Genomic DNA, 121896 nt, shown 5'->3' on the forward strand with positions numbered 1-121896 from the left:
CTCACCTGTTTTAAGCCCACAATGGAGCAAATAGTGTTTGCAGAGGCAGATGTGAGGCTGATTGATTCCAGTTGATTGTATATGCTCGCACCAAGGTTATGTAAACATATGTTTACTTCTAAGGGAACATCCCGGCACTGCACTTTATACCGAAACTGTACTTGAAACTGAAAGCTGCGGTGAAGTGAAATTATGTTTCATGAAGAAAAGTTGTATAAATGAAAGCGCACTGTGACTGAACACATAGAGAAATCTCTCTGATCCGACGTCTGGATGTGGAGGCTGTTTCGAATGCACTTTGTAATCGACTCGTTTGAGCAGACGCTTCTCGTGCTCATCACAGCTCACAATGAGGCACAGTGATAACCTGTCTCAATAATGTCTCACTGCTTTTGTCTAAGCTCCTCACCATGTGGGTACAGGCCTGTGTATTGGCAAGCAATCCAAGCTTTGACAAAATAATCCTTCACTCCATAGCGGACATTATCCACCTCTGATGCTTTCACCCGTTGAGCTGTATTCTGGGACTGATCCATGTTAACCACCATGCAGGATTGTTCCCTCTCAATTTTCTGGGTCTGCTTTCTTTGCAAATGGAGCATTGCATGCGGTCAATGAATATTTATTAGCCAATAATAGATGAATATTGCTTTTTCTGTTGTATTACATTTTTTTTTTGTCAATTTGTAAATAGATGTATGATGTTCACCAGATACAAATGTGTTAAATCTCATTAGTCAGATGATGGGACCACAATCACTTTGCTTAAATTTGTGGAGAAGTAAAGCCTCCAAATTACTTATGCTGTCTTGTTCTTAATTGCATGAACTATTGTATACATTATAAATTATCCTCATTACTAGGCCCCAAACTGCTGATATTACAGATCTGTTGCTGATGAAACTCGGAGTAAAATCAAATCAAAAGGCGTATTTGTATAATCATCCAGCGTTACGACAGTCTCACCAGTAAAATACCTGTATAACAACTATGTACTTCAAGGGGTTGTGTCATCAATTGTTGAAGAAATGAATAATGAACGTGTACCACAAGGAAATCTTCTAACCTCCTTGTATTACCCAACATCCAAATAAATGAGATAACGGCGAAAAATATTAATTGAGCTTATTCAAATCTGCTACAAAGTAAAATGTGATACAAAAGATTTAATTTCAACTCGTGTTATGTGAAATTTCAGTTGGATCTGACTGATTGTTCCTGAACAGAAAACGACTTTAGTACCAGACATCTTTTGACAAATAATTTTGTACTTGTACGTTGGGTTTTCAAAGAATGAAAAAAAGAAGACTTTGCTGTTTTGAATGACTTTTGCTTGTGACCTTGAGGCCTTACCAAGAATGAAGATGGGCACAGAGGATGGGACGGTTGGCAGAATGGATGAAGGGATGGGATGGGGTCAAAATGATGAACATAGTTTTGTTGCAATTTTTTCATTTCTTCTTTGAGCTTCAGATTTTCCCATAAACGTTTTAAAACTGGATTACCATGAGTGCCCCGAATAGTCTCTTTATTTTTAAGATGGTTTTCAACGTAAAGCAGTTACTGGCGTGTGCAAGCTGGTTTGTGAGTCTGTGTGGTTAGCTCGTACTCTGGAGAGCTGCTGAGAGCTAGTTAACCACATGGACTCAACAAATACGCTAAAGTGATAATTTTTCATTTATGGAGGACAGTGTAAGAGCTGTGTTCATTTATTTAATGTGTGCAGGCCACTATGAGTGGTTAGAATACATTTACCTGCCACTCCATCTCGTTAGGCAGACAGGCACCACTTAGGATACATTTGCACAATAAGCCTTGTGCTCAAATCATTGCATGTACCCATTTTTTTTTCTTTTTTGCTGTCACAGGATGCCAATACATGAAAGTAAACATGGGGCTAATCTTTAATGTGGCTCTGCAGTGGAAACTAGCAGAAACATGGTTAGTATGGTTTGTTGGGAAATTATGACTGTTACTTTCTGTGTGACGTTACATGTGGATATTGAGATGGAGCCAACAGTGGAGGGATTATGACAGGTTTGGCTTCAGAGAAACAGCTTTTTTATCCAGAATTTCAGGATCGACTCTACCCGCACATAACTGTCAAAAGACCAAATGAAAAGACGCTAAAAAGATTGTCTGTGTCCACTTTTGTTTGCTGTTTCAGCGATGTAAAATCAGAGTACACGTAGCCAAATATGATGCCACAACAATCCCATCAAATTGTGCATGTCGGTGTGTTCATGCTGGTGGGAAACGCAGAAAGTTTCAACAGAACCAGTTCCAAGTTGGGAACATTCACATGACAGCAAGAAATGGCCACCAAATACGCCTCCACAATATCTGCGAAAAAATGAGGAACACTGCTGTCGTCACCCATACAAGCCATCAAAAGGGAGAAATGTCGCTTGTAAAGTCAATATTGTTAATGCACTCCTCTTCTATACAGTTTTTCTTTATTAGCAGGCAAACTGGTTATGTTTACTCAACAATATGGTCAATCATGGCAGTGAAACATTAAGAAGGACTATATTTTATGTTGATGAGTAAATACTCCCATGCTTGGTGATTTTCTCTCCTCCCTGTCACTCATGAATATAACAGTTTAGCTATTTTGGGGGGATTGTAATAGATATACTCAATACAACAGTGGCATATTTAAAAGATTTATCTGGTCACCATCAAGACAGACATTCTGCTCTACATTTATCTGTTCTTGGAACCCTTGAAGCCTTAAGCCATGAAATTGATATAATATAACTCAGCCATCAAGAAATGTCTGCTTCATGCAACCTCTGTCCTTGGACTGCCCCTTCAGTGCTAATTTTCCCCCTTCAAGGTCATGGCAATCAGCCATCAGTCACATCCTGACAAAATGATACATATGAGGGCTAATCATTAATTACAATCTCTTGACATGGCTTTCTTTTTATTGTAATCTGTGACTGAGGAGAAATCAATAATGTTTCAATAAAAGAAATTGGGTGCTATAGGTATGGCTGACTATACAGTTCCTGAAAGGGAAGTCACATACTGTATAACTATGAAGTGGCTGTTTGTATCCACAGGCAGTGAGATTGACTATGATTTGCCCGATCTGTCCCAGTGTTTTTGCAGATGTTGACTCCATTACGGCTCCTGGCATGAATGAATAGACTTGGCACTGTGACATTTTTTAGAGAAATATGTGTCCACTTGAAAATACACTTTTCACAACGCAGCTCCAAAGAAGATTAAATATCTGAGCAGTTGTTTTTGAATTTGCAAATTGTACAAAACAAAAGAAAAAAAGAAAATAGATTTCTCGGCTTTTCTCATCGCCTCCAGTGAGAGAAGCTGATTCGCTTGGGGGGCACGTTTCATTTATTTTAACAAGTCTACAAACAACAGCCAATTTCATAAATTTGACCATTTAGCAAAAATACTTTGTGGTAAGTTGAGGGATATGTGATATTGGGTGTCCACGAATGTTTGACAGATGAGCGTACGTCAAACCAAACGTTGTTTGCTCTGAATAAATAATACAAATGTCCTGTGTCATCTGACTCCCATTATCATTTTTCCTTCTCACCGCAACCTGATAATGCTTTTCTATAAATAGCCTCACTAATTACACTCTGCTGCAATATGGAAGTGCAGCAAATGAGAATCAGATACAACAGAAAGAAGGTCAGTATACTTATGTGTCATTACTTATGTCTATACATTTTATTTCATATGAATGGAACAGGAAGTGGGGAGGGTTCTGTATCGATTGAAAGTCCCGGACAAAAAAGTGGCAGACAGACAACAGAGGGATGGAAAGGGGAGTGGGAGTAAAGGAGAGAAAATCAGTGTCCGCCAAAAGTGAAAGAGCAGAGCAAGAGGAGGGAGAACTTATGCGATTGCATGACTGAGAGAGAGAGAGAGAGAGAGAGAGAGAGAGAGTGGCAGTGATGAGAGAGCACATTAGTATAAGAAAGAGAGGAAGAGAGAGGAAGACTGAGGAGTGATAGAGTCACAGAACAAAAGGAAGACAGAAAATGAAGAGGGAGAGCTGCGAAGAAGCAAGGATGGAGGAAAGAGAGCATTACATGACGGGGAAAGTGCTGGAGTGCCCCCCACAGGCTTGCTGACATACCACCAAACGAGCCCACGCTGATCCATGTTTCATTGTAATGCAGCGCCTGTGTAAATTGAAACATTACACAATGATCACCTGAATGGTTGCAGTCATTTCCTAATAAGATAAGTGCCATGAATGAAATGAATGCAATTTATTTTTCTGACAGACTTGTTTTCTCATTATATAAACTATTTAAAGTTTCTCACCTTCAAGGGAAAATTAGCTAACACAGACTACAACTGACGGCGTTCTGTCACAAGACAGCAAGCCAGTTTTCTTGTAGGTACGCGGGCTCCCCTTGCTGAATTCCCGTGGAAAAAGGAAACTCCACACCCCCCAAGGTCAATCAGCACATCACATTCTGCTTGTGTTACCATGAGAACAAGAGGCCTTGCAGTCTCATTTATATTCACAGTCGCATATATATATACATTTGCAATACCAATTAAATGCTATTTTGCCATTGTCGGCAAAGAAAAAAAAAAACCCAAACAAAAAAAGCAGCAACATGATTACAAAGCCATTGCATTGTATCTGAATCAAGCTGATATTCCATTTTAAATAAGTCTGCTTTATATCGATTTTTCATGCAACCAGCAGGAAAAAAAAAAAACACACACACACACATTTGAGCTGTTGTGATAATATGCAAGTTTTATTATCACCATTCATTTCCACTGAAAAGTGTCGTCAAACTCAAATTGAAAGTGGGTGTTAAAATGCCAAGAGCACATTTTAAATTATTTCATGAGTGAACACGAGTTGAATCAAGCTAAAAGCAAAGGAGGCTCTCTTTTCAGTATGCAGGCAGTAAGTGCCCACCAACTCTGTCCCTTGTCTGTGAAGTTCGCTCAGCACAGTGGGGAATGTTGGGGGGGGGGGGGTAAAACTGTGGATAGAAGGGTCTGAACTTGAGGGGAACTTGAGAGGCAGCAACAGAAACACACACCTTAATAGTTGGTGCAATCTTGAGAACTTCTGGTAAAAAAAAAAAAAAAATGCTATGTGTCTATCTATCTATCTATCTATCTATCTATCTATCTATCTATCTATCTATCTATCTATCTATCTATCTATCTATCTATCTATCTATCTATCTATCTATCTATCTATCTATCTATCTGTCTATCCATCTATCCATTTTTTTCCTTCATTTAACTCAGTGAGCAGTGATTTGAAGGGTCAGGTGTTTCATGACTAAACATGCTGAGGCTCTCTATAAATAGTGCCGAGCAAATGCTCATAATGGCCTTGGAGAGCAGGAGATGCGTGACTGACATTTAGCATGTCCATATATAACAGAAAACTCCCAGACCTGCCCGTAAGTTGGCCTGTAGGTAGTGAGGCACAGTATTTATTGATCTGCAATTGCCCCATGAAAGCATTTCTCAGCAAATAACAAACTCAGTTTAAATGGCCATGCATATATAAAATGTTTTCTCATGATCCCACTCACCCTGAGAGGAGAGAAAGTAGGGCTTTTGACGAGGCAATCAGCCAGAAATCGGTAATGCATAGTAAGTACATCTTTAGCGTTGATTTTGTGCCGGGCTGGTAGTGACAGCGTTACAAAATCTCGTTTGCTGAAGGACAATTTTGACCAAATGCCATCATTATTTCACCCATTCATTCTGACAGCAACATGAAAGATGGCAAACAATAAGAAACAATAATAATATACTCTGTCTGTGTGTTGCATTTGCAGGGATTTGTTTTGTTTTATACTTTTTCTTAAATGTTGGCAGTACTTTTATCTCAACTGCGATGTTGCCAGTTCTTCCGGTGACCTGCTGACGACCTCCAGAGGGTATCTGACAAATAAGGTCTAATCACTAATTTCCTGCTTGTGATCTTAGGTTTGCTGACCTTACAGCTGCATAATGAATGAGGGCATCAATCAGATGGAGACTGCTGCTCATAAGTGGCTCAGCAAAGTGTCATAGCGGCACTAAAAATGTGTTCATTACCATGAGAAATGAAGCCTCCATTTTCAAGTAAGGATTCAAGTAATGGCCTGAGTAACTGATTACTCATATTTGTATGAATTACTTAAGTGATGTAATTATTTTTGGAAGAAATAAGTAGCAACAGCCTCTGACAAATATCTTCTGTACTCCTTAAAGGGATATAATCTGACCAGCAGCACTGCAGGCTTATCATTTCAGTGAGAAAAAAGGTATTTTCCCACCAGAAAGCATTCATATATTTTTAATTTTCTCTCCCAATCTGATTCATTTGAATAAGACTTGCTATGCATAAATGTGTGCAATGCTATTGGAAGGAGGTTTATTTGCCCCACATTTGCTTCTGTTATGATTGTGGTTTTCAGACAGTCTCTTTTAGAAGTATTGGAGCAGCAAGGGCAATTTATTTGTTTTCACTGCACACTGAAACATTCAGGACAGATATGAATATAGTGAGAGAGTCAAGAATTGTGGCTTCTATTTTCTGGTACTTACAGCGAGATGTGAGTTTAAAAGAAACCACACTGCCTCGTATAGCCCTCCCAATGTCAATAGAGACAAAAATGCCGGAACATGTGACTGACAGATGTTTGTTATTTCTCTGCTCTGTCCCGTTCGGCTTATTACTCATATAATAAGTAGATCTGGATATGTTGTTTTCAGTTTTTGTCTTGGGTTTCATATGTGAATACAGTGTTCGCCAAAAAGGATAAGCCAACATGAAGACTAGAGAGCTGTCTGTGTGTAAAAAAGAATCAGCCATTTTGAGCTGATGGAAGAGAGGACATTAATCAGAGGCATTGCAGAAACATTGAGCACAGCCAAATCGCCAATTTCCTGAGAAGACGAAAAAAAGAAAGAAAGAAAGAAAATGGTTTACAGAGAGACATGTGTTGAAAAGGCCAGCCAAGGAAAACAACAGCTGATCCCAAGAACATCGTTTAGAAAAAAACCCAAACCAGCACTCACTAATATTATCCACAACCTCAAAAGGGCACATCTCAAGGTTTGATATTCCATAGTTTCTGGGAAATTAGAAATTTATAGCACATATCCAAGGAAGCAAATGAATGACACAGTGGGAATAAGAATAACAAAGCTTGACTGGCTTTTAAGAACTGATGAAAACTAAATCATCCAAATTGATGAAATGGCCAAAGTTTGAAGGAAGCAGGGATTTCTTCATGATCAAGGACTGGCAAGCTGATCTGTGACGGAAGGTGGAGGAAGTCTCACAGCGTAGGCCTGCATGGCTGCTCTTGTGAAAGGCCCACAAACTGATAATGATGATGTAACCCACAGCAGTAGCAGCAGAATCAAGGAAGGAATTTAGAGAAACATTTTGTTTGCCAGTTCACAGAGGAATGCATCCAAAGTAATGGAGAGAAGCTTTATTGCACAGCGAGACAATGATCCAGAGCACACTGCCAGCTCAACAGAGGACTTCATCAGGGGGCAAAGTGGAAGGCTATCAAGCGGGTCGGGTCAATCATCAGATCTTAACGCAACTGAGTAGCGCATCCTGAAAGGAGAGAGCGAAAGAGAGCATATACTCTCAGAGGTGAATGAAAATCTCAAGAGGCTGAAAGAGTAAAACAAATGAAGATGCCAAAAAGTTGGTTATTTTGCTGAGTTAAAGACTTTAATACGCGTCGGTCTACAGCCCAATATCTCCTGGTTGATCCATAAAACTAATCTTAATCCATATTACAAGGGTGACAATGTCAATTTGGGATTTTGCATTAAATTGCTTAAAAGAATTATAACAGTGAAAAAAGTAGTATACAATTGCACAATCTGAGGTGAAGCCCAGTTCTACTCTCAGTGAGTTTCATTGCGATGTGAACCTGAAACACTTATATATATAAATATTCAGACTTTAAAGAAATCATGTTAATTCCACATGGTTATAAATATTTATTTTATTTTAGTTACTTTTTACACTTGATGCCCTTCTTGTCACAACTGTGATTTGAACTCGGTTCCCCCACACTCAAGGTGAAGACTGAAAGCGACGCACGAGCAGGTAATTTGTTTTAATTTACTTGAGGACTTTCTTTGCCCACAAATAGGGTTGTCTGATACAACATGTGCAATGTTCTGTGTTTTTTATCATCAGGAAATGAAAATCTCTTTTCATCTTTGATGCTTTGATCGGACACCTGCCAGCAGTAAAAACAAATGAATCGACCTTCCCTTTCAATGCATTTTGAGGAGACTGTATTTTTTTTTTTTTTAAAGCATCTGTTGGTTTGACAAATATTTCAAGGATAAATACAAAAGCAACCCGACAACTTTTAAAGTGCTGCCAAAAAACAAATATTATAATTTTCAATATGAAAATGTCAATGAGGAGCAAGTGTCACGCACCAGGTCAACGTTATTTGGTTTTTTTATGGTGTTCATATTTTGTACGTAACACATGATTGGTGTGTGCAAACATTGTTCTATGTAAAGCTTCAATAAATTAAATGGTACAATCAATCATCATAATAAGCAGAGAAATAAATCAAGTTTAGAAGTAGCTGCTGCTTCTAACCAAATGATTCACTCTGCAGAAATAGCACATCCATGCTCCGTGCGTTCTTTACCCTGGCAAGGACTCGACAACAATATAGCCCACCTGTACTCTGCAGCTCCAGCTCAATGTAATCAAATGCTGCGTGCTTAGAAAATGCAGACATGTTAAAATCTGAAAGGATGACATTAAGGATGAGAGATGAACAGGATGACAGAGGGTTGTGTGAGACAATAAAATCAAGGCCATCCAAGAACCAAGATGGATTGATGAGTCCATTGAGTGGAGATGGCAGGCAGCCAGCTAGCTCAGAGGTCAGTGCAGAAGGATATCTCTTGGAAGAAATGATGCATTTAAGAGGGCCAAGGCTGCCAGGGTGGGCTCACTGGTGGATAGAGAAAGAAGGAGATATGAAGTGAGCGATGGATGGGGAGGCGGGGAGAGGAGGCTGGTATGTAGATGAAGTGGAGACGTGAGAAATATTTAAATTGAGAGGAGAGAAATGATGGAAAGTGAAAGAGAGATCGATTAAAGAGGATACATGTGAGCGGACAACTGGAAGGAGAATATGAAAGAGGGAGCGAAGGAGGGAGAATGGAGAGGGCGAGAGGTGGACGATGAAAGGCAACAGGTGGAGAAAACATGATGTGAGGAGCCAAGCTAATTCAAATTAAAGCCCCAAGCATTAATGATCAATTTGTCACATTGTCCACAGCAAAGAATGAAAACAATAGGAACTCACCCAGCTCATGAGCACAGAGTGCTGGGAAGACACCTCCTCTCGACAGAGAGACAAGGTTTTGTATCACAGGGGGAGCCAGAAACATTACACCCAGGAAGACTGCTTTTATTAATCAAACTGACTATTCAATGAATCAGGCTCTAACACAAACAAGGAAAAATAATGAGTTTGAGCCTTAGCCACCAAAAATGAAAAATACCACCCATCTGCCCATTGTGATTTGCTGCAACGGATATGGCTAAGTGTCTGCTAACACTCCGGCTGGCTAATTGAGTTAGGTTTATAACGGTGTGGACCACAAAGAAATTTATGCAACCCATCTGCCACATAAATAAACAATGCCAATGGAGATGAAGTGAACCTATCAGAAGTTAGCAGTCTGACTTTTCAAAAGGTCTGAGCTCTGTTTGGCATGCCATCTCAAGACCTTGCCTTCATTCCCTCCACTCTCAGTTGCTTTCAGATTTCCCCACTGACATCCCCCCTTAGCCTGAGGGCTTCGGAAATCCTTAGTGGAACGTGAGCAGCGCTCGGCCTAGAGGTTGTCTGCCTTCATCATCCCTCCCCTCACATTTTCTGAGGTGGAGATAAATGCTGCACAAGTTATTAGTCAACTCAGGCTGATTGGTATCCTCAATGGAGTCCCGACAACACAACTCTTTGCTTTCTGTCGCGACTCAAAGTTACAATGTGATTAAACAGTGGAACGTTGAGAGAAAACAAGGTTAAATGTTTACATGGATGTGTGATAATTGTGATTTATTATGCATGTTAAAGTGCGATTGAGAAGGGCGGGAGAGACAAAGCCCATCTGATGGCCAACATGAGATCAAAACGTAGCATGAATGAGTTCACTGGAAGGGTTTCAACAAAACTTCAAATCAGAGGTAGACATAAAGGGCTTAACTTGACTTTTAACTTGCCATGATAATGTTTGATGTGTCAGCTCATTGCATTTCTCTCTATTTATAAATGCAGTCAAAGAATGAAATAAATCCCCTTAAGATGTCCCCAAGGGAAGTTCTTCAGATTTTTTTTTCCTTCTCCATCTGTCAAAATCATACTCTCACTCCAATACCCAGCCTGCGGAGTATATAAAATGAGAAGGTTGTCGTAAATGTATATTAAGCTTTTTAGAAGCACAGTTGACAACTACCAAGGGCTAAATCGCTCACTTGAAGCAGAACCTGTTCTCAAGCAGGACGTAATATCCTCATAATCCAGGTCATGTATAGAAAGCTTTCTAACCCACAAGAGCATCATGCATACATGCATGTGCACAGTGCATGCATATATTGGAAAAAAAAGATGAAAAGGAGTTTCCTCTCGGGCACATGAAGTAACTACAGAGTAAACTACCAAGGACACATTTATGAATATGTCTTTTTGCATACAGAGACCTATTTTCCCAATCTTACAAAGAATCACAGACAAAGGAAAACAATACTACAAAAGAGTCCTCGTCAATCACTGACTGAGCAAAAATGTATCCAAAAATATAATTCATTGTTTTTTTAAACAAAAAATACACAAAGACTGTGTTTCCAGTCCCCTCTGTAGTATTAACTGGTAAGTAACTAACCATTGGGTTGTCAACTCAGCACAGCACAATGATGCAGTGGTTAGCACTCATGCCTCACAGCCACACGTTTCCTGGTTTTAACCTTTTGGTTGAGATGTGGAATTAGTATATTGTACCTGTGCGTGCATTCGCTCCAGCTTCCTGTCACAATCCAAAAACATGCATGTTAGTTTAATTGGGGACTTCGAACTGTCCATAAGGGGGATTGTCTCCCTGAATTAGCCCTGTGATGGACTGCAAGGCACTGGCGCCCTGCCCAGGATATACCCGTGCTTTTGCCAGAAGTCGATGCTTGATGGGTTCAAGCCTTTTAGGACACTTTTGGAGGCATAAACTTTGTCTTTGGGATTTTTTTTTACTAATGCTCACTAAAGAGAGCCCTCAAAATATGTTAAATAGTTCAATGTTTAAATAAGTAAAGATCAAAATACTGCAAGAAAATTAAAATTAAAATGCACCCAATAGTGAAAGAATAGCTAAATTGCTAAATTGTGCAATTCTTCATACATACACAGACAGCGAGTATATGGATTCATGACCAGTGAACAATCAACCCCTTTTCTAAGGTATACGGAATAACTTGAGTTATATTTTTAGCTGTGATGAGCTTGCACCCGCCAGTAATATTACTAGAAAGTGATTTTGTTTTTGTGGCGTTGACCTTTTGTTACTCTGCTGTTCTCAGATTTTTTGCTGCAAGCCAGCAATGTCATTTTCTATGACTTGCCAGGCAGGCATTATGGGTAACTTTTGGCAGCTTGTGTTCAGGTTCAGGTTCAGGACTTCAACCTCTCCTCATTGGACCCACTTTCCATCTGTCTGGTCTGCGTCGGTCTGGCAAGTGTCCAACAAACTGTGGGTAGCCTCTCCTTTCACTGCCACTGCATCCACATGGGGAAGAAGTACCAGTAGTGGGCTTTTTGATTTCCTTTTGCGTAAAGTGCAGACCATTTCTGCTGGTGTTCTTTGGTTATGAGGTATGAGAATGGTGGTGCACAAAGAGCTCGCTCTCGTTGCAGTGATGTGTTGAACAAGTTAGACTTCTGTTGGGATGTCACAAGACCACAGAAAAAGTTCAGTTCTATGGAAAGACAATCCTCATGTGTGCCTAAGCAGTTCACTGCAAGGGGGTCCTGTTGCCACTGCAGCCCCTATGCATGCAAATCCTCCCCTCTTCCTGGTCAAAGGACACTGACTACCCCACGCACTCAGTCAGTCCCCTCCGAGAGGCATGTTTCCATCAGGTTTTAATCCATTTGAGCTGAGGGAATTAACCTATAACTTGCTCAAAAAAATGTCCAACTCCAACTCAGCCTCAATTCTTCTCATTGTTCCATAGAAGTGTGACTCCAGGCAGCTTGGCCTTCTGCCCCATCCAGAGGTTTGTGCCTGCTTCTCCCCGTTGTTCCTCCAATTATTGTTGAACTCAGCCAAAAAGTGTTTATTGATAAGCTGGAGCTGCCCTCTTTCAAAGTTACTTCGATATCATCAAGGTCCATTGTTTGTTTTTGTTTTAAGGCATTATAAACATCTAGTCATTTGTCAGGCCTGTCAGATCATACATTACCTGTGAGCCTGTCAACATTAAGCCGGGTATCACGTCACACATGGCAGCTCATTAGAGAAGCGTGTGTCACTGTCATGTTTCTGTTGTGTTTTTGAAAGTGCAAAACCGGCAGGGATATGAAGAGTGACGAGGTCTGTATAGGAGGTGGTTGAACGGCTCAGACACTTTCCATCGAGTCGACCATGGTTCAAATCCCACATGGGGAAAAAGCTCAATATTGTAGCTTGCATACAGTATCGAAGGGTAACGTGATGTGAAAATGTATATTTCTTAATCATTGGAAAATCCTCTTTTTTTAATACAACCCTGTAATTGATGCTTGAACCTACACAAATAGTGAGTCTTGTACAAAAGGAATCATGTGTTTATTGTTGTCACAATAGCATAGTTTTCACACTTCGGCACAGCAAAACAGGACACTGACAGTACATCACAGCTTGAGAATACCCGCCAAGCTCCTGCGGCACTTATCACAGTTTGGCATCAACACACTCATCTTTCAGCTGTATGTGGCTTGGGCGCATTTTGTTTGATGCCATAATTTTTAAAACATTTTTTAAATTTATTTTCTTAAATCTGTGACAAAGAGATCCATTGTGATTCACAACTTGGTCGAAGACACACACAAACATTGGAATATTCTCTGAGAGACACACTCAAACATTACCTCAGGTCTTCATAGGCTGGAACTGTGTTATTATCATTGAAGTGAGAGATCCCTGCTCATATCAAACTGGGGAATATCATACTCACAAGACTGACAGAAGTATATTCAAAACACACATGGAATGCTGGACTCACAAAAATATCAATAATCAATTACTTATAAAACAATATTTTTAATACATACATTGATTATCTAAAAAGAGAGATGATTACAGATGCATTTTATTGTATATTATGTGGTTTTAGTAGCAGGTAAAAGAACTACGATGTGTACATAGTTACAATAATCACAAGGTTAACAGAACAAGAAGAACAAGCTTGTGGATTTATAATGGAGATTACCTCTCAATTGTATCATCTTTTGAGGTACTTGCATCTAAATTCTTAAATTCAAACTTTTAATCGAATCACAGATTTACAAAACAGCATAATTATTGATAACACAACAGGGTGAAAATCTTTCTCAGCTGTAATCCGATATTAGTATCATTTTGTGTATATATACACAAATATAATGTCATATAATAGGCACTGGCCTGACAGCCAGTGCCTATTATATTCCTCATAACAAGATTAGGATTTTGCCCACATACATGCTCACAGTTTGCAGCTTATTATTTGGAATTAATTTATCTAAAATAACAGTTTACGAGACTTTGGCTATCCAGTGTGACATTTATTTTGCAGCTAACTGTGTTTACTTCATTGGTATTGTTGACAGATTGTAGCCGGGGGCAAACCCTGTGTGATAGAGGCCCAGTGGTGACACCAGTTCAGTATTGTAACACCCTCTCGGGATCTGCCCTTATTGGTAGATGCACATTATATGTGCCCCGATGAACTACTGGCCTCCGCAGGTCGTCTTGTGGTATTTTGAAATGACTCCTCTCTTGTCTCTCTGCTTTGCCAGGATAATGTTTGATTTTGATGCACTGCCTGCTCCGACCAGACAGTCTCTGAAAAAGTATATCCTGAATGTGTTTGCACTCATAAAGCTCTTAGCATGTCTTTAAAAGCTGTTGCTTTTGATGTGGATGTCCTTTTCTCTTTTGTGTTTTTGAAGAGCAGAGGAGACCGACTCCCTTGCGCATACATTACACATAAGACAGATATCCTGGCTCTCGACTCATGCAATCAGCTGTTTGCTTGGTTTCTAAATCCAGCTCAGGGCGAGCACTGTCGAAACAGTCTTTGTCCCTTTGGATCATGCATACTATTACCACAGTCCTCGATGCTGGGAGGGCTGATTGCCTGGCAACACTCACATTTGCTCTCACAGGAGGAAAAACTGCATCTTGGAATTATTTAAATGACAATCATTGAGAGATGCCATTGATGATGACTGTTTCAGTTCATGGAAATTACTAGATACCAGCATATAAATGACAAAAGGGTCCTCATTCCCTTCATTTATTCAGTTTAAGATGGACTGTCTGGGTTTTTCAGGGTATTACTTTATATCCTTTCCACAGTCTGTACTTTACTGGATGAAACCACTAACACTTATCTGAATAACCCTACTTACCACACCAGTTGGCCTTCTACTCATTCTGAAGGAGTACAATTCTGGGAGTTAGCATGGGGCATAAAATAATTATGCACTGTGATGACACAGGAATAACATGCATATCCTAAGGATATGTCCTTGCTGCCAAAAACACAACAAGCATAAAAGTCCCAGAAGATTTAACTTGCCCTTTATGCTTTCCCCTTAGCCAGCTACATTTCTAACACAATTACGATGTAAATAACTCCAATAAATGTAATTACAAACAGAAGTATTTTGGGAATAAAGAGATACCGGTAATGTGAAAATATGAATGCATTGCAAAACTGTAGCCCTTTAAGATAAATAAAACCGTGAAATAGCTCTCTGCCCATTTCACACCATTGATTTAGTGCAATGCACTTGTCAGGTTTCAAGGATTACAAGGTGAGTTTTTCAGGGATGTGCTGTACTTAGGCTGGTATAAATGATGTGTTTCACTCACAGACCAAGTATCCCATCATTTCAACACATTAAAGTAGCATCAGTCTTCTCAGACCTCAGTATGCTCATCAGCTTAACATTAACTGTGGGACTAAATAACAACAATCCATCTTTATTTCTTTAATCATCAGTTAATTATATTCCTGTACATGTAATATTCTGTTTTGTTTTACATCCCAGTACAGCCATTGTTGAATTACTCATGTAATTCTGCATCACTGAAAAGCTCTGACTAATGTGTTAATTTATGATATGTGCTTTCTGTGCTGCTGTTTATTGAGGCTAAACACTCAGGTTTCCTGCTGCAGAATCTGTTTATTATAGGATCTCAAAATAAATATTTCCTTTGAAATGCAAATCATGGTATGCACAAAAGATTAAAAAGGGGGGAGGAAATGTGTTTCTCGCTACTTTCTTTCATCTTAGAGGCATGTTGTGTGTATCCTGAGCTTAAACACAGGTTTGTGAAGATGCTGTCAGATCATTTGCTGTGATGTCAGGCTGCTTGCTCTTGGAAAATGCTATTTGAAACAGTATTGCGTGATTTTTTTTTCTCTCTGACCCCTTCTTCATGGAAAAAAAACCAGCATTTGCATCATTATTGCATGCATGCATGATGAATAAATTATGTGGAGGGATTCCGTAAACGAATGCAAAAATATGTTTGTGTTTATGAAAAATTAGTCCACTGTCCAAAGTGAAGGATCGCTGCATCGATTCCTCGGGTTATTGAGAATGTTGATTTTCTAGCTGAGCTTTGAGCTTGTGTCTCTTTGCAAAATAACTCTTAAGAATTCATCTTTGGCGCTAGCAGTTTCTGATGCCGTTTTGAATATTAGAAGACGTCTACTGAGTGTTAATCAGATCACTTCCTGATCAATTGTCAGAGAAATGTAATACAATTTGCGTGCATGTGGTTGCTCACTCATTGGATACCACACTTTGGATCTCCCTGCAAATTGATTTCTGTGGTTTGCAGCACCCGAATCAACTAAATATGTAAAAGGCGGGCTATCTGCACACGCACAGGAAATTATGAATGGATATTTAATGAACTGGTTGGAATTCAATATATCACTGGAGCATGTGCGCATATGTGAGATGAAGAATTAGATATAGAGAGCAAATCTTGCTGGTCAGAGATAAATGTGATCAGTCCAAAATTAGACTCCCGAGGAATTGTGAGTTCCTGCTATGGTATTTTACGCAGAAGCGAGGGACTTTACATCCAATGTTTGATCAAGAGTTAGCACAAAGGGAGAAATTAATGTGGTGGAACTATGTGATTGTGTGCAGATTAAAAGATAGAACTGCCCAATTGTTGTGGGATACCAGATTCACACATATACTCGAAATTTTGATTAGTCTCAAAGCGTGAAAAAATGAGTGATTCAAATCCCAAGTTTGCATGAATTTCACATATAGGCTAAATTTAGATATATCTTCTCCTACCCAGAGGCAGAAGAGTTGAGATTCTCTTGAAAATGTCAGTGAAGAGGACTCGGAGGACTGGTAACAACAGTGACAGCTCACAATGAACGGGTGGCTGGCATTGTGCACAGAATTGTCCCATCTCATACTGTGATGGTATAAAACAAAAAGATTGAAAAAAAAAACCCAGAAAAAAAACAAAGACAATGATTCATCACCATAAATCTCCATGTTACTTTTCTGCTCCAATTTTTGCCTTTCAGTGATGTGACATATTTGTGCCACAGGGTTTCGGTCTCTGTGTACGCAGGATTAATTTACTTCTGTTTTTAAATCATATTTACTTGTCTCAGATCACATATATAACTTTGTTTCATTGCGCTTTGAGATGCAGTCTTGCGTTTGAATGAATGTCAGCATTAAGAAGGTTGAACTTAAGAATGTGTGGAAAAAAGAGATCAAACACTATCAAGGTAGAATATACAAAAATAAATGAACGAATGCCTCCACTTCATGTACACATAATGTGCATTCCACTCTGTAGAACATGAAACAAAACAGTCCTGCATTAAGTAGCACCAAGCCTGATTGCCTGATCAGACAACTTTATGAAAATCAATGCTTTAACTCCCAGAAGATGCAGCTCTTTGTTATGTGCCTGGCAGTACATGGACCGCATTCCCTCACTGGCAAAGGTCCGATAGAAGACTGAAATATCAAAGACGGAGCAGGGCGTTTTGTGAATTCCTCCTCCACACTCAAGTGCTTTCCCTTGTTGCTGAATAGAAATGCTTTTGATCTAAAACTTGAGGCCGCTGTGTTCTCAGATGACAATGAATATTACATGGTAACAGCCTTGAGATGCAATTCAGCTTCCTGTCCTCGACAATGATGTAGCGTTTGTCAACAAGAGGCGAGACCACAAGGAGGACTTGGAGTTTGACTCTCTGCAGTATTTCACAAGATTAGTACTGCAAATAGCTTAACTATCCTCTGTGACAGCTGCTGTCACTTAATTGAATTCTGTAATTCATCATTCATTCTTGTTTACCGCTAGCACAACAGGTGACAGGCTGATGAGACATCTCCGAAGAATTAAATGATGAATGAAACCTACTGTTAATATCAGTGTGTGCCGTGAGCTCCCCCACCTACCAAATGGCGGGATGCCTGCAAATTCAGTTACATCAAAGTCAAACTGGAATTAACAGGTGAAATCTCAGCAATGTTTTGAACCTGGTGAATAGTTTATCAGCCATGCAGCACTATTTCCCTCTCTCGACACTGTAACGAAAAGCGAAAAGAGGGAAGGGATAACAATCATGAAATGGAATTTCAAGATTATCAGGGGTCCACAAACCCATGTTGTGTATTGCACAGGATAAATTTTATTTTGCCACGGTGAGCAGTTGTTCTCGCACATTGCACGAAGGAGAGATTATGACAATTCATATCCGACAGGCTTCGACATCTTTTCTCACTAAGTGTATCACTGAAAAATGTATGCGCCTGGATTTCAGCCAAATTCAACTAGACTTCCTAAAAGGGAGTCAAAGCATCATTTCATTAAAGTGCTGTAGTTACGGGTTACCTTTGAGTTATAGTTAACTATTAAAGATAATTTCATATAGGGGGAGCACAATAGAGCAGACTACATAACAGTCGGGTGGTTTAATTTCTCTTTCTTGGCTGCCATCTGCTCCAGTAGTTGCTACGCTACTGATATAAACTGGTAGATACAATAAATGAAGTGACACTTGTGCGATACTGTAAGGATTTTTATTGGCACTTATTCAAATGCCTCTGACACAAGACTTGACTGTGATGTTATTAGATTTCTGAGTGCTGCCAACTCTCACACTTTCAACTCTCACACTTTCATCATGCAACTTTAAATGCTTGCGCGCACTGGACGTGTGACTTCTCTCAAAAGTCGTGCGTGAATTTAAACAAATGTTTACATTCTTAAGAGATTATAGCCTACTTTTGAAAAATAACCTGTGATTCTTCAAATACACATTTAACTGTAATCAAGATGGTAATAAATGCATGGTGCGATAGTGTGTTTAGGTTTAGAGGGAGTATTGAATTACAAATACAGGCATCACTATTTTTAGGACCGTCAAGTGCTGTTATATTTTTATAAATATGTTTTCATCTACGTAGGTTTACTCATATGTACAATTTGCAATCCACTTTGTTAGCTTTAAGAATTGTAGGTCTCAGTATGCCGACAACTTGAATTCATATTAACACCCTTTCATCTGCATTTGGTAATCAATAAATGTATTCTTTCTATAGAAAATTCTTCCTTTATAGCCAGATAGAAAATTAATTGCTGGAGCACAGTTTTAATGCACATTAACATTGGTCTGCTTTGAATGTAGCTATTATATACAGAAAATGTGAACTCAATGCCTACGACCGTTGAAGTATTACTCTGAGATGTAATACTGATTTTACATAAGTATTTATTTTTCACAACAATATCTGTACTTGATTGTAATGTAACCATAGCTGTAGTATCTGTCCTTGAGTTCAGAGTTTCCAGCACTATTTTCTAGCCTTTATTTTCCTCTCAAGCCCTAAAGGTACAGTTTCTGCATCTTGAATGCATCTGCAGATGCAGTGGCACCTGATTACTTTCATCAGCTCTTCATTAGTTATGCCTTAATCACAGATCATAGCAACCAATGCACCTGGGAGAGAAATGGTCTTAATATGGCTGCTGGCAGAGATGAGCTCTCCAGCTGTTTGCTGCCCTCCAAAGCTGTCAGCCCTCATTTGAGCCAATTGCCCTGTGGAACTCAATAATCAAACCTGTAATAACCTCACACAACCTGAAATGCACTTGTGAGCCGGGCCAGCCCTAGCACATCCCATTTCTCCCTCTGATTCGCTCCGTGTCTTCCTTCGGCCTGATAAAAAAAAAAGAACAAAAAAAAACCCTGCACATAACAGCACTGCTGTTTGACTTGTAAGCGTGGAACAGGTCAAGGCTGGGCTGGGGATGGGGCAGATGAAAGGTACCTATGCCCTCCAGGCAGCTACTGTGTGATGTCAATGACACTTAATATGCATTTAAAGAAAAAAGAGGAATGCTGATATTGTGAGTCAACTGTGTGAAAATAACTGCTATGCAGCCACCGGCCGCACTTTGATTGCATTGAAATTAATTTTAGATACAGGGCCCAACCCCGATGCAAAGGCTGCTGGGGGTCCAATGGCATCGTCTTACAGTTAATATCTATCCTGACTTAACCAATATGTATCTATTGTGATCTCCACATATTTCAATATATGCTACATTTCTACATTTTGTGCATTATTTTACTAAATGAACTAAACCAATCAATACACCAGATTTGTCTGGTTGAAGACATATCTTGTGTAATTTATGTACTCACTACCATTTAATTTTCTCGCTTTGGTGGACATTATTTTACACTAAATTTAACATGAATTTCAATCTTCAGTACTCATTATTTATTGGATTGTCACTGCAACAAGACTCTGGGAGCTCCCTCAAATACTTATTTGTATGCCCCGACTGAAAATGTAACTTTTTGTAAGTCATGCATTTAAAAGATTTGATTAACTTCATAATTGTTTTCTGTTTAATTTTACCATCAGCCTCGAAACAGATGCTTGTGTGTGTGTGTGTGTGTGTGTGTGTGTGTGTGTGTGTGTGTGTGTGTGTGTGTGTGTGTGTGTGTGTGTGTGTGTGTGTGTGTGTGTTCATTTGAAAAATACATTTGCCTGATTTCTCTTCTTAATTTGGTGTTGTGACTTGAATTCATTACTCCACTGAAATAAATTGTTCGGGGTGTAGAAGTTAAACACTGTGCAGGGAGTGTTTCTGGAATTAAGTGAAATGGTGCTATGGGGGTATGACTTGGAACATCTCAGAGATCTCATTATTATGCTTAACTTCTGTGTTATTTGATGCGACTGGAGTAAATATCAGTTATAGACATTTTGTACATCAATTTTCAATGAACCTGACTGCGTTATACATTATTTTGCAGCACAAGTAATACAAAAAGCAGCCACCACCAAGTAGCATAACGTAAAACATATAAAAGACAAAGCAAAAAACAACAACATAGAAATAATCATTAGATATCACCTGCATGCTTGCACGTCTGGAGTGTATTTTAAAAAGAGACTTTAAAGAAGTCACTGATTCAGCAGGCTGATCTCTGCCGGCCTGTCAAAAAGTCAAGAGCACCCTGAATACAAAAGCTCAGCGTCCCATATGAACTATGACTACACACAGGCTTATAAGGGGTCAATTTCTCTGAAATGTATGGGAGCGTGCCTTTCAAGTGATCAGGAAATTACCAAACCTACTCTAAAACTAATTTTAAACTCATAACAGGAAATTAAGGCAGACTGTTGTAGGTTCAGAGAAGTATCATTTGTTTCAGAGGATGTCACATTACTCCAGTTTTGAGGGAATTGCACTATTTGAACTTGATGTGGTCTTTCTGTCCCTGTGCCACACGGCTTCAAACAGTGGAGTGCTCTTCAGCTGGGGGGCATCACGATGCTTCAGTGGGGGTGCAGGAGCATGAAAGATCTGTTGGTCAGGGGGTGGTTCCCCCCCCCCCCCCCCTATTTTCAGGGATGAATTATGATAAAACTACATGATGGATCTTTTTTTTTTTTTTTTTTAAATCACACATGTTTGACATCATCTATTGTAAATGTATTGGGGACCATTTGGTAATTAAATAAACTTTAGTGCAAAACCATAAATGTTCAATCTTCTGGCTCTCTTTCCCTCCCAAGATTAAATTTCAGTTCTGGCAGTTGTTCAGGTACAGAGAACCTCATGTTATAGAAATATGATACACTAGTGAATCTTGTATATGATTAGATGGTCATAGTGAGTCCTGGGGGCCAGTGGACTGACTGATAATTCGATGCAAGCCTCTTTTTCTTTGATTTTCTTTGCATATCATAAAATGTTTCCGAGTAAAAAAGTGGTGTGACAAAAAAAAAACATTTGGAGACATTTAATGGTTGATGTTAAATGGAGGGTTAATGTGTTTCAAGCTCAGGGGTCTCATCATCCCACACTTTAAAAATCCTGAACTCAGAGGCAAGGTCTGCCTTGTCCTGTAGCTTCCCTAATGAAAACAGTTAAAAGCTTAAACTTTTCTGGACAGCTTCCCTTCTCTGCTTTGCCTAACAAGGTAGGTATTCCATTTCACCTGGGAGCTTTCAGATACATTTTAGTCTCCGTGGTGTGATGAGGTGCCAAAACTACCAGGGGAAGGTAACTCAGTGGAGAGTCTGTCAGTGTGCTGAGGATCAAAGCCATTTGCAAAGAACACACACACACACACACACACACACACACACACACACACACACACACACACACACACACACACACACACACACACACACACACACACACACACACACACACACACACACACACACACACACACACACACATCAAACACTGCCATGCAATGTGTTACCTAGCAACCCAGACCAGGTGTTGCAGAGAGTAGGAAATATTAAAGCCCACATTCTTCCTGTTTTCTGCAAATACAATTTTAAAGGAAATCGATAAAGCCGTGAATGTGGACTGCATGCAAGGGGATTGGAGAGGGTTTTTTTTTTTCTTCTTTCTTTTTCACCCGGACTATGGCAGGCAACGGGGGCAAGGAGAAGATAAGAGTGTAATATCAAAACCTTCGGCGGGTGGGGAGATAATATGAAGTAGTGACGCATATCCTCTGATGGATCACACTAATAATGTCCATATCCTGTCCACATAAGAAAATATACAGCATCATCACACAGCCCTATAATCCAGCGAGGGAGATGCGCGCACACACACACACACACACACACACACACACACACACACACACACACACACACACACACACACACACACACACACCACTCCAAAAAAAAAAAAAAATTAAAGAGTGTGACATGTGAAGCTAGAAAGGCCCAATTCCACTGAGTGGCCATGTCAGAATGGAGTTAGGCAATTATGTGTGATGCAGCAGAGCAATGAAAGGAAGCAATGCTGTGAGCACTAAGGTGAGGCTACCAGGTCCTCATGGCTCTTTATCATGATTACAACACAGCTGTCATATTATGAGAAAATTAAGCATGGCTGTGGTCCTACATTTCTTACCGGGCTGACCAGGAGGTGTCCATACCTGCTGTTTCTGGCAACAACCGTGAGAAACTGCTGGCAGTGTATCAGGTCAAACCAGTCCCACAGTATAAGTCAACCATAATGAAATGAAGACGCAGTAATGCAGTTTGATGCAGGTGCGGGTGAAATTGCAATTTAAGGTTGTTAATAATAACAGTGTCCCAGTTTGCGCTATTAGTTTATTTACCTATATATGGCCACAGTGATCACGGGGAGCTAATGTGTGAAACATCGGGCATAATACTGCATGTGTGTATGTTTCCCCCACAGGAACACTTGAGAAAGTGCGGAGAATGATGTGGCACGGCGGCCATCCCAGCTTGTCTGCCTTAGCCAGCAGAAACAGGTGTAAGCTGTGAAAGTGCTTGATGAATGTTCTCTTTAGTGCCGGTGACTGACTGCCCTTATTCAAACAGCAGACAGCTCCTCCGGCTAAGTACTCTGGGCGCAGTTACTGTACATGGCTCACGCAGGCATATAGTGCAACCAGGAAGATGCACGCACACACACACACACACACACACACACACACACACACACACACACACACACACACACACACACACACACACACACACACACACACACACACACACACACACACACACAGGAGAATGTGAACATGCGTGCAAACAGATAAAGACATTCTTAGCGTGCTTCCTCATCTCACGGTGTCGAGTTTACTCCGGGCTGATAACAACACACTTAGCAGGAACATGATGAGTGATTGATTTTGTTTGTTGATGATAAGAGATATGAGCACCCACACCTGTAGCCTCCCCCTGGGTGGTTTGTATGTATGTGTGTGTGCGTGTGTGAGATGCATCCATCCTGATAATTATAGCAGTGCAAGGATGAATAGACTGCGCAAAGACACAGCCGCGCATATGACAACTTAATCAAGCAACGCATGGACCAAAATAGGATTAAAGAAGGGAGAGACTCCTCTCCATTCATGATCTATGAATAGAGCTTGGAACAAAGGGACAGCATTGGAGAGCCGGTCTGCATGATGAAGACAGACTGTTTCCCTCCGGGCTGAAGAGATGACTGACAGAAACGCAGGGTCGCGATCTAACTTCCTCCTGACAAAGGAAATAAAGAGTTGCATTCAAACAAAGAGCTCACTGTGCAAACATAGCTTTCGCCCTATCGAGTCCGACGACGAGACGCATGAAAGGAATATAAGCACCCCAAAAGTTGCATACTCACACATACCGGAAGCAAAGGAAAACAAGACCGCAAACCATCACTTTTAGAATGCACATCCTTTATGATTTTTGCATTATTGCTTTGTTCTTATTTTGACTGGCCCCTGACTCCATCTACACAGATCTTTTATTGTGCTTCCTTTTGATCTCTGCTAAGGTCCATGCAATTATTTCTCATTTCAAAGCTGAAAGCAAACAGACTCTAAAGTTACTGTAGGAAAGGTTTCTAAATGGAAAGCTTATCCATAGCCATTGATTACCTCCAGGCTACCTGCAGAGATATTGTCAAAATGATCAACATGACGTGAATGGGAGATGATGAGAGGTTCTCAATAGTTTTCATTGGAGTCGGGGTCTGGGGAGTTGTATGTCTGATGGCCTCTTCTAACCTTTCAGTTGACATCCTGCCACATGTCCCAAAGAAACCAATTACTCCCTTATCTGAAGCTTTTTCCTTGGCTCAATATGCCAACTTTTATCCAAGCATACTTTGGTCAATGGTTGCAGATATTCAATATTTAACTATTTAGTTCTGTTTCTTTTTGCCACTTTCAACAGTTTGCAGCTCATACATGACAAACTGTTTATTATGCTGAAAAAGAACAGATCCTTTCAAGTATTATGTAAATGTAAGGTTTGTCCAGTGCAATAATATGAGAATCATTTGCATTCAAATTTACAATGAGGCAGCAAAGACAAGCTAACAAAGGAAGATATCCAGTTCACTTGGCCCAGCAGGACAGCAGACCACCTATAGCATGATTCTGTGTACATTGAATATGCTCTCACGCTATGTGCATCTATGCAGCATGTTGAATAATGAGTTAGCGAGTATGCAGCAGCACAACATTAATCTCAGTTACATCAAATGTATTCTTGATACTGAAGTGAAATGAAAACTACAATGGCCATTGCATTCATGGCAAATAAAGAGTTCGATATCACAGAAAGAAAACTTTACACACACCAAGTGTTGCTGCCTTCAAAAGCTTCTCAAGGGCTGCAGCACTAAAGCCTTAAAGAAAAAGGATCTTCTTGATCTGCCTTCGCACAACTGAGCTTTTCACAGGGGAAATCTCTGCGTGCATATTTAGTTTAGCTGTCACAAATTTGAAGATGTAGAACCAGCAGCAGCAAGCCGTCTGGCAGTGATTACGATTCTGAGCCAATTTCTATATTTAAAAATGTGCATTATAAAAGAGGTGGTCAAACTGATGTGGCCAAACATCTGCACACCACGCCAGCCTGAAACCACTGGGACAAAGCTGAGATTTGGGTTGATTCAACAGCTATCAATCTAACTCAATGGTCAATTCAACTCAATGGTGTTGGATAAAGTTAACCCCGTATGGTGGCTATGTTTCACGTAGTTTGTCTACCTATAAATCAGGAAGGCTACCAAGCCTGTGTACTAATACATTGAAATGTGAAATCTAAATAATATCAATTTATGAAATAATGCTCTCATCCCATTGAGCTCAGCATAATAAATCTTAATTTGAGTTTTCAAAATATTTCATATCATTCCTTCCCTCTGACATGCGTGACAGATGTGCCACTTCAATATTGAACATATTCTTCATGCTAAATAGTTTCATAATCTTTAGGGATGTCTAAAAATTGTCTTTAACCCTTCTTAAATTAAAAAGTTCAAATGAAAAACTTTTATTACATCAGTCTAATTTTCATACAGCAAGTATACAATTATTTTATGAGCTCTGTGTCAGGGGTCACCAATTGGGGAAGGAGTCACGAGGCCAGACACCATTGTTTAAGTCACAGGAGCTGGCTTTTTTTCAGAAGCGCTGGGGAATGGGGAGGTGAAGCAAGCATTCAACAAAGCCATGCTGTCGAGGCAAAAATCCCAAAATCCAAAGACAGAGATAGAATAAAACACAGAGAAAAGCCTCGAGCACAAGGATCACAGAAATCACAAGAATACAACCAACACAGGCAAACAAGAGTCACTCTCGAAACACCCAATATACACCAAAGCCACCAGGTGAAGACAATCACACACTCAGGCACAGGTGAAAGACATCAGGGCCGGGAACAGCAATCACACACAAAGAGAGGAAGCCAAGGAGCCTGAAACAAAAGACAGAGTCAGAATCTCAAAATAACACAAGAAACTAAGCATAAACCATGACGCTTTCTTGATATCTGATGATGAAATGATTGCTGAACATGAAGGAGATAAGGGCTTTACATGGTCAAGAATTCTTAACATTTTGTAAAACATAAAATTCTGTCTTTCAATGTTGTGTGCATCCTAAGCTATGATGCATCTTGCAACCAAATTCCAGACTTATTGTGACCTTCTCTTGACGTTTGTGCAAAACTCATGCAACATTGTTATCAATTTGCATTTTTGTGTCTCTTCACACATCGCTTAAACACCTTTTAACCCAAACTATGAACTCTTCCAAACATTCAAGCTTGTGTTTTCTGATGGTAAGGTATATTAATGAATGAAGATAAGCACAAATTGGCATACATAGGCAGGCTGTCTTCATGATGTTATTACATTTTTTGAATCCTGTAATTACTTACTCATTTACACCTCTCACCTCTGGAGTATCATGCAGAAATATTCAGCTGAAATAAGCCATAATTAAAGACTGTTAGACAAAATCTCTGATTATCATTCATAAACTTTTTTCAAATCTCTCTGCCTCTTTTCTCTGGAGGTCATGGTCTGCTAGTAAATATCTCAGAGGATTTCATTTCAAATGTACTTTGCAGTGAAAAATACTATGTTTAAGTTTATATATTTAAGTTTTCGCTCCACTAAAAATACTTGTGCCACTTTGGCCGAGAAACCAGCACAGCAACCCCAGAGCACTAGTTTCATATGTGAGCAGATGTATGCTTCATCAAACTTTAATCACCCCCAAGTGGTGTCCTTCTCTAATCGAACACACTCCGGCATCTCACTGAGGAAGTGGATAAAGCAGAAATGTGGTGTTTGACCCCATTGCGATGAGATATCATTATATATTGCAGGCAATTTAAATGATGTGATATGATATGATCACGACTGTCCCTCATGACTCCTCTGTCATAAGCTACAGCAAACTGTGTTCTTCCGTGATAAGCTCTTACCTGCAATAGAAACGTTGCAATTTAATGCACAAAGGCACAAGGGAAATCAAACTGACTGTATTTTTTGCTCAGAGAGTCTGTGTGACTCACTGTAAAGGTAAGAAAATGACCAAGATTAAAGTCAACAGATAAATGACAAAGAAAGTTATGAAGCTGATGTTCTGTTCCTATATATTATACTTGGCTTTTTTTTCTGTTAAGAATAAAATCAAATTGTGTTTTTTGGGGGGTGATATTTTTGTAACTTGGACCATTGGACATTGTTTATCATCTCCTCTTGTCATGTATTTCTCCTAACAATATTATATTAGGCAACCATCCATCTATCTTTTATACCACTTTATCTAATTCAGGGTCGAGGAGCACTGGAGCCGATCTGAGTTAACAAATAGTACATCCTGGACCGGTCACCAGTCCATCACACGGCAAACAGACGGGAGAGTCACACACAGTCACATTCACGTCCACGGGCAATTGAAACTCACCAATTTGCCTCAAATGTATTTATTTTTCAGAATGTGGGTGAAAATTGGCAACCCGGACACAGCCCACACATTCACAGGAATAACATGTAAACTCCACGCAGAACAGCTCTGTTGTTACTCTAGTGGTAGCCACTACAGGAATCATCATAAAGCATCATATTCATTACAGAATATATAGAAAGCTGAATAGCCATAGTGTTATTTCCAGGTCAAAAGTCTTCCCATAGTACAGAATAGTAAATAAGAAGAGGCTATAGGTGAAAAGATGTCAGATATCCTGTGCATTTCTCTCACATATATCTTATGGAAGAAGAATTAATCCACAGTGTTAATGAAAGGAAGTCTGAAATGAAGCAAATTGTGACAATACAGCCTACGCCAGACACTCCCACACAGAGATCAGGCAGTCTAAGATTTAAAAAAAAAAAAAAAAAAAAAATCTAACAATATTTTTTGCATCAGGAAGCCAAATGCTGGAATGAATTCCAACAAATGCAAAGACAATCTGGCAGACAAAAAGTTAGTGAGTGTATACATAACCTGAGTAACCTCAGGTGCAGGAAAGTGAGAAAACAGGAAGTGAAGTTGGAGACCATGAGCGCAGTGTCTGGGAGGTGAGACTGGGCTTGTTGAATTAAACACCGCACAAAAAATACATTATCTCATATTTTAAACCAATAAAACAAGAAAAAGCTGGTTTGTTAGCCCCCAGTTGGTTCGATAAAAAAACAATCCCTAAAATAGCCACACTGACTAAAATTTGCCACGGCGTACCTGATTTTACTAAGATCCTGTGTGATAAATTGAATGCGAGATTGTGCAAAGCATAATATACCATGAGGAGGAGTTTTCAAATTATGTTTGATATGCATTAAGAGCTGTTCAAACAAAGACAATCTGCTGGAAATGGTGTTATTTACTCAGTTTATCAAGGACTGATTGAATGACTCATTGAGCCTCCACAAGCACCAAATGAATTGTGATATTGTGGCATTGAAACAAAGAGAAACACAATATTGGACATTATCTGTCACAATGTCAAAGTGGTGAGAAAAACAAGAGCAGTCGAAGTGATTCAGAAAAGATAGCACAACCAAAGAAGTGATAAAACAGAGAAAGCATCTTAAAATAATGTCTGCAAATGAAAGTGTCGTGGGGATTTCCTTTTCAAATGAATGAGGGGATCCAGAACCTCCTGTTTGTTTGTAAAAAGATAATAAATAAATAAAAAAAACAATGGATCTTATTCATCCTACAGGGTCATGGTGGGGTGGCTGTCAGCTTAAAAGAAGCTGATCGACATAGCACTATGAAGACCCTAAGCATTGAATTAAATGTACAACAGAGTGGATTCACAAATACATTTTCAACATAAAATGTTAGTTTTCAATTCAATAGAGATGCTGTGCAATGACCTCAGACAGCCGTTCAAGCAAACATTCTCAGACTATGGCTGAGCTGAAGCAGTTCTATGAGAAATGATGCTCCAAAATTCCCCCTGAACAATGTGCAGGTCTGATCAGCAGCTTCTGAAAGAGATCCACCAGGTTATTGAAGGTTTCAAGCAGTAGTTCTCAGATCCAGGGTTCATTTCATCTTTCAAGCAGAGCTGTAAATATATGATTCCTGTGGTCATGAGATGTATAATTGTTTGTGTCGTATATTGCCTCTGAACAAATCCCATTTTGTTAAGACATATTTTATCACAGTACACAAGACATTTGAAAGGGATTGCATGTTTTATAAATAAAGCGATCTGGATTTTCACTACCTTCCAGCATAAAGTCTGCCAAATTGCATACCCACACAAATCGATGATCTACCAAAAATACCACCATGAGTGATATCATGTGCACTCAAGAGTATTCAAATGAGGGTTTTGGGTGTATCAGGCATGCTGACATGAGGACATGTGTTTGATCACCTGTGTTCACCATGGAGTGATTGGATGCAGCGCTGAGCCCTAAAACAAAATAAAAATAAAACATTTTGCTATGTTTGAGATACAAAACTGAAATGATCTTATACCAAAGTCTGCAAACCACAGTCATAAGGTGGCAGGGGATGAAATGTGACAGAAAATGCAGCAACTCTGCCAAAGGCCGAGCCAGCTTACAAAATCATATGGAATCATAAACAACACAAGCTTTTCCACATGTATAGTAAATCACATTGCGCAATATTAAATTAGCATATACTACTCCTAATATTTTGCAAAATCTGGGAGACACTCCCAATATAACATACCAATGAGGAAAAATGCACTAAATGGACTGTTTGTATTATTTTGCATCTGTTAGACATTAGCTTCTATTTGTCTGCATGCAATGTCACTTTTTTTTTTATATGCGCAAACCTTCATTCGATCAGGTCGTTTAGATGGAGTCCAATAAAGTACTGTATTAAAAAAAAAAGAAGAAAAAAAAGTACAGACTGTTACTGCACTGGTGAAACTACGATATGATGGAGAATAATAGAAAAAAGCATGACAGTCACCAGGTAGCGGCGGTGTGGATCACAGTGATAAAATCAACAAGAGTGGCACCATAAGCTTTTCTCATAAAGTCTATCTGCTGACAGGACAGAGGTGCTCCTTCTTGTGCGGTGTTTTATTGCAGAAGGAGCTGCTTACAGCCCACACAGTTTCATGCAAGGGATGGTTGGTGTTGTCCGAGATGGATGACAGCTCCCCTGCCATCCTCCGCTCCTCTCACCCACTACTATGAAGTCCAACGGGCTGACTGGATGCAACAATTTAAAGCATCTGAGGTCAAAGAATTAAATGTATAACCTCCACATTTTGAACATAACAATATCAACCAAGATACTAAACCACATTGTGAACTGTGACATTTTGACGTTACTAATAGCTGGTCAGTTTACGTACAATAACTTCTGGTGCAATTAACTTTTTACTTCATTGAAATTTTTCTTTACTTGAAACATGGTATTTAACTACAATATGTAGCATGTTTACTCATCTAAAAGTCTATGAGATTCGATGAATGTGATTCCCTTTACTGGCTCACATTTATCATAAATGCCTGTTTTGGAGACTCTAAACTGAAATATAATTTGTAGAAACATGCTGGTAGACTCATGTTTAAAAAGTTCCTCTGTCCTTGTATTACAATTTCTGTCTGCCGCTCCTGCATATCAACAAAGGCCAACTTCAGACGCAAACGAGGGGAGAGTTTAGACTCCTACAAAATGTTTCATTGTCAAAGAACATTTGGATTAAGCTGTTTCGTTCTGTAACACAAAAAAATGGCTCTTCTCTGGAAAGCCCTGAACCCTGGTTCCAAAAATCTAAGTGCAGAAAAATTGGATAATGTGAAGTGGGGCCACATGCAACTGCGGCGCAGTCAACAAGCTTCCTGTGGCTACTTGATCTCGATGACAGTGTAATCACTTCTGATGGTCGGTAATTGTCTATGCTTCTTAATTGCAAGTGTGTGAGTGCTTGGGGGCACAAAGACAGACAAATGACATGCATGTGCCTCCCTGAACTCAGAAGGAAGCCCTGCTTCCATCCACTCAGGCTACACTAAGGAAAAAAAGCCAAATGGCCACTTGTGACCATAGAGCTGCATCACACAATGTCTACAATCACGTCTGCATTATGCAAAAAGTGGGTAAACAACAGACTGAGGGACACAAATTGGCTCAACACCAGCTGTCTAATTAGCTTTGTGTTCCTCTTGAAAAGCAAACAAACAGTAAAAGCGGGACGGCCTGAAAGCCGGCCAGGAACCGGTTCGAAGTGTTCTGTCCCCTCCAAATCAGACAGGGCGCTCCCGTTCTGCTCGCACAGAGCAAGAGGGAGGTTGCAGATAAGACGCGCAGATTAAATCACACATTACATCCTCATAAGGCCCTTTGCACGATTATTTTGGAACCACTGTAAACACTCACAAGAGGCCTGGGTAAAATTTACATTTTAATGAAGCCTTAGCCCGATTGCTATTATGTGGAATTCCTCACAATTGCCTGGTTAACGCTCACGCAAAACACAGAACACATCAAATTTGCATGCACACAGAGGAACTGCGTGACTCCACATGTTCTGAAACAGGCCTGCAGTTAACAACATGCTGCAATACTTGCACACACTTCTGTGGAGCAGTAGAAACAAGCTGTTCGGGAAACATATGGACACAAACAGGGACGACACAAGGGTGTATTACAATTTGGGAATAAAGCAGATGAAGGAGGCTTGATGTTTTATTCCTAAGGATTCACCTGACATTTTCAAAGTGAAATCTCCCATCGAGCCCGGCTCTGATAATGCATTTTTTTTTTGTCTAAGGATCCCAACAGACGTGAACAACTAACTCTTTTGAGGTGAATTTCATTAAGAAGTCAGACATCATCCTGAGTGTTGAGATAAATTATGTGCAGCCTGTGTTTTTAGAGTTAATCTTGTGACGTTCACTCTTGGTGTTTTGGCAGCTCTGCTTGACTTGAATTTTAGGAAGCATTTGTTCTGCGTGTTTTGTTTGGTATACGGGTGAAGTAGCTTTAATTACTGTGAGAGGGAGATAGATTTAATCCCCACGTGAAAGAAATAATTCAGATGAAGAGAATATGCCTTGACCAAAAAGAACATTCTCACCAGCAGATTGGTTGAGACTGGATTCCTTTTTTTTTGTTTTTGAAAAGTACAAAGAGTGCAAAACCAGGGTGTTTTTATGACTAAACTGAGGAAATACAGCTCAGAAAAATTAGGGGAGCAGGGAATAGGGTCGCCTTTTCTTGTTGCAACATCAAAATGACAGGCACAGCGATGAGTCGCAGGAGCACCGTGACAAGTGGGACTGGGACGAGTGTTACTGACGAATTTTGCTCAGCAAAAGACGACATGTATCATGTCAGAATCGTCAGGACTCGTCACTTCACTGTCATTAAGCAACAGCCTGTGTGGGAGTGAAGACAAATCCACATTTCTGCGCCGTTATCAGGCACACTGCAGTCGGAGGCGTGAGTAACGATTAGTCACGTACAGTGGTGGCTGCTATTCACCAGTCATTACTAAAAAAGACAACAGTACTGCCAACTCCAAATTCCTGCCATGTATGACATTTCTGGTGAGTGACATCAGGAGAATGACAAAAAGCTACTTCTTGCTGTGAAAAACAAACCCAGCTTGTGCTGTGAAACAGAGACCTGGCAGTCTCTAACACTGCTTTTAAAAGTGATCAGCTCCTCCCTTGTAAATAGCTGGAGCTCCTGGCACATCCAGAATAAGAGACATCTTATCTGCAGAGCCCCTCTTATCACTCAGCCCCAGTGGAAACTATTGCCAGGTTGCAGGTTGTCATATGACACACAGCTCTGTGACGAGCCACAGCTCAGCATAGTTTGCCACACCAATGGCAGCTCCCATGTGATAATACTTAAACACAACATTACTGCAGGGTCTCAGATATCGCCAAGGGGAAATATGAATCCAGTGATGATTAATATCTGCCTTATTAAAGAGCTGACCTTGACCACAGGGAAAACTGGATTAGTCTGATGTCTTTAACAAAGACACAAGATGATGTTATTCTGTTGAAATGAAGAGGCTTTCTTTCTTTCCATGGTCTTCATTTCTCCCCCTCTTCACTTTCTCTGCCTTGTGTTTACTAGCATCCACTGTTCATTGTCCTGTTAAACAAAAGGAAGGGCTGATGCAACAGTCCGTGGCCAAGCGTCTCTTCTTGGCACAATATAAATACAGCAGACACTGACTCGGCACTCGTCGTGGGGTAACACTGCTTGAGCAAACAACACACCTCACAGTGCCATAATGGTACCTCACTCATAGACAAGGTCTGATGAAAGGCTCCTGGAGATGATCGAAGGGATGAGTGCCCTGCAGACTGCACCTATTGGCATGGAGAAAACCATTTTTTTTCTCTTTTCAAAAATACAGAAGTATATAATTTTTTACTTTCTGAAGGCAAGTTCAACAAGACTTTTGATCTAGGATTGTAATCATTGTGGATGGGCCAACATTTTGCCACTCTTACAAGCACTCTGCAAACACAATTAAACTCTGATAAAAGAAGTGTTTGGCTCTTTTACCTTAGCGATTTGTGGTACCTCGAGCTTACAAAGAGCTCTCAAGCTCACGGAAAGTCGCGGACAAAAATTACAAGCTGTAACCTTGGTGATCGTGACCCAGGTTCAGTTAAAATCCATCGTGAACAATAGTAATTGCAGAATGAGAATTGATAGTCTCAGAGGATGGAGGCCAGTTCTTAAATAAATGAATCGAAAGGTATTTACATCTGCGGACTGACTGGGGGACATTGAATTGACCTTACATTATGGGGTCATGCCTCTCCTTTCTCTTTTCCCAGACGTAACATTAGCACTGCTTTTCTTTCACCCTCTTAATCTCCTCCACTCCTCCCCTTTCCTTTTTCATTTGCTCCTCCGTTGTCTATACAGCTCGCGCCTCTTTTTTTTCCCTTACCGTTAGACGTTATCTCAAAGACCACATCACCATGGCAACAATTAGTCACATCGTCATCGCCCACACTCGTATTTGATGGCTGTTTTTATTTTTGAGGGTTTGTCGATGCACCCCTGCCTCCCTGGCAGATCACCAAGTAACCTGTTCTGGTGGGGAAGGAACAATGTTGCCATCTGTTGGATCCATGTGTTTGCACACAGTGAATGACACTGAAATGCACAAGGCTTTCTGATGATGACTCAAGACGGGCAATCACGAGCCAATTATGACCGAGAGTTGTAGGGCTTGACTGTATTTTGCAAGTTTCACACACGTACAGTGAGTCAGTCGCTGTGCCATACAGTATTTCTTTCCTTTATTGATAAGCAGGCTCAGAATTTTTGTCATAAAATCGAGCCATACACACCTAATTGTGGTGTGACACAAGCTTGATACGAGTAAAAGAGGATTATGAGTAGAGTTCAATAAAAGCTTGGTTATTTAAACATGCAGAATATACGACCAGAACTCATATTTATTCATCAGCTCCTGCCATATTGTATAGCTCTAAATGGAAAAGAGTGCTCTCTTACAGCAGGGCACCAGCTAATGTGAGAAATAATATATTGGCTGAGATTTTGGCTGAGTGTTACCCTTGGAATCTTGGATCTGTTTCTGCTCTCTGGAGGCGCTAATTAAGTTTTTTTTTTCTCGGTTTTTTTTTTATTCTTTTTTTTTTTTATTCCTCAGTCTTACCATTAAGTGATGTAATACTTCATAGTCACAAATAATTTTCCACGTGGGACAGATCATTGCTCTTATTATTTTTCTTGCTCGCTCATATCCGTGCCAGGACTGGAAATGTTGAGGTGTTTACCTGCACGCTCATGATTTCTGCATCAGATGATGCAAAGCGAGTACTGAAGAGCAGTCACAATGCTACTCGTTCAGGGTGAGAAAATGGCAAAGCGGAGGTAAATGGAGGTCTGCCAGGGACTTTTTTTTTCTGTTGCTAAAGGTAAAGCCCCCACCCCCCCTGCTAAGACACAAGCCCAGGGCACCACATTAATTATTATTCTGCAGGGCTGTTTAGCGAGGGATATAATTCACCATCTTTATAGTCAGATTTACAATGGGGCTTGTCCGCTCAAGATGAATGCCCATGTTGCACTGACCAGTCACTGGCAGACAACTGTGTTTTCTTTCAGGTATTCATCAAGAAAAGACAGCAGCTCTCCAGCTTCTAGACTACAAAGCTCTGTTCTGGCTCAGCAGACGCTGTGATTTAAAAGAAGACAATTGGTTCACAGATGCTCGGCGATCTTCTGTAAAATGAATTTGTACTGCCTTCACCAGCAGTGGATTTTAACAAAGTTGTCATATACACATCTGCAGCTTTGCTTCATGCAGGCAGAAATATACAGTTTCTCCACAGATGCGTCAGAAGAAACTGTACTCCTGCTAAGTGTATGAACTTTTACCCTTCTCTGAAACGCACTCAGCTATTTTTCCTGGTTTACATTTGGAATCAGCCAGTGCTCCTTAAAAAAAATAAAAAAAAAGGTTGTAGAATGCTTTCCATTTCATTTGCTGTCAAGTACACTGTATTTCTAAACTTTCCCCACCAAAGTGCTGCTATATTTGGCCGCATATTGTAGCACCCCGCCGTGAGGTAAATGATCCCCCCAAAAAAACTTGGCTTGAAAGATTTTCTGCATTTTATGCTTTGCAAATTAATGTGAACACCTCGTTTCCTTTCATTATTTATTCATCAGGAGCAAATGTTTTTCTCTGTTTCCGTGTGCAGGCTTTTTTCCTCTTCAGAGGACAAAGTTACAATAACCCAGGTGTTATTTTGCAAAATAAAGGAAGCCCTTAAGAAAACCTTGTTTCATGTTTGCACTCCTTATACCCTCCTTTCAAATAGCAGATTGAAAACATTATCTTTGCACATAGGGATAAAAATAGTTTCTGACTTGTTTTTCAATTATTGTTGAGTTTTTTGTGCGAGGCAAGAAAAAAAAATGCCTATCCCTCTTTTCCAAGTAGATTTGCATAAAGTTTTATGGAGATTACAGTACAAAAATGCTTTCACTGTTGATCCCTTGCCAGTCAGTGTTATTCAGGGACCAGCCTCAGATATCTTCAAATATCCTGACGATCACTACACACAATATAATCGCAAAGAAAGTCACATGAAGACAACTTTGATTTCGGTTTTAGGTGCAAATACTCATTATCATGCCTGTTTTGGGCAAAAATATTGAACTGATGCTGATCGTTAGGAACATGTTTTCAAAACTGTGTGGGAAATGTTTATGTGCTCTTAATGAGCACTTGGGTACATTTACATTCTTTGGTACAGTTGCTTTCTCCAATTATCCACAGCGGCTCATCACACCAGTCAGTAGACCTTACACAGCTCCATTTAATTAAGCTGAATCAAGATCCTAACATGGAAAGACTGCACTCATTGTTAAAGCTTTTCCCAAACCTTTAAATGTCTGTTGTACTAGACGTCCCCGAGACTGCATTGATCCTCCTGGGTACATTAACCTATCAGTGTAGTAGGCTCTGTGCATTACGATTAAGCAGATGGAAAACATCCACGTTCCTCACTCAGAGGTCAGTTAGAGGCAGCTACAGTTAACCACAGAGCGCAGCATGGAGAAGAACCCCAGCATTAATATTGATGAGCTGAAGCTATGTTATATCTATCATGGAGTAAAGATGTTATGATTAAGTGTGGCCAGCAGTGTCGTGGGGGCTATTAAGCCCAGGGCACATCTGGACTGTCGAAGTGGGTCTGAGGTATTGATAAGGACACACTGTTACATGAAGGAGGCAAGTGGGCAAGGAAATAGCCAAGCACCGAGATGCGGCGTAATTAAAGTGCAGGGCCCGGCTCGTGGCGCTGGCGGGCTCCTTGCCACATTTCCCATTGACTTTCAACTGGACGAGGAAGGTCACCAAGAAGGTGTTTAGAGCAATCTCCGCAAATTGTTGGACTGAGGCTTGATAATCTCCAAGGCTTTAATGGATCTCAGATCTGTTTACCAAGTGAGTGCACCTTACAAAGTCATTTGGCAATTGTTTTACCCTCTAACACAATAATAGAACTGGAATTGGCTTTTTGATCAATGACATCAGTGGTTAAGTTGATATATTCAATAAGCGCAACAACCTTGAGCCTCATAGAATTACTGTGTGTGCTTGCTTGCCTACGTCTGTGTCTAATTTAGTGCGTACTGTATTACTGGACTGTATAGAGTAATTCCTAATTGTACATATGAGGTATCTGTTTTAATTCCCCCATTAATATCTCATTAAATAGCTTTTTACAGTATTGTTCAGTTAATTAGCCTATAGAATGAATTAAAGAGTAAATAATCATCCAGATATGCAAGAGTGTAGAACAAGTAGAGCTAGATCAGAGCTGTACATTTAACTCAAACTCTCCAGACAACTCTTGATTACACCACAAAGAATATAATTAAAATAAAATGTAATTAAAAAAACTATACTGGTAAGGATGCAGTAGATTTAAATAGTGAAGGAGAAGAGGAGGGGGATATAGAGAGAGTTCTGTGCAGTCTTGTCATGTGTGAGAATAATTGATTTTTTTTTTTTTTTTTTTTTTTAAACCAAAGCTGGACAAAGAAAGCAGCAAGTTGGTGGAGGAAAAGAGACCCGGGTCTATCAACTCAGAGAGTTGATCTGAGCGCTGTAATGTTTCCTCTGGTCTACTCTCAGGCGTTAATGGTTGAATGGATAGGATTGGACATGCCTAAAGACTCAGCAGCCTATAGTTTTGCTCCCAGCAAATCTCAACAGCCTGCATCTTAAGCGCAGATAAGCACTGTGGTCACTGCACTCCTGATCATTTGAACAAGTCCCAAGTGTACAACCCTTCTCTCATTTGTAGCTCATTTGTCACATAGTTATGTGGATTGCCGAAATGCAGATGAACACAAAAAAGAGCAGACGACATTGCGAGAAAGAGAGACGCCTACGACACAGTCTGCTTGAAACTAGTTCACATGCACAGCAACAAATTGATACGCACATTATTTCAGGAGCCTGATAAGTACAACTTACAGACGGTTATTGCCAATATTATTGCAGGAGTTTAGTCTGACACAAGTGAATGAAGGATGAATGAGCAAGATGGTTTCATAAGTCTTTAACAAAAGCTGCTTATGACTTGTTACGCTGCATTGCAGCTCAAATGCAGTTGTGAAATAGCCACCATTTAAAACCTTTTAAGATGGGATTCTTTTTTTCCCCCGCCATTTCTTTGTCATCTTAATTTCAGTGCAGCAATATCCATAATTCAAAACGAATTTACCCGGCCTCCTTGTCTTTCTCATGTGAAAAAAAAAAAAAGTTTTAAGATGGATTCCCCCGAAGTTTCATGAAAAAGTGTCAGATTCTCAGGCGAACAATGAGAACACTATTACAAGACTTGGCACAGAAAAGCCTCAAAGGCCTTGGCACAAAAGCCTGTACAAATTGAGAAGATAGAAGTGCAAACTCATTAGCTTACCAGGTTTCCAATCACAGCATTTTTTATATGCTGGATGTCTCAGTCTGCAGAACTCTCATCTGATGAGAGTCACTTTGCCACACTTCAAAGGATACAGCTCTGCCTCAGAACTTTCAGCTGATGTTTCAGTATGGATACATTCTTGTCAAGAGGTACAATGTGAGGTACATCTCACCTCTGAAATCAATGTTTTTCTTAACAAATTTGGGCCAAAACACCTATAATTCACCAAGACGAATTACACTTCCCATTATGAAGAAACACAGATGCTGCAGTTATATATGACCACATGTTCCAATGTCTTTAGTGTCTGTTTTGTGTGGTGTTTTTTTTGTTGTTGTTTTTTTTTTTTTTTGCTACAATGTGACAAACTTACTGCTACATGCTGTCTTGAAGCACTTTTGAAAGAGTGCCTCCATCTGCGTCTGTCTGATATTTCCCAAATGGCACTGAGTACAGAGCAGAAACAATGCTTGATGCTGTGTTTACTGCACAGAGGCAATTGGAATCTCAGACAAATCAGCCAGTTTGATCTTGCTGCAGTGTGCACTTTGTGCGTGGAAAATTTGAAAAGGCCAAATCAGAAATAGCAAGGTGCTTCAGCCTTGCTTTATACTTGAATTTACAATACCCATAACATCACATGCCACCACTGAACACAACAAAGCAACGGTGGAGGATACAAAAGCTCTTGTAAAAAATGCTCTTTGTGATGCAAATGAAGCCCTTGTAGACACTTTTGACTTATCCCATCTGAGCACATTTGATATTTGCTCTGGTCCTTGTTTGCTTTCTACTCCTGCTGCATCCAGTCTTTAATCTGCAGTTTGAATATTGTGATTGCGTTCAATCCTGCCTTAATTTACGTAAGTGACTGGTTTCAAAACTGCAGCAATACGCACATATATTCATGCAGCCCGACTATCAACGTGCTCCACTTTTAATCGTCCTCCTGGGTACACCATATGGGCAATGCTGAAAGATATACTGCTGTCATTCGTGATTCTGTCACTTTTTTAAAGATGTGCTGCCTTGTATGATGATGGTGTAGGTAAGATATTACCCTATTATCCCATTAAGGTTCGTACCTCAGTCTGCAGTGTTCATTCTCAGACAGCTAGTCTCCTGCACCATTTTCATCCTGTTCTGAGGGAAGCTCCTCCATGAAGCTGCACTACCATCTGCTGGGCAGCCAGTAGGCTGAGTCAGATGCAGCAAATGTCCAACTTGCTCTCTCTCTCTCTCTCTTGCTCTCTCCCTCTCTAACAGAGATTGATTCTTCTGTCTGTCACTGATGACATTGTACGACTGCTGTGTTCAAATTAGCGGTAGTCTGATAAGAGACTATAAATGAATCAAATCTCCCTGGACTTAAAAATCTTACAATTCATTGACAAAATATATGGAGGTGCTATAGCTATTACAAGAGCCCCATTGATATAGCTTGAAACTGACAATGACCTGTAACAGCTCCCATTTATGATTAGGCTGTTGTCTGGCAGGGTCCTCACAGAGAGAGCTTGACTCTGTGTGCAGTAGAGACAGTCAATAGCCACAGCTGTCTGACTCTTCTAAAAGGCAGCATAGCACATTATGTAATGCAATTATGCATCAAAATTAATAGCAGGCAATTGTGCAGGCAACCGGCCAGCTGCGATGGGTTTATATAACTGCCAAAAACTGCCAAATAGAAAGAATGTGGTCAACCTTTTCCTGTATAAGGAGCATATTTGCAGAGATGTACACACAACGCACACAGAAGTCTTCCCTCTGTCCGTGTGGTTAGCCGTGGGACAGTTTAACAAATTGCTATGACATAGTATAATGTAATATTGCTTCCAGTATGTCACATTGTTAATCTGTATAGCTTGGCTTACATTCAGGTGCTGTATATGGAGCTCGATCATTGGCGAAAGTGCTCTCACGTAGATTCATTGAATTAAACGTGCATACATAAAGAAGATGGAGAATAGCTTTGAGCACTTTGTATGTACAATTTGCATAATGTCTTTAATTTTAGTACATCCGCTATTGTACCCAACGGATAGTTCAATCAGTAGACTATAGACAGTGTGTGTAATGTACACAGTGGATAGAGGATCACTAAGACAAATATATTAACAACAAATGTTACATAAATTAACACACATTATAAAAAGCTTGAGCATCTTCTTCAGAGATTTGGAGAAGCTGTGGTCCTAATGTCAAACACAGACATGTGAAAAATAACTACACAGAGTAGAGTACAAATCTTGAAATTAAGTGTAATCAGAACAAGCTACTCCAAGCTAAAGAAGTTGTTCCCCTGCCTTTCACTTTCAGATCAGAGGTTGTTCTTGAGCCATTTTGGATGTTGAAGCAGAACTTGCACAGAGACACACGGAGGCTGTTGAAGGTGACGACGGAGGCATCCTGACACATCCAACCACAGCAGCACACTCCGGCTCACAAGAGTGTCATTTGCAAGTAAATATTTCACTCTGTGCAGCCGTGGATGTACATTAACCTGAATCGATTCGTGTATGTCCTCCTCAGTTGATATGTTCCCTGGTTAGTGCTCTGAATAATAATCACACCGCTGACGAAGACGAGCAGTCTCTGCTGCCACCTAGAGGTATTCCAATGCCGCCCAAATGACATCTCTTGATCATTCTTGACAAGATCTTTTTGTTTTTTGGATTTTTTAGATTATATTTGTATTTGTAAAAGACAAGCCACAAACACCTTGGTCCCCCCCCCCCCCCCCCCCCAACTCTTCAGCAGTAAATGTTCCCAACCATTCCGTCCTGCTGGGAAAAGGAGTCAATCTCAGATCTGAAGAGTCTCGAGGGCACAGTTTGATTTTAACTCACCTCTAGAAGGCAGATGCAGTCTGTATGCACATGCCATGAGGAAATGACTTGCAATCTAAACTGCTGTAAATTTTGTGCTGTATGGTGGTCCCAGCCTGTGCCAAGATTTTATAACTGAGATTGATTGAAATTATATCACACTTGCTGTGACTGACTGACTCCACTCAATGGATCTGTAAAAGGAAAAGCATCATACAGGCGCCGAAGTCATAAAAGAAGCCATGATAGATAAAGACGGGTTCACTGGGGTCTGTAAGGACCTCTGCTGGCCGAGGCCAAGAAATCTCACCGCCCTGGCAATTTTGGAAGTGCACACAGAGAACATTTTATTTCACTATTTATTTCCCAGAAAGTAACACATAGTGAATCACGTTTATTTTTGTCCTGCTGGCTCCTAAAAGCCTGCAAAGTCTACCTCAGGTTCGCCCTGCTACTTATTGACATGAACCACTGAGCACATACAATGTTCTGCCATGGATCAGTGAGCATGTCTTCTGCAACATTTAGAGGTTAAGGAGCAGATATCATTCAATTTCCATGACTCTGAATTCAAATATCCTGCATCTGTGGACAAGAGTTGTTTTCTTTAGAGTGTTGTGCAATTTAATGTAGTGTAGTAAATAGGTATTTGTTAAATGGATTGGAAAACCGATTCCTCAGAGGCTAAACACTGGACCCTTATTAGCAACAAACAGCAAGCCCGTCTAATTCCCCAAAAAGGGGGGGGGGGGAGTAACCTCCACTGAGAGGAGGCTTTACACGGTGCTGCTCATTAAAGTGCTGTTGACTGGAAGAGCTTTCAAAACTTTTTCACCGAGGGGAGCCAATCAGGGCCAAATCCAGCTGTGATGTGTTTATAGGGATTAGTCGGAGAGAGGCTGGATTACCAACCGGTCAACTCAGACAAAATGCCCAGAGGAGCAAGGGTCTCAAAAGCACATGCCATTTTTGTCTGCCTAATTTGGCCTGATTACAAATTTCGATGAAGTTTTACTGATCCTCATTTTGATTCAAAACTTATTTTAGTTTAGGTTCTTGTTGTGAAGTTGTGTTGGTTTTTGAATCGACTGGGAACTAATTAGTACACAAAGTCCTCTGTTAGGTTAAATTAAATAACTGATGTTTCGAGGCTAAAGGCAATATGTACATGCAGTCTGTTTAAATATAACACATGCATCTATTTTTTTATTTAATTAAGAGGATTATTTGTTGTTAATGTGCCTTTTCCTAGACATATTTCAGCTAATCATCCTCATTTAAATTGTGCTTGTGTCACGTGAAGCTCGACATCCATAAATCCTACACATATAATAGCTTGATTATTCAGTGTATAGAGATCATGTGAAACTAATATAAAGCTGCTTACTGTCTTGTGAAGGCCAATTAAATCTATTCAGAAGTGCTATTGTGTCTGGATGTGACTTTCACTGAATAATTTGAACCCAATTATGTTAACTTGTAATGTAATGCTTCATTTGTTGATAATTTGCTGAACCTCTGGCCTTTTGGATATTGTGTCATGAATCACCTCAAGCTGAAGTGAATGGTCGCTTGCGTGTCTTTTCAAGTCAGTTTATTTATAGACTTCCAGTTGAAAATATTCCCATACCCAAGTCCCTAACATTATAAAATTATAAACTTTAATGCCACTAGTTTTGGCAATAATGAATTAGTACCTTTACTTAGAGTATTACAATAACTGAAATCTCAGTGGGCTCATTATGTGTCACTTTTATTGTTTGGAAAAATAGTTCCTCTTAGCTTTAACATCAGTAAGAGTACTTCTGTTGTCATTAAACCAAACATCTATTTAAATCAGGTGTTCCTCTCTGGTACTGAACTGATTTAAGTAGTCTGTTTTTAGCAAAATTATTCCGTAGCCACATTACACACATGCTTTATCTCACACCAGGTACTAACATTTGGTTGACTTCTGGAGAGGTTTGACCTCCAGTCAAAACTCATTGCTCCTGTTACACCTTTAGGTTGTATACTGTTAGCCTGGCTTAAACTAATTTTAAACAAATAGAAGAAAAAAAACTGTATAACTTGTGTGTTTTATCTATAATGGTGTACATCATTGCCTTAATCAAACTGAATGATTTTATGTTATTTTCTTTCTGTGTGGGGTTTGCATGGTCACCTAGCACATACAAGGATTCCCACAGTCCAAAAATATGCATTTATGGCTTATTGGGGACCTACATTTCATGTTCCTGTGAATGTGGGTGTGCCTGATTGATTGCCTGTCTCCCTGTGTGGCTGCTGTGATACACTGTGGTCTGCCGAGGGTGTACCCTGGAGTACCTCACTGTTAACAAATACATAAAATTAATATAATTCCTTTCTGTACTTGAGATGTTGTGGCAATAACAGTTTTTCTCTCATACTAAACACAGCAACACAACACTCTGCGTGTCCCTGGTATTATTTTATGTTTATTGTTACCCGTTCATCCGATACTGAAATATAATTTCCACTCCTGCTGCAGACGTTATATTTCACAGTAATACAGGTCTAAGTGTAACTGTTAACATCCAAGCACAAGTTGCACTGACAAGGCTTCGAATGTGACATGTAAAGTTAACTATGAAACTCTTCTGAAGAAATTATATAATGGCTGGAAGCCAAATCTGAAAAGTCAGTGTGACATAACAGTCGTTCTTTGGAGCTACCGAGTGAATTGAACACATTAAACCAATAATGAGTCCGAAAGAAAAGAATCAGAGATGTTTGAAGTCTGTTTTTGAAGCCAAAGTACTGGCAGAAATTGTTAGAAGTGGAATTTGTGACACAGGAGAAGTGACTTAATTTTTTTTCTGTCTTTGCATTTTAGCAAATGTGTTACTATCTTTGTCAAGTTTTCTGAGCCCTCAAGGGATTGTATTAACAGCAACCATGTTCTTAGATGCAAGACATACTTCTCCTTGAAGAAATGTGCCTTCTGCTTGATGAGTGTACAGTCCTGCAGCCCGCTGTGAGAGAGGCTCTATGGTGTCCTGTGACTTTGATGCCTGAAGTCAGACTGATTGCAACAGATGTGACTGCAGTGTCTCAGCAGTATGTGCAAAAATTACATGTTTCACTCATTGTAAGAGTTTACTTGGCATTTCTTACAGCTGGTAAAAACAAACAAACAAACAACTGAAGAACACTTTAGCTCAGGCTTATATAGAATATATTCATTCACCTCTCGTTTCATGCTGAATCATAGTGGCACCATGAAGAACAGACGAGGTCAGACATCCTTGTCCCCTCTCAACTTCCTCCAGCTCTGCTGGGAGGACCACAAACTGCTCCCCGACCAACCAGGAGTTATAATCTCTCCAGTAGTTCCTGGACAAACCTCTCCAGCAGGACATCCCTGCTTGAATTTTAATATGATGCATCCAGAAAACTCTGCATGTCAACCTATTGTTCCCGACAACATTCTGGTACAGTGACTGCAATGCTGGGGCCAGTTTGGTTCACTATCATCCTCCCAGCAGAAACTCAGAGATACTGGACCTCCTCCACCTGAGGTAGGTCAAACTGTCAAACTCCTATGATCCTTGATCATCTGCGAATGGTTGAAAAATTGACCCAAAGTTCCGCAGCCAGGACAGAATCTTCCACCTACCAGCCTGAATTTGTTATACAATTGAACTTAATACTGTGAAAATGTGAACAGTCAGCAGTGGTAAACAAGCCCTCAGACAAAGGAATAAGAAAATATACTTTGTTTAATATTTTATTTGCCCAAAACATTTTTGATTTGATTTCCATTTTTCAAACACAAGAAATAAATTTCCAATGGCTCATCATTGATAGTGATGATAAAACCTAGAAAAAACCTACAAAGCTACAGATCACAGACAAAGATCTTGAACGTCACATCATCACTAAAATAAATTAACAAAAAGATACAAGTAATGCATATAAAAACTGTCAAACCTGAAATCCAACTCATACACAAACAGCAAACATCTGTAAAATATGGATCTGTTGTGACTAGGGATTAGAGACCATAAACAAATTAAATAAATTATAAACTCTGCATTTGTTTACATGACAATTTTCGGAATACTGAAAATAACATGTAATATGTAAAAAAAAAAAAAAAAATGAAGTGAAGGTCTTTTAGCCTGACAACATAAAGCACACATCTTGAAGCACAAACAAATGGTTAAAAGCATCAATTTGATTCAAATTGGCCAACATGAAGCAATGACTGAAACTAACTGAGACAATTGTGAATTTATTTTAAAATAAATCTCATGCAAATGAACAAGTGAAACTTGACAAAAACAATTAACAAACATTCTTATAATTAAAGTAATTTAAATAATCATACTTTATGAATGGGAATTCTTTTTTTCCACATTGACCATTCCTATTTCTAGGATGCAGTGGGCGAAACATTGCAGCACTCTGGAGAGCTGACCAGAGTCAAGGGTCTTGCTCAGGGACCTACAGGAGTGACCTGTCTGCTGTGTGGCTCAAACCTACGAAGCCAAGTCCACTTCTCTAACCTCTAGAACACCACTGCCCCAAACTAATGAATATGGCCACTATTTGTAAGGGGCACCATCCATCCTATGGAAGCAGTTAGGGGTTCAGAGTCTTGTTCAAAGACACTTCGACAGGGGGGAGATGGGGAATCACACCTACAATCTTCCAATTAGTGAGAGCCCCAGCCTCCTCCATGTAGTATTATTATTATTAGTAGTAGTAGTAGTAGTAGTATTATTATTATTATTATTATTATTATTATTATTATTATTATTATTAATAATAATAATAATAATAATAATAATAATAATAATAATAATAATAATAATAATAATAATAATAATAATAATAATAATAATAATAATGTGTCCAAAAGGATGTTACTATAACAAAAGGCCACTAGAGGGCAGGCACAGCTCAGAAGTACAAGCAGCGCAGTGAAGAAAGGAATATGAAAATGTATCCACTGGACGGATGGTCTTGAACCAAATGCCAGAATACAACTGGATTATTGATAAATGTTTTATCATTGTGTTGCATGACTTTTTCAAAGGGAACGTCGCCTCTCGTTTGTCGCATAGTATTGCTGCAGGCCTGTTTAGGATTGTGATATCAGCACCATGGACAGAGACCTCTTTCAGAACCATGGACAGCGCCTCTCCAACGTTTAGTGGAGGAAGACGTGCATTCTGCCGGAACCCATAAACCAGATTAACCAGAGAAGATCAAATAAAGCAAGCCTACAAATCCCACAAGGCCTTTTCTCTCTTTTGTAGGTCACCATCTCGTCGAAGCTGACCCGCCAAGTCATATCAATGCCAGGATGAAACCACGGCCATGTACACCGGAGCGCACCAAGTGTGAGAGAAACCGGACAGGAGAAGTGAAATAGATCAAGCTGTATGGGATTTCCTCAGACCTCAGAGGAGGGAGTTAGGGGGAGAAAGAGGATTTCGCAATCACGTTCCCCCTACAACGAGAATTGCGTCACGCATGTACGTCAGACAGAGGGGCAAAAAGGAGAGGAGGGGGGGGAGAGCGGGGCGATGTTTGAAGCTTATTCCTCGACGCTGTGTGTCTCGACCGGTCAAAGTTGAGGGATCTGGTGATACCAAGCGGTTGACATATTAAGCTCAGTTTGTACTTTCAGCATAAATCATTTAAGTTTAAGGCTCGTCGATCGTCGTCACGAGCTGATGGAACGTAAGAAATTCTACTCGAGGGAAATCGTGATTCCATCTGACGTCATCCTCTGCCGTGATTGGCTGAGGCGTCTCCTGCGGATTGAGACCGTCCACTCCCGAAATTTAAAATACAGCATGGTTTTACAAAATCATTTGAGCTGGAAAATGCATGTCATTTTGACAGTTACATTTTTTTAAATTGAGAAATAATTACTTAAGTTGATATTTTTACATTAATGTCTCAAAAACTAACATAGTATCACAGCTCATGCAGCTTTATAGCACTACAGTCCACCCCTGTCTATTACACAGAATAGTATTGTCCTCATACCATGCTCATGTTTACTCAATCCGCACATTAATATATAATTTTCATATTAAGGGGGCTATACGGTGGGTTATATGATGGCCTGCACCCAAAGGAAGACAATGAAACATAATCATATTATTGAATGAGTGGTCTTTGTGAGATACAGTGTTTAAAATCAAAGTTGTTGTAACAAACTACATAAAAACACTATTTTGGTGTGAATGACCCTCGTTAGGTGACCTATCTGGGGTGAAGGTAAAGCAAATAGCAATACACTTTATTTGATATATGGTATTTTAAAAATTAAACAAATACAATGTAAAATTGTAAAATGGTGTTTGCCCTGTGATGAACTGATGACCTTTCCAAGGTGTACTCTGGCAGTTTTCACCTGTCAATGGCTTGCTCACTTCAACACTCCTAACTTGGATGAAGCAGAAGACGATATGAGAATGTTACTTCTTAAAACGGCCAACAGTCCCTGACACGTATTGCCAGTTAAATAATTTCAGATGAATATTTAAGCTAAAAACCAAAACATTATTATGCATTATTTTAATGAATTAATGATATTTAATCTAAACTCACTGTAATAATGAAAACCAAGACAGGAGAGTGTTTCAACAGGTGACATCAGAGTTTCATTCCTATAGTTTTAATGGTTCGCATAGACTTACATTACATCTATTAGTGTTGTGTTAGAACACGGATAGAGAAGGCAATCGGGCTCTGTTAACCAAATTTCCCTCTTGATGATGTTTGACATTTAAGCTGATCAATAGCTGAGGGCGCCAGTGACGGTGGAGAGAGGGGAGGAGGAAGAGGAGGAGGCGGAGAGGATGGGGAGGAGGAGCAGGGAGTGGGGGGGTGGGGGGGGGGGGAGTGATAGTTCTCAGCCGCACAGTGAAGGGGGCCGTTCCTGTTGGTGGAGATCAGCCCGAGGAAGGCCCACCTAGTGATCATTAGAAGAAATCTCCCATTTAGACGATAGTTTGACTTGAGTGCGACGGAATCATAAGGGGACCAATCGAAGGCTCTTTGTAAATAGGTAAGGACGCTTTATCCTTCTTGCACTCCATCACTGTTGTCATTTTATTCAGCACATAGAGGTCACCACCATTAGAGAGTGAAGCGTGCGTGCAAAGCGTAGCGTCGCCTTTCATTACGAGAACCGAGCGCCTGCAAGCAATATTCACAACGGCGTCTTTATAATACGCGCATTTATTTCATTGGACTTCATGAGTAATGTGTGTGCATCGGGTAACGCAAAGTCTTGTAAATGTGGGAAACGGTCGACATCATGCAATTAGTGCCCATCGTGGACGTTGCAGACTTGACCGGCAGCATCCATGATGGTTAGTGAGCAGTGCAAGGAAAGGGAAAAAAAAAGAAAAGAAAAAAAACCTTCGTGTTGCAACTCTGTAGCTTTGTCTCCCTCTTTACGCGTTTTTTTTTATTATTTTCGTGCGATCAAACGTATAACTCGACGTGCACATCGTGCTTCGTGCAGAGATCACGCTGTACATCGTTCCATCGTGCCTCCCTTCCCCCAGCGACGTAACGTAGCTGCTGAAATAGATGCCACCTTCTCGTATGAATGTTCTGGCCAGTCCCTTTAAATAGGGCCTGGCGCAGTCATGCCATCCTGGTGCCACCGAGAGTAGCATTACAGACGAGCAATAATTGATGAGCTCTTCTACAATTAACCATTTCATTGAAATCTCTCTTTTTTTTTTTTTCGGGGGGCCTTTGAATATTTCATGCACGGACGAGGACGTGAAAAGGAGGGCTGAACGCATGAGTGAGCTGAGGGTTTTTTACTACAGCCTGATGGCTGGACCTCAGCTGTCACGATCTACCACAGGAGGTGGTGCTGCCTTAGTTTCCCATGATTTATGCCCCTGGTGTTCATAAAAGTGTATAAGAATCGATTTTTTTATTTAAAAAAAAATAAAAATGAAATGATTCCAATATGAGTTATTAGGTGGAACCGTGCATAAGCATCATGTGTCAGCAGTGATGGTCACTGACAGCACTGTGTGTGGTCCATCTCTCCACAGTAGATCGGCCAAGATGGATGTGTTTATGAAGGGTTTGTCTAAAGCAAAAGAAGGGATGGCGGTGGCCGCAGAGAAGACCAAGGAAGGAGTTGCAGTGGCAGCAGAAAAGACCAAGGAAGGAGTCATGTTTGTAGGTAAGATGATGACAAATCTCTCTGCTCCATTTGCATGTGATTTTTTTTCCTTGGGTCCCTTGTGACTGGCAGTGTTCCTGTTACTAGCAGGAGCAGCAGTAGATGAGCAGGAAGCGTAGTTTATGATTCAGCCGTTTGCAGCGTATGTCCTGAAACACGTGTTTGAATTATACCGCAGGCCTTCACTGTGTGAGGCAGGCCCGTCCCCGCCCTGGAACTTCAGGCAGGGTACAGTAGCAGGAACAATCTGCTGGGTGGGAGGATGCTTTTTTCTTTTACATTTTTGAAACAAAAACACTAGAAAAGATAATTGCATGATAAACCTATTAACTATTTCATTAAGACATATAAGTGTAATAAATACATATTCGGGGATTTCTCATGGACTGTGATCACCCATCACAGTGGGATTTAAACCAGTGAACTTTCATTTACAAGCGTGTTTTCCCAACCCCTGGGTCACTCAAAACTATGTACTTAAAACAAATCCAAATTTGTGCAAAAACACAAGTAGGACAGTTACAACAGTCTCAGACTGTAGGTAAAGACTTATTAGGTATGACAAATTGAAACCATCAAACTAGAACAAGCAGTTTTGCAGTATGCTTTTCATAAATACCAAATAATTCATAATTAAAAACTATTAGGATGCTTTTTTTTCCTCCACATTTTAGACTTAGCACACTGTTGCAGTCTTTCTCACAAACGTATCATAGATGAAGGGCAATATTGAGTGACGTCTGTTCGAATATATAGCAGCCAGACTGTCAGGTAATCAATGTCTTTGTTTTATTAACCCCGTCTGATTCAGTATATAAATACTTTTACCCATCATCTGGAAAATCGATGTGACATGGTTGGTTACACAGTGAGGTATAGGAGCTGTAGTCGAGAGGCACTGGTTTGAGCAGGGGACGGTCCTTGTGGCCTCTCAGCAGCAGACTTGACTGGGCCACAGGCAGGAGATGGCAACGGATGGTGGGGGTGGGGCAGCAGGACGGTAGGAGCAGCTCCTGCCACATGTCCGTGCATTGGTCAGCAGCAGATTGTAAAACAGTGTCAGCCCTCGGTCACCCCCTGGAGACAAACAGACTAAAAGCCTCAGCATTTTGTTCTCCTCAGTGTTGGCCAACCTGCAGTGACTAGATATGTATCGGACATTGTTATCATAGTTCACTTGCTTTGTATTCTTATTTCAGTCATAAAACATAAGTAACATGGAGCTGAATGGATATGTGGAGAAGTGTTGTCGAGCAGCTGGCAGCAAGTAGAGCAGGCACTGTAAAAACAGTGTGTGTAACTTCCAGATCTGTCAAATTCCTGTTTAGTTGCCCTTCAACTTCCCATGTGAGGCCGAGGCCAGTGTCATGCATAATTGATATAGCTGTGTAGCTTGGTAATAATCAAGCATTATAAATTAATAGTGTAAAATCATAATTCAGAAATAGATAATTAATAATATTTAAATTAATTATATTTTCCACCAGTTTTGGACACTATTATATTGTTCTTATTATGGAAGAATGAATTTGAGTCGTACCTCTTTGGCTTCAATATTTCTCAGCCTGCAACTTGCAAACACTTTTGTCATTGATGAAAGGAAGGTTTATGCATCTATAAAATGAGAAGAACTGAAGCGAGCGTCCTCAAAGTCAGCAGTGATATCTTTAGGCTGCTTGTTTCATTTAACCAGCACTCAAAAACACAAAGATTAACTGTGTACAGTTATATAATGAAAGAGTAGTAAGACCTTCTGGTGGAGCAGATAGAAATTCATTTAACATTTCGTCTCAGTATCAGTCTTTAATATATATTTTTTTATCTCTTTATCGGCTCACTTATTAGTCAAATTCCTGTTTCAGCACTGGATATGTTAGTATATCACACTTTCAGCCACCTCATATCTACGCAGACAAATGTAGTATTTGTTGGAAATTTGGTTCACAGTGTCAGTGTGATTGTGGGATCCAGTACAGGCCTGTCAGGGAACTTACACAGTTGTGGTCAGAGCACCAGCACCTCTCGTGGTCCTTCTGCAGTCTCCAGCTCGTGTCGCTGATCCTTCAGCAGCGTCTTTAGATGTGCAAGACACTGGGTCCTCCAGCAGAACTCGTCAGTGTTTCCACGAGATCTCATTACCCGACTTCTTTAGTGCAGCGTTTCAGTCACTCCTTGTTCCCTCTCCGGCATCTCAGACTGCCCTCGCAACATGTGCACGCTCGTTTTTCATCATGCCTGCACGACAGCCGGGAGGTAAAAATAATTTCGGAGGCAACTCCTCACTCCTGCTTGTTGAGGGCGGTGTTGCCCCAGAAAAACCGTGTGTGATATGCTCGAAGGCGTCTCTTGGAGGAGGGGTAAGGACAATCTGATAGGTCTGTGGCCCACCTTTTGACAGCTGCTGCAGACCACCCACCCAGCTGAGCTGAGCAGTCAGCGGCAAGGGGAGGCACAAATGAGAAAACTACGCCGCAAGGGACGACTTTTAATGCCGCTACGAAAAGGCTGATTCACTGAACTCCTGTTTACTACACATCGTATTTATATGTGGTTGCTTTAAACGCAGCACTTGCCACCACAACGTATCAGTCTTACTTTATGGCATTTTAATTCTTGAGTTCAATTCAACCTCACATTCACACTATTGCCATTTGGTACACGGCAGTAGCACAGAATTAGATTGAAATGCAGGCACTTAGTTATATTTCTACGATATAACTACAAGAATCCTTTCTAACAAGTACTTAGATGACAGTTATAAGGTTTTACATAAAATGTTGATAAATCTTACATTTCTAATCTGCTGTTGAGTTTTCAACACGCCTAATTTTTAGATTAGGTTATCGCATTTCTTCGAAGCCATGGGTGAAATGGCTACATCTCTCATGTTTTGCTCTGAGGCTTGTTTTTTTTACCAAGAAAGAAGTTGCATTTTTTATTTTATTTTTTTAAATCAATCATTTTTTTTTGTCTCCTCATTTAAAGACTCTCAGGAACTAGTAAGTCATTGTGTCACTGCACGCCAGAGAGGACTACAATAGTCAGACAGTCAGAACCAGCATTCAAAAAGTAGATCGTACAATGAACTTCATGGAGAGTACTGTACATGATGGAGATCCGCCACAGATCGGAGGTGAACTATGTCTCGGTCCTGGTGTAAATCAGCCATGAGGGGTAATTGTATCTTGATATGATAGCACAGAGAAATCTCCAGCACTGTGGCCATGATTGTTCTGGAGTACCTTAAAACAGTTAAAACAATTAGAAATATTGTATTACTTATCTATTAATGTCATTTTTATCAGTCTATCATGTGAGTAGTTGTGAAGAGGAGGAAGGTCATTTTAATTAGTGAAATACAGGAGAGGCTCAGCAGTGCTGCTCTTTAAAGAATTAGAAACTCAGTCAGACTCAGACCACACAAGCTTTTAATAGATTTTCTTGAAAATGGATGGTGTTAGAGACTCAGTCAATATTTCAGGGAGGTGTCCACAGTCTCCACGTAGACACGTACGCTCACACTCATTTTCGATCCTTCTTTGCTGACTTATTTCCTTTTCTCCTACAAATCCAGGTAACAAGGCCAAAGACAGCGTCGGCACAGGTGAGTTTTTCTCCGTGCAGATCTTGACATCGGCATCTTTTCCTGTAAGGAGCTCTGTTACATTACTGAGACGAGACATTACTGCTCACCACAAAATGGCAAATTCATTATGGCCATAGGGGAACGTGTGGGTCATGTGTAAGTGGCCATTAAGTACAATAATCTGTCGAGAAGTAGACGATGAGCACAAGCATGCTTTTAATCTGTCTGGAGCTTCTGTTGAGATAGTGTGTGTGTGTGTGTGTGTGTGTGTGTGTGTGTGTGTGTGTGTGTGTGTGTGTGTGTGTGTGTGTGTGGGTGTGGGTGTGGGTGTGTGTGTGTGTGTGTGTGTGTGTGTGTGTGTGTGTGTGTGTGTGTGTGTGTGTGTGTGTGTGTTTGTTTCTGCAGTGGCTGAGAAGACCACTGGCGCCATGGGGAACATCGTCGCTGCCACCGGCCTGGTGAAGAAGGACGAGTTCCCATCCGACATGAACGTATGTACTGGGCATCATCTCAGTCACCATCAGTGTAACACAACACATCCTCGTCTTCAGCGTGTTCCTGTTAGAAGATAGAACAAGACTCCAGTGTGCAGACATGTACACGCACACACACACACACACACACACACACACACACACACACACACACACACACACACACACACACACACACACACACACACACACACACACACACACACACACACACACACACACACAACAACAAGTCAGCTGGGCATTAACTGAAATAATTTTTAATGGGGCTTGGTTACTGCCAATACGTTGCGCTGGAAACCTCAGATTCACTAATGGAAAGCTTTCTACAAGATAGGTTGTGTATGACGAGTCTTTAATTACATTGGAACCATGTAAAGATTTTTAAATTATTAATTGTCTAACATAGGGCCTTCATATCTATAGGTTTGTCTTTCTAATAGTCCAGATCTTAGAGCTCAACTTTGCACAGGTACGGAGTATATAGCTTCACATTGTACAATATCCTATACGATTCTTTTTTTTTTTTTCAGTATATAAACAGAGATGTGTAACTATGTCAAAGAATGACCTGTGCATTTGAAGATTAATAATTAGACTATTTTCAGCTCTCTCAGAGGAAACGATTTGGCAGAGCAGAAAGCAGTCGCAGTGTACCAGGCCATGGCCTCTTCTTACATGACAGGATGAAGGAAAAGGTTACATAAACCAAATGTGGCTTCATAAAAAGTTGAGATACATGATTATTACTTCTAGCTGAATTGGTCCTTCACATGTATATTATTACAATTTAGCACAAGATAGTTAAAAAAAAAAAAAATCAATTAATAAAAGGCGAACTCAGAAGATGAGAAAATATGCCACCCTGACCCGGTTCAATGTTGAGATGTCCATGCAGACTTGGACTGCTCCAATGTTGCAGGGAGTGGGTCACCTATAAAATATACTGTTGATTTAAAGCATTTGAAAATGGAATATTGGATGTATAATAATACATTTTATCACTTATATTGTGCAAACTACAAGTGGGGAGTTTAGGCTAATAGATGAATGTGTAAAGGCAATGTGATTTACTGCCCATGAAGATGTTTGCATTGTTTACGACTGTGTCAGGTTTTCCCACATTAAAAACCAAGGTGTAAACATGCCCAGGCTTTAGCAGATATGCTGCTAAACCGACGAGAGGAATTTTCTCAACCCATGAGTTTTTGAAATAACTGACAAAAGCTTTTAATGAGATTTCTTCTTTTTTTTTTTTTAAGCTGCACCTGTACTTTTATTTCTCCTTTTCATCCTGATTAGGACTCAATGAGTTTGCTCACGTGTCTGAGGACATGTGGGAAATCAAAAAGACGTTATCGTTCCAAGTCCAAGGCTCGCTTACACTTGGCAACACGCTCTGATTTGTGTTCATTACAGCCTGGGCAGGATCATCGCTGTCGCAGAGCCAGACTTACTCAGCGGGGGTAAATCTGATGAATCTGAATGTCACTCCAAATCGGAGTTACTACTCTCAGGGGCTTGCCATCTATTTCACTCGTCTGCTGTCTGCACACGCATATTTACTGTATAAGATTGGATTCCTCTCAGCGGAGGAAACAGGATGATGCTTTCATGAAGAGAAAAAAAGCAGAATAGTCTTGGTTAGGTCTGCAGGTAGGAAGCATGTTGGAAATTTGCACAAATATGCTGATATATAGGTGTTTTTTTTTTAAATATTAAAAAAAATTGTTTATAAACATTAAAAAAAAATACTTCAAAGTGTTTTATTACTCTTGTTCTCGAAGGAAAACAGATATGAACCCAGCCTGATTGCACACTGACCTACCTGATTTTCTATTCAGTTGCCTTTTGGCATGCCCTCTAAAACTCATCAAAAAAATCTATTCCTTCCTTGTTTCCTTTCTGATTTTTACATGAAACAAGAGGCATTAAGCATATATGACTGCCAGCAAAAAAAACTGAAATATACTGTAAGTGCAGCCATGTTTAAATTGTTTACTGACACGCGTCTGTTTGCATGACGCGCGCTCTCAAGCTTTCGTGACCCGGCCCTGCACCGTCAGCGTGTTGACATTTTGTCCATCTCTGTCAGACTGTCAGAGGAACAGTGAGGTTCTCATCCAATCCTGAGCCTTCGTCCCCCAGAGCTGGAACCTCTCCGCTGATTTGCTAATCTCGTAAATCTGACAGCCTGCTCTAATAGGCTTCTCCAAGGCGCGATCTGAGTGATAAAACTTCTCATCTCAACACCCTGACAACACACTGTTAAACTGTTGACACTGTTATCAAATGTGCACAGCTACATTTTCATGCCAGTTCCATTTCACTGAGCTGTACATCCAATCTGACTCAAGCGTGCAGATACTTTAGAGCAGTGGTTCTCCCAAAATATTTCCTTTAGAACCGGATTGCCTCGAAGAAAGGGTGCGTAACCCCCTCTGCAATATCTCACTTGCCAAAAACTTTGCAATGCAGCAAAACACTGGTGGACACACATCCACTTCTACAAACATAGAAAAGGATCCATCATCAATCTATTCTCAGTATTGATTATCTGCCTCAGGGAAGCGGATGGCTGGAGCCACAAAAGCACGACCGTTCAAGAAGCAATGGTCAGATTCTCAGTGTCTTATTCCGGTTTTCTTTGACATGTGCTCATCTAATTTTTGGCAAAGCCTCGTCTCCCCCTTGTGGTCACTGGTTCATCCCTTGGAGGTTCTGCGCCCCATTTTAGGAACCACAGCTTTAAAGAATAAATAACCAGAATATTCTCAAAATTATATCAATTTAGTCTTCAAAACCGACAACTTACAAATAGGAATACTATAAATATACAAATTAATATTGTTTTGACTTGCTCTACTGACTGGATCTGAAGCTGTGGCCACTCTGACATACAGCTTAATCGCTCCCCTTTACTACAATAGCATAAACACTCTTCTTCACGGTCACTTATTTTTCTCAGCCGGTGATCTGATTAGGTGTGTCTCGCATTGTGCAGCTCCTAAAGCCATGCTAATCGTGTTGCTGGGCTTACAGCAATAACACTAGCTTGATACGGCACACTGGATTACGGTCTGTTCTTCTCTGACCTAATTGACTTGATTAGAGCTGAGTTTAAAAATAAATCTGTGGTGACCCACTGGCTTTGTTTTCAGGGCTCTTAAGTAACAGGTATGGCAAAGAAGGAGAAATTGAACTGTTGCTTCACAGTGTTAAGACATCGTCTTATTAGATTTTCTCTGATGTCTCAGTGACAACGTGATGTCTGGTTATTGTCTGGGCTTTGTTTTGGTCCATAGAAGCCATTGATAGGCGGAGCTAACAAAGAGCTGGTATCGTGAGTGATGCTTGTGTGAAGAAGTTAATCCCTTTGTGTCGTATTGTTCTGTTGCTCTCTTAAGAATTGTATAAGATAAAAGTTAATTGAACCATGTGATCAATGTAGCACCGTTCAACCACCATTACTACAAACACATTGTAGTTTATTTGAAGTAAATCACACACACACACACCAAAAAAAAACTAAAACATTGCACTACGAGAAATACTCACTGGGCCATCGAATTTGTATCAATCCTCAGCTTAACATACTACCCAGTAGTAATGTAATATTTATTCCTGTTAGAGTGATGTTTGCTGCACGCCTCAATGATCACAGCTGTTTGAGGAAGATATTGATTCCTTTTAGAACGTGAAAGCAGTTTTTCATTAAGGGAGAGTGAGCCGGTGTGCTTTGGGCTCAGTTCCACATGCTGGGTAGGTGAGGGAACTGCTGACAGATGAGTGTGTTATTGACTTTAGACTTGTCCCGCTCCGGTTCTTTTTCACCTTACATTTGAGTCACATTGTTCAGGGTCTGATTGATGAGGTATCTACTATATATTGCACCTTTTGAACAACACTGAGACTCCACTGCCACAGCCAGCAGCTGTGCACAGCTTTGTTTGCACAGCTGCACTTTCAACAGATGCTCACATCACGATACCAATGCTCACATGCTGTTAATTCAACATGTTGCGGTTTGAGTTTTTAGAATTGGATATTGTCCTGGATTTGCTCCTTTATACATGTAGTACAAGTCAGACTGTGGACAACTGCGGATTGCAATCTCTCCTGCAACTAGTTTTACCCTTAAGGCCTCAAGTGGCATGTGTGATTCGGTCTTTAAAGACAGGTGTGTTGTGTTTGTTTACAGATGATGTCATAATCTGCTGTAATCCATGGAGAAGGTGAAATCATATGTTAAAGACCACAAACAGGATGATGCATGCATGGAATGTTGCTTTAACTCTTGCTTTTACTAAACAATGTACATTTAAAGCATTTTTCTTCTTGCACATACGCTTTGTTTAAGTAGTACCTTTTTTGGTCTAATACCAGCTTTTCACTTATAGATATTATTGCTGTTAACTGCTGTTGGGATGCACTGACAGTCAAAAGTCTTCACTTGCAAGTTATTTTGATTTCAATTATCAGCCATTTCCACCATCTGTACCTAACTGTTGCTAACTGGTGCATATTTGGTTTTACGCTAAAGCATACTTCTTAATCATTTCAGTCCATTTCTTTAACACATTGAATGACTTATGATCTAAAAAGGCATCCCCTGACCACCTAAGATGCCCCCCCCCCATCTAACAAATTAGTTATTATAATGACCGATTGAAATTCATTTGGCTTTATATGACTAACATATGAGAAAACTCCTGCATTATACCATAAAAAAAAAAATACAAGGGAATGCCATTTCAAAAGCTGCACGTATGTATATTTGTTTCTATTTCTGTGCATCTTACCTTCTTCATCACTTTCTCTTCCTCTCACTCCCTATGCAGCCTGAGGAGTATGGGCAGGAGGCCATGGAGGGCCAGGGAGAGGCGATGCTTGAGCCAGAAGGGGAGACATATGATGAGTCCCAGCAGGTAATCAGACTACACGTCACACAGTGCATGCATGTCTGTGCTCAGTGTAAAAGTGTCACAACTCATAGTGTTTTAACTCGACTGTGGTCTGCAGCATGATTGTGTCATAAAAGGCTTTTAGCGTGTTATGTAAGAACAAAGAAAAAATAAAATGGTGAGGATGAGTCCGTTCATTTACAATAGATGGAAGCTCATCAGTATTCACAAGCTTGGCGTGACTGCACATTTTAGCCGTATTGCATTTGAACGGCACTCCACACTTCCACACCTCTTGTGACCCAACACAACAGCAAAAGCTGAGGTGAGTTGCGTTCTCTATGGGAATTGAAACAGGGCACTCAACTTGCCAATTGTCGCCAGACATGCAGTGCTCTGTGAATATTGCACCACCTACCTACACCGAGTGCTGAGTGTGAGTTGGTGTGTATGTGCATGGAGGGTTATTTTCGGGATTTGACAGTCAGGTGAAAAAAAGAATCTGCTGAATTATTGACTTTAAAAGCAGATTTTAAATGTCTGTTATGGCATATGAAATCTCACAATGCATATTATGTCAACAGGACAGTTTTGACAGTATATATGATGATTTGAAGTTTGAACAACTCTGGTTTGTAGTCAAAACCTGTATAATGTTAAGAATCAGCTTGAATAAGATGACACTTGCGATTTTGACAGATTCCGTTTTAATGTCGGACTAATTCAATGCATTCGTTTGGATCTTCTTTTTTTATCCTTGCAAGCATTTCCATATTTAGATAATTTAATTAAACAGATGGCAAATTACAACTGAGATATTCCTTGAGCTCCAGATTAAAAGTGAATTTGTCAGCATCAGTAGCCTGTGTCATCCTCCTCCATCTCTTTTTTCCCACTCCTCCACATCTCTTTCCCCTCCCCCATCCTTTGCTACACCAGCGATGTGCGAGCTCAATGTGAATGGGTGTGGTGATGACGTCCTGTACCTCCATGCATTGTGGGTAATGTCAGGGTCTCCCTGCATTGCTGTAAATATGGAGTCTGTGTGCTGCAGAGAGAAGCCAGCTTTCAATGGGAGGAACTGGAGAGAAAAATCTATTTGGTCCACGGTCACACTCTGTGGTGTTGAATACATTAGATGACTTCAGACTATCGGAGGCCGTGTTGTTTTTTTCATGACCATGTGTGCAGTGGAGGCGTGTGCAGGGTTAGAAGAATAGTGAGTGTGCTCACCACTCGTCCTTGAAGCTCTCACAGGCTTGTGCTGCCCTCTGTTGGATGGAGAGATCGAATAGCCAACACAGGAGCTCAGCTGGAGTGACATCATTACCTCCTGTACAGCACTATCATGGGCCTCCTAAGCTCCATGTCATGTATTCTTAAACGGATTAAAACCGAACTTAAGATTTAATTAAAGCCTTACTGTTGAATTTAACCCTGTGCTGCAAAATTGACCCTGCTCGTCTCTTCAAGCCTGTTTTTCTTTTCCCAGGAGAGCCAGGACTACGAGCCAGAAGCATAAAAGAATCAGTCTGAACCACCATCCAACCAGCAGCACAATAATATTTCTAATAACAAAAAGGACAAATGCTGAAACGATTACAATTATATCCCCGTTGCAAAAAACTACAAACTAGACAAGCATTCCCACTGAAAAATGTTCTTCCTTCAAGACAAATCTTTTATTATTATATATTGTAAATGTCATGTTATTAATGTAATGTGTTGGGTGTAGGTATTTATTGAGATGTAGGATTTGCCCTCCCAGTCTCATTTCCTTGACTCCCTCCCAATGAAATGAGACCAGAGCCAGGGCTTGTGACTTTGTACTTGTGTGTATGTGTATTTAGAAATGTGCAATAGTTGTTTATCATCTTCCAATGAGACATTGGGAGTGGAAAAAATAAATATGACCGGTTGCAAGCAGATATGATTACAATAATATCCTCTTAAGTGTCGACAATGCCTGTTGGTGGGTTTTTAATTTTTCTTTTTTTTCTTTTTTTTCTTTTTTTTTTTCATTTCTTTGGAAGTTAATTTTAATGTTTTTGAAGTAAGAGTTTTTTACATTGTATCTTTATAGTTGCTTGTGAAATCATTCCAGTAAACTATCTGTTAGAAACAGACAGAGTATACATGTTTGTGTGTGCGTGTGTTTGTGTGTACTGAAGATTTTAAAGTCAATATATTATGTCTTGGAATCATAATGGTTGTCATATCAATATGTGCTTTAAATTGCAGGACTTGTCAGTATACAGGTTTATGTGTTAAGCCAGACATACAAATCCTCTGTAAATAAAAACTACAAAAAAAAACAAAAAACAACATTTGTTATTGTTACTCGATAATGTCCAAACCCATTATTATGCACTGATAATTTGGTAATTTTATCTTTTTTTGGCATGCTAATTTAAACAAACATCTCGAATTCTTTGTGTTTATCGTTTTTGCTCACTATTGTCTGGGAGGTTTGATTATCGGATGAGTGAAATCTGCTGAGCGGGCTCTGGACCTTGGCAGGATGCTGCCATACTTGGGATGCCAGTCTGATCAGTTCCTTTGGGCAGGTATTGTTCAAGTTAATCCGTCTGGAAAGTGCAGGCTCGGTGATGTCGGGCTCGAACAGCGGGTATTAAACAGCCGCACTAGCCGCTCTCGGGTCAGACGAATGTGTGGACGCTGAGGGGACAAACACAGGAGCCATGGCCTCGTTCAAGAAGTCCTTTGAGAGCCTGAAGGGTTCCAGCCACTCAACTGCAAAGGGAGTGACAGACAGTGCAGGTATGGGACAAGGAGTTGCGACTGTAAAGTGCCAGTCAATTATCTGGTGATCTCTTTATGGAAGGGATTGACACTCCCGACACTTGATTTGCAAAATATGTAATACTTTTTCTATTAGATGGAATAATTAAAAGCATTTTTTAATATTAAAACAACATTAAATGCAGAAAAAAATCCAGGTTACAACAGTTTTTCTATCTCAGGGGTCAGTCTTTGTGAGACCCTGTAATGTGTTTCCAGTGCAGGCAGCTCAAGGAGCTGTGCAGCAGGTGGCAGACTCCTCCAAAGAAACAGCCAACACAGGTAAAGTGCACAGCCTCTTGTCATCCTGCAGCATTATGTGAAGCAAACAAAAGTGTCTGCGTCAGCTGTCAGCGTCTTACTTCTTAAGAAAATTTTCAATTTGCGATTAAAATTAACATTTTAAAATTGAAAGCTGCAGCTTGATTGAAATTTGGATGATTTCTTTTTTTTTAACATATAAATATGTTAAAAAAAAAAAGAATAATAATAATTCTTGTGGATGTTGGAATAATTGTTTGATTGTTCTCTTGTATTGCTGAACTGCACATATGGCACAATCAGAAGTTTCAATATAGTGACTGCTTTTTTTTTTGTTCTTTGAAGAAACTGAATATTAGCTTACAGCTTGAATGTTCTGCCTATAATATTCCCCCGACTGAAACAATTTAATACTGGGGTTTTTTTTTCATTATTTTCTCTAAAAGTTTCAAATTGTTTAACTCCCCAAATTTTCTTTCTCATCTTCTTGGTTTCTGACTTGAAGCTGCTCAAGAGGCCAGCAGGCAGACACAGGCAGCCATAGGAAAAGCTGCGGACAAAGCTTCGGATGCCATCAAGGAGTTTGGACAGAAAATGGAGACCAAATGATCTGCAAAGAATGAATGAATTTAGTTGAGCCAACTTGTCTGATCACCCATAGATTTAAAGGCGAGAAATAATGTTTAAATAGAAAGTGGCTTGCATAAGAAATTTTTAAAAATTATATAGTAAATATACTGTATATATCTCTATTGAGCTAACATTCCTTCTTTATAAATTGTCCTTTTTTTCTCTCCAATTTTCCGTTTGTGTTTCCAGCCTTATTGTAGATTTTTAACATGTGATTATTTGGGAAATAAACAGATACAAACTTTGTCAGGTTCATAAAATGTGATATCTTGCCACACGCAGCAGAGACAACACTGTCTGTAGCACTGGAAACACTGTGTGTGTGTGTGAGATGCATCCTGTTTTTCAACTGTGGAGAGCACTCATCAATGAATCACCATGGTGGTTATTACCAACACATTGCTGAGAAGATGGCCTTTGGCAAGCTGATGGCTCCTGATGAGAGTGTGATCAGTGCTGTCTACCTCGGTCCACAGTGGCGCATGCACACACTCACCTCCCTCCATCACACACTACGTTGTTGCTGGGCAACAGAAGTCTGCAGCGGCCTGCGATTGGTGGAGGCCTTCGAGTTAATGGTGAGAATACTTCTGCCAGAACACTGTGTTCTGGTGAGAGCCACATCTCACCGCTACAGTAGAAGATATTCATAAACCAAAGAAATGTAAACAGGCTTGGTCCCACACAATTACTTGAGGCAAGTGGCATTACAGAGGCTCCGGAGAAATGTGTGTAGCAGAGCGAGGCGGTTGGAGGGAGGAACGGGGCATGAAAGACTTGGTGTTTTACAAGTGTTTGTTTGTGTGGGAGGCACAGCTCTGCTTCCTCCAGGCTCCTTCGGCTGAAACCCTCTGTTGCCTTTCATGTACAATTTCAGCAGAACACTCACTGTTACAAATATTTCTCAGATTTCTTCCAAAAGCACGGAGTTGGCTTTCCTTTTGGAGTGCGGGAGTGGGGGGGGGGTCCACTAATGATCTGCACATATTTATCTGTTTTACAAAACAGAGATGTGGGTGGGTGTACTTCTTTTTTTTCTCAATCATTTCTATTATTCTTAACCACAGGCTTTGATAATGGTAGACATAGGAGAGGAATAGTTCCCCTCTGACTCTCCTCCAACATTACTATTTGATAATGAAAATAGAAAGCAACTGTACCACAAAAAAACATACATAGAAAATGGATTTATAAGGTTGTAAATCCATAAGGATGAAGTTTCCATCAGCCTGCATAGTGATGAATGTGATGTTTTGTCCTGCAATGATAATAGTGGTGAATATAAAATTTGCCTTTGGGGATTTTTGAGATGTTGACAATGGTCAAGCAAATATGGGTTTCACTGATCCACATATCACTTTCTTGCTACAAAACAGTGATCATTTATCAATTAGAGAAATTCCTTTCTGCATACTTCACCCTCCCTCCTGCCACCCTCACACTTATCACTTGTGGTGACGCGGAAGCTCTTACCACTTTTATCATTTATTCCCCAACAAAGCCAGCTCACTTATGTATTTTTGTGCACACAGCAGTCATTTGTGCAGCTATGAGAACCTGCTGCTAATTGCTATGATTTGCTGATGATTAGAGAGGAGAACAGAGATTTTGTCGTTACATTACCACTCACTGCCAGAACCCGACTGTGGTTTCCAGGGAAACTGGAAATGTGAGGCTTTTCAATAGACACTGCCACAGCCACAGCCTAAGGAGCGAGGACTGACTAAGATAGATTCTTCTAGAGGCAAACCTGTAGCCTCTGCTATCACTATAAATCAAGAGGAGAGATGTTTGGGAAAATGTTGCTTTCGATCATTGGTGAGATGTGTGATGTTTGACCTAAATCTAAGGGGGAGTTGTGGGGAAGCTTCACTCTGACTTGGACTGCTGAGGTATGTCACTGGCTTGTGATATTTTCTTTTCGTATCTTTTTTCTCTTTCCTTCTTTCTTTGGGATTTATAGTTATCATATTTGCGTGTAATGTTAAAATGTGACTCTGGAGACAGAGGCGTGCTCTTAAGTGTTATGTAAAGCAGGACAAAACGAGAAAGCAAGCATATGTGAAGCTGATGTATTTTTAGAGCAGAAGGATTTGACACAGGATCTGTAAAAATGTGTTTATAAAAAGTCTACTTGAACTATCATTTTTTAATAAATGTGATTCAGTGCTCAGTAAAAGCATTTATGTCCGGTTACAGTATCCAGACACTAAAATATGACAAGCAAACCATTTTCATCAAGTAGTAGCAGTGATGTAATTTTTTTACATGTGAGTGCAACTTGGCATTGATTTCGCATGATGGAGTATTTTTATCACAACAACAAAATGTGGTTTTGTTATCCACTCCTGGTCTGGCTTGTTTCTGATTTCAAATTGCACAAACAATGTGTCTCTGCTGTGTTATACCCTGCAGGTAATTCTTTGCACTTTAATGAGAGACAGAATGGGAAGTCTAAAGGATGAGATGAGAGGTCTCAGAGAGGATCACCAGCCTGGTGAGAAGACAGATGACGGAGTGTCCACAGGAGTTTCAGACATCGCCGATGCACCTGAAGGACACCAACTACACACGGGTCATGAAACAACAACTGAAGGGGAATTTCTGCCAGAAGTACACATGAATGCCAGCGCCGCCGAGGAGACAGACAAAAACCCAACATCCAAAGATCAAGTGCTCTCAGGAGGGGGCAGTGAAAATGCTGACCATTCAGACAATAAACACGACAAAGACTGCATTCTGACGGATGAAGGTGATGAAACAATAACAGCTTTGCATAATGATACAACAGTTGCTATTGAATTTTCGAGTGATGGAGGTGAAGGTGCTGACCTCAAGAAGGATGAAAACATAAGTTCCACCGGAGAAAATAATGCCGATCTTGATAATATCTTGGTGCCTGTGCCATCCACTCCGGACCCTTCCGACCTACGCTCGCCTGCTCCCTTTGGGCAGCAACACATGCGCACACAAGTGAGCCTGGAGGTGGTCCAGTGCTGCTCTGTGGCCACCAGCCCCATGACTCCTCCAGAGGGGGGACATTCCTTCTTCTTCCCAAGTTCCTTTGGGAAATTTGGCACAGTAGATGCTGTCACGAAGGATGCTGAGCTGCAGGTGGGCCAGAAAGTAGAGTTCTGCTCTGTTGCCACGTCTCCCATCCCCATGACCCCGAAGACTCCAGCTACCACAGCTTTCCCCGAGCTTATCGGGAGAGAGACAGCGCCAAAGGACGAGAAAGCAAGAAAAAGTGAGGAAAAGCAGGACGGTGTCCAACAAGGGAGCTTTGCCCCGTCAAAAAGTCCAGAAGAAGATGAGTCAGAAATAACTGGAGCTGTAAAATTTTGCACATCAAAGGAACTTAGTGAAGTCTGCAACTCGAATGTATCTCCAGACACCACAACCAACAATACGGCTTCTGGATTAATAGATTCACAGGCAACTGTGGGGGATAGTAATCAGCAGTGTAAGCAGCCACGGATGGGAAGTTTGGATCAAGACATAACCATCTTAGTCACACACTATGTCAACAGTGAGGAGGAAGAGGAGGATAAAGAAGAATCCCCTTTGTACTTCAGTGAACCAGACATGGCAAAAATAGATGAGAATGAAGAAGAAGGAGAAAACAGCAGCAATGTAAAGAAGCAGGATGGAAAGGAAACAATCTCTACAGAAACACATGATGGCGTAGAAGACATCTCAAACGCAAACAATCAGCACACCAAAACTGATGATTCCTCTGATCCTGCAGATCAACAATCAAAAGCAAACAAGGCGGTTGACAATTCAGAGATGAAAGAAAACAAATGTGAAGAGTTGAGCGATATCTCTATAACAAAACCCCACATTCCTGAATCACCAGCGCCATTCGGCTGTCACAACATCCGCACACAGGTGAGCCTGGAGGTGGTGCAGTGTCAATCTGCAGCTACCAGCCCAATGACCCCCCCTGAAGGAGACCAGGCCTTTCGCTTCCCCAGCTCTCTTGGAAAATGCACGTCGGTGAGTACAGAGACGGAAGATGCTGAGATGCAGGCGGGTCAGCAAGTGGAGTTTCGTTCTGTTGCAACAGCACCCATGACCCCGAGAACTCCCACCACCATGACTTTTCCTGAAGTCAGGAAAGAGAAAAGCATAGAGGAGAAAATAGTGGAGGAAGAAGAGGATGCAGAGGAGCAGGACACTGAGAAGAAAGATGAAGTCGTTGAAGAAAAGGAGAAAATAACTGATGAAAAAAAGGTGGAGGCAGCTGAGCAGGAGGCAGAAAATGAGACAACAAGCTGCCAGGAGAATGACGAGGAGAAGTGCGAAGAGCCAGTGCAGGAGGTGAGCTGGGATGAGAAAGGGATGACGTGGGAGGTGTACGGGGCTGTGGTGGAGGTCGCCGTGCTGGGCTCGGCCATTCAGAAACACCTCGAGAAGCAGGTGAAGAAGCAAAAGATGCAGGCCACGCTGCCACCCCCTCCTCCGCTGAACCCCTCTGCCACACCCCTCACTGCTGAGCCGATCCAGAGGGGGTCCGGCTCAGGTAAGGGCAGGGCGGGGAAGAGGGGAGAGAAGGAAGGGAAGGTGGCCCGGCGCAGAAGAAACCCCTTCCGCCAGCTGATGGAGAACATGCAGCAGCCAAACTGTTGCTCCAGAGCTCATACCACTGAGTGACCAGAGACAAGCTTTCTGGATGGAAGTAAATGAAATCTGTGCTGGATTATCACCCGGCATGCTCGACGGATGTGATAACGCTCACTCCTTCCTTCAAGCATGAAATTGTCCCGGCAGTGTGAGCAATGAAGCTCCTCCTCACACAAGACAAGCAAGCACAAAAGTATTTAATACTCAAAGTATTAAATCACTGAAAAAAACAGCCATATAATTCTTACTAGATTTGCTGTTTGGTTTTTTTTTTCTTTCTGCTCCTAACTTTATCTGTTCTTCTGATTTGCTGTGACGTCTCTCTAACGTACTAATTGACTCGCTGTTTGAAAAATGAGAGTGATGGATGAATGTGATCTTTCTTATTGAATGTTTTTCATGCAGACCATTCACAGTCGACCACTGAGTCATTTTGCTATTGATGTGGGGTTTTTTTTCCTTTCCTTTTTTGTACACCTCAGACAATAGGAAGCCATGGCAACCAGTTTTCTCTCTCCAGGTTGCTGACAAGCTCTGCAACAGACAGATGATAGTTGAGATTGTTGATCTACGACCCTTTGTGGCCTGTTGAAACTACGTAGTGGTGATTTTTGCCTCAGTGAGTGGAATGTATAAACATTTGAAATGATCTAAATGTTGCTTTGATCAGGTTTTGAGAGGAGTCCCAGCCATCGATGCAGGCTTTTATGTCTTATATTCTGCTTTTAGATTCAGCAAAGTGTTTTGACTTGTTTGTATTGTGAAGAGTAAAAAAAAAATTAATAAATTACTGATGATGCACACAATCATCTTTTCAGAAAAAGTATCCACTCCTGATATCAGGGTATTTTTAGCCATTACTACTTATTGTATTTTTATGCCATGATATTTGGCACAATTGTAAATAATGTGATGGCAATTTTATCAGACGTGTTATTAAATTGTCAATGATGTTGGTGTTCATGCATTGACTTCCACATATGAGGTGATAACATGAGATGAAATTAGCATTAGAAGAAATTAGATTTATTCACAGATTGCACTTGTGATACATTCATGCTGTTGTCAGTGAACAGATCTCTGGCTTTTACAAAGATTCAAAGTCCCACTGCATGATGGTTTATTCCAAGTAACCATTGACAAATGAAACCAGCACACACATTTGGCAGGCATGCAGTCATAAATAGATAATTCACTATCACACTTGACATTATGCATTATTCTCATTTATTCTTTTTTTTTTTTTTTATCTTTTTTACATTTTCATTCACTGCAGCAATGAATTAATCAATATCTGTTCATGTAACATTTAATACAATTGATTTCATGGAGAACGAAGCAAGTGTTGCTCAATACAATACTAAAATTAAAGTGAGTCCTGTACCACAAACAATTGTTTGTGTTTCAGCTACTTTTGCATTTTACACTGTGGATTATGACATTATAAATAAGAGTGTTTGACATTTTGCAAAAATGAATTGTTGCTAAGAGTTTTAATGAGAGTTGTGCTTCTATTCACATACCTGTGAGCTTGCTATGAGCTTTCGCTCAGAGGGCGAACAGCTAAAACAGAAGGGACTGAATGAAAACTGTTTTTTTTTTTTTTTTTAACTGATTGTTTAGATATCCATTCAACATTTCTTTTGACTGTTGGACAAAAACAATTAGTCTGGATCTATTAAAATGTGTAATATCAGTATGCTTTATTCACGGAGTACCACCTCCAATATTTGGTTTTCTCTCTGTTATTTTCTTTTGTCTTTCTTGCAATAAATGTTTTGATGACGTAATTCACCACTTCAAGAAATGTGAATCGAGTGCTCTCTATGATCAGGACTATTGGTCATAACAAAAGACTATAGGGGATTCTTTTTTTGTATTCAACAGTGTTAATAGGTTTGATTTGGCATGTTTATCTCTCATCACCATTTACATCACAGGTCTGTTGTGTTAAATGCCGGGTTGGTGACACCCTGGAGAGATCTGTCAGAGGTTTTCTTCTGACCCCGATGTGCCAGTGCTGCTCCTAGTGGTTCAATGTACTCTGGAGGGCCAATTCGATCTTCATCTTCCGCTTCTTCGATCATCAACTGATGGAAGTAATGGAAGCAAGTTTTAAAATGACTTTATTTGAATGTTCAGAAGTACAAGTGAAGACAGTTTTCAAAAAGTGGTCTTACCATGTTGATTTTTGTGCCCTTTTCAGGAAGGGTCATGTCATTGTTGTAGTCCAGGGAGTCCAGGCTTGGATGGAGAAAGGAAAAGAAAATGAGATCAAATGTATCTGTTTCAGAAATGTAGTAAATGATGGCACAACATGACACCCCAGTTTATTATGTTGTCACACATGAACTGTGTACCATCGATCACATCACAAAGTGGTTCCTTTACCTGACTTTGTCCACGTCTAAACTCTCATCATCCAAGTCGAGGGCAATGGAAGATTCGATGTTGAGGTTGAGAACAGGGTTAGCGCTGTAATAGATAAATGATACACAAACATCGTTGTGAGGTATGACTTTAAGATGTGGCCATCCATTAATCAGCTTTGCTGTGAGTGCTGCCTTCTTACCCCTCCTTGGTGTACATGTTGGTCCCAGGTACCACAGCACCACCTTTCTGGTTGTCAGAAATCACCATGGATGCAGACTTCATGGCATTTGCAGCCTTCAGCTTCCTCTTGTAGCTGTAATGCAGAATGAGGTGCTTAGTGCGTAAATGTAGCACATTTAACACATGATCTGAACAAAGTTACTATGACGATAATAGGTCATGTGGATGTATGTTCTTACTTCCTGCGAGTGCACAGCAATGATGTGGTGAGGACAATCAGAACAATGACGAGGCCCCCAACCATCCCCAGCAGGATGTACTGCACAGGGCTCGCCTCAGGTTCCACCACAGAAGACTGTCCCTGAAGCAGGAGTAAGAATTATACCCTCAGCATGACATTGCTGACAGCAGGTACTAAAAGTGTCAACATCTAAATACAATTAATTTGTTGATTTCTGACATTTTTCTTTCTGAACAGTGAGTCATACAGTGGTGCAGTGACAAGACTCTGATTTGATTAGTGTCGCTATGAATAGAATTGAAATAAACTGAACTTGACAGTATGTGACACTTTCACAAATTAAAACTGAAATCATTACTACTCACGATGTATTTGAGGCCGAGCTGTACCAGACGAGGATAATAGTCAGGACTGGAGAGCATCACTGTCACTTCATCAGAGGTGAGGGCCGTCCCGTTGAAGAATACAAAATAAGCCTCAATGAGTGTGGACTCTGCAGCCCTGAGAGAGGAACATGACATTTAAATGCTTGCACCCAACAATAATCCACCTGATTAAAAAATTACAGGTGTTTTGAATCCAAAACCAAGTTAGTCTTATGCTGCTGAGGATCACATAGTTTATCTTCTTCGACTTAATTTTGTTTACATGAGCACTGGCGCCATCTAGTGAGCAAATTAGTACTTGAACAGAAATAAACAGCAGGCGGCCACAGTAGGGTACTATTTTATTTCAATCAGGCCAAACCAGTACAATGATTACATGGAAACCTAGATGTGCCAAATCAATGTTTTTGGGGGTGTAAAGATGCAAAAATACTTCTTGAAAATGTCGACAATGAATGTAATTGATAGAAAAGCTATGACAAGCAGCTTAAAATGTGTTTTAAAAGAGCAATCCAAAATCATATCTGCCTCTCCAGGTCCCTGCTTGGGGTTTCAATTTGTATTCACAGACTGAGTAATGTGGTTTTTAGCTATGGAATGAATTACATTGAGTATGTGATGTGAAAAGATACTTACCTGGTTGCTTCATCGGTGCTGGGCCTCTGTGCAACAATTTGAACAGCAGCCTTGGTGGCAGCTGTGAGAGTCCTGGAAAAAAATGACATCATATACATTTTTAGCTATTTTCTAAAGAAACAGACAAGTGAAATCTTACGATCCTCAATTATCTGAGTAAAACATCACAGCAAGGAGAAAAGCACCTTCGAATCTCATCCAGGTTTTGTTCAACTTCCGCTTGAGAGAGTGCAAATTCAAGTTCAACCTTATAGGATGCATCAACCATGAAAATCTGCAACATAAAAACAAGACAAGCTGAAACAAGGGCTGAAGCTGTGTTAATATATTTCTGACACAAACGGGTTCAATTGATCATCAATACAAAAGCAGAGATTTTAGACACTCACTTCCAGTGTGTTGGTGGAGAAAAGGCCTCCGGTATCAGTTGCGGTTACAGTTACTAAATACTTCCCTTGTAGCGACATATCAAGCCCTTCAGTAGTCCTGTGGCAAAATCAAAAGATTTTAGATTAGGATGACAAGCGAGTGCCTGTATGTAATCCCCCGCATCACTTCAAACAAAGATCTTAGAATGTGCTCAAATAAAACAAGATGAAACTAACAAAAGGCACTCACTGAATAATCCCGACATAAGTGTCTCGTTGCTGCGTGGTTATGGCCTCAAACAGCAACCTCACGCTTGTCACCTTATCGTTTAGGTCTTGAAGTTGAACGGCTGTCACTTTGAACTCAATCTCTTTGTTAACTCCTGAGTCAAGATCCACTGCCTGAAAGTGAGACGATCTAAACATCACAGACAGAAGTGATGAGCTGAAACAATCAACATTTGTTTTTCACTCATACTCACGGTGACTTTTGCGACTGACGTCCCTTGACTGGCAGTTTCAGACACCACAACTACAGCGCAAAGATAGAAGCTTGACATTAGACCCACACAGTGTCACACATGTGACAAAACATGCCCCAGATGTGTATACTGTATCTGTCACTTATAGAAAACTTCAGTTTTATTGGTTTTATTATAAATATTAGTCTAATGAGTATGTAGACTCACCAAATACAGAATCTGAATATCTGAATTCTGGAGCATTGTCATTGATATCTTCGATGTTGATGAATATTTTTCCTGTAAAATGATTAAAAGACAGACACAGTGAACAAACTTGTGGTTGAGGTAAGTATTAGTGGGGTTTTTTTCTTTTCTTCACAAATTAACTCAATGTTCTATGTGCTTTTCTGTGTACTGACCTGGTGTGGCACTGTTGTTCTCTCCCTTCTCTGTGTACACATCCACCACCTGAGCAGTCATCACCGCCTGATCACACTGTTCATAATCAATAATGTGCTCTGGGTGGACTCTGATCTCCCCTGTTGGATCGAGGGTAAACCAACTGCAGGTTGTCATGGAGTTGTTGCATCTGCATTGGACCGATTCCAACTCAAAGACCAGCGAATGGTTCCCATCTTTGTCGTGTGCCGTGAATTTGCCAACAGCGTCGGTAATGGTGGTGTTCTCCTTCACAAATAAAGCCACTGATGGCTGAAACTCAGGCCTCTCGTCGTTCACATCCACCACATCCACCTCGACTGTTGCTTCTGCTTTCTTCTGTTCCAAATCTGTCGCCTCAATCCGCAGTGTGAATCGTTTCAGTTCGCTCTCATAGTCCAGCTCAACGTCGGGATCTACCATGATTTGTCCATTGTAGCCTCCATCCTGTGCAGAGGTTCGAATGATGAAGCTTGCAAAGCTTCCATCAATGATTCTAAATGACACGCGGTTGAAGTTTGTGGTTTGGTCCAAGTCCTGGGCGAATACATCACCCACAAATGCTCCTGAATGAATGAAAACAGCAAATTATATTTCTGCTTAAATCAGCTAAAAGCTTTAACGGGTGAAGTACTTGCCCTTCTCTCCTTCTTTAACAGAGAATTTGTAAGACGGGGCTGAGAATGCTGGCGTGTTGTCGTTGACATCCTGTGGTGCACAGCAAAAAACAATGTCATAATTTTTTTTTTTTTCATGTGTTGTGGCAACGTCAGTTGCAACATGGCACAGAGATGGTGTGAAACCTACCTCCACGTTGATAGTAACTATGACAGAGTCGGATCGTTTGGGGATACCATTGTCAGTCGCTGTCACATTGAGCTCAATCCTTCCATTTAGCTCTGGATCCAGGGCTTCACGATCGAGTACAGTCCTGGTTGTTAACTCTCCAGTGTCGGGGTTGATAACAAATTGATCACTGTATCTGCTTGGTACAATGGCATACACTATTCGGCTGTTTTCTGTGTTCGGCTCATCTGAATCTGTCGCCTGTCCAAAGAAGACACATCATAACATTTAGCGCTGCAAGTCTTCTCCCATTTTCTTTTTTTTCTTTTTTTTTTTTTTTTATTAGCTTTGAGTATAATCCAAGACAGAATTTAAAGTCATGCTCTTCACATACAAAGAACCCAAACCAAATTTCTTTCTTTTTCTTTTTTTTTATTTGATAAGAAAAATTAACCAAAATTAGTATTGGAGGCAAACACAGCATCTCCTTTTTAGACCAGCATTTTTAAAGTTTAAAAACTTTCCACTAATAAAGCTTATAGTTACGGCTGACTAGAATGGCCCTGGACCATTTTCTGTCAGCTTCTTCAAGTTTAGACTTCTGGGAGATGAAGTGTTGCACAAAGACTCTTCCTCTCTCTTTGTTCTCTATACTTCAGTCATCATTGCCTGTCATTAACTCTGAGTGTTTCTGTCTGTACTGTATCCTCTATGTACTCTTTTTTTTTGTATTCTCTGGTCTTTTCATTTCAGCTGTCAGAGTTGGTTCTCCTTGAAGTTCACTTTTTTGTTGAATTGAAAAGGTTTATGCGTTCATTACCAATTGAGTCAGAACAGAAACCTTGTGAAATTTCACACCAACACCTCCAGATAAAATGTCTTACCTCGATCTTAACATAAAATTGCTCCCCCTCTTTCACAAACTCCCCGTAAGAGTCTCTGTTCATGACTGGAGACTGGTCATTGATGTCAATCAGAGTGATCTCCAGAACCGTGGTGCCGATCTGTCCGGCTGTGTCTACAGCCTGTAGAGTCATTAAGTGCACAGATTTGCTCTCTCGATCCAAAAGGGTCTCACTTTTCACATAAATTCTGCCCGTTTGTGGATCGACATCAAAAATCGTGAGTCTGAAACAGAGAGAGACACTGTTCATATGTGTTTTTGTCCAATGAGAACAAGAAGAAGACGGTGACTTTATACGATGTGCAACATTGCTGCAATTTGGTTGCACATACATGCTGCTTGGAAGCAGTTTGTAGATGATCTTCCCTTTATCCATTGTGTCAGGGTCAGTTGCCTGTAGATAAAAATACAAATATGCTCTTTTTTGACTTCTTTTAAAGACTTTGATCAATTCCACTGTTTGAGTTAGAGTTCAATTTATTGATGGCTTACAGTAAGAATGGCCACTTCTGTACCAACTTCAGAGTGCTCAGTCACATTGAACTTATATGTTTCCTCTTGAAATTTGGGACTATTGTCATTGTCATCCAGTATGCTTACAGTCACTGTAGCAGTAGAGCGGAAGGCGGTATTTTCTTTATCTATAGCAATCACCTGCACAATTACAAAAATACACAGAACACATTATACAGGTAAAGAGCTCAAGAGACATAAATATGAGAATAAGATGAATGATGTATCGACTATCATAGATTTGTTATCAAAGTTTGTTTCAACTTCTGTACCTTCAAAACAATTGTTTGTAGTTTTTCATAATCCAGGTTTATGGAGTCCCTGATGATGAGCTGAACGTAGTTCTGTGACAACTGGCTCAGCTGAGGTTCCACAGAGAACAAGGCCTTGTGTTCTCCCTCCAGAATGAGTTCAGTGTAGACTGTCTATAACACCACCACCCCACACACACAAAAAAAAGATTGAAGCTTGATTGCTAATGATCCTCAGAGCTTGTCACTTATTGCACATGCATCATAAAGAAATAAAATGACAATTGTCCCATTTCCCCCACCTTATCCAGATCCTTGACTGTCATGTTGATGGGAACAGTCCCCAACCGGTGTTCAAGCACCTCTCCTGTGAATTCACTTGCTTCCACACAGTTCTCACCTCCACACTTATAAAACTTTGGCCTTTCATCATTCACATCAATGATGTTTATTGTTACACTAGTTGTGATGCTGGCTTTGATCCCATGGATGTTTGGTTTTGATTCAGTAGCCTGCAGAATAAAGTAGAAAGTGAAAATGTCTCAGATTTGTTCAGATTTGAGAAAATGTCTGCAAATAACAAGTTATATGTGACATATTCAAAAGAGTGAAGCATTTTACTTTTATGAAAAATAGTCATTTGAAATGTAATCTTGGCAGTACATTTCCAACAAGAACTACGAGAAACAAAAGTTTGGAAGAAAAACAGGGGCTGTGAACATATTTTGAATATAACAGCAGAAAGAGGATTTGTAAACAGCCTCAAGTTCATCTAAAAGCACTGTGTGAAGTAACAGTGTGTGCTTACCTTTGCATAGTTAACCACAGGAAGTTTTCTAATTTTTGTAAATGATATATTCTAGATATTAGTTCTGTCATTATATGTCTAGGTTGATTGTTTTAAACATATCATTCATTTTTTTGTTCTGATTCTACAGGGAGTTGTAGACATATTTTCAGGGAGCCAAGGTTACATGTGGCTGTTTGTCTTTGTTCTCATTGTGTCTGCTCGTCAACCTTGATTCCTGCTTCAGATACATTGGACTCAAGACTTAATGACATGAAAGACAGACGAATGAATGAATGAATGAATGAATGAATGAATGAATGAATGGTACCTTGACTGTCAGTGTTACGGCATCACCAATGACTTCTCTGTCAAATACTGTCTGTACTGAAATGACACCATCACTTTCTGAGATTGCAAACAGACCATCTGCAGTGGAATCTGTCAACAAAGCAAAACAATTTTTGAGTATTTTTTTTTTCATGGAAATTACAAACCTTTGTAACTTTAAGTCCTCGCAACTCACGTTCAATGCTATAGAGGATACGGTCATTGACTCCTGTGTCCTGGTCCAAGGCAGTCACCCTGAATACAAACGTGTTCTGGTGAAAGAATAAAAGGTTTTCATAATGACTCAAACAGTTGGTAGATTTTTGCTGTGGATCACCACAAATGCCACATGTTCTACACATTAAATGTAGTGGGCTCTTTTTGAGTGAAGCCTTGCAGCACACATGTCCATCAACACACACCTGGGCTGAATTCTCCTGGATGCTGGGTGTGTATGGAAGGCCGACAAATGTTGGGTCGAGGTCTGGGACATCCAACACCGTGATAAAGGAAAAGACCACGGTTGAGTAGAACTCTTTTTTGTCTGGAAAGTAACAACTGCCTCCACCATCCTGATATGAGACACAGAAAGCCTCGGTTTGTACTTGCATAGTAAAGTAATGGAATGTAACTTGCCAAAAAAAAAGAACAGAATGACATGTGACACTTCTTACAAACCCAACATTGTATTTGTAATCAAAGGAAATATCAGCAGACAGTTGTGTAAATGAAATGGTTGTTGTTTTATATAATAAAGTTGAAAAACAGCAGCATTTGAAAAACAGCCGTACTTTGTTTAATGTCATATACTTACAGTAGCATTGATCTTCAGCCGATAGAAAGTGCTCAGAGATGTGTAATTAAGAGGCGCATTCAGTCTGACTTCACCACTTGTTGGTACGATATTAAACAGATCGAATCCCTCATTTGGACTCACCTAGAAAACAGTGAATGATACTTTGCCATTTACGGGACATCCAAATACAATGGTACGGGATTGAACAAAGAAAACTTACTTCATCAATGCTGTAATGAACAACACCAGCATTTCCAGTATCGGCATCAGTGGCAGACACCTTAAACAGCAACTGACCTACAGTAGTATTCTGATTTCAAAAAATCATTAAAGGGAAAACAGAAAAAGAATTTTACCAATAGTTTTTTTTAGGCAAGACTTTTCTCAGTCACTTGAAGTACATGTTAACCCGGTTCATCAGGCAAGTCACCATATTCAATAACTTATATATTTTCTTTCTAATCTAACAGTGTTATAGAGCCACAGAATCAAAGCCAGTTCAGGCTAAATGGGCATAAAGTGTGTCTAATAAGTCCTATTCGTGTACTTTTTCTGTACTATTGTAGGACAATTGTGGAAAGGATATTTTTTCTAATTGGAAGCATTTTTAAGCTCAGAAATTGTATATGACATGATATGACCAGTTTTAGACTTTTATTATCCATATTGGATCAATATCATATCACTTTGTTCATATATTTTATATCAACCTATAAATCTTTTTTTTAAATGCGTATTCTGAATTGTTGAACAATTATAATCTAGTCATAAGACATCATGCAGTGCACTAGAAAGGGATAACAAATCTCCTTACACTATAAACAGTGGACTAAAACAAGATAAATCCTAACAAAGTTGATATATTCTAATAATAGTCTATTTATGTATCCATATTCAACTTACCTCTTCAATCTGTCGGTCATATGATGGCTCCACAAATATAGGTCGGTTGTCATTGTGGTCATTTAAAATTATGATCAACTGCGTTGATCTCTGAAAGACATGATGCATTCTATCAATAAAATGAATAAACTGATGTGAAATAGAGCAACAAAGCTTACTTTGATACAACTTACCTCATTAAAACCATCAGAGACACGAACGTCTAATTCCAGTACATCACTAGACTGGAAAAGACAAAGTGATAAAACATACAAACTTGCTTGGTTTTTTATAATTAAATGTATCACAGTTGATTGCTCGCTAAGTTTTAACACACTTTACCTCTCGATCCAGTGTTTTCTCTACAGAAACGACTCCAGTGCGGGCATCTACTTTAAACATATGCTGATTGGGGCCACTAATACTAAAGGTTAGCGGATCACCGTCAGGATCAGTGGCCTGTATAGTAAATGCTGCTTCATCTATATACAGAGAAAAATATAATAAAACATGTCAGAGTACAGGCAGAATTGGTACTATTACAAAATCCCAGATGTGAAAGAGAAAATTACTCATACTTACGAAGTGGCGTGTCTTCACACACTCTATAAACCATTGTAGTGAACTCAGGGGCTGCGTTTGCTGTGAAAAAAACACCATGTTTGAATGTTCAGTGGTGATGAATACCCGCAACAAATTGAAGTACTGTCATATAAACTAAATACGCACCATGAGTTAGGCTGATGAGGCACAAAAGTAGCACACATGTTGAGATTGTGTCCATGTCTGCATAGGAAATGGTACCAAGTTTATTAGGACTAAAGTACATTTTGTTTGTCTGAGTCAACCGTCAAATTTACAGAACATCGATGACATGTCTGACAATAGAGATGCTCAGAATCATAGCAGAAACAGAACCAGCATTTACACTGATTTCTAAGTTGAAATTTAACATTGGATTGCCTTTTTAGCCACACCCTGATCAGTAACAGCCGGGCAGATGTTGGGAACATTGGGACGTTTTCATTTACAGGAAAGAAGTCACTTCCGCTTTATAAGACTCATAAGGTTTGAGGTGAACTATTAAAAGCTGTGACGCAGGTAGGCTCTTAGGTTAAAATCTATCAGTTATATTAGGTTTGTGTCCTTTTTTCTGGGATTAGTAACACATTGGAGGAAAATTGTAAGCAGATTTTTGCATTTGATTGACAATTATTCAAAAATAGATGGACCTTTTTCTACACCTTGATTTCAAAGGTATATATATATATATATATATATATATATATATATATATATATATATATATATATATATATATATATATATATATATATATTTCAAATACACCAAGTACTGTAAATGTGTAATTGGGCTGAATAGCTATAGCTACTCTAACCTTCTGAACTTGTTGGCTTGTTTGAATGTTTTCCTTCTCCTTCTACCTCTTTCTAACTTGACCTAAGACCTTAAGAAAAAGGAAACAATATAATTCATAAATCCATGTCTTTACTGAATAATACTTTTAGCAAAAGTAGTTCATCTTCAAGATTCTCCAATATTGGTATTTGTCATAATGATGTTTTACAGTTCTACGACTTGAATAAAATCAGGTTAGTAATACAAATCTTTTAAATAACAACAGATTTTACATTTAAGATGTTTTCTCCTTAGAACTGCAGTTGTCTTCTTCATGATAGTACTACCAGGCTACAAAAGGTAAATTAGCTTTACAAAGCAGAAAGAGGAGAGGTAAGACTTACCAGACGACATTCACAAAGCACTTCTCCCTCCTGAGACCTTTGCCTCCGGCTTCTCCTATGATTATTGTCCCGCAGCAATAAACTTAAATGATTAACAAACAAGGAAGGTCCAGCCTGCTTTACAACAATCAAACCCCTCCCCAGCTTTTTTTTTTTTTTTTGGTGATCAAAGATTTCAGAAAGTCAAGAAGAACAATGTTTTTCTCTCACAAACACATTTATGTGGTCATGAGAAACAACGTCCATCAAGCAAACAATTCCAATCATTGACCGGTCGGCCCAGCCACCATGGACACACAGCGTCATGCCACCATACCAGAGTCCATCGCCGAGCCATAGACACATCTGAACTGTCCTTTTGCCACAGTGGGTGATTCTGATGTCATGGCAACAAAGCCTAACGTGACCAGGGGATCTTTCTCAAACGTGTTTCATCCGAACCAATCGCCAGTCTGATCTCTTGTTCACGAATCCCCGATCCATCCCCTAATGAGGACCCTCATCAACCTTCCCTTTGTTTTCTGGCCTGCTGCCCTAATTAAAAGGCTTCACACAAAAGATTGTGCTCTCTTGTACCCACCAGCTTTGTCATAATCAGAAATTAGTTCCTAAACAAAGCCGAGCAGAGCGGCACACCTCTTTAATGAGATTGAGAGAATATCTAAATTGGGATTAAACCTGTAAATACATCTGAATGCTCTCACATGTACATAACTGGCATATTTCAAAGTTTTATATTTAAAAGGTGATCCATTCTGAACACGCAAATATATTGTGGAAAATCAATAAATAAATACATACTTTTACATGCTTGTATGTGTGTGTTTTGCTTTCTTCATTACTTCTTAAGGAGATGTAGATAAGCTATTATACAAAATGGTTGATTCTTTTTTTCACTTGGACCTATCCAAAAACAATTTCCCTAAATGGGACAATAACACAAATTCATTCTCGAAGAAATCCTATTTTTTGTACCACATTGAAATGACAAAGGTGGGGATAAAAACGAAAAGGCAATAATTCATTTGTCTCATATTGCCTCATATGACGTCAACGTTTGATTAGTTTTGTTGTTTTCTCCTTCAAATAAAAAAGAAATAAAAACAAGAGTTTAAAACTTGTGGACTTAGAGGAACAGGGAATGTGTTCAACATCTAATTATCAAACATTATTCAGAGGATTGCACAACTGTGGGCTACTCAATGTGTGCTTTGCCAATTACAAAATATAACAAGACAAACACACAAGATCATGGTGTTATGCTGATGTTATTAGGTGACCTAATTATTTGTAACTATACATACATCTGAAATATCAATGCTAATAATGGAAGTGAAGGCCAACGTGGTGACATCAATGCCTATTTCATCCTGGTAATATGCAATACATGCTGGTCATCTTTACAATCTCATATGAGCTTCATTTTTTTCTGAACCAACTGAATACATACAGGAAATGAAAACAGGGAATTTCTCAGTGCCAGAAAACATACAATATAATATCATAGACACTGATGTGAAGGAAGTTTGTTGCTATGCCGTTATCCTATCAGACTTTGGTTTATGACTCATATTACTGAACACTGCCCTCCTGACCCAGCAGTTGGCATTTGGAAAGGGTGGGGGGGGGGGGGGGGGGGGGGGGTAATAAAAATGCTACCAAGCAATTCCAGTAAACAGAAACTTCAATTTCAAGTTGTATATGGTCAAATGATGGAATGAATCAAGGTCAATCAGTCATTCACACACAAGAAACACAGATACCGTGGTACTTCACACCAATGTGTAAACAACGGAAAATTGTGTTGAAATACAACAAAACTGGCCTCTGCATGGATCAGTTGATGGGTGATTACACTGCCAATAATGTCCTGTGTATTTAGTTTTTTGATTTTTGAGTTTTCAATCTTTTTCTCTGATGCTTTTAGCTGCATAATAATTGCCATGTGCTCTCAATTCTATTATTTCTTCATAGTTTATTATTTTAAAACCTCAAAAACAGCTGTTCACAGGCTGAGCAACATTCTAATGTGGAGTTATTAATTAAATTGATATGTTCTTCAAGCTTTTCTTCAATTATTGAGTCCAGAGAATAGCAAAACAACATTGTAAAAACTTACCTCTTGCTCTTTTTATGATATTGTGGGTCGGGCATCTTTGTTACTTCCTCTTTCCACAGTCTGATATCCAATTCGTATTCATTTGTGTTTCAATTCCTCTTACCCTGTGACCAAAAATACTTTTTTAACACTTTCTGGCTTTCATGAAGCTTTGATTAATGGGACATGGGTTAATATTTGGTGAATTGTGATCAATATAGTCTAATTCTTTTAAGCATATATGGCCGAACAGATAGCGTGACTGTGGCATGTGGCTTTAAGTAACTTTAATCTGATTATTGGTTTGGAAATAGTAACGCGTTAGATTGCTAGTTACTGAAAAAAGTGGTCATTTGAGAGAAACAAGTTACTAATTAATGCGTTACTGGCATCACTGCCGTATGTCCTTGCTGCTGTGACCCCATGAAGCCTCCTGGCGCCCCCCAGAGGCCGCACATTTTGTAAACCACTGCAGTTGGTGTACATTTGCTATAATCTAAGTATATTCAACATAAAAAAAAGAATTTTAGCAACAGTACAAGTTGAAAATATTATTTCTTCAGCAATTGCAACTCAAACCTGTGGCTCTTCAGCTTCTGTGTACTGGCAGAAATATAAAGTAAATAAACATTTGTTTTCATTTTTTATTTTATTTGCACACTGATTTTAAAAAAAAATAGTCTAATCTCCAGGCATAAAACAGCTAAGTCTGTTAAGTTTTGAGGTCACAAAAGTTGCAGAACTCTGGTATAAGCGAACCTTGAACTTTGGAGGCAGACAGACGCGCTTTGGTCTGTCCATTACGGTAAAGATGGCCGCTCGCCGTGCGCTCTCTGGCCGCAGAAATGGGGGTGTAACAGGGAACTGCACACAGTCAAAACAACTGCGGGGCTCGATCGCCACGATCAAAACCGAAAAGGCGACGTGAACTGCATTAATCTCGGGTGTTACGAAGCCATACACCGGCACAACACTTCAACCGGATGCGCTGATAATGTGAGACTCGAATGTTTAGCACCTTTTTTTTGCAGCAGTGGTGAAATCCACGGAATGTTCCACACGGGAACAGCTGACCATAGGATGCCGCACTTAGCCTGACGAGATGTGAACATTACGAGGGAAATATCAGCGATCAGATGGTTGCACGTTAACAATCAGGTAACTTCTCTCCTCCTCTGGCCGTTGCTCTGTCCGCGGTGAATTATGAGGACGTGCGGTGCGTTTTAATCACAGCTGCTCAGGCGGCTTGTTGTGGCTGTCATCCTGCTCAACCTCCAGCCCCTCCTTGTTTCGCTGCCACCGAGTGCGATGTTGTAATGTTTACATTTAGCGTATGTTTGCAAACAGCTGATCCTCTCCTTAGTCAGCTGTTCAGCCGCCGCACGCATGAGGTTGCGTGCAAAAACAAATCTGCTCTGCACGGATACTTGCAGCGAAGCTTCCAAAACACACGGAATTATTTATTCACGCTTCCTGGGTACGCTGGGCCCGATGGACAGCTTTTAACACAAAACAAAGCTTGATCATCTACGAGTGCACTGTCACTAGTTATTTTCTGGTTGCATTCAACAGCGTGCAAGACTCAGGCAGCAAATACAAATGTGTTATAAGAGCGGAGTAGCGGTGCTCCTGGTTTGATCATGCAATATTACATAACCACAGTCTACAGTAGGACACAGTGGCCTCCAATGAGAATCAAAACAGACTGTTTGCAACAAATGGCTTTCCGACCTCAGGGAGTTGGTGCGAGAACTTGCTCTTTTGCAAGTTATTCTTTTCAAATTAAGGTGTTGGTGAAAATCTCCACACACGCTGGGAAATGTGCTTTTTTGTGTGATGCTCAGATGGGTGATCACTGAGTCTCGTGTAAAATGTGTTAGTTGAGGAAATGTAGTTATTTGCCATACATTTCATATGCTAAAGCAATATTATAAACCCAATAAACAAACATATCCATAATAGGAGTAGCGTGTATACTTTTACAGCATACGCTCACTGGGTTATTACTGAGATGTTAACTTAAAAGCAGAAGGAGACACAACTCACAGTATAATTAAGTATTGCACAAGTGTTTTTATATTTCTGTGTCCGATTAAATACTATGAATGGAATAACCCAGTCTCACTCCAAATTGTGTAATACCTACGTTGGTCCACTGCACACATACGTCGTCATTTCACAAATGAAGTAGTGAGAAGGTTACGTTTCATTTCCCCAGTCTGTTGAATGGACTAGTTTTCATGAATAGGTATAGCTTCCATCTATAAATGTCTCTGGCCAGTTCTTGAAACAGCAAGCAGAAAATTGGTGTTAAAACCCACATATCAGAAGGAATTCAAGAAGAGACAATTTAAAACAGATTCCTGGTAAGGTTAAAAAAAAGTGTCATTTAAAGTGTTGGAAAGTAGATACATCGTAAAACTCTTTTTTAAAATTTCCCACCACTTTTTTTACTTCCAGAGGATGTTAAATAGATTAAACAGCAAAATGGTTCAGTGTGCATGAAGAGATGTTGGACTCTTATGAAAAATTCATTCTCTGTTATCCTAATAATGGATACTGATCGATGAATGTCAACTCAGAGGAATATTCACTTGCATATGGTGGTGGTGGTGGCGGGTGGGGAGGGGGTTCTTGTTGATAAGCTCCATGTAAAAACAGGAACTGCTTGTTTCGATACAATGAAGCCGGAGCTGCTTGTTTTGATAAATAGACTTCACTTATAACTACATCACAGCCAGAGTTGCTTGTTTTGATACATTGCATGTAAGCAGGGTTGCTTGTTTTGATACATTGTTATGTCGGTACAGTTGCTTGTTTTGATACATGGTAGCCAGGACCGTCTGGACGTCTGCTGTCTGCATTTGCTGCACGGCGATTGGCTGTTCGGTGCGAGGGGGCGTGGCTTCGTCATAACAATGCATTTCAAGGAACACACACGCGCCAAGGACTGTTTTCTGATGCTCCCGACCCAAACGTTGCTTTTCAGCGCGCCTTGAACTGGATCCGTAGCTCCGATACCCGTTGCCGGTAACCGAGGTGACGGTTTCTGACGGGTTTATGGCGGATCACCGGGCGCCCTATGCTGCGGCTGAGAACGTGTGTTAGCTGGCTAACGTTAGCAACAGCTACCGCCAAGTCCGTCGGGGGGAACGTTGTCAAAAACTGTGTGGAGAGGCTGCAGTGCGGAGGGGTACCCGTGAAGAGCGCGTTGTGTCGGTCGCTGGTGGACGGTTAAAGTCTGTTACGTGCACGGGGAACTTGATGGGAAGCGACACTTCGGGAGGCTGAAACACCTGCCATCACCCCCACACTCCTTTCTCATCGAGGAAGCAAACTAGCTAAGAAAGTAAGACGCGGGTTTTGTTGCAGCCCCACTCCTCGCTAACCTTGACCATACTAACACTGTTTCTCGCCCCAATGTGCAGCGATAACTGCGTCTTTCTTTACCATGTAGCCGCACGCTGGCTAGCAGCCGCAGCAGCAGCTCCCCGCTGGACAAAGCGTTAGCCTAGCCTGGCTAAAGTTAGCTGCTCTCCTTCAATAGGGGGCATCGGGTTTTAAATGAGGCTGCCTCGAGCTAAGCGTTTCCTCGTTTCGTGGAAGAATTGTTGCAGTGTTTTGGTGACCACGATTGCGACGCGGTGTGTTTAAAAACTGTAGCCTCGGAGAGTTTACGGCAGTGAGAGGTTCCGCTCTCCTACCACATCTTTTGTTGTTGCTTTGTCTTAGGAGCACATGGCTTTCCATGTTTTTGTTCGGCCAGGCTACAGCGACCCCTATTTATCACGTCCTCCCGATGTTTAGCGCCTTAATTAACCTGCCACAGTGTCTTATAATACTATATTACTACTGTAGTTAAACTCTAAATGTCGCCAATAACAACTGCTTTCTCGATACACTAAGGTTTATATGCCTTTATTATGGAACGTGAGTCACCATTAACAAAAAATGCAACATTGTTATTGTTTTGAAATCACGTGGGCAAACGGGTTTAACTGAGGAATTGTTAATCGTCACATAGACCATAGTCGAGGCTTTTTTCATTAAAACAAACTACTGAGATCTGTGAAACAAACAAACAAAACGGAAGTGATTTCGCAGCACGTATGTACAACAAAAAGTTTTAGCCATTGACTTGTTTTGTGTCATTTTGCAATCCGGAATTTTAAGTAATTCATAGCATGGTTGATTGTAAAGAGCCACAATTTTAGTACATTGGATTCATGTGAAATGATTTTCAAATTTTGTAATACTGTCTGTTTTTACAATCTCATCAGTGGGTGGTGTATTTGACATCCGGAGCGGAACCTCTCCTACCGTATGAAGTCGATAGCATTCAAGTTGATGGGCTGTTTCTAGTTATTATTTGTGTCATTTCACTTTATGTTTTTGTCATAAAATATAGGATTGTTAATATGGTAATCTGTTTTATCTGCAGGGTAAAGACAATCAGAGGCCATTTCCAAGTGCCTCCACTGTACGGTTTCCTTTGCCGGGGTGTGACTCGTCTGCACGACGTCACCAATGCGACCATGGGAAATAGCAGTAAATAGGCTGCCACCAACAGCCCCCTTAAACCCGAGGAGCTTCCTTGGAGAGCCCTGCAACGCCCCAGTGCATCTCAGGAGAAGGTAAAGTGTGTGCCCTGTCCTTTCAATAGGTTTTGAGTTATATTGCGTAACTTTTAGGGTGAGCCATTGTAGTTGGTTAATACAGTGGGTTGGATTTGGGGTGCAATGAAGGTTTATGTGTGAAAGCGAGTTCCAGTCTGTTCATCCTGATTCGCGCTTCAGCCTGTGGTGATTGTTTTACAGCCCACCGGTGAGGCGGCAGTGGGGGCGACGAGACAGACCTGTGTTCCACACTTCCCCGGTCCAGGATGAGAACTTCCATCATCTGCTTTTCTCCCAACATCACCAACAGGTTCCTTTAGATGAGTCCAGACAGTACAGCCACACCAGCACACCACCACGCATGCTTCACCCTGCTGCACATCTGCCCCAGCAGAGCCCCATCATGGTGGATCTACATGAACAGGTGATTGATTAGACATGACCATATTTAAACCAGAGTAGAGTGTTGTGTGGCAGTGTGTCCCAACTATAAAGGCTGTGGAATCACCCCATCTCCCCTTCTCCCACGTCTTTTTCCTCAAAGATGCACCAGGGATCAGTTCCAATATCATATACTGTTACGACGGTGACGACCCATGGATTTCCCATCCACACCGGGCAGCCCCTTCCAGGGTGCAACACTCAGCAGCTCCCAGCATGCTCGGTAATGTTCAGCGGACAGCTCTCTCTGCTCTGCTGCCTTCCTCCTCCTGTGAGTTTGAAAAGGAAGAGCCCAAATGTCAGTGGCATCCATGTAGCACACCATACCAGCCATGCAATTTGTCACTGTTCATTTCTAACAGCCAAGCTACTTGGATTTGTAACTTAATCTTTATCTTAGCTCAGTAATTACAAACACTTAGACAATACAGCTAACACTGTTTTTGTTTGTTTGCTGAGAAAATGCTGATTTTTAAACAATTGTTGCTTTTGCTGTAAAGGCCTATTCATGTTCAAATTAAACACGCGAACCTCTAAAACCTAAGAAGATGCCCAGGAGCGATAATGGTGTAAATATGCTTATATGTGCGTGCATATTTGGGCAATTTTTCCTTGGAAGAGATCCGCAGAACATCGAAAGGCTCTGTTGAGTTGAGCTTTGCACATAAATGGGCCTTTATGACGAATCAAACTGGTGTTGTGCTTGTATTGTCTGTGGTGTGGTGCTATTCAAGGCATTGCTTTTGTTCACAACATGCTTAAAACATGCTTTCATTGTATCTGCCTTATTGTACCTTATGGTTCAGATGCTGACTTTCTTCATTGGGTTGTTTTAAATTCCACGTGTTTAAACTGTCTATTTTTCTTTTTTTTCTTTGTCGTTGTTTTCTCTCCGCAGCTCATACAGGCATGTACCATGCAGCATATACCGGTGTCTTATCAAACCTTTCCACCCCTGATCTCCAGTGAACATTTTGTATTGCACCCGACCCCATCCGTGCCCCCCCACCAGCCGCCGCACCTTACTCCTTTGAGCCAGTTTGTCCCTTTACAGCCTCAGCACCCACGCATGGTGAGTAGTTGACTGCCAGAACATATTTTAAGCTGTAAACACAGGGTATGGATGTGTGTAATAACTATTTGACCTTTTTTTTATTAAACTGCATACTCCGTTTGACCAAAACCTGCCTCTCTGTCCTGTCAGCCTCTACAGAGGGTAGAGAATGAAGTTGACCTAAGAGGGGACCAGCACCCATTAGGTACCTTCTCCTACCCTCCCTCTCATCACCCACCAGCGCTGCCTCCTTCTCTGCCCCTACAATATCTTCCTCAAGAGCCTCTGCATCAGGAGCTTCCCTTTGGAGTGGTAAGAGAGCCTCTCACATGTTTTTACGTCGTTTATTTCCCGAGGACCGTGTCGGTGCAGTCAGCCCTTTTATTAGCATGACCCGCTTCATACACCAGACCGTGATGTTGAGTACAATTCAACTAAAATATTCCTTGTATCAAGACTTCCAGCTCGAGCATCTATATGATGAATTGTTTTAGTTGCAACATTGCACAATGCAGAGCAATAGCTAGAAAATTTCCGATGAAATTTAGTGTGCATGCTGTTCGCGACCGACGAGTATCCCCGGAACACTGCCTCTATGAAGCAAGTTGAAATAGTCGACACGCTCTCCTACTTTAGTTGATCCACTCTCACTCATGCAATATACACCCATTCTAAACTCCAAACATTTTGGAGAACTTAAATGCTCACACTTTAAAATTCGGGGAAAAAAAAGAGAAAAATGCTGTTTCACAACTGAATAGTGAGCAGATGCAGAAATGTTTTAGAATTAAAGTTTGTCTGTAAGTGAAAGTATGGCAAAGTTTCATGGCATTAAAGAAGGATGATTTATTGTGTGCTTTTTTAAATTAAAATCCTATTCACATTGAATAGGACATTTTTCTTTTTGTTGCGGTTTTTGTGGAAAAGTTTTTCCGAATCATTGATAAAAGTCACAGCACACTATTCCGGAATTTTCCACACATTTTGATTTGCCTCTTGTGTATGTGCTCCCAACAGTATGGGAGTAATTACACAGAAGAAAAATAAAAAGACTAAAACTAAACAGGGTCCTATGATAGTGATATTTGCACCTTGTCTATTTTATATGCAGGCACACAATTATAGCACGAGTAAGTCTTTAATGAGACCATTTCAGTTTTCTGCTTCTGTTAAGCAGATAAAAATTAATATTCCTGGCATAATGTGTCTCTGAAGTTGACACAGAAAGTTGGAAACTAGTGTTTACTGTATCTCCGGTACTGCACGAGTGTAGAAGTGGCTGGTTTCCAGCACAAAAAGTACCAATCAAAAATGTTATAGCCTTAGAATGTTTAACAGTCGTATTAATTGCAGAACGTACTCATTATGTAGCCTCCAACTGTAGCCCTTTGCGCAGCAAGGAGCATTCATATTCATATTCATTTTTTTTAGCCCAATTTCATTGTAAAATAAAAGAGTTGGAAAGGCTCAATCACTTGAATGATGCGAGTTCTGCCTGGTTTGTCTTCCTTTGCAGCCATATCCCCACATGCTGCCCCGGCGAGTGAGCGGACAGAGATATCGGTTGCAGCAGCCTCTCCCCCCTCCTCCTCCACCTCCATCTTATTACCCAGGCTTCCTCCCGTACTTCCTGTGAGTACCTGCATTTTAAAGTACCCCGTGCATGACATATCACCATCTAAATCCTTTTCTTCGTGGGTGTTGTGGTGCCAGGACCGTCCAGCCCAGTTCAAGTCCTCTTTAGTTACCAAAAATGAAGCGCTGGTGTTTTGCTTGCATGTGTTTCATGTCGTACCGTGAAGCAGCTGCGATGGGGAGACGTTTGCTCATCAGATTCATGTCTCTCTTTCTTTCTCTCTCGTCTTCTCAGGTCAATGCTTCCTGTGCCTCCTACGGCAGTGGGTCCAGCCATCAGTCTAGACCTGGATGTTGATGATGTGGAGATGGAGAATTATGAAGTTAGTGCATTTGAGTGCATAAATAATGAAGTTTCCAAAGTCTTGGTGCTGTTTTTTTTTTTCTTTTTTTCTTTTTAAAGAAGCACAGCTTGAGATTGAATGTTTTGTAAATCTGCTGCCCAAACATGAACATTTCCACGTCTCTGTCTCTCCACAGGCATTACTGAATTTGGCAGAAAGGTTGGGCGAAGCGAAACCACGCGGACTCACAAAAGCAGATATAGAGCAACTTCCATCCTACAGATTCAACTCAGAGAATCATCTATCTGAACAAACGCTGTAAGCCTGTTTTTTCACCTTTCATTCAGTCCCCGCATGCAGTTCTTGCATGTTTCTGTACAAAAAGTAGTTTTTAATTGCTGCATCTTTCCTTGGACCAAATGCAATGTCATTAAACCCATGAAGAGATTTAAGAGCACACTTCTTGGCACACTAAAATGCACTTTTATTCTAAAAAAATAACAGTGTATAGATACTATGTTTAGTGTGCTAATGTAATGTCATAGGATTCAGTTCTTTACTAATCTGTATAAATCACTTTGTGACAGTGCAGTTTATAGACATTCTTGTCATTTGTTCTTCTCTCCTCAGGTGTGTTGTGTGCTTTAGTGACTTTGAGTGTAGGCAGCTACTTCGGGTATTACCTTGTAACCACGAGTTCCACGCAAAGTGTGTGGATAAATGGTTGAAGGTAAGTGAAGACATCAACCAGACTTGTGCAACTTTTGTTTTCACGTTTCCCGCCTTTATCTGAAGGTTGTTTTTTTTTTTTTTTTTTTTCCCCCTCTCATGTGACTTTTCAGACCAATCGCACTTGTCCCATCTGCCGAGCCGATGCCTCGGACGTCCACCGGGAGGTGGAGTGACAACTGTCTCTGAGTGCTGAACTGGAAAGCTGCACACAACCAGAGTCTTGTCCCAAAGCTGGGGACCCCTGCCACCTAACCTGTGTCCTCCAGTAAATATAGCTTACGAACCCACTAGTCCCGCCCCCTCCTTTGAATAATAAGCAATCCAGGATTGTCTCTGGAGCCTGTTGTACCTCTGCTGTGCTTCATTGTCCGAGTCTCATGAAACCCACTGCCTACTGCAGCCTATAGCCAGAGTTCTGGGATCGCCAGCCAGTTCTTTCTCTGCCCCCTCGTTGCAGATTCCAAAGATTTTCTCCCTACAATGCATTATTTGCTGCTTTTGTTTACAGGGTTTCATTTTTTTTTTCTTTTTTTTTTTTCTCTTAATCTAGTGGATATGGTTGCGGTGTTCATGAAATGTGGGGGTCCTGCATAGGAAGAGATGGGTCGGGAGCCTGGAGGATGATGAGGCTGGACACCTTGTGCAATTAGCAGAAAAATAATAGGAGTACTTCATCATGGGTATCTGTGCTTGGAGGCGACACCTAACCATCATAGATGCATGTTTGTGTAGGTGTTGGGCAAAGTGACTTGTTAATAATGTATGTTCTGCAATAAGGTATTGTTCCTTTTTAACACTTTTACTCCTTGTTTTAGACTTTGCCAATGCTATTGTGAAAGTGTGACTTGCTGTGGTGAAACGCAGATTCTGTTAAAGCCTGAGGCTATGGACTGCAAAACGGTGGGACACCCAACTGCGAGGCGCCCGCCCCGGATAATCGACCCCGCAACACAGATCTGTACAAAAAGCAGTCATGGATTAATGGACTGCGTCTTTTTTTTTTTTGAGGTCATCTGGCATAACTGCACAAGTGCTACATCCACCCTCCACGTCAGCATTGTTCCTCCGGCAAGTGTGTGCGTGTGCATATTGTGTGTATGTTTGTCCTGTTCACAGAGCCAATGCATTGTGTAACCACTGGATACAGGGCAGCATGCTAGGATTTGCATGAACTCTTGATTCAGACTAGCAATATTTAAATCAAGCATTGCCACCAAAATGATCAAATTTTAAAAGAGAAAAAAAAAGAAAAAAAGAAGCATACTAAAAGAACTGCTTGCTTATTCAGAGAGCGCCGCGAGGGGAGGCTAGCATGTGGTTCCACCCTGACTGTGTTTTGAGTATGGGAGTCCTCATCCGAAGGCTATGCTGATGCCATAGAGCTTTGGAGGCCTGTGCAGAAAGCAATATGTGCAGTGAGTGGTGAGTTTGAAATGAACATTTTTCTTCCTCTTTTAGGAAGACTGGGCTTTTTATTTCTTTGTTTATGAGCCAAATCCAATATACAGATATAGCCTACTGTTGAAGATTTCAGATCTGCCTTTTTAATGACCTTGACAAGCACAAACCTATTACTAATCCTAAAAAAAAAAAATACTTTGTCATTTCCACTTGTTTTAAAAGTATGCCGTTTTTCTTTTTCTTCCTTTTTCTAAGGTTTATTTATTGGTTTTATCTTCTAGAGGAAATACATTGAAGGAAACAGTCGGAGCACTAACAATGTTTGCATAAGGTATGTGTTATAATCTGGTTACTCGGTCAGGTCATTGTCTTAGGCCATGGTAATGGTGTCGTAAAAGAGAATCTGTATGTATAGCTTCAGTGTGAATGCTTTTAGATAAACGTTTGAAGACAGAAGAATGTTGAAAACACTCGTAGAAGTCACTGGTGACACTCCACGTCACGCCAGCTGTCTGTTTCTCCACGGTGTCAAGAACAGGCTTTACATGACAGAGCTGGAGTGTTCGGTAGAGTAGAAACACTGTCAGACTTCTAGTTACCCTGCTTGTGTTAACACACGCAAACACAAAAAAGCGAGAAAACAAAAAAACAAACCAGGATATATTTCGGGAAGGGGATAAAAGAGATTTTTTTTTTTTTTTTTTTTCCTTTGGCTTTAGATTAACTCTTAACTGCCCCGGTAAGCACTAACAGGCAGTTGTAATCTTCGCTTTTATACGTGAGGAGATCTTGCCTTTTTCTTTAGATTCTTAAGTGAATGTGAGTCTTTGACGTGTGCCACCTTCAAGAGAAAAAAAGAAGCCATTTAATGAGTTAAACCCACAGCTTTGAGAATTAACCTATGTGTACATATCTATTCGCTGGCATATATTGTAAGTTTAAAAAAAAAAAAAAATCACTCAGGGCCTCTCAGTATATGAAAATAAAGGAGAACAGTCCATTTTGAATGGAAGGATGCCATGTAAAAGGGTATATCTGAATTTAGTTTGGTCGTTTTCCTTAGACCATAAATAATTTAATGTAATCAATTATAATATGTTTTGTCTGAAATAGTAGATATTACATCATTTAAAGACAGGCATGCAAGAAGAAAAAAAAGAACAGTTAATATGTTGATATTATTCACTGAAAAGAGGCAATGTACACTGCAACTCATTACAAGTGTATTATTCAAACCTGTTTGACTTTTGTTCTTGTATCCAGACCATATGTTCAGACATGGCGGTTGTGATCCCTTCTTTCTAAACGTGCCACGACGCACCGTATCCTACCTAATTCACTCCCAGATCTACTTCAGAGGTGTTTTGCATGACTTTAAGAGAAAAAAAACAAAACAAAATAACAAAACAAGTGTGTTAGTGGAGGATATCTCAAACATCTGATGGGGACCTATTTAACGGTGCACAATATGCATGCTTGTCGACCAGATCCCAACTGATTTTTAGCTCTAGTTGGCTTTGGGTTCTGGGGGTTTGGATCTTAACGCTCAGCTGATAACTGCCATGCATTGTACTGCACACATTTGTAATAGAACTGAATGACTACAAGATTTTATTGCGCTAACTTCATTTTATAGAGAAAAAAAAAAAAGGAAAGGAAAAAAAAAAACACACACACACACTGGTCTTGAATCCAGAAATTCTTACATACATTGTGTTACTGTTATTGCCCTAACGACTGAAAAATGACATGCTCTGAAACTACTGTAGTTTATCAAAAGCCATAGTGAAAAGGTGCTAGATGTTCTGCTTTTAGGTATGGAAACTCACTTGCGTGAATGCAATAGTTTGTCATGGATCCCATGTATTCTTCAAGCATGTTATACCGATACCCCTGAACAATGTCAGTGAAGATCAATATAGTTTAAGGGAATTAAAAAATAAAAAAAAAAAATTTTAAGAAAGTGTTGTCATACTTATTTCAGTGTAGTACTGTATCTGCCTATCAGGCTCTTGCTCTCAGTGTATCAATATCTTAAAATGTATTGTTCACATATAGATACCTTAATTCATATTAATGTTAGCACTATTCTGTTGGAGTAAATATTTAATTGACAATATCCAGCTACCCTATGAAATAAAAGAGAACCTCCCATTAAGGCCTAGGTAATGAGGTAACTTTTAATGACAACTGAGAATAGAGTCTTGTAGTCTTTCTGTTAAGAGTTATTGAATAATCTCACAGCTTGTGTGGTGCAAAAAATAAAAATAAAAAAGGTGTTCCAATAAGCAGCTAAAATTTATTTAGGATTTGTGATTGATTGCTCCGTAGATGCCATTTATTGTTTACCAATGATTTGTTTTTTCTTTGCTGTGGTGGGATAGTGGTTTACTGTTCTTACTCTCCTTGGCCTCTAGGGGTCCTTGCCTGAACACCAGACTACCCACCCACCAACAGAGCCAGGGGCATGTGTTCTGTGTTAGGCAGATATTTTGCTTTGGTACTTGCACATTTACAGTTACCTCATTTTTTCCATGTTTGTATTGGGGGAGGGCTGGGTGGGGGGAGAAAACAACTAATATATATTATATATAGGAAATGGTTCTTATTGTTATAATTTTTCATTCCATTGGAATCATATTGTTTGTAGCATTTAACATAACTAGTTAGTGTATTATATATACATCTGTATACTGTTTGAAATTTTTAAGATTTGTACTTTTTTTAAATGAAAGTTGCTAGTTATGCTTTACCAAGTAGTGCAATCATATTTTTTTTTTTTTCAATTGTTGTGGCTGATTTGAGAGGGTTGTTCACTAATAAATGTATGATGTATACCAATATCACACTCGTCTCATCTGACTGCCTGGGAGAAAATGTTTGTCAATGTTTAAATGCAACACTTTACGTTTCAATGACCAGAAATGCTCATCTCGCTGGGGGCGGAACTAGTTCGCATGGCTTCAATCCAGTCCAACAACCAGTTAAGCCAATTGGAAAAATCCTTTTGTTTAAAAAATCATAATCTTAGAATTAGTGGACACAACAAACCACCTAGACCTGAGCAGAGATTTTGGTGATGGCATGAAAGATGGGAAACTTGCCTCAAAACCACAGTGTGGATATAAATATGGATAATGCAATGGCTATAGAAGTAAAAAAAAAAATTTAATTATGCTTTTTGGGGATTTTTCATTTTTCTTACCAATTTTTCTGTGGAAACACTGCACCACCATAGTTACAGGTGATATTTAACTGGTCCAGCCCACTCGAGATGAAATTGAACAGTATGTAGCCCTTGAACGAATCTCCGATCAAATTACTTTTTTTCCCCCCCCTCACTCACCAAATCCATTCGGCATTCGGCTTCCATACAAGCTTCATCTGAAACAGGTGGCTGCAGCTCATCACAGATGACTAAGCATGGACACGTCACAGGGCAAACACACTGGGAATAGTGATCAATAACCCAAACAAGCAGGGCTTCTCATACCACCCTTGTGCAGACGCTCCAGAAAAGGCATATTACCACACACTTGGTATGTTCTCAATAAACCCACATTTTTAAAAGGTTTTTAATTTATAGTTGGAAAATTACATCTTTACATGAGCCCATTTGGATGTTACAGGCAGATCAGGCATCTATGAGTAACCACAGGCACACTATGGGCAGACTCTTTACTATACTAGATAACACCACATGTAAAAGCTGTGGTGTCTTGTTAAATATTTTGTTTTAATATAGATTTTTATTTTTATTTTTTTACCTTTGAGCTTTGAGGCAGTCTGCTTTACATAGTAACCAATCTGCATTTGGTCATTTCATGACACAGATGAGTCAGAAACAAAATAAGGTCAATTTGGGGATTTGTTTTGTTTTGTTTTTAAATATCTAACTTATGTACACATCATGGCTCATTTAAAACAGGGTTCCCATATCTCCTTAATGTCCTAATTCAGCAGCCCACTCCTTGAATGTGTGCTCTCCAACCACTGCGACACAAAACTGGTGTCAGATGGATTCTGCTGTGCTCGTTCACGGTGGAGGAAGCGCTTGAGAATGACGGCGTGTTGAATTAGGACAAAAAGATCAAAGTCTGACAGAATGAAACAAAAATAATAATATAAAAAAAAAAAAAAAATTAAAAATAGCAAAGGTTTTGAAAAGTTCATAAAATGCATTCGTTTCCATTTGGTGTTATCGGTGTTAATGGAACCGAAACCAATTTCAAGAGTTACTTCAGGGATGTGGTTCTGGTTCTGCACAAAGCGATGCTGCTCAGTATTTTTAGTGGATGAATCATTTGTTGCTGCGACAGGAAATGGTGAGAAAGGACAAGGATTAAACAGGTACCCATTACAGATGATTTAAAAAACACACCTTGTCCACAGAAGATGTGAAGATGAGTTTGAGGAAAGATTCCAAGAAACATTTATTTGATAAATTTCAAGACTTTCCAGGCTATTGGGAACCCTGTAAACACAACCAAACAAGGACTGGATGCAGGGTGGTTTCATCTTTCTGGGTTACGATTTTATCTCAATGATCCCTTAAGCATAACAGCCATTTAACAAAATAAGAATATGAAACAAAAAAGTAAGGAAGGGGCGAGAAGGTGACCGCCAGAGGAAAATGTGTTTCCACGTAGAAGAGGTATTGTCATCCATTAATCCTCAGTAAGATCCTGTACAAAAAGGACCTCGGAGCGGCTGAGTCCTGTCTCTTTCAGTGAGGGGGGGTTGGGCTGCTCTTCGGTCGGAAGGCAGGGCAAGACTCGGCGAGGGAAGTTTGTAACTATCTGAAACTTCTCTGGAGTCTCTTTCAAAGAGAAAAGGAAGTCGTATATTACCTGTGAAAGGAAGCAGAGAGCAAATCAAACGTTGTCAATAGTCTCAATTCAACTAACCACTTTTAACACAAGGAGGTTGAAATAAGGTCAAACCAGAACTGTGTTAGTTTATATTTATAGCCAATAATCATCGCTGGATGAAAACTATCAAACACAAATGTCTAAACTGTGTGTGGCTCAAGCGAGCGTTGGGAACAGTAGAACTTACCGTCAGAGACTGACTGAACAGGAATCGTCTCTCAACCCGTGTGTCATTGGGCAGCTTGAACACTATTTTAACACTTTCTGGATCATCTGCTGGCGGCTCAGGGGGAAGACACTCCGACTTCCGCTCCTTCTCCTCCTCGAGGGTCTTGAGGACAAAAAGTGACACAACGGATCAAAAAAAAAAAAGGGGGGGAGACTTTCTTATGCGAGGTGACGACTGCTGCCGTCAAAAGGTAAACGTGCTGCCGTGGACTCACTCGTCGTCTCCGCTCCTCGGCGAGGGCGCTCTGTCGGACCTTCTCCTCCTCTTGCATCCGCTGCTCCTGCTCCTCCCTCTTCTTCCGCTCCTTCTCCTGGTCGGCTCGGAGGGAGGCGAGGTAGGCCTCGTCCTGCTGCTGCCGCAGCACTTGGGTCTGGTTCCTCTCCTCGCTGAAACACAAACATCCGTATTCACCTGCAGGCTAACAATCCAAACGTCCAGACGTGACGACACATCTGACTGGCACGCTCGCAAAGACAAACGATAAACACTCCGAAAGGTTGACCAGCTTTACTTGAACCAAAAGACCATGCACACATTCTCTTTTAGCAGAATATGAACATGTTGATACACCCTAGTGCAAACATGAGGAAAAAACTAAAGAAACAATAAAGCTGAGGTCATTGACCACATGAGTTCACAATGATGGAGAAGGACGAAGCGGTCATGGTTCATTCAATACAAGTATATCAAATCAATGTGATAAAAGCAATCCGAAATCTTTCATTTCTAATTTTTCCATCAATCAGAGAAGTAATAGAGTTTCTGTACCGTTCAAGCCGCTCCGACATCAGATATGTTTGGTTGGCATCCATGATGAAGGTGAGCTGATTGATGAGGTCCTCTGGCTGAATGAGTCCCTCGAGGCGGCCCACCACGGTCATTTTACGGTCCTTCAGCATAATCATGGCCAGGAATGGGTAGGTGTTCTCTCGCAACGCCTGGGACACTGAAACACACCAAAACATGAACGAGTTATGCAATGCTGCCAAACCTCATTGAGCCCTTAAACGACGTGATTCAGCGATGGCTGATAAAACAGTGAACTTGCGTGCCTCTGTAGCCCTCAGGCTTGCTGGTTGAACACGCCCAGAAGAGCATCCGCGTGTTGAGGAAGGTGATGACCTCTTCCGTACATAATGTGGAGCTGGGAAGAAAAAAAAAAAAAAAAGGATCACTACAATTACAAATGTCTTTTCAATGTACACCGAACCAGAATGAACTGAAACAGCACTTAAGAGGTATTTACCGGCAAAACTCGTCGGTGTCTTGATGATCATCCCCGTGAAGGTACACTAATAGGAAGCGAAGCTCCCGCTTGGCATCATTGAGTGCCTGAATATATTACGGCAAACAAGGGAAAAACGGCACTTTGTCAAATGTATGAACGAGGGTGGAGAGAGCAGTGTCTGCCTCCGTTTCTAATCCTCTGAAGACTCACCTGGCTGTATGTTCCCTGGTAAAATACGGGGTGTGACCGACCGTACTTCTCCTCAAAATTATGCATGAAAGACACAACATCACCGACAGGGTCTGTCACACGACCACGAGGATCCGGCCTGACGAACCGCAGGGCAAACCTTGAAATAACCAGAAACAAAAGGCATTGCGGTGATCCATTACTTTGCTTTAGCAGCAATAAACGGCTTCAATTGTTGAACCATAGTTACCTGAATATGTCCAGGAGTGTGTAATATGTAAATCTGAACGGTAGCATTATCAAGTAGTAACTCCATCCTAGTAATCCCTAAAAAAGAAATATCAATCTGTTACAAACCACATCGCAGACAGAGAGGATGTAGTATTTTTTTGAAATGCAGTAAACATTTCGCAAGTGTTTCTTTCATAAACAATTGGAATCACAGCATTAAGACATGGGAAAGCGACACAGGAATGATCTTTATGAAGGGATCCACACAAACTCCTTGCAATACATACCCTGGGCTGTGGCCTTGACACGATGTAACTATATACTCTATGGTCTGCTGTATTGACTTGAAGTGGTCTGGATGGTGGAGGGTTAAACACACTGGGCACTCCTTCCTGTTCATTGAGTCTGTCTTGTACTGCAGCCTGAAAACACACACACACGCACACACACACACAAACATGGTCACACTGTGTTCATGATCTTCAAGGGCATAAAATGGTTAATCAAAGCATGGCTGTACTTTTGTAATTTGTGGATAAGTTGTTTAATATCCAGGCTGTCAGAAAGGGGTAAAAAGAAATATTAAACCAGTTTCTTTCAGGGCTCTATAAACACGTATAACTATAAGATGGTTTTTTGCATAATGGTAGATGGAATGAAACAGTGTGATTACGAAACAGAAATCAGATCGTATCTGCTCATATCAGAATCTTGTGATTGCAGCGCGTTATCTGCACTAGCACAGTTTACTGAAAACAGCAGATTTACCTCAATGTTCCAGTTATGCTGCTCTAATGTTCGGCGACATTGGTCCATTGACTCCAAACCGGTTAGGTCCTGTAAACACGAGAAACACAGTCAGACTGAAGACCTCCAGTAAATCGAGGACGCGGAAGAGGTCGTGTTCAGCGGTATCTTCTATTCCGATAGCTTGAGCAGGATTACAGTGGCAATGGGATGAATGAACGACAACCGGACGCGGCCTAAACTAATGTAAATACGTACATAGAAGAAACAACTGGTCTGGCCCAGCAGGGGCCGTAATAAACCTTAACATAAGCTGTTCAAAGAAAACCACACTATACTCATTCAAGGTGGAGCACGTTTAAGAACGCTAGAATAGATATCAACAGTTACCTCGCTCGTTTGACGAGACTGTAACAATTTCCAGGCGGGTAAACTTCACCAACTACCTCGGCTGCTATCGTTAACTCGGAGCTGTGCAGGGAGCGTCAGTGGAAACCTAACGCTAGCCAAGTTAACGATGAGTCACATAACACGTTAAATACGCAGCCCCCGGTGGAGCCCGTTAACTGACCACGGCTGTATCCATGGATGTGAGAACCGCATGATAATCGATAAGCTGTTATAAGTCTCCCCGTGTCTCTGTGGAAGTGGACCGACTTGTTCGCTCGATTAGCTCGTGGAGCTAGCCGCTAACAGTAGCTGAGGCTCAAGTTGACGGTGATGTTGGGGGACTGTGCAGAAAGCCCCCAAACACGCCCCACTCCGTCCGAACACAGCGACTCGCCGCCGATGGGGACGTGGAGATGCGTGGGTGTTTAAACGGCACCGTGTTAGGTGTGAAATGTGGACTGTCTACCTGGAATTGGAGGAGTTTTTCGGTCTGCGCCTGGGATAATTCTGGCTCCTCTGGCGCCGCCATCTTACCTCGCCAATCATCCAGCAAGGCGTAACGACGTCAACCGTCTTTTCCTGAAGCTGCAGCCGCGGAGGCGCTCTATGCGGGGTGCTGTCCCCTGGCGGCCAGGAGGGCACTGCGCCACTACTGAACAAGAGACTGGATGCCACTTTACAACAAATAATATTTAACAACACAATATAAACTGCACATTTAGTTTGTATTTACAGGGTTTTATAGCTACAATTAAGAATAGAATAGAATAGAATAGAATAGAATAGAATAGAATAGAATAGAATAGAATCCCAGAGGAACATTCTTGGAGCAGAGCACCACAAGGTTAAAAATAAAAACCCTGAATAAATAGCATGACATTTTTAATATCAATACAATTAAATAAAATCAAATGAGCAATATTAAATATTTATATATATGGGGCTAAGCCGTGACCGTTAAAAGCACAGAAGAATGCAATTAACAGAAAAACACAACAAACACAAACCTCACATGCATGTTTTTGGACTGTGGGAGGAAACCAGAGTGCACAGAGGAAACACGTGCACACACAGGGAGAACATGCAAACGCCACACACAAAACCACTTCGACCTGGGTACTTGAACCCTGACCTTCTCACTGTGAGATGAGAGCAATAACAACTTTACTTTATTTATCTCTGGTGGTAAATACAAAAAAATACAAATGCTGCTCCACATGGAGTAATTTACAGTAAATTGAGTAAAATAATAAATAATAAATTCAACCATTTTACCTGTTTGAGTCATCCACCCATCATCACAGGACAAACACTCACAACGAAGGGAAATCTAGGTCTGAGGGTACATTTACTCTCAAAATGAGGGTTATTTATTGGTCATTTAAAAAAACAAAACACTCAGTCTATAGCAGTAGCATTTGAATGGACACTTAATCATTTCCTTATGTTTTGTTTTAACAGTAGATACTTCTTTAAATAGGGCTTTTTACCACTACAGAGAGCAACTGATCTGATTCTACCAGTGGATCCAGGCATTACATACAGTATAGAGAATCAATGGGCCACTAAATTAACTTTACTTGGCGAGGAGGAGGCTGCCCTGTGGTGTACTGGTTCTCACTCTAGAAATCCCCATGAGAGCCTTTCTGTTTGGAGATTGGATGTCAGAGTACCTATTTCCAGTTATCCCACAGGTGCTTTACACTATATTGGACTGACATCTTGTGACTGTGAATGTCTTTTGTTCCCAGCAAAGTCATCGTCATGCTGAAAAACACTTACACCAAAATTATGCCTGTTGCACTGAATCTTGATTTCTGGCGACAGTGTGCTGCTGATGGTCAAATGTGGGTAGGAGGATACTTTTCTAACACATTCAATATGTCTTAGTATCAACTGAGTGTCCTTCAAATGCATAACTCGGTGTTGCAAGTAGGATTGTACATTGTAATAAAAATGGCTGGATTGATCCTGATCATCAGAGAGCTTCAGCAGCCGGAAAAACCATCGGGAAGCCAACATGTTTTTTGTTTTTTTATTATAAGACTGATTTTTAGACATCAATCTACCACAGGTGCAAGAGACACATAAAATACGTGGAAGTCTTAAGTGCGACACTTAACTGGAAACTGTATATAAAGCTGCATACATATAAAGAAAACATTGTGACAACTCTCTTAGGAGTGAAACGGTAGTGCAGAGGTAATCTCCGTTGATTCAAATATCAGTCTGATTGGGGACTGTCTACATGGAGATTGCCCTGTGGCTGGTTTTTTTTCCTAATTTCACCCAAAAGTGCTCCAGCTTACTCCAAAATGTTTAAGACTTGCATGTTCAGTTAATTGACGTTGCTGTGAACTTCTTTCAGTGCCAGGTGAGACAAGCTTTGTTCCAGCACTTACAAACTTAACTTGATAGAACTGGAAGTTTTCTTCAGAACAGAGTTACGTCAACAGGAATGCAGCTTTTACACAGTCACATATGCGCAAGAATCCACACCATATTCTCCATTTCATGAATGAAAATTCATTTATTTGGCCATTTTGTGCAATGACTGCCACACGCTTATCAAACTAATAATGACAAGTCAGTGGATGGAAAGGATATTATTCAAAACACATTCACTGTTACTGATTTGTTAGTAAAATAGTGTACAATATCCCACACCTTTAATCATTTTCTTTGCCTATTTGTAAACATTTTACAAAATCGGGAAATCACAAGTTTGACAAATGCACTTTTTTTGGTCTTTGTTTGAATGCAAAGTTATTTTTTGCCTTCTACCATAATGATGTGGTACCCAAATTTCGTCTTGACAGGCGGGTCTGTGTACACGGGTTTATCCATGGAACTAATAGCCAGGGCAAACGCTGCTTCCTGGAAAGGTCCAACCATCGATCCTCGTGTCATCCACCCCAGATCACCCTGAGACAAACACAAAATATGGGTACAGAGCCACAAAAAGCCAACAAACAAAGGTGAAATACACATGGATCTTGTGAGGAAACAAAAAAAACTTTACTGTTACAGTTTCAGTTTGGAGGAATATGTAGGTCACAGGCCTAAATGTGATATTAAATCTTTTGCATGTTAATAAATGTAACAACTCAGAGTTACTCTGCAGTGTGGGTGTTTTAGTGGGTTAGACTGATGGGTGAACAAAATAAAATAGCTTTGTTGAGTGACATGGCAATTAAAAAAAATAAAATAAAAAAAAAATAATAATAATTTTGAAGTTGATATTATACCTCACAATAATCATCTTGTGAGTTTTACAGCAAATCCAGCTTATTAAAAATAGTTCTGCATCACTGGTTTTGAACATTCTTTTGGGTGTGTTTAGATCTCTTGCAATAACCTTCTTTGTACTATAAATAAAGTAACCATCAAAAGAATACATGTTATCAGTGCATTACTCACTCCTTGTCTGGCTTTGTCTTCACTGTACTGTGAAGCCACTTCACTGAAACGAACTCCGGCTTTAAGTTTCTCCATTGCTTCCATACACTTGCCGTGTTTTTCACAGAGGATGTGTCGTACCTGGGGAAAGACACCGGACACTGAATCACAGTTTCAAAAGTACACAATGACAGATGTGATTACTATTGTACATCTCACAGACTCATCACCACTGGCTTCCTCATTTCTGTGTCTCAGCACTAAGATTCACGCACCCAAAACAAAGTGTTCCATCCCATGGATTGCTTCATATAAAACAACCAGCTTGAAATACATAGCCTTGTGTCTTAATGTCTCTTTGCCCGCAGAAATGTCAGAAAAGACTATGTGACGACATGTTGCACACAATGATTTCCAGGTTATTTTAAGTATGTCTCGTCATGACTGGCTCTCGTCATCCATTATCTCCCAGCTCATTATCACGCGACGGGGAATGAGAAAATTCCATCCGTGGAGTTTTGTAACGTTTCCTCTATTGTGCCATCTTGGATTTCCCTGCAGGTGGGATCAAAGTATCAACGTTACCTTTACTGAGGTGCCTCCCTTTGGGCCTTTTTCTTTCTTATCAGCCTCCGCGCCACCCGAGGCGCCCCCTGCAAAGTAAGATTTAACATTAAGTCAAGAATGTAATAAGAAAAAGTCGAACGACTCTGCAGTAAAACGTACCATAACATAGAACTCAAGTACCATACAGGAAGTGTGCAGTGCACTTATACCAATATTACAACTGATTTTACACAAATACGATGTAACACAGAACAAACGTAAATGTTAAGTATCACTAACCTTTAGCGCCCTTGCCAGCTTTTCCCTTTGGTGGCATTTTAACCAAATTAAAGTTAAACAATCAACACTGGCAGATGAATAACTGCTAGCATGTGCTAATGCTATGTTATGTTGAGCATGCGCAGAGAGGCGGGGGTTCTTCTACGGTAATTATTGTTACACTGCAGCCACTAAACGCCCGGAGCGCCACTTAGCGGTACGAGAAGTGTTTCACAGCCACAACTCAGACCAACACTGAAAGAGACCCACCAGCGCATAAAATGAAACTGAACAGTGAATTTACAATGTTTGAAATATAATCAAATGCAATTATAGGTCGCTATTGAAAATAATGATCAAATAAAATACTTTAAATTGTACCCCAGTGCACAACTAAGAATAATCATGCAGGACACTTCGATTTATTTATTTTTTAATAAAAATACAAGTGCCTCCAAATAGTAGGATACTTCACTATGGATGGTGGACGGATGGATGGATGGATGGATGGATGGATGGATGGATGGATGGATGGATGGATGGATGGATGGATGGAGGCCAATTTGCAGTGCATTACCTCTTCCTCGACCTATAACAACCTTGACAACCTTTTTCCCCAGACCATAATTTTGGATTTGTTCACTGCTTTTATCTTCCACTTCAAAATTACCTTAGAATCAATAGTAAATTCAATTAGCCTACGAAGATGAAAAATTGTTAAAAGAACATACAAACAAAAGGAAGCAAACAAACAAAACAAAAACAAAAATGCAAACAATTGCCCAATTTAAGAGCATTTCCTCAACCCAATTAATTAACTAGGTATTAGCAATTAGATTATGAATAAAAAGGATATAAATAACGTCTTAATTAAAACAAAAACAAGCTTTGTTGGGTTTATGGTTGTTTTGGGCAATTAACGGTTTGTTATGACTGCGTAAATAATTGAAGTCTAAGATACGTGCCCATTTAAAAGTATATGAACGAAAAGGAGTAGGATAAAGTAAAAATTTGTATTTTTTTAAATAAACGTCATTTCCGGTTCTTGTTGCGACTATTCTGCTAAAAGTATTCAGTTTCAGTGCGTCAGGTGTAACCATGGCAGCCAGGGTAAACACAGTGTGCCGACATTTGTCTGGCTGACGGGGGGCTTCTCTTCAAGCACAGGTTTGTGGGTTGCAGACCGGCTGCAGACCAGAGATGGAGAAGTACGAGCGGGTTTTGTGTTTGGGCCGCGGGGGAGCTGCGGACGTGTTCCTGATGAGACACACGAAGCGGAAAATCCTGTGCGCAGTGAAGAGGATCAAAGTGGAAAACACGAGGTCAGCGAGAAGGACGCACGGGACGATCCTCCGGGAGGCGGAGATCATCCGCGGGCTGCAGCACCCGCACGTTGTTCAATGCAGCGACGCCTTCGTAAACGAGGGGTTCGTGTACATAGTGATGGACTACTGTGACGCAGGGACACTGGATGACAAAGTCAAAGAGAGGGAACCGAGACAATTTTTCGCCGAGGACACTGTGATGAGGTGGTTCGTACAGGTCACTGTGGCCGTGGATTATATCCACAAAGCCAAAATACTCCACAGAGACATTAAAACCTCAAATGTTCTGCTGACAAAGCAAGGTGTGGTGAAGTTAGGGGACTTTGGAATATCCAAAATAATGAGCAACACTGCTGATATGGCGTCCACGTGTGTTGGGACGCCCAGTTATCTCAGTCCTGAGCTGTGCCAGGATGTCCCATACAGCTGTAAGTCTGACATCTGGGCTCTGGGCTGTCTCCTCTATGAGATCTGCAGCCTCAGGCCTCCATTTGCAGCCTCAAACCTCTTGAGTTTGTTCTTTAAGATCACCAAAGGAGAGTTTGAGCCTGTGGCAGACGTTTACTCAGCGGACATGTCCTCTCTGATCCACAGGATGCTCAGCCTGCATCCAGAAAAGAGACCAAGCGCTTCCTGTTTACTCAGCTGCTCCTGTGTACAAGTCCATCTCCAGGTCATCCTGAAAGAAATGGATTCTACCCCTGTGACTGATTCTGATATGGAAGAAAAGAACACAGACATTGACAAAACCCTGGCGCCAGATGTCGACTGTCAGTTGGAGGCTCGGACGAAAAGTACAGAGTCTGAGGCTGCTGTCAATACTGAAGAACTGAGCCACTGGCACTACCCCGAGGACTTTGATGACGACGGAAGGTCGTCTCTTCACAGTGAACACTCAGGGTCATCAACCAGGAGCAACTCTGCTGAGTCTTTAGGTAATATCGAGGTCGAACTGCAGACAGTGCCATCAGGAGTGAGAGTGGTCACTCCGAAAGAGTGAAAAGATGCACGTGGAAGCTTTATGAAGCATTGATTAGAGTTGCGGGGAAAATAATCCTTTGTTTACTGTTCTTTTCTTGCCATATCTATAGTGGGATGACAACATCTGATTCTGGTTTCATCTTTTATTTATTTATTTTTCTTGTTGCAGTGTTTCCAGACGCTGCCAACATTTCAGAGCCAGTGGAGTATCCAGATGATTTTGAGGAAGATGAGAAAATAGAGGAAGCTGAAGAAGAGGCAGAGCCGGGCGCCACCGCTGCTGCTACCCCGCGGCCACACGATGACGCTCTGGTGGAGGAGTTTCTCCTCTGTGATGCCGGAGGTTTGACCGTCACACTGAAAGCGTTGAAGGAAAACGGCTAAAAGCGTTTTCCGTGGACCTTGATGCGAATCAAAGGAACCCATTGAGGTTGCAATTATTATTATTATTTCTTTCTAAACTGTCTCATTTGTGAAGTGAGCGACTGAATGATTCTCAGAACAGTTGGGGAGAGTAAAGAGAATTAACAGTCCTGTTCAGGCTGGCACATTTATGTGATTTCTTTTCAATGACATGAATATTGTTCACGATGAGTGAAGAACAATGAGATTCAAGATATATGCAGCACAAAGCACTCTTTTTAAAATGTCTTTACAAAAAACAATCTTAATTTACCTTGTCTTCCAGGGGCCTGCATTATTTATACTTCAGAAATTCATTCTTGCACCTTAACCTTCAAAATAAAGTTGAACTAAATCAACACTACTATATAGAGTATATATTTGCTTTAGTTCACGTTGCATTTATTCAACTGGAGCTCTGCACTTCGGAACTGATTCTAAGTTGTTTTAACTCTGTCTGATTTCCTTCCAAATATCAACGTATTGGTAAATCAACGTTTCAGCTCTCCTGCCGTGCAACCAAGGAATCCAACGATTGCAATGGTCAAACTGACGTCAGTGACTCAAGGTTAATGAACTGTGAGACTCCGTGTTTGTATGACCGAGGGAAGGAAATGACAGAACTGCCGTCACCGTTGCCTGCCTGTTGGGTTTCAGCTGGCATTGACTCGCCAAATGAAGGCAAAGTCAAATTAATTCAAACACTAAACATAAATATGAGACATTTTGCTTTGAAAGTATTGCGAGTCCAACCGATAATAAAAAGTAGGGGGTGGGGGGACTTGCTTGTTTTGATGTTTCTTTTGCTGCCCTCTAGTGTCCAAAAGATGAAACTGATCAGGACTGACGAAAGTCTTCTTTAATACAGTTAAAGGTTTTGATAACAGCTTAATTGCCACGTTTGTTCTACTGAACATATACAATTCTCGATTTTATTGATTACTTCTTTGCCCGATGGTTTTCTTGAATTTCCATCTATTAATTGTAAAAACAAGTAGAATAGCAAAGAAGGATAGCACAACATTGACTGACAATATTTTCATGAATGAAATAAAGGACAGTGGACTTTAAGTGACTGGATGTGAGTGACCACCGTTTGTTTAATTAACCAAGATATCTCCTCCAGAGCTGTGACAAAGACATTGATGGACTCTGTATAGATAGATAGATAGATAGATAGATAGATAGATAGATAGATAGATAGATAGATAGATAGATAGATAGATAGGATAGAGATGGCTCCTCACCTCTATTGGTCATAAACAGCGGCTCCTCAGTGTAACTGAGTCTCCTGACCACCAGTCGCCAATAATGAGGGATCCCGACATCATGTGTTCTGTAATGGATTAATCTTCACCTCCTCGGTCCAACAACACAAAGTCTTCACACATTGGACTTTCTGTCAACTGATAAAAACAATGATGTCACTTTGTCTGTACATAAAATGTCTTAAATGGTATTAAAAGGATTGTCACCAATACATTACTTGTGAACTGGACTTTGCGTTGCTGAAAAACTTACATTCACTTCATAATCTGACCACATGTTCTCTATTTGTGTTGTCTGTTTTTTGTTGTTGTTGTTGTTGTTGTTTTTTCCTTCTATGCCATTTGATGCTAATAAAAAAAGAGGGTTTACACTTTGAGCCTGTACTGGACTCTATTGTGCTAATGAGTATTTAGGGTGTTTATGCCATTTAACACAAATGCACTATTGAAAATGACTACTACATACTATGTTGGGTTGTGTTGCTTCAATGGGATTTTGCTGTATTTATATGACAATGACATCAAAGTGATTGAGTCATTGATTCATTGAGCCGCAACAGTCTTGCACATATGGTCCATCACACAAAGGACCATTTTCAACATTTTGACTGCGACAAGGGTATTTTTTTAAGGTGGCGAGTTCAAGGTGAACTGTCGTCTCGGCGGAAATGTAAGATTCACTGTTTATCAGCACACGATCTCTGATGAGTTGCCAACATTATTCTTGTTTCTTGTCACAGCATTCTCAGGTTCGCCCACATCACATTTTCTAGAACGACATCACACATACGCTCGCATGCATGCGCGCGCACACACACACACATTGATGAACATTTCTATTTCCATGAGTCAGTATAGTAGGCGTGGAGGTTATGGTTTTGAGACGAGGAAGGTTTTCCCTGCAATCTCCACCACACACAGATGACAAGTTCTTGACCTGTGAATAGCTCGTGATGGGGATGTTACAGGTGTGAAAATAACCAGAGTGAAACCATGTTTACATCAAACACGCCTCAGCAGCATGACCCCAGTTTCATGGTTGAGGAGAGGAACTTTGTCCGTACTGCACATTTCATAAACAAAGCATTTTAATGTGCTTGACAGCGATTATTTCAATATAACAAGACAATAAAGCATATATGACAGAAAATGGAAGGAATGGACAAAGACTATGCATTTAATATGCGAAGAAATGTAAAACATTTGAAAATAAATGGTAAAATCTTCATTAAATATTATAGTTTAGGCTCTAGACAGCAGGGATAACCTGTAAGAAGCAATGAAAGTGCAGAAGAAGTCATTATTTACTAAACACAGGCTCTTATTTCTCTGCTGTCCATGCAAGCGCTACAGTTTTTGTATCGTGGTCATGTTAAACTGAACTCCTCATCTCCACCTTCATGTAATCGCCTGAAAATAAACTTTTATTGGCTACAGATCTTTTGAGGTTAAATAAAAATGCATTGAATCAGGCCAAAAGAGACTCCAACACAAATTATACGAAAACATCAAGGCAGGAAGTGACACAAAATGTGTGGTGTGAGATACAAATCACAAAACACCACAGACTGAGACACAGTGGAACCCAAAGTTAATTAAAGGTACAGTAGTCTGTGCTGCGTAGAGAAAGCTGGAGGGATTTCCACAGTCTTGGTGCCTGAGACCTTCAATCCCTACGAGCTTTAGATCAAATGTGTTGGACTAACACAGTGGTTCTCAATTATTTTCTGTCATGCCCCCCCTAGAGGACAACATTTTTTTCAGCCCCCCCCCCCGAATTGTACTACCATTGAGAACCTGATAATATTTATTTATTGATCTGTATAAACCACTGTATGAGTTGCTGGCACCAGCATTCTGCATACAATCGCCTGATTATCAAAATAAATTAATAAAATGAGCTGGAGGCCCTTTTTTTTATCGTGCAAGCATGAATAAAGACACTAATACTGAAAGTCACGCCTGCCTCACGCCCCCCCTGACACCCCACCACACCCCCCCAGGGGGGCTCGCCCCACCATTTGAGAAGCACTGGACTAACAGCAACTCATGACCGCAGTCGGCCCAGTCAAGAAGATGTTTCAGCAGGTCAGAGATGCACTGGGGATCTTGACCATGTGAACCCTCAACATTAAAACTGGAATTTTAACATTTTCAAGCAACCACAGACGTCAAGATGTTCTACTCAGTTTAACCTGCCTCAACCAAAGAGCACATGCACGTATTTCAGATCGGAACTGGTTGTGGAACCTGCATGTCAATGTCATTTTCCCTTTGTGCTGACAGAGTTCCACCTTCCATTGAAGAGAATGGACCAGATGTTCCCCGCAGTCTTTCCTTGCAGTAACACCTTCACACTCATTTGATTCCTCGTTGATCACACTGATCGTGTGAAGACAAAGGTGCTCCACCAACTTCCATGATGACATCTGCAAGTGCAATATGAGTGTGAGTCATGTAAAGTCTGAAACAGACCTTTCTGCACTCACTTATTTGATCAAACTGGTTTTAATTACCTCAGGGTAATGGGAGAAATAATCAGCCTTAATAGAATAGATGGTTTGCATATTGATACTGGGCTTTGTGTGACATTGTAATCGCCAATAAATAGTTTAAGTCAGCTGATCTAAGCTATGTTGACATATTAAATGAAACTCTATTAAAGACATATCCACCTATACAGTCTTTGCAATCTTTTGCAACTATTAAAACGGGACCTCCTGAAATAGCTGTTTATCTTTGGCTTCACTGGAAGAAGTGTTTGGAAATTCAAAACATTTGAAGATTGCTTATTAACAATAATAAAAATAAAATAGCACAGTCATGCTCCCATTCGCAGCCATGGAACAAAAAAATTGGTTTCATGCAGACTATATTTGTCAAAAACAAAGAATTGTTGTGATATAGAGTGAAACCCAACACAAATATAAATCTGTCTTTTCAACATCTTGACTCATTTCATGATTTGTTAGTTCCTTCAAGTGATGTTGTGTTGGCGGATTGCGGGTGGACCCAAACACAGACTCACAGAGTTCAATAAAAAAAAAATAAAAAAAATGTTTATTGTAATAATTGTCCAAGGGAAACAAAGCAGAGTCCGAAAAAACAAACAAACAAACAAAAACAAAAAGACAGACAGCACACGGATAAGACTGGGAAATGGGACAAAGATGAAACAAATTGACAAACTGAACTGACTGGAAAAAGTGAGCTAGACCGGGACAGAGGCGGAAGGAGACCTGACAACAACATGCTTGTATCAGCTTGAAGGAATACAGGTTATTACGTAATAAAATCATAGGTGTATATTTGTCTGAGTCCAGGTCAGCCTTTGGCGGACGTCAGAAATCTCTGACTGCTCCTCTTTCAGTTATATTTAGTCTTTTAACCTAGTTCTTACCAGCATTGCAATAAAATATAATTTCAGTGTCATCAGAGCTAGGTAGAGATCATAGATTGTGAAACTACCAAAAACACTGGATTAATTAGGAAGAGAGCAGAAAAGCATGACAAAAAGTAGCCGTTGTGCCAATCGTGGGGTTTTTTTTTATCAAGTAAAGTGTAAATTGAATCACTCTTTCACCACTCTTTTGAAAACTACCTGTATTTATCCACTTTCATATATTGAGGCTCAAATAGGAGATAGTGTGAAGTCTTTGTTCAAATGGTAGTGTCATTTTCAGCATTTTAGTCTCACAGTGAGAATATCCCCAGTTTGATTCTGGGCTTTGGAATCTTTCTCCATTTGTATACTTTCAAAGTGCATATGCGGCTCTTCAGCCGTTATTCTCTTTTCCTCACACAGTTCGATAACATGTAAACAGGTCACTTTATGTTGCTATTCCTGTATTGCCTCTGAGAGTGAATGTGAGTGTGTGACAGTCTATGTTTGCCTGTGATAGACTGGTGGCCTTTCCAGGGTTGATTATGTGAACTCCAGTATGAAAAACAATCGAACCAGAGTGACTTTGTCAAAAACCAGGGAATACATGCTTTACTTGATTCTAATTGCTGCTTGAGATTCTACGAACTCAAACACACACTATGGACAAGGTAAGGTGGGAGTTCAATCCACGCATGATAGGGATTAGAAGATGGCTACCTCCACCAATAATCCAGAGAGACGTTAAGTTTATTGTATGAAAAAATTAAAAATCATCCTTAAAGCTCCTGGAGGTGTGTGTGTGTGTGTGTGTGTGTGTGTGTGTGTGTGTGTGTGTGTGTGTGTGTGTGTGTGTGTGTGTGTGTGTGTGTGTGTGTGTGTGTTGTGTCTTTACAGGATATTGCATCATCACAACTTACTGAACAAGCAAGTGAGATCAGTTGGTCAATTTTCAGCCCCTATTTTTAGAATAAAGATTCGCCCACGGTTTAAATATTCACAATCAGCATTTGACAAATCCGGGAGTTTCCCTCAATACTGAACCACTTTGATCACACTGTGATGTAATGGGGCACTGAACTCATCCGAGGTCTGCAGATAAGGTACTACAATGCACTGAGTTTATCTCTGTCCTCCTAACATCATCAGTGATTTTTTTTTCTTTTCTTTTCTGTATGCTTCTTCTAAAAAAAACCTGTCAGATCTAATGTTAGTAACATGTTGACCACTGGAGAAACAAACAAAATCACCTTATCCTTAAATGGGAAACAAGTCAGGGTTTTTAGGGGCTAGAGCCCTGAAAGGACCCCACTCCACTAAAGGACAAGCACAAGACAGACAATCGTGTTATCTATAATGTTGTTGGACAGTAGATTTTCATATCATTAGTAGTACTCAGAGAAAATCTACGCGCACACACATGGGTAGAAGCATCCAAGCCAATGGAAATGCAAAAAAACCCTCAAAAAAACTTAGAAGGTTTTTACTTCAAGTTACTTTTAAATCATGCAACAACTCCAACTTGAAAGTCACATTCAGGGGAGTTTCCCCCAGAGGCATGACCATCTTAGTTTCTGTTGGAATAGCAAATTACCGTGGCCATTCTTTGCATGGCATATTTGACCTGACTGACATGATGGGAACGGGAAACTAAAACAGAAACTATGACACATCACCAAAAACTAAGTTTTCAGAAAATAGCTCAGATTAGAACTATCCTGTGTGACAAACTAAAAGAAGCAGCAGGGTTACTTTTCAAGAAAGTACTTCCCTTTACTCACAACATTCTATATCAGCTTCCTCTTGTGGATGATGTTTAACTGTTCTTCAAAGATGTTTGGACTGTTGGGCATTATATGTCCATTCAGTTTATAAATGAGCTTCTGTGCTACCACAATATAGACTACGCCATTTGTATTCACATAATTGTGAAATGGGTAAAGAAATGTGGAATTCAGCAGTCAATGAGAGCTTATTTGTTATTTCTTATGGTGATGTCAGCAGAGAAATAACTTGACCACAATTTCTCCTTGCAACAAAAAAACCCCAAAACAAAACACATCACAGAAATGTGAATTAATTGACATTTGTAGAAATCAGTAAAAAGCAGAAGAAAAAAAGCAGATAACAGGTTTCACAGAACTTCCATGGTGAAACTATCAGTTCAGGACCACGTGCAATAAAGAGTACTGAGCACCGTTAGACTGACACCAAAAATGTAGCCATGATGTGTGCAGACAATGATTCAAAGTAAAAAAAAAAAAAGAAAAAAAAAAGGTGTAAATACAGCCTTATCATCTCATCGAAGCCTTTCACCGAATGCTGTGAAACAAGATTCTTCACCTTCATTACAGCACTGTAGATGGTATCAAAGATAAACATTTTGAGGAGGCATTCGGTGCATTTGTAGCGCCCCCCCCCCCCCTCCACACACACACACACACACACACACACACACACACACACACACACACACACACACACACACACACACACACACACACACACACACACACACACACACACACACACACACTCCTTTTTGAAATGTAGGATACAAAGTTCAAATATGTGATGTTATCATTACACGATGCCCCTCCAAAAAAAAAAAGGTGACAATTTGCATTTCTATGACGTAACTGTACAACTTCCTTTTCATAGCTAACCTCAGAGTATAAAAAGACAGCAGACATTGATCACATCAGAGCTCACTCATAAGACAACAAAAAGCCGCTGCTGAGAAAGAGGAAGAGGACGCTGCGGTATGATGAAGTGCGTGTTTGCTCTTGTCCTGTTGCATCTCTGCCACAGTGCCACCTTGGGTCTCGACTTGTACAGTGAGATGATCGGCAATCTGAATGAGCTCACCAAGTTCCGCAGGGTCAACAAAGTCATTTTCACATCTGTGAGTATAACGGGCCTGAATGGTCGCACTTTGCTTGGCGCAAACACTTGCAGCCACCTGTTTGGATGTTCTCTAAAACACAAGTCAACTTCCACTGAGGATTGTCCAGTAGCTTGTCATTGACGCTGATTTCTTTCTTTCTTTCTCCCTCTAGCCAGAAAATGTGACCGCCCCAACAACCGAAATGACCGAGAATGCTGTAAGTATTACACCTTTACGCATTCCCTGGCAAAGGATGGGCATCTCTCATCATTGTGAGGGGCACAGAAAGGTTGTCCTTACCCAGCAAATTTAGTTTGAGGGCTTTTTAATCACAAAGATTGATTAAAATCAAGGCTTTGAATTTAATGGGAAAAACCGATCTGTATGTTTTTGCATTATGTTTATTTGTCATTATGAATGTCACCTTTGTGGTTCGAATGCTGTCTAAAGGAGCCTTTTCCTCCCATTGCCTGTATAACCTTTGATTTAATAGTGGTTGTAGTAATTCAGGATGAAGTGTGTAATTCACCTCACATGAGAGCTGAACGGATCCTGTCCTTTATCCGTCGCAGGCCTCCTGCATTGGTGTTTTCAGGAGGAACTTGAGGCATCTGCTCAACTCTGTGACTGTGCACAAAGACGTGGAGAACACTGTCAAGAAACTTCAAGGAAACCTGGGGGCTCTCGGACAACACGCCGAGGTAAGTTCATGTCAATGAACCTCTGCCAAGTGTATCAGACAAACAGTTACGAGAGGCCTCCGTCAGGACGGCTCGATTGCTCACACATATTCTCACACGCTCAATGTTTCTCTTCCAGAGTAACCCCAACTGCCCGATGAGAGACAAACAACGCAACCAAACAGTGTTTCAGAAGTACACGAAATTCCTCAAAAGACTAAACAGCAGAGGATGAAGAGCAAAGCCCGTCTGCTTTCTTCTTCAGCTCTCACTGAAGAACTGATGAGCAGTAATGTCAAGGCAAAGTTTTATCATTGATGAAATGAGTATGCATTTTTGAGCATACTCAGGTCAGAATGTATTTATTTAAATTATTTATTTATATTTAAGCATTTTATTTATTTTTTCTTATTGGTGGCTTTTTTAGTCCCAATTGATTACACGTAACATTCACAATGTGAAAAAAAACATAGGATTTGTATGTACTTTGCTGCTCTCCTCAAATAAATTGACTACTTTCATTATTTGATTTCTCTTATTATTTTGGAGGATTATTTTTTTTTAATGTGATTATCCAAAATGTGCAAAAAACAATTCAAATATATTCACGTTTGTTCTATTTGAGCAGAGAATGTGAATATTCTCGGAACTTTCATACATTTTTTTTTTCCCAAAAAATGTTTCAATCAACCTAAAATCTATTTGACAAATAAATCCTCTCAGCATTTTACCTGTTAGTGACAAGCTCCTTCATTGAAGTCAAGACTCAGAGGAGTTTCCATGTTTTCCCTATACATGCTTTTTTTTTTCTTTTATGTGTACCCTTGTTTCCTCTTACAGTTGGAAAAGTGTGCTTTTGAAGTTTACTGGCAACGCCAGGTTGCTTGAAGATCCACCAGGTTGCTTGAAGATGTGAATGTATGACCAATAAAGTGTAAAATTGATAGAAAGATGCACATTCTAAGAATAGTAATTACATTAACGGAGAAAATGCAGTTATTGTTTTCTTTGCTATTTATTTTGTTGTTGTTTTTTGTGTGTATTTTTTAATGTAATACCTTGGCTGGACTGGAGCCTGTTTTGGCCTGTGGTTACACCTCATGCAACCACTTTATTATGAATTAATGTGCAATGTTGCATGTTAAAGCTCGATCAAAGCCAGTGTTATATAAGATGAGGTTTTGACTTTCTACCCCCAGAGACGTACCTGAGATGATCTCTGATAGTTGTGCCGCACATGAATCATATTCAACAGCACAATAGTGCCAAAGCAGTACAGAGATTCAAGCAGGACACCTTTAACTTCAGTGTTGTTCATTAACAACAGACTCAGTCAAGAAGAACAACAGCCAGAAGAGATTCTGAAAACACACACACACACACACACACACACACACACACACACACACACACACACACACACACACACGCACACGCACAAGCACACACACACACACACACACACACACACACACACACACACACACACACACACACACACACACACACACACACACACACACACACACACACACACACAGGTGATCAGTCTTTTTTGTTTTTTTAAGCAATCTGGAGAGCAGTGGGAGTTGACATGTTTGCATTCCAGTGCACAAGGCACACAAATAGACCTGCATGGATTGTGAATATGCAGTGCTGTGTGCTCATACAAACATGCACAAGCCAACTAGGGTTAGTGGTTCTTCAAACAACCCGTTTTCCTGCCTGCAGCTGTCTTAGTCATTGCATTTGTGCATTTTGCGTGTGTCTTGGTACCTGTCACACCACATCAGACCAAGCACAATCAGGGGCTCTGCCACGGATTTTTACCGCCACACAAGAGATCTGATCAGAGACAGTGAAAACGAAAACTGCTGATTTATTTCGTGTTCTTTATCCGCTCACACATCTTTTCAGGCACAGCACAGTGTCTGAGGTGCACATCGCACGTGACTTGTTACCTGGAAAATACAATCTAAAAATTTCGACAATTGTCATTGGTGAGAAATCCTAACAACAGTGAGATGAGGAAGAGTAACATGCCACATGAAAGCCGTATAAGTCACAAGAGCAGCATCTGCCCCTTTGAAGACAAAAAACCCGCAGCAGCAGCAGAGGCAGGTGGATATTTCGGCCGATGATGCTTCTCGCCTCATCAAACTATCATCTGACCTTTCCACTCTTACAACCCTGAGTGGTGTTTGTTTCTTTAATGTCCTGACGGAGAGTCAGCACACACAGTCGAGTCTGAGTCACAGAAAGAAAAAAAAAAATCATTAGTGACCGAAGGGGTGAACTTATTGTCGCCTGCAGGAAATGATTAAAGAGTGAAGAACATATGGATTGACAGCTACAACACGCATCACTGTGAGACAGGGAGAAAAGGACACACATTTGTAGGACTTGGTGACAGTTTTCAATCTGGGGAATGTGATAAACAGAATAACTGAAATGCCAAAGAAATACAAATAAACAATGCAAATTGTAAGAAAAGCAGCATGCGGTAAATTAAGCTCACAGCGTCTCTGGACCTCAAATCTCATTTCATTCTGAACTAACAGAGATGTACATGTCAGCACTCACACAAAGACTACCTCTGGTTCAATTCCAGGCCTGGGAGCCTTTCTGTAAACTCAATACACATATCAGTTTGAACAGACCTGTTTATTAAGATTAAACGACCACAGTCAGCGCAAGATTTTTGTCTTTTTCTTTTTGGTATGTCTTTCCTTTGGGGCAATATAACAGCTTTTATTCTCGTCTCATTTGACACTGTCCCTGCTTCAATTTTAACCATGTGGGGATGCTGTATTGCCCGTTATCACTTTGGTTGCATACGTTTTCAATGGGTTTCTCCATACATCAGATAAATCAGTGTCTCTCATGAATGTGGATGTGTGTGATCGTCTGAATGTGTATAAGCCCCGTTCTGGACTGGTAACCTGTCCAGTGTGCACCTTGCCTCTCACTGTGTGGTGAACTGGGATGACTTCAGCAGCCTTCGGCGACAGGTTAGACAAGGTGGTAGCTATGCAGGATGATAAGCAAGAAACTTGCATTTGTGGAATGAGCGGCAGTTGATGGATGCACTCGTGAAAAATGCTGCTTTTTGATAGTAGTCCAGTGTGTAAATTGATGTATTTTCATCACAGGATTGATTGATTGATTGATTGATTTATTGATTTATTGATTTATTGATTGGTTGATTGATTGATTGATTGGTTAGTTGGTTGGTTGGTTGGTTGGTTGGTTGTGATAAAAGTGTGTGAAAGAATATAATAAGCATATCTTATGGCTGCTGAACCATTTTTTTAAACACGAGTTGTTTGGGAAGGAGAGAAAAAAATAGTAGAAGCTGTTTGTTTTCTTCCTGTCACAAACACTTACATCGCTGTGAGGTGACAGCTGGCATGTCACGATTGTTCTTGCATCCCATGATGCATGAGTGCTGCATGAGAGATACCAGCTTGAGCAGAGAAAACAACAACAGAGGGGGACCAAGTCTGACTGCACGGATTTGTCCAAGCAGTCTTTCAGTGGAGATAATAATAGCGATGGCCGCGGGTGGCATGAGTAAGTAAAGACAAGTTTCGGTTCTTTTTTTTTTTTGTATGCACGAACCTGTCTTTCAAATTAAAGCATCAGTCCCATTCGTGTGAGCGCCTCCTGCACATATGTAGTTATTCTCCTTTCCCACTGGGTGGCCTCAGCGGCCCACTGCACCTTAGTGTTTGATTTTATAACATGTAACTTTATTTCACCACAACTACATCAATAACCAGTCAAGTTAAGTCGGATGAGTGAAGTTTGACCGATAAAAAGATGTCGTCTTTAACTTTCGCTCAGTGCGTAAAAGGAGCGCACCTGCAGGCGTGAAACTCCTGGCTCAGTCAGTACAGACACGCACAAGGTCGCCATAGGGTTCACAGTCAGACGCATTCATTCCCGGCTTCACGCGCTTGAATGGGACAGCGTCAGAGCGCTGCTGTGGAGCTGCTGGTCTTTGGGGGTCTTGGCCGCAGACGCGCGCTGTGGCTGCAGGACGACGCAGCGGCGAGAGCGCGGATGGCTCTGGAGTGTCACCTGAACCGCGTGGAGACTTATTATTCATTCAGGGCATTGTGGTGTGCGCCAAGGACATAGCCATACCGTCTTGTGTGTTGTGCTCTTTGGATGGATTGCAGACCGCTTGCCCTTTTGGAAAGACTTTACGCAGTGAAGTTCGCATGGAAGCGATGGCTGATTTTAAGCGTTGGATGAAGCTCCAGATGGCCGCACGTCTGTGGGTAAGAAGTAAAAATGATGAGAAACGTGCAAATAGGAACACTGACTTCAGAGTGCGTGCGTGCGTGCAAAATGTCACTCCTGATCAGAGCTGTATAGGTTGAGAGTCACACACATTGATTACAATCTCCATGTTGAATTTGAGTCTTTGATTATTTTGAGCTCACCATATTAGATCTAATTGGTTTTATTTATCTTAATTTTTACATCAACAATACATTTACAGGAACGATTTATTTGAAAAAATGTTGCATGTTTGTGACATGAATGAAGAAATACACTATTCCATGTGTTTTACTAATTCGTCTGTGTAATCCACAGGGCTGCTGACGGGCTCAGTGAACAGACAGATGATTCTTGTGATGACAGTGGTTTGGGGCACTCACAAGAGAATCCCGCATTCCACTGAGGAATTAAGTTACCACTACCTCTTCATCTCGGCGGCTCAGATGATGTCAAATTCAATTTACAAAGCCAGTGGGCAGATGTCTGACCCACACCGCCTTCCCCTCAAACATCTCATCTTTCCTCATCTATCAGACGGTGCAACGATGGAGATTTTTCACAAGGGCAGAGACCGGGAGCATCCTCTCTTCTAATCCGGCAGATAAAATGTAACACCACTCCTCTGCGTGACATAAATGCGTGCTCCCGAATACACGCATGTCCAGGGATGGATCTCATGAACTTCACAACGGTCATCGACAGCGGGTTTCTGGATGATGTGCCGTCGAGTCGCGTCCTGACTGGCTGCTTCCTCTCCCTGCTCATCCTCACTACCTTGCTGGGGAATACACTAGTTTGTGCGGCTGTCACCAAGTTTCGACACCTGCGCTCTAAAGTCACAAACTTTTTTGTGATCTCGTTGGCCGTGTCTGACTTGTTGGTGGCCATACTGGTGATGCCCTGGAAGGCAGTGACAGAAATTGCAGGGTTTTGGCCGTTTGGTTCTTTCTGTGACACATGGGTGGCTTTTGATATTATGTGCTCCACTGCATCCATTTTGAACCTTTGTGTGATAAGCCTAGACCGCTACTGGGCCATCTCTAGTCCATTTCGCTACGAGAGGAAAATGACACCCAGAGTGGCTTACGTGATGATCAGTGTGGCCTGGACACTGTCTGTCCTTATTTCTTTCATCCCAGTGCAGCTCAACTGGCATAAGGCCCAAGCTAAACCTTACACGCCTCTCATTGGATCCCCTGTCTCTGTGGAATCAAATGCTACATCTCACCACGGCCCAGAGAACTGTGACTCCAGCCTGAATAGGACCTACGCCATTTCCACCTCTCTCATAAGCTTTTACATCCCTGTGGCCATCATGGTGGCGACTTACACTCAAATTTACCGCATCGCCCACAGACAAATCAGGAGGATTTCTGCCTTGGAGCGGGCGGCCGAAAGTGCCAAAAACAGACATGACAGCATGGGTGGAGGCTCGAGCATCGCTGAGTCTGAGAGTTCCTTCAAAATGACTTTCAAGCGCGAGACAAAGGTGCTGAAGACGCTATCGGTAATAATGGGGGTGTTTGTGTGCTGTTGGCTCCCATTTTTCATCCTCAACTGCATGGTGCCCTTCTGCGAGCAGTCAAGCGGTGGAGAAGCGTTCCCCTGCATCAGCCCCACTACGTTTGACGTGTTTGTGTGGTTCGGCTGGGCTAATTCCTCCCTCAACCCCATCATCTATGCCTTCAATGCCGATTTCCGCAAGGCCTTCTCAATTCTGCTGGGCTGCCACAGACTGCATCCAGGGGGCCACAACATGGAGACGGCCAGTCTAAACAAGAAATGACTCACAACTCTCTCGTAACACTGACTCATCCCTTAATCCCAAGAGTCCAAGAATTCTTGTTGCAGCGGGTCTCACCCACTGTGAATGAGGATGCTGCTCTCTGTGGTAACGCTTGGTATAGCCAAGAGGTGGAGTGAACCCCTCTCTGTACCTGTGCTTGCATTTGGTGAAATGCCTGCCTTCATATGGACTGTCACAGTCAGCTTCACTATATTTAAATGGGAAAAGCTCCCCTAAGAGTGGTGGGGATTTAGATTCAGATTAAGACTCTCTGTTGTTGTGCCAGGGATGTGGGATACTCATGGGATAGATAATCCCACCCTAATGCCGTCACACACTGTTATCTTCAATACAATCAAACACACTCAGACACACAAACGGTGTCAAAACATGCTCCTTCAAACTCAGCAGTGCCCAGCATGCACACTACAACAAATTACAAGACCGCGCGCAGAAATACTGTTACGTATTCCATTAAAATTTCAGGCTCTGAAAGGACTCCTGTGGTTAAGTGTCAAACCAAATCATGCAGAATTTGCAGTGGGTACAGACAAAATATATTCACCACTGACTTAATATCACAGCAAGAGAGAAACCGGATTTGATTCAGGACATACATGTTTAATAAAAATACTTGGGGAAGGCGAGCTTTAGAAAAATGTGATCTGTGATGTTTTGGAAATAGTAACACTGTGGCGACATGGAAAAGAACAAAGCTGAAAGTGTGTTGTTGATTCAGATGCAGAATTGTGATGTTTATGTCATCAAACTCATAACAACTTGAAACCAAATTTACTCATGAAACACCTCGAAAAAGGCATAGTCTGTCCAATCAAAGTATTGTTTTGGTTGAGTGTGTGATGTTACTGTTTGTGTTCTGTATGTTTCAAACACAGGAGCTGATTACTCAGCTTACTTGAAAATGATAAATACCGCAAATAGAGGTTTTGTTGGACTTGTTTTCAGAGCTCAAATGGAACTGTACATCATTCTGTTACATTTAAATTGATTTCAATTTAAAGTGAATTGCTCAAAGTTTGTCTGGGGTCTTGTTCATTCATGAGTTTTGGCCTTTGCTTTCACAGTTTATGACATTGCATACCACTATTGAATGAACAGGTAAATGATCAATAGAAATGGAACAACATACAGTGAATTGAACAGACACGTGTTTGACTACCTACTGATCCTTGATAGTATAAGAAACGGTATGGCACGCCTCATGCCAGTGAGGATGTCATTCAGAATTTAAATTTGTGCTTGTCACTTAATTGTAAAAGTTACGTCTGCTTTTCTTTTAATTGTCTCTCTAAACTGAGATGTGTGAGTAGTGTACATGTACATCCTTTGATTAGACTCAGCATGAGTATTTAACTTACTTCAGTTTGCTCGAAGTGAAATGTTATTTTGGTCAGTTTCAGTTCCATATCACGAGTAGCTCTCGAGGAGAATCATTTAAAACAGTAATGCAGAACTGCCGTTCTCGTAAGAAACAGGTTCGTGAAGATGAGAAGAAGAAGAAACATCAAAACAGCTGAGAAAACCT

The 121896-nt window shown here is 40.6% G+C and overlaps 8 protein-coding genes across 14 annotated transcripts; 5 read left to right on the forward strand and 3 right to left on the reverse strand.

Annotated features, from left to right (window-relative positions):
- Positions 1 to 49457: 49457 nt before the first annotated feature.
- On the forward strand, positions 49458 to 60793 carry sncb (synuclein, beta; the record flags this gene model as incomplete). The annotated part of the gene is made up of 5 exons (XM_080501888.1): positions 49458 to 49578; positions 53153 to 53182; positions 53570 to 53655; positions 58500 to 58586; positions 60055 to 60793. The coding sequence occupies 5 exons, from the start codon at positions 49458 to 49460 to the stop codon at positions 60082 to 60084; spliced, it is 354 nt and encodes a 117-aa protein (XP_080358014.1). The 3' UTR covers positions 60085 to 60793.
- Positions 60794 to 61264: 471 nt separating this feature from the next.
- Positions 61265 to 62234, forward strand: adirf (adipogenesis regulatory factor; the record flags this gene model as incomplete). The annotated part of the gene is made up of 3 exons (XM_080501752.1): positions 61265 to 61343; positions 61584 to 61646; positions 62131 to 62234. 3 exons carry the CDS (start codon positions 61265 to 61267, stop codon positions 62232 to 62234), a joined length of 246 nt encoding a protein of 81 aa, XP_080357878.1.
- Positions 62235 to 64700: 2466 nt separating this feature from the next.
- On the forward strand, positions 64701 to 66911 carry gprin1 (G protein regulated inducer of neurite outgrowth 1; the record flags this gene model as incomplete). The annotated part of the gene is made up of 1 exon (XM_080501753.1): positions 64701 to 66911. The coding sequence occupies one exon, from the start codon at positions 64701 to 64703 to the stop codon at positions 66909 to 66911; it is 2211 nt and encodes a 736-aa protein (XP_080357879.1).
- A 1904-nt stretch (positions 66912 to 68815) lies between these two features.
- cdhr2 (cadherin related family member 2) lies at positions 68816 to 79365 on the reverse strand (the record flags this gene model as incomplete). The annotated part of the gene is made up of 28 exons (XM_080501754.1): positions 68816 to 68971; positions 69062 to 69125; positions 69273 to 69356; positions 69454 to 69567; positions 69674 to 69795; positions 70041 to 70176; positions 70698 to 70769; positions 70883 to 70971; positions 71087 to 71183; positions 71316 to 71467; positions 71548 to 71597; positions 71755 to 71826; positions 71949 to 72533; positions 72606 to 72675; positions 72775 to 73014; positions 73638 to 73881; positions 73990 to 74051; positions 74150 to 74311; positions 74443 to 74595; positions 74724 to 74933; positions 75540 to 75649; positions 75735 to 75810; positions 75961 to 76110; positions 76353 to 76475; positions 77238 to 77327; positions 77411 to 77461; positions 77559 to 77698; positions 79296 to 79365. The coding sequence occupies 28 exons, from the start codon at positions 79363 to 79365 to the stop codon at positions 68816 to 68818; spliced, it is 3744 nt and encodes a 1247-aa protein (XP_080357880.1).
- Positions 79366 to 82159: 2794 nt separating this feature from the next.
- Positions 82160 to 93774, forward strand: rnf44 (ring finger protein 44). Of its 7 annotated transcripts, XR_013936772.1 has the most exons (13): positions 82160 to 82235; positions 85519 to 85711; positions 85895 to 86117; positions 86238 to 86405; positions 87033 to 87206; positions 87339 to 87500; positions 88705 to 88820; positions 89059 to 89146; positions 89304 to 89425; positions 89738 to 89837; positions 89950 to 91261; positions 91496 to 91571; positions 93658 to 93774. XR_013936772.1 is itself a non-coding variant. In XM_080502327.1 (11 exons), the coding sequence occupies exons 2-11, from the start codon at positions 85605 to 85607 to the stop codon at positions 90010 to 90012; spliced, it is 1323 nt and encodes a 440-aa protein (XP_080358453.1). In that variant the 5' UTR covers positions 82160 to 82235; positions 85519 to 85604; the 3' UTR covers positions 90013 to 93759. The 7 variants fall into 7 exon arrangements, 3 of the variants coding, with proteins under 3 accessions (XP_080358453.1, XP_080358455.1, XP_080358454.1); XR_013936771.1 differs by having other exon boundaries at positions 89950 to 91571; XR_013936773.1 differs by having other exon boundaries at positions 91496 to 93759.
- Positions 93775 to 94780: 1006 nt separating this feature from the next.
- faf2 (Fas associated factor family member 2) lies at positions 94781 to 99684 on the reverse strand. The gene is made up of 11 exons (XM_080501805.1): positions 99592 to 99684; positions 98757 to 98825; positions 98276 to 98410; positions 98008 to 98084; positions 97779 to 97917; positions 97587 to 97672; positions 97393 to 97484; positions 97109 to 97286; positions 96555 to 96726; positions 96299 to 96442; positions 94781 to 96090 (listed from the first exon to the last, which is right to left on the reverse strand). Exons 1-11 carry the CDS (start codon positions 99652 to 99654, stop codon positions 95908 to 95910), a joined length of 1338 nt encoding a protein of 445 aa, XP_080357931.1. The 5' UTR covers positions 99655 to 99684; the 3' UTR covers positions 94781 to 95907.
- A 1524-nt stretch (positions 99685 to 101208) lies between these two features.
- On the reverse strand, positions 101209 to 103504 carry pin4 (protein (peptidylprolyl cis/trans isomerase) NIMA-interacting, 4 (parvulin)). Its single transcript, XM_080502121.1, has 4 exons — positions 103371 to 103504; positions 103110 to 103177; positions 102546 to 102665; positions 101209 to 102050 (listed from the first exon to the last, which is right to left on the reverse strand). Exons 1-4 carry the CDS (start codon positions 103405 to 103407, stop codon positions 101892 to 101894), a joined length of 384 nt encoding a protein of 127 aa, XP_080358247.1. The 5' UTR covers positions 103408 to 103504; the 3' UTR covers positions 101209 to 101891.
- A 15727-nt stretch (positions 103505 to 119231) lies between these two features.
- On the forward strand, positions 119232 to 120350 carry drd1a (dopamine receptor D1a; the record flags this gene model as incomplete). Its single annotated transcript, XM_080501896.1, has 1 exon — positions 119232 to 120350. One exon carries the CDS (start codon positions 119232 to 119234, stop codon positions 120348 to 120350), a length of 1119 nt encoding a protein of 372 aa, XP_080358022.1.
- Positions 120351 to 121896: the final 1546 nt, after the last annotated feature.

The sequence above is a fragment of the Blennius ocellaris genome (assembly GCF_963422515.1).
Source record: "Blennius ocellaris genome assembly, chromosome: 9".
Lineage (NCBI taxonomy): Eukaryota > Metazoa > Chordata > Actinopteri > Blenniiformes > Blenniidae > Blennius > Blennius ocellaris.

Coding starts and splice junctions, on each gene's coding strand:
- pin4 (XM_080502121.1), bottom strand. CDS start 103,407: ATGCCACCAAAGGGAAAAGCTGGCAAGGGCGCTAAAG. Junction 102,666..103,109: donor AGGGAGGCACCTCAGTAAAG/GTAACGTTGATA, acceptor GTCTTTCCCCAG/GTACGACACATCCTCTGTGA. Junction 102,051..102,545: donor AAGACAAAGCCAGACAAGGA/GTGAGTAATGCA, acceptor TGTTTGTCTCAG/GGTGATCTGGGGTGGATGAC.
- faf2 (XM_080501805.1), bottom strand. CDS start 99,654: ATGGCGGCGCCAGAGGAGCCAGAATTATCCCAGGCGCAGACCGAAAAA. Junction 97,673..97,778: donor ACCAGGGAACATACAGCCAG/GTGAGTCTTCAG, acceptor TAATATATTCAG/GCACTCAATGATGCCAAGCG. Junction 96,091..96,298: donor TGTTCAGTCAGTCTCTGACG/GTAAGTTCTACT, acceptor TTCCTTTCACAG/GTAATATACGACTTCCTTTT.
- rnf44 (XM_080502327.1), top strand. CDS start 85,605: ATGCGACCATGGGAAATAGCAGTAAATAGGCTGCCACCAACAGCCCCC. Junction 86,406..87,032: donor TCTGCTGCCTTCCTCCTCCT/GTGAGTTTGAAA, acceptor TTCTCTCCGCAG/CTCATACAGGCATGTACCAT. Junction 87,207..87,338: donor AGCCTCAGCACCCACGCATG/GTGAGTAGTTGA, acceptor CTGTCCTGTCAG/CCTCTACAGAGGGTAGAGAA.